General features: G+C 43.6%; 3 protein-coding genes across 6 annotated transcripts; 1 reads left to right on the top strand and 2 right to left on the bottom strand.

Moving 5' to 3' along the window:
- Nucleotides 1-19,485: 19,485 nt before the first annotated feature.
- On the top strand, nt 19,486-20,326 carry MIXL1 (Mix paired-like homeobox; the record flags this gene model as incomplete). Its single annotated transcript, XM_082481483.1, has 2 exons — nt 19,486-19,797; nt 19,892-20,326. The coding sequence occupies 2 exons, from the start codon at nt 19,486-19,488 to the stop codon at nt 20,324-20,326; spliced, it is 747 nt and encodes a 248-aa protein (XP_082337609.1).
- Nucleotides 20,327-24,284: 3,958 nt separating this feature from the next.
- LIN9 (lin-9 DREAM MuvB core complex component) lies at nt 24,285-64,936 on the bottom strand (the record flags this gene model as incomplete). Of its 4 annotated transcripts, XM_082481423.1 has the most annotated exons (15): nt 24,285-24,464; nt 25,756-25,853; nt 25,964-26,146; nt 26,527-26,652; nt 30,479-30,559; nt 35,464-35,565; nt 35,717-35,836; nt 36,812-36,945; nt 38,069-38,226; nt 43,024-43,149; nt 46,117-46,250; nt 48,176-48,280; nt 52,114-52,208; nt 53,225-53,257; nt 64,858-64,936. In XM_082481423.1, 15 exons carry the CDS (start codon nt 64,934-64,936, stop codon nt 24,359-24,361), a joined length of 1,680 nt encoding a protein of 559 aa, XP_082337549.1. In that variant the 3' UTR covers nt 24,285-24,358. The 4 variants fall into 4 exon arrangements, with proteins under 4 accessions (XP_082337549.1, XP_082337550.1, XP_082337551.1 ...); XM_082481424.1 differs by lacking the exon at nt 30,479-30,559; XM_082481425.1 differs by lacking the exon at nt 35,464-35,565.
- A 5,821-nt stretch (nt 64,937-70,757) lies between these two features.
- PARP1 (poly(ADP-ribose) polymerase 1) lies at nt 70,758-105,725 on the bottom strand. Its single transcript, XM_082481721.1, has 23 exons — nt 105,530-105,725; nt 101,340-101,505; nt 100,388-100,506; nt 99,104-99,318; nt 93,485-93,581; nt 91,839-91,955; nt 90,686-90,862; nt 90,187-90,328; nt 88,451-88,591; nt 87,470-87,712; nt 86,386-86,454; nt 85,495-85,627; nt 83,941-84,136; nt 82,520-82,648; nt 77,986-78,069; nt 77,051-77,173; nt 76,529-76,657; nt 75,667-75,765; nt 74,969-75,121; nt 74,549-74,676; nt 74,095-74,156; nt 72,871-72,985; nt 70,758-71,318 (listed from the first exon to the last, which is right to left on the bottom strand). Exons 1-23 carry the CDS (start codon nt 105,647-105,649, stop codon nt 71,237-71,239), a joined length of 3,039 nt encoding a protein of 1,012 aa, XP_082337847.1. The 5' UTR covers nt 105,650-105,725; the 3' UTR covers nt 70,758-71,236.
- Between the last annotated feature and the right edge of the window lie 38,454 nt (nt 105,726-144,179).

Here is a 144,179-nt window from a genome sequence, read left to right as displayed (position 1 = left end):
TATTTTCAAATAAATTGTATCTGCCATTGGGCCTCCAGGCTGCCTAACGGCACAGGAAATGACAGGCAGAGAGGGGATTTCTTTGCAAAACCGTTTGCTGACCCTCCTGCCTGTCCCTTGGGAAGAGCAAGGCTATGTGTGCGATCCGTGGCGCTATTCCAGTCGCTCCTTCCATTCAGCAAACAGAAGGATAACATACCTTTCAAAGGCATACGTTAAACCTGTCCCTCTTCATCTAATTATCAGATGCGCTCTTTTTAATGGAGGGCATACAGCTGGTTCCCATCTACTCAGCTGTGGCTCACTTTTTTTACGTTGTTGTTTGTTTTTTTTTTTTTCCCGCTTTGGGTTAAATTGAGAATGAGGTTTCATGAAATGGCTGTGGTCAGAAGGAGCTGGCCTGGTCTGCTCCCAGCCACACACCACAGACTCCCATCAGCATCCTTGTTGCCAGCTCTGACGCTCGTCAGACCTCTCAGCAATCCACTTTATCAAGCAGGCAGAAAACTATTTGATTCCTAGGTGCTGGGTTGGTTCTCTGCTGGCTTAGAGAGCAGGCCTGGTTCACCGAGGGGTCGGGAAATCATTGGCGGCAGCAGGAACGTGTTTCTGGGAGCAAGGAATGGAGTATAGGAGTAGGTTGTCCTTTTGGGGGCAGTTTGCAGTTAGAGCCATGAGCTAATGCCAAATAGTGGTGGTCACACTTCACCGCTGCTCCCAGCTGCGTTCTCCTGCCTTTACCCTTGTGTGGAATCTAGAGATGGAGTGGCTTCAGGGTGAGTTGATTCAGCTGGCTGAGCTGGCTGAAAACTACTCATTTTTATGGCACAGTTAGTTTGCCGCTGTTATCAGCCAGATGAACAGATTTGCCCTGTGGCCACACAGCCACTAGATGCAATATAAGGAAAGCAACATGAACAGGAAACACGGACAGCAACTAGCTTGGAGATCAGCTCAGCTGTAATACCAAAGTGCACCTTAAGAAGTAGCCACACCAATGCAGCCACCCTGCTGTTACTGGAATAGTCAGGTCACTAGATAGTTTGTTTCCCCACCTATGCTCTTCTGCTCTAATGAACGTAGTTTCAGTGCAGGAAGCGTATTTTTATCTCCCTTATTCTGTGCAAGTAGAATTGTATTCCAGCAGGCAATTTCAACCACTTCTGATTTGTGGATTGCTAGGGGAGAGGCAGATCCTGCACAGCGGGACTAAATTGATTGACTTCCATTCCTTTGTAGCTTTTGTGGACCTTGGAAGTTGTTCACAGTGGCAACAACCGTAGGCTGAAATCTGCTGCACAGCAGAACTGCTGAGAATCACACAGGCCCCATCAGACTGCTGATAGTGTTTTGACATAGTTTTCTTCTTTCATTTTTTTTTTTCTTTCTCATCAAGGATAATAAAATCTGAGCAGATTATGGTGCATGAGGCTGATGAACTAAGGTGGAAACTTTGAGCTAAAACCTCACTCTGGTTTCCTAATGGACAGCACAGGACAAATTACTGAGACAGGACTTCTGCTTCTCTATATCTGCGAGCAGGCTGTCCTCAAAGAGATAAGTAGTAACATCCTTTCTTACAAAAGTAAGGCGAGATCCTTTGTTCCAAGGCAGAGTCACAAATCCAAATTTGTGTATGGGCTGCACTGGTAACCGTGCCTTTTCTTGGCTTGCAGATGTTCCTCTTGGAGACACTGTGGCTCCTCTCGCCACCACTGCAGAAGGCTGTGTTTTGGTATGATGGGGTTTCAGTGGCAGTACTGGCTCATAGTGAAATGCAGCCGCCTTCTTTTTACCCCACCCTCTCTCTCTCTTTTTAAACTGCCTTTATTCCCAGATCTGGGTCACAGCCCAGCCCCGTAAACAATTGAGTCAGTACAATTGTCAGGGTGAAGGGCTGCAAGGAGAGGAGCGTGAATGAGTGAAATGGCAAAGGGAGTGGCAGGCAGGATCTCCCTAAGCTGCAAGCCCTCATTTTCCATCAAGCCAGAGTTCAGGACTGGCACATTTCACATTTAGTACATCCATAATCTGACCCAGCCCATTTGGTTTAAAATGTCTGGTTTATTTACATACCTCTGGTCCATATCTTGCTGATGCTTGAGAGGCATTGCTGCTGAACGGGTCACACGCTTTTCCTTTTAAATATAGGGAGATGTCAATCCTCTTCCTTTCACATGCTTTGTTGCAAGATAGTGAAATCTTTGAATGAGGAGGGGAATGGTGTATTAACATATAATTTAAAGTAATCACGGAGTCATCCACTGTGGACCTCATCATGTATCTCATGTAAAACAGGGTCCAGGATGGCTGGCATGTGAGAGAGTTTCATCAGGGAAAAACAGAGCAAGAAGTGGAGAAGAAGTTCTTGAAGGAAAAGCTTAACTGAGGTGATTACATCTCACCAGCCAGATTTCTGAACCGTATTCCCAGGAGAGAAATATCTGAATGCCTGATTCAGTGGTGATGCGCTCCTACACACCGGTCCTAAAATAGCAGAGGTTAACAACGCTCAAAATGTCAGCACTAGGCCCCCGAGATAAAACGCTATCATCATGAAAGGAGCAATTCTCTTGCTTCCTTCCATCTGCAGAATCTGTGTAAGCTGGCCTCCACTTAAGGCGCCTTACCACTGCAATTATGTGAGTTAAGAGCTGGGTCTTTTGCTGACATAGTTACGCTGATAAAAGCCCTCGTTTAGATGTAGCTATACAGACATAAGCAGGAAGAGTGCGTCTTTAACCTCACCGAGATACTCACAGCAAAAAAAAAAAAAGTATCTCTGGTATAGACAAGCCCTTAGGCTCAAAACTATATGAGTGTCAGATCTCCTGTTGTGTGTTGCTTTTATTACAGGCCTCCATAGAATGCCTGTCATTGTAATCGCTGAGTAGCCTTTATAAAACAGCAAACCAACAATATTTTCCAGCTAGAGAACAGGCTCTGATATTCGCAACAGCAACTGACATTTCTTTCCAGATCAAAACCTGGGGAAGGAAATTCCTTGCCAGATGGAGTCCCCAAACATCACTAGTGGTGTGCCCAGTACCTCCCAGTAACCTGTTAGCCACCACAGACAGCCGGTTCTTGCTAATCCTCTCTATTCAAAAAGAGGGCAGTAGCAATCTTTGCTGGTTGAACCTTATCACTGTGGTGCGAAATGCCGCATTCAGGTCAGTGGGTATTCATTCTGAGCCCCTCACTATGTTTTGTGTGCAAAATGTTATTATCTCACTGTTGATGACTTTAGCAGAATAACGCAGTCCCCAGGCCTCAGTGATCTTGTCAGGAAGGGGCTGGTCCTGAATAGGACTCCCAGATCCCACAAAAGTAAGTAGGAGTATGCAATATGACTGGTTTGATGAAAAAAATACTTATTTAGAGGCAAGTAATTTTATGCACTACAAAATATCTAATAATTTTGATCTTTTTTAAGAGTCATGTAGGAGTCAGGAGAAAAATCCTTCAGGAGGACTGGAAAGACCTGAACATCCAAAGAAAATGTCTAACCACAAGTGAAAGAAACAAGATGTCAGCTTTAGCAACGCATTCATTGCAAAAGGACCCAAGTTTTCAGTTCATTTTCTTTTTCGAAAGAGCTTGTTTTCCTCAACTTGTAAAATACATTAGAGGGAAAACATGTGTTTTGAAAGAAAAGTTGTTTTTTTTCCCCCCAGTGACACATTGCAAGACCTTGCCTCCTAATGCCTTGCAGGAGTTAGTTTGATGATTCCTTCTGACACCCTAAAGCTCCGAGACTCTACAAAGAGGTAGTGAAGGGATTAAATAAATTACTCGGTCACTGTGGAAAATCATAGCCAGGGAGTCAGAACACCAGGAGCCTGAGGTTTCTATGGCTATTGTACGAGACAGACAGCTTCATCTTGTCACCCGTGTAGGATTGCAGTACTATTTTCTTTTCTTCTTTGAACAAACTGGCTCATGGCCAGTGATTTACCGGTCTCAGTTCTAGAAGGGTGGAAGCCACTTAGTTGTCGCAAAGCCTCAGACAAAGGTAGACAAAAGCTTTGCGAAAAGTCTCAGCCGTCCCTATTTAGAATGGCGGCTGCTCAATATCTAAAGAACTGAGCTCTTAGGTATCAAGGGATATAGTAAAGTCTTAAATAATCTGCAGACTATTAGAGGACAAATAAAGGCTCTGGCTGGGAAGTTACTGAATGTGCAAGGATTTCCAGTATCCTGTTTCCTAGGTGCCATTAAAAACCCACAGCCTTTAATTCCGCAGCAACTCAGCTCCCCCTGTGATACCATTAGGTATACGTGGCTGGACACAAAAAATGTGCCAGCTCTTACCTGAAAGCGTACTGCTACACGCTGTAGCATGTAAATTCATCGCTGTCTGTTGACACAAGTCACCCTTCCTCAGCATCACTTTACTTAAACAACCATACGGTGCGTGTTCGCGTGTGTATTTGTACGTAGAAGAAACAAGCTCCCCCCAGTCAGCCCCTCACCCTGCTAACGCTGCTCGTACCCGCAGCGCAGTGAACAGCCCAGCGCCCTGGCAAAGTGGGGGAGCCCCAGGGGGTTCCAGAGAGCCGGCGGGGAAGGACGGCCCTGTGCCCTCAGCACCGTGCCCGGGAGCCGAGGCTGCTCCCTGGGCTCCCTCCCAAGCTTCCCCTGTGACCGCAGGCCGCTAGCTTTCATTTCTGGGTGCCTCCGATTTCCTCACAGATGAAACATCCCTGCTTGGGAGCCAGGTGCAGCCAGCGCTCAGGGGCACGGCCGAGCCCCTCCTGCCGCGTGTGCGTTTCCATCCCAGCGGCTGATGCCAAATCGTTCCTCGCGTTGCCTAACTGTCCTGTCACCTCTGGTAACAGCCGCCCTTGGCAGCCGACCATTTCCTCGCAGACTGGTGAGCTCACCGCCGCTTCAGAGCTGTGTCTGAGAAGTTGCTGGAGCTGTCTCGTTCGGTGTCAGAAAACCGAATTGCATGGCCCGCTGGTAGTGGCAGCTCACCGGGCAGCAGGCCCAGTGACTAAAGGGAAGGGAAGGGGGAAAGCCGAACCAGAGCAGCCAGGCTCCCCTTCTTGCTCTGCCACTCCTTGGCTTTCGTAGCCGCGAGTGGGTCGCTCAACCTTCTCATCTTTTAGTAAAACAGACACAGCCTTGCAAAACGTACCAAGGTCCTCAACAGAAGGAAGCACACAGAGTGAAATGCGGGGCTTACTCCTAAATGTTCTTTGTTCAGCTTTTAGAAAAGAATCAGCTTTACTACAGCATCCACAGTTTCAGTGCTGTGCTTAGGGACCCAGCCGAAACCCCATCTCCGGTACTGCGGTGGTGTGCAGTCCTAGCACAATTCCATAGTTGTTCATAGAATCATAGGGTTGGAAGGGACCTCTGGAGATCATCTAGTCCAATCCCCCTGCCAGAGCAGGGCCACCTTAGAGCAGGTTGCACAGGAACGTGTCCAGGCGTGTTCTGAATGTCTCCAGAGATGGAGACTCCACCACCTCCCTGGGCAGCCTGTGCCAGTGCTCTGCCACCCTCAAGGTAAAGAAGTTCCTCCTCATGTTTAGGTGGAACTTCCTATACTCAAGTTTGTGCCCGTTACCTCTTGTCCTGTCACTGGGCACCACCGAAAAGAGCCTGGCCCCATCCTCCTGGCACCCACCCTTTAAGTATTTATAAGCATTGATCAGGTCCCCCCTCAACCGTCTGTTCACTCCAGATTAATAGATCACGTCTTCTTAAAACAGTCCTGCTTTTAGGGGAACGCTGAACTTGGTTAGTGTGTTTTCAAATATATGTGGCCACATCCAGTTAAAGACAAACCCAGGTTCCATTTGTTGGGCGATATCTTGCCCCATGCAGTACAGATGAACTCAGTTCATAACTGTAAGTGAACAGCATCCAGCAAAACTGCCCAAAGGAAAGCTTCGCTGCCCTGTTGTCACTAGGTAGGGATCGCTAATAGCACATAGTCAAGTGCTAGGTAAAAGTCAGGCTACACTGCAAAGCCAGATAAAATTACCCTTCTGTTAACAAATGGTGTAAAATTACCCAGTTTGGCTAACCTTGAATTCCTCCTGGTTTCTGGGGAATTTATGTCCCAAATTCCTTGAACTATATAATAAGATGATTGCTATAATATTTTATTTTGGTTGTGTGCACGTGAAATAGGGCGGACTGGTAATACACCAGAGACTGTGTTGAACAGCAGCTGTTACACTTTCAAAGAGCATTACCGAGCTTTTTATAGTTGGCTGCAGTTGACATCACAGCTAAATAGAGTCTCACTCTAAAGCATATTCCACCCAGCCCATGCAACCTTAAAGCCATGCATTGCTGGGAGGAGAGAGGGTCACAGGAAGCAATGAAATGCCAGCATGGAAGTAAAAGCCTGGGGATGTGTTTTCTTCTTTTTCCCACATCCATTAGGAGAAATGCTCTTGAAAGACTTCTTCAGGAAGAGCAACTGCCACTGGAGAAGAACGACAAGGTGAAACCTCTCATCTTGGGACCCAGCGTTCAAATCTGGCCGAGGTCAGCAGTGACTGACACCTGTGGTGACCTAGTGAGTAGGTAGCTCTCAGTGCCTCTCAGATGACTGTCCAGATCAAAAGAGGCTAAAATCACAGCTGCTGTTTTCTTACCACTGGTGCCACCGTGATGGTGCTAGAAGCTGGGTAAAAGCAGCTGTGCAGTAAAAACCATTGGTGTGGAGCATCACACACCCAAGCGCCTTTATGGACTGGACCAGCAGCTTCCAGAGCTTTTGGGAGAGTGTTTTCCACCACACTCGCTACTGAGAAAATAACAAAGCTGGGTTTGGAAGCTTATGCATAACTCTAGGATACTGGGGATAATGATCCCTGAGGGTGACATCTGCTGCAGCACAGACCTCCTGAATGAAACCTCTGCATTGCTTTACATCCTTGCAGCCTGGCACACCACTGCCCTCAGGACCTGCTGCAGTAGCACGAGGGAGCACAGTTTGGGAACAAGTCCCATAAACCTGAAGATGGGGACTCACCACGCTGATTCAGAGCAACTCCTGCCTGTGTTCTGCAATCTCCTTAGCTAACACAAGGGGATTAGCGGCTAAGGGAAGTGTTTGGGCCAGGACAGCTCTCCACACTGCAGTGCTCCATGAACTCACCAAGGCACGTAAAAAGCCACATACTTCCCCTGCCTGCTAGAGAGATATGGGATGAGATACATGATGTACTTCTTCCCGATGCCTGCCTGGCATTTTTGTCCAGCTAGCAATGATGCCAGACCGTGGACCTGAAATCACACATACTAATCAAGTATTTTTTCCCAAACTATCCAAATTGTTGCCCTGGTGACTTCCAGGCCCCCTTTTCTCTTTCCATCGTCGCATCTGTTGGGTGACAACAGATGTGATGATACAAGAATAGGAGCAGCTGCTGTGACTGCTGCATGTGACTGGTTCTCTTCCACATGGGATAGTCGGAAGATACTTTTGGTTCCATTTCTTTCAAGGGTGCTGCTCAGGGGACTGTCCGTGTGATACAAGACACGCAAGATAGGATACAATAAAACAGCAGAGGCTGAAACACTGCCAAATAAAAGCTTAGTGCAGTGGTTTCCCCAGTGCTGACTGTATGAGCTCTAGCCCCCAAAGCTCCTAAATCCACCCTGTGGATTTGTGTGTGTCTGAATATCTGTACTACTAAATTGCTGGACATACTCCATGTGAATGGCCTGGGATTCCTGAGGTACCTTTCACAGCTTAACATGCACTGCACCTCTCCTCTGAGTCTGTGACTGAAGATCATTTGGTATTCAGCTATGGTTTCTTCTGAGATCCTAAAAGACCTCACAGGAAAACGTTGATGTCTTACTCTTTCCCCGACCTGCTCTGTTTCATCTTGCAGGGACCCACCGTCCTGGCACGAAGTCCATTTGAAAGGCCAAGCCAGGGATGTCTAGCCTACCTTCACCAGGAAAGGCTGCGAAATGTGAGGAGACGGTGCATCACCACAGTCTGAGAGCCTTCCCCAGGCATTGGTTAGATGGCGTGCCAAAAATGTCACGGGTAAAGAGTTACTGGTACAGCCCCTTTCACAATCTGCCACTGTTTACTGTCTCAAGGGTGCGCTGGCACAATTTGACCTTAAAGCTGCATGGACACAAGCCTCCTCTATGCTGGAAAATGCATCATCCTCGTAGCCAAGTGCATCGGCACGTACCCAGCGCAGCAGCCAGGAATGATCAGCACTGCCTTCCCCCTGTCCGAAATGTCAAATGAATTTCTGCTTAAACATGTGACACCGGCAACCACAGAAGTCCTCTCCAGCCTCACCCCAAGGTTGTTGCTGCCCTCTTCATGCTGTGCTCCCACCTGGCACTACATCAAAGGGACCAGCGGAGAGTGTCACACCGTCTCCTCACCAAGGCACACGTAGCCTGTGTACTTCGTGCAGGGCAACTGAGAGTGGTCCCCTCCAATGTCCCCACACCGTTACCAGTGCTGCCCTCCGCTCCTCTTCTGCCCTGTAATAAAAACACAGTTCTAACAGCAAAATCTCTCTTTTAACATGTACTACTTATTTTCTTCAGGAAGGACATGGAAAATAACACTTTGCTATGTAAGAAAAGCCACGCTAGGACTATTTTGCTAATGTAGTGTACCCATAAACAGGCCTGATGGAGGCATTTCCTCACCAAAAAAAGTGCCAACCAAAGCGGGTACATCCCTTGCTTATTTCTGCTGAGCCTACCGGAGGCACTGCTGGCAAAGGTATTTTCTGCTTAGCTTGCCCCTTCTATTTATGCCATGCTTAAAGATCAACTCCCAAATGGCCCAAACTTCACCCAGAAAAAAAAATTGCAAATATCTAAACTATGGCTATTCTGCAAGGGCTCCAAAGAGAGCTTTATGACTCCTTTTTTTTTTTTTTCATTTTTCATGATTCCTATGTGCCTTCATGGAGAAAACCAATAACCTGGACCCACAGAAACAGAGAGGATTTCACAGGAGTCGCTCTCCTTTTGTTGTGAAGAAAAAATTAGTAAGTCTTTCCTACTGTGCGATGTGGTCCATGGTTTCTGCGTCTGCTAAAAACACCAGCAAGAGTTTCAGGACTGTCCCTGGGAAATGTGGACAGAGAAAAAAGGTCAGGCAGACCTGCAATGACCTGGTCTTCTGCAGCTCTTTGTGCATACATGGTCCTAAGTAAAATTCCCATCTGAAACCAGGTTTTCCACTTTGGTTAGCCAAAGGAATCAGGTGAAGCTGCATTGCTTAGATAAATTGATATTGATTAGATAAAGGCTGGAGATTATTGATTAGATAAAGGCCTGGAGAGCGGGAACCAGGCACTGATCCTGCTCTGGAACAGGGATCTTCTAGGAACAACCCTGTGTGTCTCTGCCGGCATGCCATGCACCTTCCCTTCAGCAACAGGGCCACAGGCAAGTTAGAGTGGCATTTGATGTATCCGTTTGGACAGCCCAGACTTGGCTATACACTCAATGGCAACTTGCTGCTGTGGAAAGCTGAAATGCAAAGACCTGTTTGAGATGAGGGAGGTCAGCGCTCACACGTATTCTGGACACTTTGTTAGGATGAGTGGGACTTTTGAAAGCTGGAGTAGGACTTTTTACAAAGGCGTGTAGTGACAGGACGAGAGGAAATGGCTTCAAACTGGAAGAGGGTGGATTTAGATTAGATATTAGGAAGAAATTTTTCACTATGAGAGTGGTGAGGCACTGGAACAAGTTACCCAGAGAAGCTGTGGATGCCCCATCCCTGGAGGTGTTCAAGGCCAGGCTGGATGGGGCTTTGAGCAACCTGGTCTAGTGGGAGGTGTCCCTGCCCATGGCAGGGGGGTTGGAACTAGATGGTCTTTAAGGTCACTTCCAACCTGAACCATCCTATGATTCTACGAGGAAAGAGCACAACATACAGGGGTTTGCTTGTGTGGGCACCTGCGTGGCTCTTTGCATCTTACAGCTAGAAATTATCCTGGTCCCTCAAGCAGGAGCCCACTCCATGCAGCCAGTGGAAAGATCACCATTTGTCTGAAGAGACGCAAAACCAAGCTCTTTGAGCATGGAGGATCAGTCTTTGCTCTGTCAGGATTTTCAATGTCAGCAGGTTCCCTGTTTCTCCTGGACTGCTCTGTACATGCCAGGACTCCTGCTGCCTTATCTGGTAAGAAATACAAAACATGGAGGAAGAACAGTTCAACCGAGAGAGATTAACCAAAGGAAACTCCTTATCTTCTCACTTCTGGCCTTTGATGACCCCAACTTTTCCCTATCTTGGCAAGATTTGAGAGAAATACAGCCTTTTTGAAGTGCTAGAAAACCACAAATGCTGCTATGCTGGCCCTGACCAACACACACGATGTAAAACGCCCAGGTGATGCTGTGATTGACATGATATCATATCCAGTTTTGAAATTTCCAGCCACTGTCATAAAGATTTTGTCTACAGTCACGCTTCAGGCATTGACAGTGAGCCCGAGGGTGGTGACAAAAGAGGATAGCAGCGGTGGAACTGTAAATAGAAACCTACACTACAGTGCTGCCATACCCTTTTTTTGATCACTCAGCCTTGCAGCAAACTCTCGTCACTGCTTTATACCTTCTCTTACCTCAAAGACCTTCAGACAGATGTGAAGATAGGACAGCAAAAGAGGGAAAAACATGGTCTCGTAAAGATATGGGGGACGGCCAAGGTGGCAGCACAGAGCTGCTGCGATCACTGCCGCCTGGAGTCACTCTCGATCTGGGATTGCGGTTGTCTCGTTTGGAGTCATCAATGTATTTGCTCTTTGGCGTGTGTCCAGCGGCACGGAGACACTTCCAGGGGGTGGGGAAGAAAAACCCGTCGAGGAGAAAAGTCTTAAATCCCCCAGGTAATACGTGTAAGAGAAGCTTGGTCAAATGCAAAAGAGAGAGGAAAGAATCAAGGGGGCTAAAAGATAACAGAGAAAGAGATAAAAGTACCAAGAAAAGGAAAGAGAGGAAGACCTTTAGACAACAAAGGAGAGGATTAGACTAAAGAGGCGACAAGGGTGCGCCCCTGACAAACAGGGCCAAAGTCAAATAGAAAAATAACCCTGCCAGAAATAAAAGCAGAGGTGCTGAGCTTGAATAATAGGGGAAGAAAAACAGCTGTCACATAAAATGGGGATGAGAGAACGAGGGGCATTTTGAAGGTCTGGGGCAAGAGCTGCCTGAGCAGAGTAGCCGGGGGGCCACCGGTCCCGGGTGGAGGGCAGGGACATGGCCTAGAGAGCGTGTTTGCAGAGAGGAGGGAGGCAATGTGCGGGGTGCTATCGGGCGGCTTATCTGGGATGGTGGGGGCAGGAGGACGGGTACTTTTCTATGCAAATGCGTGGAGCTTCTGCGTGAGTCAGCCACCAGAAAATTGTGCCGGGGGCTTACAAAAATCAGGATAACCCACAGGAATAATGCCTACCGGGTTCGTTGCGTGGTATTTTCTTTCTTTTTCTTTTCTTCGGTGTGATTTTAAATAGCAAAGAAATATGAGTCAATTCATGCATTGAAGAGAATTACTTCATCAAATGGCATAGTAACCGCTGCACTCCCCAGCTACGATCACCAGAAACTGCTGATTTAATGATCAACTGCAAATCCCCAGCTCAGGTGGAACTTCCCACCTTCCATCTACATGTTAAAGCTGAAAATCTTCCAGACCGTACGGAGGCCTGAATATCTTAGAAATGAAACAAGTCAGAAAAAAATGCTAGAAAAAAAAAAAACATTTTTGTTGCAAATGCCGTGATACACGAGAGACCAACAGTCCCTTGTCTCCAAAACTAACTAGGAAAGAAGATGGGAAACATTTAGTATGAATGATAAGACTGCAGCCAGAGCACCGGCCTTGGCCCACGCTTGAGCAGCAGCAGGAAAGCGCAGCTCCAGCCAATACCACTCAGGCTTGTGGGGTTTAATATCACCAGAGCAGCCAGAGGCAGAGGAAGATAGTGGAGCCATGTTCATATTATAGCAGGCATCCAGCCTTACCGGGAAAGTTCGGGTTCTGTGTATTGCCTTCTGATTTTGAACCATTGGAGCAAAATTTGCTTCGCATTTGGATCTTTTTCTCAATAACCATGAGACGTAATCTTTAACAAAAAAAAAAAAAAAAGAAGAAAAAAGTGAAATTCTCATAAAAATCTATTAATTTCAGCTGCTCATGCATCAGACATACTGAACACTGCAAGACAGAAACAGAGAATCTTGTGACTGTCATTTGCTAAGTTGGGGTAGAAGGAAGACTTCACCGCGTGCAGGGCATGATGATGAGGGTTCAGGAGTCCACCAAGAAAAGGTACAAACAATGCCTTAACGCCGCTTGCTAAGGCAAAGGAGCCTGAAAAAGGAAGAGAGGGGACTGTTCAGAGCTTTTCCTTCTGTTACTCCATGCTATTACAAGAGCATGCGGCCTCTCTGCTGTATCTCACCCTGCCTTCCCAGGCCAGCCCTGCTGTGCGTGCAGATTCTGGCTGCACCCCAGAGGGCTGCCTCTCCTAAGTAGGTGCTGTACGAAAAGGAGGTAAACAAGGTCTTGTCTTTTTCCTTAGCTCTTCCGTCCTTATCTTCTTCTTTTTTTTTTTTTTTTTTTTTTTTGTCCGGCTGCAGAGATAGAGTTTTTTCCTTTGCTTGTGCAGTGAACTAATTAAACGTTACAGGGAGTTCAGATAACCCAGTAGTTTTATATATACATCCACCTGCATCAACAGTTGTCATAAAATTCTTCATTAAGGAAAATATCTCAAAGAATGGGGTATGACCTTCTTCAGAGCACGCGAGTAAGCAAAGCAACATGATTAAATAGAGGCTCTAGGTTCTCTCACAGTACCACAAGCTATAAAATCAGAGAGGGCATAAATTGCAACACGGAATTGTTTAAGCCTCGGGCTTGCTGCCACAGCAATCTTTGAGGGACTGCCCACTCTCTGCAGAGGCAACGGTGAGTCAGGTACGTGCATCCTGCCACTCTCAGGCTACCTCAAAACTCAAAGGCAGGCTGAGGCTTAACAGTGTCTAAATTCAACTCTCAATATCCCCTGCCCCTTCAACCTGCCTCTACTATCTCCAGGTAGCTTCCTCCCGGTTGCCCTTTCCCTCTTCCCACCCCCACCATTTGCTCTTATCTCCCTCCCACTCCCAAATCCTTGATCTTCCTCTCCCTCCGAAGGTAGGGAGCCAGCTGCCAGCCATCAGACGCACTCTGCTCTTGCCCCTTTGCTACTGTTGCGTCCCCTCTGAACCTGGGCATCTCGCCCCAAATCTGCTCCTGTTGGGATTTAGCAAATGCGACCCCTTGATCTTTTCATATGCATTTGCTACGTTCTTACGCCTCCCCCACGGCCGCTTTCTTCAAGGCCTTCTGTGTGTCTGAAGCTCTTATCAACTCCTCAGAACAGAATACACGAATGGCACCACCAGGTCTTGAAGTCACGTCTCACACCTCTCAGGAAATGGCTTACCCCAACAAGTCACATCCCCCTCCTAAGCACAGGGCTAAAGTCACAAGTTACTATTAGTTCCTTGGGTCTGGCAACAGAGAAAGACAGCAGTTTAATTTTCAGAGGCGAATCACGCGAATATAGATGTAACCAAATCCTAGCCAAGCGGGACAGTCATCTTTCCGAGAGAACACAACCGCTTGTCACAACGCGTTTGTTTTAACCCCGTGGAAGATCTGTGCATAGAGCTGTTGGGCAAGACTGGCCCTTTACTTTGTGATCTGGAATAACTGGTGGCACTGCAGCTGGGCTGGGCCACACGAGCAGCGTCCTGCGTCGGGGACTGATGTCACCAGGCTCTGACATCACTCTGGTTCTCCAGTGCGATGGGCTCCATCATATATTTCTTACCTGTAGGTACAAAAAGCCCTGAAAGGGGTTCAGCCCAGCCCCTCGGTCACAGGTCATGCTATTTAGGATCCTGTGGCCCCACCGCCACGGGTCCCACTGTCACCCACACGACAGGGACGGTGCCGCACTCCCTTTCACTCCCCAGCCCCAGTGCCCAGGCGCCTGCTGCCAACTGGTGCAGCCCGGGGACAGCCTGGAGCGTGGCCGAGTCATGCTTCTGACCTTGTGGTAAGACGCTGGATCCACCTCACTGTCTCGCAGGTGAAGGCGAGCCTGAGGGTCAGAGACAAATACAGCTATTTCAGTTTTACAGACGGTGAAGCCGAGGCACAGAAGTCAGCATTTTGCCTGGGACCGCGCAAGAGACCAGAGGCGGAGCTGTGAATGCAATAGGGGCATCTTCAGCCTGCGGCGCTTTTCAAACATGTCACCGGACTGATCACACCCACCACACACGTGCAATGGGCACGGCCCAGCCCCGAGCGTGAGCGTGCCACCGTCCATCCTTCTGGGAGACACCTTCTCAAGCTCTTCCTTGTCGTAGCCGTGAGGACTAAAAACCACAAACACTATGAAATGACAACTTTAAATTAAAAACGTGACATCATTGCGAGATCTCAGAACTCCATCTAAAAGCCTGGATGTGCCTCAATATCTAGATCTCGGTGTATGTACATTGGGAAGACCTGATAAACCTCTAAAAGCATTTGGAGGCTGTAAAGAGCTTTGTCACAGTGACTAGAAGCAATCGGTGGGAAATTAAGCATTCATTTAAAGATTTCCTTTTGGGCAGAATGAAAAAACCCTCAAAACCTAAGCCTAGCATGCATTACTGGTTTTTGCTGTCAGGACCTTGCTAGAGAAGCTGGAAATTATACAGAATTTTCATGCCAGCAGAAGCTGTGGAGTAAATGTAGTCATGTATGCAACCATAAAAATGTGTCTGGTCTACAATTAATTTTATTTGTCAGATAGTTTATACAGGCACTGCTTCTTCAATATAGCTTAAACTTAAGCTAAGTCTTAACAGCAAAAATGTAGTTTTGTTTTTTTCTTAAACTTTCTCTAAGTCAATGAAAACAGGTTTGTATGACCACTGTTCCTTTTTTGGCCAGTCTCCTAACACGAGCTTTTGAACCTGTCGGCCAGTTTCAATTAGAACTGATGTAGAAATTGAAATCTCCAAGATACCAAGTCTTTGCAAGTTCAGTCAGGAAGAGAAGAGACGGCTAAATTTGCACTACTAAAAGCTTCAATCTTGGGTTTAGACACCAGAGAATTCATGTTTAAGACAGCCACCAAAAATAAAAAAAATAATAAGCCTTGCTGGAATGAAGAAATACCATTCAAGAGCTGCATCCCTGTAGAGTCCTAGAAGAAACGAAGTGATGTGAGAAGCCAGAAGAGTTTGAACACAGCAAAGGCTGTACTAGTGGTTACAAACCACTGCGTGGCAAAACCCGTTGTGTCCCATCCCCTCCAGGGCTCAGTAGCAGAACAGCGTGGCAGTTATCTAAGGGGTGTGTTTGTTTTGGCAGCAAAGACACGTCTGAATGTCCCACTGCCGCCTGCTCTTGCTGTGCATCCTGGGGTGCCCCCCCCCAGCCCCGGCTCCTTAAGTCACGTAAGGCAGGATCTTTATCTGCACGTTTGAAAGATGACTTTGTGGCCCTCAACAACCTGAGAGAACCTCCCCAGCCTGACACGCAAAAGGCTGAACAGGCAGCGGGTCAGCAAACTCTGTGCAGGGTCCATCTCCCCCTTCTCCAAAATCTCAGTGTTTCAGAGCCTGTCTTATCCTCGCTGGATGCTCGGAGCTGGCAGCGGTGACATGATAGTGTGTTCTCTGCCTGCAGCTTAAAATTGTGTTTCCATTGCAGGCACAGGCACGTTGCATGTCGTGAGAGTCCCCTTGGCACAGGTTCCTCAGTGCAGAGGCACTCCCAGTACGGACAAAAGCATAAGGAATTTCTTGACAAATATAGTGAAGATCAATGTAATCCGCCTCTGAAGCAGGCGGTAATCTCTGTTATCTACACAAGGTAGTCTGCTCTTCCCTTATCTCAATTTTAGCCATCTTGATTTCAAAAAGCGAGCCACTTCTGGATTTATGCCACAGCTTCTGCACCTCGAGGGAAGGAGTAAAATCCCCCTTTGTGCCAGATAGCACACAAATGAAAGCAAGTGTGCAGAACAGAAAGGGACAAAAGTCTGAATGTCTTCCTAAATGCTTCCAGCCTTTATCTAGGCGTAACTCCATGCAGATGCTGGCACCCACAAGGCACTGGAAGCCTCCTTGTCAGGCTACGAGGGTCACAGCAGGATGCAAAACCTCTTGTCAGGGAAAAGGAAACTCCATTGAATCCAGTCACGGTGCTTTTTTCTTGCTGCGGGAGGCACACTGCAGTACCACACAGGCATCGCTTTTAGCACATCGGTGGGATGACACTCTGTGGGAGCTGCGGAGAGGTGTGCCAATGTTGTGGGGGGGAGAGAACTGGCAGAAGAAAGCAAAGAGCTGTCTTTCGTGCCATGCTGCTCACCTGGGAAGAGGCAAAAGCCTCCTAAATCTGACGTCCCCAAACAGCACACTCCCTTACAATTAGAGCACTGTCCCCTTTGCCTTTCTTCCAATCTTAGATCCCTCTCAAACCAAGCCAAATCAGAAGGGCGGCCACCAGGATCCCGCAGAGGAAATTAGTGTGTAATACTTTCCACAACGGGAAAGGGAAAATACGATTCCTGGGCACCGGTCTTGCCCCAGAATTGCTCCGCTTTTGCATCCAGCACGTACCGCTGGTGTGCAGAAGAGGACTCACGACCAGGCTGTATCAACACCCTGGCGTTAGCCTGCCAGCGCAGAAAAGGAAACTGAGGCAGACAGAGTGGAAGTAAGCAGAGGTGAGCAGCAAAGGTGTGCAGCCCGGCAGCGCAGCCAGGCCAGCCCGCAGCCCCCGCAGCCCCCGCAGCCCCCCGCGGGAGCGTCTGCTAGGAAACGTGATCCTCCGCAGACGGGTAATGCAGTGACTGAGCGTGAACCCCACACACACCCTGCAGCCCGTGTGTGCCATTCTGGGCTGCGTCAAGGGCACCGACCGTTGTGCCCACACGACTCGGTGACAGCAGCGCGGGGGTACTGAGCCCATTTCACAGAGCCGCAAAACACAGGCTTCCCCTGCCCTGTCGCAGAACTGGCCCTCAAACTGCACTTACATGCAAGATCTATTGCAACAAAGTTTAGTTCAGGGTGTAGAAGTGGGGGTTTTTTTCTTCCACTGTAACAAAGTGGCCTCTTTTTTTTATGGCCTATGAATGTTAGATCTGTGTCTCTTAATGAAAGCTTTCAGGCCTGGGCAAGGCCTCCATTCATGTCCTCATCAGGGGCAGCATTTAGCTGCTGTTACAAGATAGCTATCGGAACACCTCTGGTACCCTGAGGTACAAGGGAACTGCGAAGACTTTTGGCTCGAAGGATGTCACAGCAGTCAGAGATCAAAGAGTCAGCCCATTTCCAGATTTATGAGTTGGGAATAGGTCTATTAGCTCCCAGTACTTGCTCTTTCCTGAGTACGTATTCAATATACATCGATAAAGTAGTCATCTTTCATGGGAGGTCTGACACTGAAAACCACCGCGCTCCAGGGCAGCCTGTCTCAGTTTTGTCCTCTTCTAGCTCAGCACCAGATGCAGGTGTTGGCAGCCCCAGAAGCACCCCCCAGACGGGGTCCCCTCATTTCCCTCCTGCTCCACCTGGCAGTGCCCTCTCGCCCCTACGGCCGTCCCAGGGGCTGCTGGTGACCCACGAGTGGGGAATCCCAGAGCTGGATTTAAAAAAAAAAAAAAAAAAAAAACACAAACCAAAAACCTGCCATTATGGTACAGTTAATTTAACTTGGATTAGTTCCCTGACGGCACTGTGTGGACCCACATACAGCCCAGCAATGCACGCAGCTACAGGGAAAGCAGCAGGATGGGGTGAACAGTGGGGGGTTGCAGTGCCAACAACTACTTGAGCCCGGGCTGCTGCTGCTGAAACAAAAACACACGTACATGTGCGAAAAAACACATTTCCCTGAAAAAGCCGCTCTGTCTGGCGTACATAATACCCTAGCCAAATCCTAAAAACTAAAGTCAATATCCCTACAAGGGCATAACTCAAAACAGGATTAAATCCTTCAGAAACCTAAAGGATGTTGCATCTCTATTCTGCATTACACAGGAAAAAACCCTCTGCTTATGTTTTTCCGCAAATGTTATTTGATATAAAATAGAATAAGATATTTGTCATGTAAATGCAACATGGATTAATTCCCTTTTGGTGCCACCTGTGGCTTCTTCTAAATCTGCACAGAATCTGCAGAGTAAGTCAACCCTCCCCAAGTGTTTTATCAAAAACCTAAAATAATGCTGTCCGTGCTTTCTGGATCTCCACTCACCTGTGCCCTTTCTCACCACTGTGCCCTCTCGTTACACCGCTAACTGAGAACACTGTACGAGTCTCATGTGCTTCTGACTGCCGTCTGCAGACTACAGGCCATGATTTCAGGAACAAGTAACCTAGAAACTTTACTAATGAAAGCACCTGGACCGCTGCACATGTAAAAGCACAAAGGTACAAACGCTTTAGGAATAAAACTTTCCAAAATGGCTGTTGACAATCAGGACGCTATTCTTTTGTACCAAGTTACTATTCATAGGAGACGGTCCTATAAAGCAAAACGAGGACAAACCCTTTTTAAAGCGCCTTGGTGACTGTCGGGCATAGCCTGTTGGAGCGCCCGGGCACGGTTTTGGTGCGAGACCTCTCCAGCTGGGAAACAGTTCTGGCAGAAGTGCCTGGGCTCTGCCAGCGGGAGCACGGAGCCATTAGCAAGTGGGTGGGAAAGGTGATGACACCAGTGTCTGTCTCTGCCCGGTCTGAGCTGCTGGGGCTCTCCAGGTGCGTTTAACTTGCATCTTAAAAAGAAAGACGTGTTTTTGCAGCAGCGGCAGTGGGCACAGCAGGAGGCTGCCCGCCGGCCCCAGAGCTCGCAGCAAAGCACTGCAAACAGAGCGGCCGCGGGAAGCGATAAATTTTGTTTACTTTGAGTCTCACACCATGCGAGATCCCTCGCTCACCAAAGCGGACAGTGGATGGAAAACACCCACCTCCACACCAGTAACGGGACAGAGCAAACTCCGTAACCGCATCAGCCCAGATGTTGTATCAGAAATAACCCAGCTGCGGGACAGGGCCCCATCCCCGGCGCCAACCTCCCAAGGCCAAGTTGTTTTGCCCACAGAAGGTGCATGCAAACCCCGCTCCGCTCTCCCCTGTGCTGCCCCTGTTTCGTGCCGGGAGGCCGAGGGCCGCCAGCCATCACCCACCCTGCCGGGCACGCGTGGGGCTGCCGTGCCCCGGCCGTCGCCGAGGCCTCTGGGCTGCGCGGGGCGGGGGACAACCAACCCGGGCGGGCACCCCACCAGCAAGCCCGGGGTGCGGGGCCAGGCTGCCCAGCGGGGTGCCGGGACCTCCGCGCCCCCCTTCCCCGCGGGGCCGTGCCGCCTCCCTCCGAACCCCCGCCCCCGCCGAGCCCCCTCCCCGGCTATAAAGGGCGTCGGGGCTGCCCGGGCCCCCTCCTCGCCCGCTGCCATGGCCGCGCTGCGCTTCGGGGAGCCCCCGGCGGAGCCGCCCGCCTTCCCCGCGGGACGGTGGGTGGGGGGCGGCGGGCCCGGCCCGGCTTCCCCCGCCCTCAGGGCGCTTCCCCCGCCGGGCCGGGCCGGGGGGGCGGCGGCGGAGCCGTCGGAGGGGGCTCCGGCGGCCTCGCAGCGTCGGAAACGGACCAGCTTCACGGCGGCGCAGCTGGAGACGCTGGAGCTGGTCTTCCAGGACACCATGTACCCCGACATCTACCTGCGGGAGAAGCTGGCCGACGCCACGCAGATCCCCGAGTCCCGCATCCAGGTGAGGGGCGCCGGTCGCGCTGCGCCGCGCCGCGCCGCACCGCGCCGCTCGGGGCCGCCCCCGCCCGCCCTCACCGCCGCCCCTCTCTCCCCAGGTCTGGTTCCAGAACCGCCGCGCCAAGTCCCGCCGCCAGCGGGGACCGCCCCGCACCGGCCCCGCCGTCCCGCCGCCGCCGCCGCCGGGCTACCCGCGGCCGCCCCGCTTCACCGCCCTGCGCCCCCCGGAGCGGCCCCGCTGCGCCCTCTCCGGCCTGGCGACCCCGATCGTCCAGATCAAGGAGGAGGCGTCAACCCCCGGCGAGTGGCCGCCGGCCGCCTCCTTTCCCCCCGGCCCCGGCTTCGAGGGGTTCCCGCCCGGCCGGTCCGGAGGTGCCGAGGCCGCCGCCTTGGCCGGGCCGCCCCCCTACCCGCCGGCCCGCGCCTTCTGCGGGCCGTACTCGCCCGTGTCGGACGCCGAGGACACCAGCGGCTACTCGGAGTCGGGCTCGGAGTGGGAGGAGAACGCCCTCGGCGCCTTCCGAGCCCTCTGAGCGCCGCCGCGGGCGGGACGCGGCCCCGGGGTGGGGGTTCGAGCTGCGGCCCCGGCGCTGATGCGAAGGGCGCCCCCCGCCAAACCCCGTCCCCGTCCAGGGAGCAGTCCCGTACCGCACCCCTGCTCTGCCACTGTTGCACTTTATCCGGTAGTAGTAACTGATTTTACCTATTTATTGAAGAAAGATACGGGTCAGCTCCTCAGCTGAGGGCATCTTTTCACGCTGTATTTAAAGATTTCCATTAGCACGTTTTGTATTTCTATTTAACCTTCTATAGCCAACAAGCTAACCAAATCCACGGTGTTCTGGGGATGGGGGCTGGTCTTAAAGTAGAAGAGTGGGTCTGGTCTGTCGGGATTTTTTTGACACAAGAAAAAAAAATAATAATAAAGGTTTACATTTTTGCTCTACTTGTGTGTGTGCCTGGGGCAGGGACGGGGTTTCGTACCTCGGCTGAGGTGGGGCAGAGAGCAGAGGTGGCAGATGTCCCAGATGCACGTTCCTCTTCCCAAGCCTGGAGAGCCACGGCTGCGGTTCTGGTGTAAGAGACCTAAAGGGCCTGAAGGACAGGCTACAAAAACTGCCTTTAACCATCTCTATTTGCTTTAGATCTGCTCTAAACACCCCCCCCCCCCATCCCTGAACAAAAATGCAAATTTATGGCTTAATACAAACCCCAAACCTGCAAATCATTGTCCTGCTCAGACAAAAACCTCAACTCTGCCACTTAAGCCAAGGTTAATGTTAAACTACAGAAAAGTGGGAGCATTTTGTGAACACTGTAAAAATGCTTTAGCTTTGAATTTGAATACTAGGGACTACTACATGATTGGTAGTGGGGTGAATGGCTCTGCACTGAGAACACCAAAATAAGTAGTAACAGAAGCCTCTCCTGTAATTCAATTTATTACAGAAGGACATATTACTATATATGTATTTTGTATTTGTATTTCTTCCTGCCTACAAAGCTGGCACTTCAGAGCTTTGCAGAGCAAGCTATAAGACTCTAATTATGGAAGAGCACCTAAATGCCATGAGGCTCTGACGGTTTGGCAGCACAGAAAAGGTGACCTGTGCACTGGTGGTAGAAATGCCCCGTATGGGGAATCATGCCCTAGACTAAGGTCACCAATGCACAAAATCCCTCAGTGCCACCCCATAACATACCTGTGCTTGCAAAGTCTGGGACAGCTGAACCATGTTTGAACTGCAAGCTCGTAAGGCTAAGTGGGACAGCAGGATTGCTGATGGAGATCCTCCCTCCAAAAAACAGCTGTTCTGGGGAAAACAAACAACAAAAAAAACAACCAAAAACCAGCCAATCAACCAAAATGAGATACATCCGCCCAAGGGGAGTTGGGTGCCCAAGGAGCTGTTACATTAGGGGTCGGGAAGACCCCAGAAGAGAACTACTTACAGCAGGAGACTGAAAATGAGACAATCAATTCTTGGGCATGCAGGGTGAATTCAAGTTTACTGACTGTAAGAAACCAAACTAACTTGTTCTACTCCTGCAGACTCAAGTTACAGTAGTTGTAGTGAGTCCTACATTAACCCTGACCCAACATTACCAGTAATCGAGGGGAAATGCAGCCTTTTGAAGAGAAGCAGTGTGTATATTGCCATCGCCTTTGTACATAGGCCAAAATGACATGTGAAAATACCTGGATACTTTTATCACAAATTAATAGGTTAGATTACCCTGCAATGATTCAAAAACCCACTTCAACACAAAGCATGTTAGAAAGAGCACATTTAAGAATCCACATGTAAAAAACATCATACCTACAGAATCAGAGTTAAGATTGGAGCGTGGTGACTCTTACAATGTAGTCTGTATCCAGTAAGAAATGAGTATGTCATGAAAAACAGGTTCCCAGATCCTCTTGCTGAATACCATTCTTGGTAGCGGTATCTACCAGTGTCCACAACTTCTCTCTCCCTCCGTTTGGGGTGCTTGTATCAACAGGGCAAAGTTAGCCTCCGTGACTGCCTGATGTTTCCTATCGGGAAGTCCCATTCCACAAAAGCATTCATGCATACGCGTAACTCCTAAGTACGCAAGCAGAGTCCTGACGGAGCAGTAAGGGAGTACAGAGGTGCGTACAGTAAGCCAGCGAGCTGCTGCTGGAAAAGGTAGTCCTTGCTGTTTCCTGGTGCTGGCACCGGCGCCCATCGCCCCCGCAGTGAGCGAGTTCAGGCAGAAAACTCGATAAGAAAGGTGAGCGATTCTTCAGCAGCCCAGCTCCCTGAGCCGGCACGCTAGCGGGTTTTATGAGCAGCAGATGACAAGGACAGGGGCGTCAGTAAACAGCAAGGGGATGGTTCCTTTTTCCTCAGCCACAGATCATGTTAGTTACTGTCAGACTAAACCATGTGCCTTAAGTTAGGCTTTGGCACCTTCCTCTGTTTAAATTAAAAGGGCGGTGGGAGAGGACCTTTCTGTCTTCTTTACCGAACAGACAGTAACACCACAAATTAACAGGTAATGTAATTACAAAAGCAATTGCAGGGACCACTACAACATTCTATTGCATTATGAGAGGTAAATTTCCATGAGTAACTCAGCAAAATCAGCGTTTAGCATTATTTTGTAATGTCCCATGTAAAGTTTCTAAATACCTTTTGAAACAGCTACTCACCTTGTTCTCATAACATTTCGTTTTCAGCAATTAACTCAACTTCTCTTAAAAAAATGACCTGAGACCATCTGCAAAAAAGTTTGCATTTTTGTGAAATATATCAACTCTCATAGGTCAATTTATTCAGAGTTACAAATTTCATTGAGAATAAAAGATTTATGCATTTCTCTTAATTAACAGAACAAGTTTAGCTAAATATAAACTCTGCACTAAAGTTTTGCAGTGGCACAATACCAACACAGAATACAGAAGCATCTTTAAACTATACAAAATTTTAAAATTGAAAATAATCCTGTTTACATATTCTTTATACATTAACATATAAAAGACCTCATTTAATGAGGCATCTAAAAGAATCAAAACCATCTCTACAGCTATCTCTGAAAATTCATATCTGGAAACAATTCATTACACAGAAGCTTTACAAGACTATTTAAACAAACCAATACACACTTTTTACAAGATTAACATTCCCAAAGGTACTCGTAGGCAGGTTGTCACTTTTTGTTTCTGTAGTTTACCTCACTGGTTATCTTTAATTATAAAAATCTTTGTATTTATATACGGTGGGCATTGTTGGATAACCAGTAATCTAATTTAAAAGTTGTGCAAAACAAACAAAAAATTGGAAAAACAATATGTTTAACCAGTCATTTATATAAAATACCAACTACAGCACTTCTTTTGCCCCGTGTGAAGGAAAAAAGCCATAACCAATCTCTTTCTGGAAAGTTACCAGTTACATTTTTTATATTCCTTCATTAGACTCCTTCTATAAGTTATGATAAATTACAAGTTCCAACAAGACATTGACTGATCGGTAGACCTGCCCAACATCCTCAAGTTTACAGCTTCTGTTTGCTGCCCGTATGCTGCTGCTGCTTCTTTAGATCAGGAACACTCAGCCTGCGTTGTCACCACCATGCCGCCTGCCTGAAATGGCAACTCTCCACACCTACGGGGTAGCGCAGCTTTGCATCACAAAGACCTGCCATGTGGCTGCTGCTCTCAGCCATTTCCTCCTCAGCGCTTCTAACCTACCCTACCCGGAGAGCCAACAGCAAGAGGTGTGCAGAATTCGTCTGAACTTTTAAAAACTAAGTTCAAGTTATACGAAACTAGGTTTTCAAGTTAATTATAATAAATGCAATTACTAAGAGATTACCAGTTAGCAAGACTACTGTATGTGAATAAGAAACGGAGAAAGCTAACGTAACGCTGGCCAGTAATGCTGGTTTTCTTAAGAAGCAGATATAATATATTTAAAAGGGTCCTTTCTGAGAAGTTTTCTTTTCCCTTATCTTCTGGCAGTTAGGATATTTGGTGAAGCCTATATAAAGGAAGAGGATTTTCCAGAACTACTTGCTGTACACTTGAAAGGAAATTTTCAGTCTCTGTTGGTGTTGTTAGCTGCAAAAGCGTGTAAGTTTCCCATCTGGCTCAGACCACTCTGAATATGTGCAACGTGGATCTCAACGTTATTCTGAAAACAACTACAGGAAGAAAAGAAGAAAAAGTGTTAAACCCCATATTTAAGAGTTTTGTCTGACTATTTCTACAGTGAAAGTCCAGGTACAAACACAGCCAATACAAAAATTCAGATGAATCAGAGTAGTACATACTAACGCAACTCGATAGAGCCATATGTGAAAATAGCATTTGCACAAACAGCTGTATGAAATCAAGAGTTACCTACTCAGACACTTTAAAGAAGACTTTAACATGAGCAGAGTTAATGAAATAAAAATATTATGAAGAGATGCTAAAACGCCCCAAATAAGTGAAGTGAATTGGAAACATCACCACCGCCTTTACAGTGTATATCAAGCTTTAGTTGAATCCATTCCACCATACAATTTCCAGTGGTGATTACAGAGAAGTTTTACTAATGTTTGGGGTTTATTTTTGTTTTTACTCATGAAAAACAATTATTATTTAAATCAAAAGGCCACCCTACTACCTTTGGAAAAAAAAAAAAAAAAAAGATTCCTGTGTGCACCCTCCCATTATTATGCAGCAATACCAGTATGAAGGGTATAAGGAAATACTAAGAATTTTGGTATATTTTCAAAATTATGTAATTTAGCAGCATTTTAATGATAAAAAAAATCCTGGTCACAAGTTTCTGGAGGCTGCAGTGTACTCCAGACAAGTATCACCGCATTCTTACTATCACCACATTCTTGCTATTTTTATAATGCTTTCTCGGACACCTGCTTGTGACAACTGTTGAAAAACGGTCATCTAAACTAGATGGGCCTTTGATCTGGCACAATATGGCTGTTCTTCTGTTTCTTGGTCTAAAATATTGCTAATGGAAGCTGGTCAGAAGCTATAATTGTCTCATATGCCAGCTTTTGATATTTACAGACAAGACGTTGAGCAACTATGCAAAAAAATACTGAAATTGTACTGTTCTGGGGTTTAAAGAACTTATAATACATTTACTAGTGGGATTTCAATGTCTGAAAATGTTCTAAAATAACTTATTAGTTGTCATAAATGACTGAAGAGCAAGAAAGTCTAGTTGTTGCTGCATCAATTTAACACTTTTTTTCTTTTTTTTTTTTTAAATCAGGTTACTTCACTGATAGGTTCAAAGAGAAAACTGCTAATTTCACGCTCCCTTTAGGAAGCCCCCTTGTTAAATGGGACCATTCCTATAAGTAAAAGTTACCAGATTAAAACCCCTAATTATAATCAATGTTCACCTCTAAAATACAGTAAGCATTGTCTACTGGCACAAAATGTGTAATTAAGAATTAAATATTCAAAAAGTAATACCTGATATTTGAGGAGTCTATTGAATTCTTAATGTCATTTAATGAATCTGTTAGTGATTTAAATTCAAAGGAATTCAGGTCACCTCCTTCTGCTAGACACTGTAGGAGAAGACGACAAAGAGTGTTCTCACAGTTGGGCACAAAGAAACTGACAGAACCTTAATACTATGTATTTTATGAGAGAAGCTGTATTTTTGCGAATATTTTACCTTAATCTGCAGTAATATTGCTGTAAGTCTAGCGATAAGATCAGTTAAATTTTCGCTTTCGACACAAAGCTGTCCTGTCGTTGAGGAATTTGCTTGCCTGACGATCTCCTGAGCCTCCTCTTCACACCTACGCCTCAGATCTGTCGGTTGGTCTGCAGGCTGGAGGCCTTGGTCAGGAGCAAGCTGCAGAGATATAACGAAGAGAAATGAAGGATGAGGATGAACATCTCCTTCGCATTTGGTGTACGTGTGAAATGACAAACGATTTCAAAGAGAGTTCACAAGTATATATCACACCGTATTTTTTCTTCGTTTATGTACATGCATGTCTATTTCAAAACTGGCCACTGGCATAAGCAAAAGCGTCTGCATTCTGGTAAAAGAAACAGAGACAGACAGAGGCAGGGACAGAGAGACAGAAGGAATCCAATACAGCTGCTACGAGGTTCATTTCAAAGCGACCCCCGCCTATGCCCTATTCTCAGGAAATTCTTTTTTTCATTTTTTTAATACTTAGGTTAAGCAAAACCAATGAGTACACACAGATTCCAGCAAAATCTTACCTCATAACAATACTGTTGAACTTTATGCAAAACTTTATTTAAGTCTTTGTTTAGTTGTTCTAGATCTAGAACAATAGTCGCGTATCTCCTCTGAAACTCAATGCCTATTGGCATAGAATAGGATTTCTGTGGAAAAGACAAAGCATATTAAAGTTAATGCAATACTGTACCTATAGATCTTTTGAACTCAAAAGGAATTTTCACCTGAAAAATAATACTGAGGTATTTGAAATCCCAGTCTTTAATAGAAAAATGTCAACATAAAAATATTAAAACCTAGTATTGCTATTTAAAACTGACAACTATTGCTAAACCGCTATTTAAAGTGACAACTGTGCAGTAACTACCATGGCTTTATTCTCTTCATAAAGTGCTATGATAATCAGCAGTGGTAAATGCTACATAAGACAACTGTGGCCCAACCTGCTTATTTCTCCAGTAGCTGGATATGGCTTCTCTCTACTGTATGAACTATCCTGTCAGTAGAGGAGTATAGGACAGTATGGCCACGACCACCTCTGTTGCAGGATGGGAGGCACGGTTGTCTAGTAAGTTAGCGGTCACCTGAGGATGACTCAGTGCTACGTACCTTCTGTTACTGCTAACAGTTCTGCCAAAAAAAAGAGTTACTAAAGCTTATATTTGGTAATATAAGTATTTAGGGCAAGCACAGTTTTCTACAAAAAAATAAATAGCAGAATACAGTACTTTCTTCTTACACTGTTTTCAGAATGTCTCTCAACACTGTTTGGGTGGTATTTATGAAATTGAAACAAAACATACAATATAGTATAAAATATAAAAAATTGTAAATATTAAAAGAAGGAGGCTGAGGGGAGACCTTATCAATCTTTACAACTACCTGAAAGGAGGTTGTAGTCGAGGTGGGGGTCAGTCTCTTTTCCCAAGTAATAGGTGATAGGACAAGAGGAAAAGGCCTCAAGTTGCACCAGGGGAGCTTTAGATTGGATATTAGGAATAATTTCTTCACCAAAAGGGTTGTCAGACATTGGAACAAGCTGCCCAGGGAAGTGGTTGAGTTGCCATCCATGGAGATATTTAAAAGATGTGTAGATGTAGTGCTGAGGGACATGGTTTAGTGGTAACTTGGCAGTGCTAGGTTAACGGTTGGACTTTATGATCTTAAAGGTCTCTTCCAACCAAAACGATTCTATGATTCTAAATGGCCTCTTGCAAGATAGGCAAGTTGTATTTCCAGTTCTTCTCAGCCACAAGTCTGAGATACGGTCACCTCATACAGTCAAACCTGTAGCCATAGATTTTACACCAAAAGATGAAGCAAACTGCAAAGTCAAGAGCCTTCGTCAGGAGGATCCAGGTCAAAATCTCAAAACAGGTTTCAGTTATCAGTTCAGTTGTAAGTTTCCCATTAAACTTAATCACTGAAATGATTTCTAAGGATTTACAAGTCTGAACACCAAATTAATAGGGCTTTTAACTAAGATTATAGCTACAGAATTCACTTAAAAGCAAACTAGGAACCAGCATATATTTGACATACTTTCTGCGGCTCTGGAATATAAGGAAAAAATTATAACTTTCAGACCTTCTTCAGTGACCAGTCCCCCTAGGGAGACTGGACTACTCTGGCTGTGAAAGCCACAGACAATTGTGAATTCCCCATCAGAGAGGAAAGGCTAAGGGCATTCTATGTTACTGACGACGAAAGAAATATTTCTCAGCACCAGTGCTATTTCTGACACAGAAGCAATCCGAGATCTGGAAACACTGACAAACAGCTGAAGTGGCAAACAAAAGATGGATGGCTTTTAGTAGATGGAAGCAGATAACATCTCTGTCATTGAACATGTACATGATTCTCTGGAACAACCAGCATCGCCTTTACATTGTCTTTGTCACAGGTCAAATGAAAAAATGAACTTGCCACCATTTTTTATTTAGATTTGTTTATTCAAATGGGTATCAGAAAAGTATTTACTGTTTTATGCACATGATAACTTGTTTACTAGTAGTAGTAGACTAGTAGTGATGTCAAGATGCTTAACTATTAATAATCTGTCCTTTCAGAAAAATGAAATGGAAAATGTGCAGTTGTATGTATTAATAGCTCCTCTGAAGGCATCGCCTGCCTCATGTAAATTTATTATTATTGCCAGATAATAATGGACTATATTCATTACCAGTTCTGATTTTGGTCAATTCCGTTTATTTCTATATTGGATCAGTCATTAAAAAAAACAGTCTCCATAAAAGGACTGCTTTAAACCAAACACTGGTGTTACTCTAACTATTATCAAATCACAATTGTATGAATTATTATCAAAGTCTGACAATTAAGCTATGCCTGAATGAACTCAAAGGATTCTGTTTTATTCATGTTCAGGTATGTTATTGATGCTCAAATGGATTGGTGCCGGAAAAATATTCTTGTTCAAAGAAAATACATTTTAAAGAAGAAACAATATATACTCAGTGGCAAAAACATAGATGGGATTGCCAAGGGACAAAGAGGATCAGAAGACAGGCTAAGAATATGGCCCAATAGAAAGGTATCATGTCCTCTATTTTTATCAGGACAGCCTTGAATAGTAACGGAGGTTGCTTTATAATTGCTGGTTTACAAAGGAAACCGCCCAAGGGAAGAATTTCAAAAGTATCTCAAAGTCCTTATCTAGGCTACAACTGAGCTAAAATATATCAAACCATGCTTATTTCTAGATCCCCTTCTCCCATGTTGCTTTTTTGCTCTTTCAATTTTGTTGTTTTCCTTGATATTCTTATTCCACATTACAGTTAATTTATGACTTAGTTGAGTGACATGTTAATATCCGGATTCTTGTCAGAGGAAGGTTACTGTCATTTCTAAGGATTTCCTTATCTATGCAAAAGTACTGATATCTCAGTAAAAACAAAAAGTTTTTTAGTTTGTTTTAAGAAGAGTTGGTAATTTTTCCAGTATCAGAGTTAGAGGTTGCAACGGTATGTTTTAGTCTTGCTTGCTTTTGCATCTATTTTAATTTTTAATATGCAAAATTAGAAGAAAAAACATTTGATGCACAGGAAAAAAAAGGTAGTAACTGAAATGATAACAAGGTTTTGAAGAGTAGCATCACAGCACAAAAGAAGACAATTACAGAGAATTAGAGATGGGGCAGCAGGAAACAATAACAGAACATACATGCGCACATGATCACTGAAGGGACAAAGGGAAATCTTACCACAATATATCAAATCCTTCAACATTCAGATACTTTACATGAAAAAATAATTAGCATTTATGGTTTCAAGAAATAAAAAGGACTCCTCTTTCTCTCCACAAACCTTTAGCCTTCTGTCTGTATGTTGTAGAGACAACTGTCTGAATGGACGTTAGCAGAAGGTTGAGACGGATAGCTTTCCACTTTCAAGTTGATTGATAGCCGTGGGTGGTAGAAGAGGCATTCTTATCATTTTGATTTACTGACTGATGATTAGATAAAGCCTAGCAAGAAAAACTATTCTGCTGCTGCTAATTATGCTATAGCTGCTCTGGTATTGTAATTTTAAATGCTGGTCAAGGGCACTCAGAGCTTTCTATAGAAAATCTCTGAACTGAGTTATTGTTTTAGCCAGAAAGCTAAATAAGTAAGTACCTACCGTCTGCAAATTAAAATTACGATGAATGTCTTACCATATAAGCTTCTACTCAAGATTCCCAAAGTACATAGTACTTCCTTACTTTATGTGTCAACTGACATATGCTACTCCAATGTTTACATTCATGTTTCCAAAGCATAACGCTTTCAAAGGAGAATAATATTTGAAACAACTGACCTTTCTGACTTGTCTTTAAAAAAAAAATTAAAAAAACCCCATATTATAGAAAGCGCTAAAATATAGATTTTATCTAGACTCTAGTTTTAATTTTATCTATTTGCATTAGCTGTTAAAGCACATCCTGTTTTAAGAACTGAAAAGAGAACATTCTCACCAGCTTTTCTGCTTCTGTATTCATCTCTCTCAATTGTTTGATGTGTTCCTTCTTGATCATAAGGATTTTCGATAACCTGGTCTAAAACAAAGGAACTATTTTTAGAATGAATAGGTCCTTAAGCAGTTTTGAAATGCCATAGAAATTCAAGATAATAAAATGTGCGTTTCTTTCATCATTTTAAAATACATTTCTCCGTTGTTCATCAAGTTAAGATGCAGAAATAAAAATTAATTAAAATTAAACGATGGATTTTCCAGAGATTTTTAAAGCATTTTCAAGTGCCCTAAGTTGGAGAATGCTAAAATCCATCAGCTGAAATTCCCTGTAGGAAGACCAATATAATTTATGGCCAGCTAGAGCCTGAAGAATCAAGAACCTTCTTTTTTTTCAGCCTGAAGGAAAACAAAGGCTATCATCATGTACTACAATTAATATCACTCACCTTACCATACCTTTTTTCACACAGTACTCGGCCTGTTCTCAGCTGTGCTTTAGACTGAGCTCCAGCCCTTTGCGTACTCTCCTGCAGTAAAATCTGGTATACAGATTGGATCTATTTTATACGGGATGACTCTGGGCTTTCCATTTCCCTCTTTCATAACGGGAGTACCCTGTTTCTGCTGCTCTTGGGACCCAGCAGGTTGAAGTGGAAGTCACTGGGAGTGCTCTCAACACACACATCACTATCCGTGCTCTCTAGGGCCCCAAGAGAAATCCTAGCTCCACTACAACCAGCAACAGTTTTATTACTGATGTAAACAGAGCCAAGATTTCAGGTTTTATAAATCGCAAGGGGCTTAACTGCATCCTAGTAGTGGAACGTGGGACTGGGAGAAATAGGAACTCCTAGTTCAGCATACGTCTGCTTATATATAATCCCCTTTGTTGATTTTCAAGTCCAGTCTTAATGTAGCCAGGTTTCTTGCCCTCATAAATCCTAATGGAAAATTGTTCCAGGACCTCTTTTAGCTAATTATGAATCTTCTTGGAATTTCCATGCTAATGCATTCTTGTTCACTTCATGGTAACTTGTTCTGCTAAAGCTGTGTTTCAGCTAAATATAGGCTCTCCCTCCTTGTAGTTATCCCTGTTTATTCAGAGACAGTAAAAGCATCTCTTCTTCACTGTTCTTTCACTAATCACAACCCAAGCCTTTCCAGTCTCCTCTCCCATAAAAGGCTCTTGATCTCCTAAACTTTTGCGGCCCTTTCTGTATCTTTTTTCCATTCGCGGTCATCTTTCCCGAATGTGAGCAACAGGAAGCCTGTACCGGTATTCCGAATGACAGAGCCAGAAACTGGACCTGTAAAACGGCATCAATACTCCTCTCTTTCTACCACAAATACTGTGCCAGATGCATCTTATGAACGGATGGCAAGCCATGGTCAGACGCACAGGGGCAATACTGCATAGGTTCTCACTCTTCCAATACTAGCTGCTCGTTTCTGTCCTGGTGCTGTCCCCCAAAGCCTGTGCTGAGCCAGCACTTGCATTTTTGAAGCTACATGAAGAAAACCCAATCAGGGAACCGATAATGAGAAAACAATAAACTCAGAAAAGGCACCAAAAAAAAAGTTTTAAAATTGTTACTTGTGAGCTGGGTTATCTCTCTGAGCTAGTTTCTAACACACCACACAATCGCTCATGTTGGCAAAAGAACACCTGGGAGGAAGGAAAGCACTGTACACCATCTGCCACTGCTGCCAAAAAATTACTTGTCAAGCTCTGCTGTCATCACCATCCGGCAACTGCCTAACACGCCTAAGTCCTTCTTCACGAAGCCTGTGAGTCCCCAACGTCATGTAAAATATTTGTCCCCCAAACTTGCAAAGTACTTGGTGCTTAATTTCTACTTTGACATCGAAACATATTTGAGGATGCAGGGCCCTAGGTTCTCCAGCCTGGATTTTATATTATATTCATCCCATTTCTAGGTATACTCCAGTGATGAAGACGATCTGATTCTTTCTACAAGAAACTCTGACCTTTCACTGTATCTGTGATGTCTACCAACTTTCTCTCATTGGTACATTTTATTAAATAGTCTTCCATTTTAACCTGCCAGTATAATCAGTGAATGCTTTAACTCAGTTCAGCCCTATTCCTTGAGAAATTCTTGCCTTAACAGCTCTATTTTCAGCATAACTCATCCTGTTTATTGTTATAATTTATGGTTCTCATTAAACTGGAAATGAGATTTTGGTACAATGCTTTTCCACATTAAAAGAGGAAAGAAGAACCCAGCCAGTATGTTTAGATTTGTACTTTAGATTTAATTATTCAATCCAAAGAATATTTATAAAGAACATAAGCCCTTCAAAGTAAAGTGTGCAATGATTTACTACAGAATATTTTCAAAATTTTCATAAGCAGAAAATAAAAAAAAACAGTTTCAATTTTCAGATTTTTCCTCCTGCATTTAAGCCGAGAAGATCATTCCTTTTTCCACAGCAATCAGGAAGACACCAATTCACTTTTCTGAACGTGCTGCATTAACATACTCCCTCTACTGGACATGCAGCAACCCTGCAAACAATCTGTTTTGTCCTGTATTGTTTCCTTCCCAATCTATTTTTTTTTTTATCCAAAACAAAACGGGGGGGGGGGGGAGCTGTAGCTGAGCGCTTTGAAAAACTTCCTCAAAATTTTAATACTGACTAGAATGTATGAATGTAATCTATTGATTTTGATGTGCAGTATAGCTTATGAAATATTTAAGGATACATTACATATTGCATATAAGCATGAAAGACTTTTTTTAATTCATTACTTGTTTATTGCTGACTTTATTCTTAAGATCATAAAGTTAGGTTTTGAGCCATTCTTTTCCCAATACACATTTGTCCATAGTAAAAACCAGAAAGAACAGCAGTCTCCAATGACAAAACGTAAACACACAGAAATTAATATAAACAAAGATTTAGAAAAACTAAAACTCACCAGTGTAGAACTATGATTAAAATAGTTGTTACAAGTCACAATGTTTGCTTACAGCTGCAAGTTATACGTAAAGAGAATATCCCTAACATTTAGTTGTTGGGGTCGGCACATGATTTTGACTACACTTCCTTTTGCTCCAAATTAATTTCAGAACCCATAAAAGACAACTAAGGGGCTGGATTGAAACCTTGAATAAGGTGTGCTGTATTTTTTCTCTTTTGGCCAAAATAAAGTTTTTCCCTAAAATTGTTTATTCATGTTTATTACCTGGCAATAGTTCTCCAGAAAGTTTTAATCAAACATTTTCTGATCCTTTACTTCTTGAATCACCATTAAATCAGAATGAGGGCTTTGCCCTTTTTATTGTACCAGCATATAAGAAAGGCTAGAACATCTTTAATGGTCACCTTTAACATAAAAATACATCTGGACTGGTGAACGCAGTGGCATCAATAATCAGTATTCACCAGCCTCACATATTTCACAACACCGAATTTCAGTACCATCCTTAAATTTCTAATAAAAAAGTTGATGCCTAAAATGCTTAAGATGCTAGGCTTAGAAATAATGCACAGTCCTTCAATAAATGTTCTTCTAAGCCTCGCGATTCTTTCTTAAAAACTTGGTTAAAGTATTAAGTTGCTCACATAAACAAATGCAAAAGATATGTGGCTTGATTTTTTTCAGAATCTTTTTACAATCTTCAAGCAAAAATACGCATTAATGGGGTATCTTTGTAGAATGCCACCATTTGTAATACAAGCAAGAGGCCTATACTTTTAAAACTCAGATTTCCTTAAAACAAATAATAAAATACCACCAAACATGAATGAGAAATCACACATTTTCAGATTTAATATACAGAACAATATCAGAAACAGATCAACTCGATGCACTAAACAGTTGTAAAGCTCAATACACCTTAGTTACCCAGTTTCGTTGATCATACTCAGTGACTCAGGTAGGAGGACAGCTGCAGATACAGTTTAGCAGCATAAACAAAGACCATTATCTTTTGTGTATTTCAATTTTTAACATAATTAATCTTACAGCAGCTACATCTACTTTAAATTTTCTTAGCTAAGCTAGAAGCCAAGCCAACTTTTTCAAAACTAGCTTCATATAATAAGTTTCCCCTAAAAAAATGAGTCGATCATTCCTTCAGAGAAAATTCATTATGTCGAATGGCCAAAATATTAGTGTCTCGTGTGAGCTACAGACACAACTTGATTCTTTTCACCAATTACATACACTCCAAAATTTGAGAAGCATTGAGCAATATTATTTCTCAGTTCTTAATACTTCAAACACAGATCATTCCAATCTCCTTTAGCATGTTCAAAACAGCTTCCATTGTTAAACAATCAAATCACAGATCTTAAGGCAAGCCAACATGAGCAATTACATTTTTCCACCATCCTGATGAGTTTTGATATTCAATGAATCTCAGCTTCCTAACATTACTTGTCTGTGCTCTTCTGAACTGGTCTACAAAAAATCACCGAGGAATTATTTCATAAAGATGAAGATAAAAAAATACTTTTCTTATCTATAACATGTATGTTTGCTTGCAGGGAAAAAAGTGCTTTTCTCCTGCAAGAGGGTAGGACATTACATAACGTAAACCACAATATTATACAATATATGATAATGCACATGGGCAAGTGTTCTTTGCATAATGCAAGTATATTTTAAATTTAAAAAAAAAAAAGTCTTAATGCAGTACAAAGTTTGCAGGTAGGAATAATATCTTTTTTTAGACCAGCTAGTACAGCTGGGAAAAATAAAACACACTTTTGGAGACGTAAGCCCCTCCTGTGGTCTGAAGAGCAACATGTTTCAAAGATTGTGAACAAATGAGGAAATTAAGAAGGGGCGGGGGGGAATAAAAACAAATATTATTAACATCTTTTCAAAAGTTATTTTGGATATCACCATATCTGTCATAAATCAAGAGAAGGTCATTTAACTGCAGAAGAATTGGCAGAATAAACGTAAAAGGACAATACACAACAAAATTAAGAGTTGCAGTTAACACTTACCACTTGAATAAGGAATTCTACTGGAAAGCCTCCTAGTGTTTCAGTATCTGTGCTTGAAATTTTGTTTTTCCACGAAGATTGTCCTAATAAAGGATCACTGTCCTATACAAGAAAGAACATTTAATTTAATAGCTCGTTTTTATCTTGCTGAATAACCTCAGAAAATTAATATCAAAAACTGTTTAAGGTATCAGCTTCAGCGTGTATCAGAAAATATTTCAATGATTAATATTACATGAAAAAAGTAACTTACTGTAATTGGAGACTGGAGTGAAGGTGTGTAGTGCAATCGGGGAGGGGTCACAAAGAACCTTGAAGGCCGTTGTTTCTGCCCAAAGGCAGCAATTGGCATGGTTTCATGAGGCTCGTTACTCTGTAAAAAAGGAAAAGGAAGGATATACTGAGCTGTATGGTTAATTAATTTTACACAACTTTTGGAAAATATAATTTATTTCTGGAATCTGGACTAGCTACGCCCATTCACGCCCCAACCCAACAACATTAAAAGATTAACGTTTTGCTTTTGGGCTAGAAGGAGCTTCAAAACATATCCCATCGCTGTAGCTTTCAAAGTGTTATGGCATCATGTGAAATAAAGCCTACAAGAACATTTCCAAAAATTCCATAGGCAAGATGCAGACAAATCATGACTAAAGAGGAGTTCAACACAGGCTCCAAACTCAGACTATGACAGAGACTAGACAAATTATGGGCCCTTAGTAAGATACAAAAAACGTGAGATCCTCTGGAAAGCTTGCAGTCTAGGTCAGACTGTTTGGCAGGAACAATTCCTGGAGCTCTTAAATTGATACAAAAGCCTATGAGTTAAGAAATAATCCCAAATTTTTTGACCAAAGCGACACCCCCACAGGTAGCTTCATTACCATAAGAAGGTTCAAAATTAGGTTCAATCAACTCATAATACTTGCTTGCAACTACCAGAGGCCTTTCCAGACTTTGGCAAATTTCAAAGGACCAGGTTTTCCTGAACGTTTTCTGCAAACCCTGCCGGGATCCCATAGCAGAATTTTCTTTGGGATCTTATTTCTTCATATTAAACTCGGGCTATTATAAAACCCTGTAATAGTTGGTCTGGTAAATTCTTCCAGCCTAAGCATATGTTTTTACATAGAGGGTTATCCTGTTCTATAAAACCAGAAACAGCAGAAGCCCAGTCCCCTGGAATTTCCCATGCACCTGTTATGCTTGTTTCTACTTTATGACAATACCACCTAGATGTAGTATTTTGAATTTTCTGGTTTTGATTAAAGCATACAGTTGTAGATTTTTTTAAATTTTATTTTGTTTTTTATTATAGCTATTTTAAGAATGTGCCATTAATACTTACAAGAACTTCATAATCTGGGACTGTGTGTGTTCCAAGACCTGCTCTGTCAAAAGTCACTCTGTATGTAGCATTAAGAGTGTCTACAGCATCTATTTGTCCAGTGAATAGTCCATCATGGACACCTCGTAAACGTGCTTTGAAAGAAAAAAAAAAAAAACAAAACAGAGCAACAAAACAAACGTTATAACAATCTGATACCACTGAGAAAAATAGACTTAATGCATCTTTTACAAGTAACCCTTTATATGAATATTTAAAACCCACAGATTAAATGAAAAAAAAAAAGCAAACTCAGAAAAAGAATAGTATGCAATAGAAATACTAGCCAAATTTTTGTCAAATTTTTCTTTGCGAGTCAAGTATTTCCCAAATCTAATCCTTAGCACTACACTTATGTCTAAATAAAACACTATCTAATACCTAATCCCTTCTGACTGACAGATTTTGCAGGCAAAAGTCAATTTCCAGATGATTTCGCGTACCTTTTCTCTTTGATCACTTTCACTGATGACTGCATATGTAGCAAAAGACAATGAGGAACGCAGCTCAAGGATACAGCTCTAGGAGAGCGAGGAGAGGCAGCGTTGTGCATGCCTGCTCTCCAGCAAGAATTAAGGGCAGTATTGCTGAAGAATGCAACAAGCAATAAACAGTAGTGGCTTGAGTGGGAGATACCGTGCTTAAGTGAAAGGCATCTGCATCACGAACAGACAGGATGGAGGAATTCTAGTTTTTGCAAAATTAGACAAAACTTGTGGAATTATTTTAACTATATTCCTTCCTTGGTTATGTGTAAGTTTGTCCAGTAAGGCAATGTCATGTTTAGTATACATGTCCAACTCCACTGCAATATCAATTCTATATCTCTTTCAAAACAGATATTTTCGTATTTACTGAAAAATAAAGCTCCAGTTTTATATTATGTTAGATTTTAAACTTTCAGACAGCACTCTGCTCTTTGCATTTAAGCGTCTCTCTCTACAAGATTTGTTAGATAAACTAGACATTAAAAATTTAAAAAATCTACAATTTGAACAGCAGAAATAATAAAACATACTAAGTTTGTACCTCAAAACCATATCACTGTTTTGAAAATACTAGCTAATCTTCACAAGCACCTTCTCAATAAGCTAAAAATAAAACCATACAATTTTTGATGTTTTAAATTTATTTTAACTGTGTGCACTAAGTATACTATGGTTTAATAAAATCTTTGCAAAAACTTCACTGTTTTTTGGTTTGTTTTCAAGAAGTTACCTGTAACTTTTGTTCCTATTACAAGCGGTAATGGAATTTCTTCTGGAAGATCTTTGAACTGGGAAATATCTGCAACTTTCCGCTGCTGCAAAAGTCTTATTTTCTGCCGTTTCTGTTTTAACGCTGATCTCTCTTCCTCAAAGAATGCAGAGGAACACCTATAATACAATTAGGTAAAACTATACTTAAATTCAGCTCTGAAAACATACGTATGTGAAGACACATCAAATAAATAGGCATAGTTTACAAATCAGCGAGGAAAAAATGAAAAATCTTGGGATGAAGCGTTCAAAAGGATTTCATTGAACGGATTTAGACAGTCTTACTCCCCAGAATTATCACTCCTAAAATAACAGTTTATTTAAAAATAATACTCAGGAATGCTAGCTGTTGCATTAGTATACCAGAAGAGTACAACTTCTTAGGACTTTTTCTGCTTATAGGGATCCACCTGGTGTCACAACAAAGCTAAAGCAGGTCCCACAATCCAGTCTATTCTGAACGCCAGTTCAATGCATATAAGGAGGACTTCCTACGAGTTCCCTGGCTGCCATCACTTACTGATACATAGTAGATCCCTTTCATGTGTGCTCATTAGCTCAATTAAACTAACCTAGTATGAAAGGGCACCAGACTCAGAACATAAAAGGGCACTTCTCTGTCTGATCCCCTTGCATCTGTGCAAAGAACAACTCAGACACAAAATCTCTACTACGCACACGAATTGTTTTGAGATTGATCATAGTAAAAGTACAAATTTGTTTGAACTTGGACTATTGTGTAAAATCAGGTAATCTCTAGCAGTTCCTTCCCCCATTTTGTGTGTGTGTGTCTTAAAACATAATCTAAAAGATGGAAGACTTACACTCAAGGCCCTTAACTTGGTTTTATTCATTTTCACTTTTAACCTACTGAATAGGCATGATGCACGAGGGAGATACTGAAAGCATAAAGACATTAAGGACTCGATCCTATCTCTCACTTCTTATTAAAAAAAAGTTTTATCATTCTTGTGTCAATGAAAGAAGTCATTTAAAAAAAGTACAGATGCTATTGTAGGTCTGCTTAATTGCAGAAGCAGTTATTTATCAAATAATTTACTACCTTTGTTAATTGCTTTACTGCAGTCAAATGCAATTTAAACATTTTCTCTGGAACTCATACAGTTATATATTGATCACTGATCAATAAAAAGTCCTATTTTATGAGGTTATTTTAGAAGACATTGACAACTCTTCTGCTGGTTCCCCCTTCTACACTGCAAATTATTTTCTGTTTTAAATACCTTCAAGATCTTCCTCAGTACTGAGCAGTCAGCTCCTATTTCCAAGTCTGCTTCTACTACTTTCTTATTATATGCCGAAAAAAACCATCTTAACGTTTTCTTCTGTATATCCCTTACTTGGAGAGTTCCACAAAGTCATTTCACTGTTCTCCAGAATTTCTCTTCCTTGCAATGTGTATGAGAGGATCATAAGAACTAAGCTGTCAGGGTGCTGAGACCACTTTCTTTCATACTGACCAGCAGTTTCACACTCATTTGTCCGTATGCATATATCATTTGCCTTTTATCTTATATGTGGTTTCTAAGTTACATGGGGCATAGACCATCCGCTTTGTCCAGTGTGTACAGTGTTAACACAATGAGATCTTAGTCCTAAGCAAGACATTATTTAAAAAAAATAAATTAAAAAATGAACGAACAGGAACGAACTGAAGCTGTGATGTACGTGCAGTAACGCGCTGCACTGAAGGCTCCTTTACTAGGCTTTCCAATCACTGCCACTGCAAGAGTCATCACTAGTCATCATATGGTCTAGAAACTGTGTTGTAGATTGAGCAACTGTAGGTGCAGGTCCCACTCACCAGTGTTTACCTGGAGTTGCGTATTGCCTAATGATCCTCATTAGGAATCAAAAATATCTGGAAAAGCATACGACAGAGATAGTGAGCGATGATGGCTGGGAGACTTACGCAGAGCTTATTTGGATAGTCTCATTTAAAGACGCTATTTGCTTCGTATTTACTACTGGGGAGGAACAAGTGTGAAATAATGCTTGCCATCGACTGTGAATATGAAGCAGCAAAATGCAGGTCAGAGTTTTTCCATTCCATTGAGGAGAACAGAGTGACGAGACAAACAAACAAACAAGGCAATACAGACTCTAATATTGGTCCTAATCATGTCCAGGGTCTTGCACCAGGAACATCAGATATCGTCTGATGTTCTTTGACCTGTGCTCCTAGAAATACAAATTCAAATGCTGATCTACTAATCACCAACCTTGGAGGACCCTACAACAGCAACTACTGTTTTACTGCTAGCTCAGATGTTCTTACAAAGTCTCATTTCTGAATGCTGTAGGTCATGGATGTAGAAAGTATTTGCAACATATTTCTGGCTTCTGTTAAAGGAAATCTCCAATCCCATGTCCCCCAAATGTATTTAATAAAGGTTATCCCATCTTTTTGCCATTCCTATGCAAAAATTAAGATTAAAACTATGGTACGGATCACATTGCAACCTCAGTTTTCTGTAGAGATGTTCAACCTCTTAAAACATTCTTCTCAGTTTTTACCTTGGTCGTAAGAATTTGAACTAACAGAGGAATCATCACCATCATATAGTGGCAGGACAAGCATATCTGAGCTTAATTCATATCCATTGCTATTTCACAACCCCAATTAAGTTTATACAGAGTACACAAGACTAACTATTACCTCTTCCTTTTCTTGGAGCATATCTTTCCCCACAGTATACCGGAATCTTACAAGCTTTGCAGGCTCCCATGAAGAATACTGTTGTGCCAATCAACCACACTGTTGATGGTGTGATAGGACATTTAAAGTAGCAGCAGACATAAGACAATATTACAATATATTTAAAACAAAAGTAAAAAAAAAAAAGATGACAACCATGTGTACAGCTATCACACAGAGACACTATTATCCTCTGCCATCAACACTGTGGATGCACAATGTCTTATTTTTTTTTCTTCCCTCATGGGGAGATACCAGTATTAACATGGTATTTAGCTTCCTTGCATAACATGAGCACAGACAGAAGAAAATTCTAACAGAACAGTAATGTAAAAAACCAACTTTGCTCTAGAGGTAGATGAAAATTGTCTTGAAAAAGCATTAAAATGATTTAGAATAATTCAAAATCTTTTAGAACTAAGGCCAAAGACCATTCTGGACATCTTGAAAAAGACTACCTCATAAATACCTCTAAAAAAATATTAAAGAAATGAAAAGCAAATAGGAATGCTTATTTTATGTTGATAAAAAGCAAGTAGTCGTAAAGTTTTGGCTAACAAACAAAACAAAACTCTATATCCAGTCAAATACTTGTACTTCAGAATTCAAATAAAAAAAACCCTTCCTGTCCATTTAGGCCTGTGGTTCCTTAAGCATAAGTCTATTTTTTAAAAACACTAACTGTACGATAGTTTAACGAAAAAAAACACCAAACCCAAACCAAAACAAACACCACTCCCCTACCAAAAAAAAAAAAAAAGAAAAAAAAAGGAAGGAAATTTTATCAATGGTCCAACAGACTGCTGAATGAGGCAAGCTGGTCTTTTATAGTGGTATCCACTTTTGGCAAAAGTCAAATGAGTAAGTGATGGTTTAACCTCCAAATACACCACTTCCCTCTCAGTGGAAGCATGATGATAGAGGAAGGAAAAGCTATCTCAGGTAAGCTCAAACGATATGAACACCTTTCCAAAAGGAACTATTTTTAAGCTGGCTCTGCTGCCTTCCGTTCACCGGCAATTTTTAATCATGTGAAGTTGTTTATAGGTACAGGAGATGGAATAGCCTCCATCAGACAAAATATAATCTAACTTAGTACAGTGATCTATGAAATGGATTCAGTGCTTTAGTGTTTGTATTTTCATAAATAAACCAGTCTTTTATTTCTGCAACACTACTTATATATTTTACTCCTGATCCTACGCAATGGATGGTCTTACATGATGGATCTTACAGGATGGTTGAGTTTGGAAGGGACCTCTGGAGGCCAACTGCTCCAACCCCTCTAGCAGAGTCACCTACAGGAGGCTGCTCAGGACCATGTCCAGGTGGCCTTTGAGTGTCTCTAAGGATGGAGATTCTACCACCTCTCTGGGGAACCTGAGTCAGTGCTCAGTCACCCTCACAGTAAAAAGAAGTGTTTCCTTATGTTAAAACAGAACCTCCTGTGTTTCAGCTTGTGCCCACTGCCTTTTGTCCTCCCTCCAGACAACACTGGAAAAAGCCTCACTTCATCTTCTTCAGATATTTATACACAGAGATGAGATCCTCCCTGAGCCTTCTCTTCTCTAGGCTAAATTGTATAGCTCCTGTGAAAAGGCTGAACTGAATCAGTGGGATTAAGAATACAGAGAAAAAACTATGGCCTTCGTTAAATTCTGGCTTCTTCTTTACAATGTACAATATTTTATGGGTGACTTTCTCTTCTCTCCGTTTTGGCAGCCAAGCCAGGAAAAATTGAGGATCTATAAAACAGTTTAAAAAATAATAAAATAAATGAGATTAAAATGTGCAGTTTTTTTCCCCACAAAGAGCTAGTTATAACCAGAAAAAACACCTTAATTAAGAAATGGCCTGTCTTGCATGCCAGGCAGCACTGCAGCACAGAAGATACAATAATAATTTCAACATATCCTAGCTTGGACACTCAGTTATCTAATGTGGGAAGAGAACATTCCAAGTATAGGCTCATGAGGACTACATGGGCTGGACACACGTATATAAGAAATTGGGTGTGGGGGGGAGCAGGGTGTGTGCTCAGAGAACACCTTTTCAATAAAATGTTTTTCTACTCTCAGCTGTTATTTTGCTTTACTACCTACACACAAAATTATTTTAGAAGGAACAATTCCAGTAACATCAAAACTACATGTAGGTATTAGTTGAAAAGAAACTTAAAAAAAAAAAGAAATTACCTCCGTGGTTTTCCCATTAATCGTCTGATTTTCCCCCACTCCACTCTTGTCAATTTTCTGGTTTTCAAATTCGGAAAAGATTCTTTCAGGCATACACAGAAGTCATTATCTCCTTCAAATAGTGGTCTGTTGAAACACAATTGGTCCTCTGTTAACTACACTTAGTAAACTTCTGTCACAAAATTCCAAAAAACACCCATCCCAACAAATACATTGAAAACAAAAAAAAAGTATAAATTAGTCATGTAAACAAGCCACTCCTATTGAAAGGACAAATCTAACCTGAAATACATTCAACTGAAAACAAAGACAGAAAGTTTCCAAGACTGTTGTTCTATTTGAGCCTTACTAACAGTGATGTGCAAAAATGTTCCTCCATCTTGTTATTACAGGGAAATACATGTATTCATCCTGCTTTGTAATGTATATAAAGGCACCAAATGAAACTTCAGCGAAGCCAATGCAGAGTCATGAGGATACTGCAACACACTGAAGGAAACCATAAAGATATGGCAAAGTATTGAGAATAAAGGAAGGGACAATGTGATACTGAGAAACACGACGACAGTACCATTTTCATAAATTCATTCAATTATAAACCAGATGCTCAGCAGAAGGTTCCAAAATACAGGAAATTGAGGCAACTTATCATTCTCTACAGCTATACAGGTGAGACTTTTATTGTATCATACCATGACTCCATGATGAAGCAGAGGATCAGTATTATAGATGTGACAGTTCAGAGAACCTACCTACACAACTTATGAATTTCTCTTTGATGCTATGACCTGTCTGTATCTCTGTGTTTTATGACTGCCTTTTACTTTGTAGTACCACATCCTTCTTGGGCTGAAGAGACAAGGAAGCAGCAATGGATATGCCCGTCTAATAGCAGGTTAATCATTAAAGACTCTGTGCAACTGAAAGAGATCTCACCTGGTGAGAACAAAAGAATAACTGCATCCTAGATAAAGCCGCTTTCCTCCATTCTCTGCAGGGTGCTGGGGTTTAGAGGGGAATATCCCCAAACACAGAACAAAGAGGATCTTGGAAGCAACACCACTCTCAAGTGAGTGTGCAGGGTGGTGGGAGAGAGGAAAGGAGCATGGAGATAGGAAGACTCGGGCAAGAATGGAAGAGAATATTTTTGCAGTAGATGGATCTGCAGCTGTGGCATGAAGTGAAAAGGAAGCCACAAAGAATGCTCAGTGAGGCTCAGGAAACAGACAAGGAAGAGTATAAAAGTTTTATTTTATCCAGGTTTACTGTCGCTAAGGTAAGATATCTGTGTAAAGAACAACTGTTTTGGGTTTTTTTTGGAGAAAGAGAATCTGTATTTGATTGTTTTTACTGTCACTTGTCCCTAAGCAGGCAAACTGTAAATACAGAGCATCCACAAGATTGGAAGCTCTGGGAAATGGTGTGAGCTACAGCTGCATCTGGTTCTGAAGGGGCCTATGATCACTGTCATAAGTAGCTCTTTAGAAGTCTCTGAGTGTCAGAAGTCAATGGGATTTTACAGAAAAGTGTCCTCTGCAGCAGCATAGAGAGAATCCAACTGAAACATCTTCAATAATCTAATAACCACAGATGATAGTTGTAGAGATTAAAATACTTCAAACACTTATAGTAGACATGGCATTTAAATTGATGATTTCAATTCCAGATGAGACAATTTGATTAAGATATTTTGAGACTTGTACAGTGAGACATATTTTGTGAGTTGACAGTTAGCTCTATGCTTTAAACTTTTTAAAGCTTCTCATTAAGCCTCGATCATATCACTCAAAACAACATATAAAGTTTTTCTCCCAAAGATATGCAGTTTCTCAGTAAATTGTTATAATATCTTAACATGATCATATCTTACTAGCATTAGATAGATTGATAACTAGCAAAGAGGTTTTCAGAACTACCTGCTAAGCTCAAATTCTAGTCTACTGCTAGACAAAGTTCCACAGACAATTATTTAAGAATAAACTAAAAATTCTTAGACTGTTGTAAAAATCATAATTATAAATGTCACATATTAAAATGACTACTAGGAATAAGTAGGGTTTAGGTTCTTTGTTTTGTTTTGTTTTTCAAATAAGTTGGGGGGGAAGTATGTAAAGACTACTTCTTTCAAAGTAATTAAATCTAACTAAAATGGACATGTGATTTTTCTACTTGTGATGAACAGATCCTAAAAGGTTTTCTGTTGCTATGACTGCCTTCTCAGTTGGGGAAAACAGCCACAGCAATCATGATTAAAACAGGAAGGAAAAACAGTAATTATTTTGTTATGAATAGATTCTGGAAAAGAATGCTTGTTAATTCTGAAGCCTTTCTTTGGAATATTAAATACTAGTGTTTCATCTATTAGTCAATCAGTGTAGATTTTAAGATTCCATTCATCAATAATGATTTTTACATTTTAGAATTTTTAGTTTTTCATGATTAGGGACTAAATTAAAATGGTTCTTTTAAACAATTCACACCACCTTGCTAGTGGCGTTAAGAGAACAAGTGCCAAAGACTGAGGCACAAATTGCAGAAACAGTCTAGGAGATAGATTAGGAGATCCAAGGACACTGATATCTAAACAACAGCCGAATAGTCACAAGCCAGAGTTCTGTTAGTGATCACAATAAAAACAGGATGATGGGGAAGAAATATTTGAAATCAACATTTACATCTTTTAGGAAAGCAGCACCTTATGAAGCAGCAGTCTCCTTCCCATCCCCCATGAGTAACGTGGATCCAAGAGTTCAAAAAAGTCTAAATGTTCTGATAACTTAATGTTTTTAGCATCTAAAGCATGATATATAAAATCTTGTATCTGATAGAGGCAGAAGTGATTAAAAAAAAAATAAATCCATGAAGGAAGGCTTTCCATAGAAGACTACCCAAGGAACTACCCAAGTAGGCTGCTAATTATAAAAAAAAGAGAAAAAAACACAACAAAAACAAAACAATGAAATAGTTTTCAATAACTAATACTTTAAGAGTAGACTTTAGAGTATCTAACCAATATGTGGAAATTTGAAGCTCAATTTCAGAAAATAACTTGTTTCTATACTAATAAGAGAAAATTATATAAACCAAACATACTTATCTATATTTGAATAGAACCATTCGTATATGCACCACTTGTGAGCTTTGGGAAGTTTGAGCAGGTTACGAAGCCGTAAACCAATCTTCTGTGATACTTTCTTGTCTGGTGTTGGCATTGTTGTATTAAACTTCTACGTAGTAAAATAAAGGAAACAGTTAAACACAGTCTAACATTTGAATAATTAATAATTTATCGATTAAAATAATTAATTCAAATTCTTTTTCTTGATAAAAGTTTGCACATTAATAATTGTGACATTTTAATCGCATGTACTGTTTCATGACAATTTTTTTGTTGCAGACCTATAATAAACCTTATTGTGTTATATCAGCAATGCAATCAAACATAAGAGATGGCAAACTTTAGCACGATCAATACAACAAGTTATCTTTGTACAAACGTCTTCTAACAGAAACATTTTCCAACACTGAAACTACATTACTGGTAACAATAGCATGGCATTAAAGTACACATAGACTTCAAAAGTTTGAGGCACCACTGAACATTGTCTCAAGTGAGCGTAAGTGATGTTGTGGCTCAGGTGCCAGCAAAACCAACTGCCTGGTTTGCACTACTGCTTCTATTCTTGCTAACTCTTCTTAAACTGAGGATGAAGCTAGCACAGGAATGTAATACAGGCAGAGCTTTGAGCAGAGTGTTTGCTTTTTAGAAAACTGCAAGAGAAACTAGCGTGGACATAAGCAATCAAGTTTTAACTACATTTGAAAGCTATTTTATAAATCGCAGAAAAGACACTGTCTTAGATCGCATGCATGACACATAGACCTGCGTTTAAACAAGACCATAGAAAAATAATTCCATAATTTTCTTCCAGGGATGGCTGTCTTAACTGAGAAATAAAAACTCAGTTGCAAAAAAAAAACCAAACCAGCTTTTCAAGAATATTAGTTTAACTGGGTCCCCACACCATGATCAATTGTTATCCTTCCCCAAACGCTCAAAAGTATTTTGACCTTTAGTAGCAGCAATAATAGGACAAAGCATAAGGTAGGCACCTTGCTGGCTCCTGCTGCACTTACTTAACCACTACCTTCAAGATACAGGTCCCCTTTCTCCCACTCGAACTCCATGAAACAAAGCCTAGCAGGACAGCAAGATCTTTGTTCTACAGTATCTGCAGTCCCTCACAAATGTTTATCTAGCAATCACTGGACCTCCTGAACCAGATATTTATGTACAAACCAACCGGGCTTAGAACATTATCCAGGCATTTTTACTGTTAAGAAATCATGGTAATGAATAGAGAGAAACGTCATGGTCCTCATGTCTGACAAAACGGACCCAGCAAAATGACAACTGCTAACTCTTCCCCATTCGACACAGCAGTTCAGAAGGCAAGTAAGACCAGTATTCAAATAGTACTTTTTTCAGTGTGGCAAATTCAGGCTCATAAGGTGATGGTACAGAGAAGTGATTTGGATGACAAAGGTACTAGAGAGCCAGTTCTTTAAGACTAAGAGATGTCGCCCTGTCTAACAGCAAATAAAGGTTAAGAGAAATTACAGCTGCTCTTTCATGCTATATCAAGGAGTAGACAGTCAAGTGGAGGAGTAGAAAAACAAGCTGTTTGAATTGGAGGACACTATCATTACAGAATCAAGAAGGCTACAAATCTAGAGCGAGTTCCTAACTGTTGGAATACGTTAAGTTCTATAGCTGCCTTCTAAATGACGTAGGCAATGCAAGAAACCTAGTCAGTTATTAACTGAAGCTGAATAAATGTATGCAGACTACAGGATATGATCGTTTGCAGGAGCAAGATGGGCAATTAGTCTGGAATCCTTTCTAGCTCTGTATGCTTATGTCCAGGATCAAAAAGAAAAGGTATTCTCATAAACAAACTGAGGAAACCAATTGTGATGAAGAAAAATATAAGACTTTTGAATTGTGGCTTACTCCTAGCAACAGCTTTCCTCACAAGAATATTCATAAACCGATAATGCAACTTGAAAAGCAAATGTATTCTAATTTGCAACTAATACAGATAGGACTTGTTCCCCTTTTTGGTAAAAATATCTGCATACATGTAGGTACCTGTGGAACCATCGCAACCTTCTGATTTCTTTTGGGTGACCTTGTGTTTATTTGTCTGTCATCTTCTTCACAGAAGAGTCGACTCCGTTTTGAATTTCTGAAGGGCTGCATGTATCAAAATTAAGAATGAATTACAAGAAAAAAAAATAAATCTGATTTCTCTGTTCATGCACAGAATTCACAGTAAGAGAAATGGAATGCTTTTTCTCTTGTCACCTATTGGTTTTAAGGCACATGGTATGCAGTAAATAGTGCCTCCTAGCAGTTAGAGATCTAAGGGCTGAGAGTAGAGAAGAAGGAATTTAAGACTCCAGGCTTTCCAGTGCTAACTATAACCCATTACTATACTGCTGGCCCAGTTCCACGGAAGTATTTAGAACCTAACTCCCACTTGTTTCCAGAGGAGTTAGGTGTCTAAACACTTGGGTATCTAAGCTTAAAATAGTCCGTGCTTTGGTTGTAAGCATCTGTTAAATCGTTTGTTCTGAATTTTGGGTCAAAAAAAAAGGTTATTCAAACAAGTGTATTTGTTTTGGTATGCTCTCAGTAAAATATTAGCTGGTGTCCTGGTTTCAGGTAAAACACAATATAATTTTTTTGCAAGGATTTCTTATGTATCAAATAAACTGTTGTGGGTTTGTTGGTTTTGTAACTCATTGAAAGTGCCTATACTGCAAAATGCTAAGAAGCTGAAGTCCAAAGAAACTAAAGCTTGAACAAGTGATGTGAAAATATCAGAAAAGAGAAGAATTTAGAATTTATGCTAACTAAAATTTACTCGTGTGCTAAGATGTTATAGCTCAAAGAGAATTAGAAAGCTGATTGAAAACAAGAAAACATATTGCAAATATGTGTCATGAAAAAAATACTTCATTTAGTTATTCCTCAATATTTTACCCTATGACAAAAAACTTGTGCTTTCAATGAGGACAAGAGTAACCTGTGACTGGCTGTTAGTGCTGAGAGCAAGCAGCTTTTCCTTCCATGAAGACTTTGTGGCCCAGCACAGGAGCCAGCCGCAACTGAAATGCGTCTCCTTTGCGGAACACCAAGACTGCACCCTGTAGCATTCCTCGTACTTCAAACTATTTACAAAGGTGATGAGTAAAGGCAGAACAAACGTAGATTTCACTTCTTTCAGTACAGATGGTCAGAGTGCTACAAATTGACATGGGTATGGAATCTATAACACTCACAATGTGAAGAATACTGATGACAAAGATAGGCCCTTAGTAGGAGTCAGAAACAAAATAAATCAACAAAGTGAAATAAAAGTTCACTAATAGGCATTTACACTTAAGAAAGACATTTAATAAGTTTGTGACTGATTAAAGTATCCGGTCAAAAAAAAAGACATTCTCTATTAAATTAATTAGTGGTAGCAAAAAAATCTGTCTGTTCCATGCCATGAGAACAGCTGGAGCTTTCCCAGGGAAATGTGCCATTCTCACTCTAAATTATATATATTTTATAAATATAACTGCACAGGTGCATTTAAGTAACAGTAGTGCCCTGTACGTGCTAGATACCTAAGCACATTCAGCACACAGAGGAAAACATCCATTCCTTGTAGATGTTACAAACCAGAAAAGTGACACAAACCGAACAGAGGAACTACATATAGGCAAGGTAACCAAATGGTGCCCACATCGTATTAACACAGTAATTGATTTATCATATTAATTGTTATGGATGTTATTTTTCTTGTCACCCAGTTCTTCTCTTCACATCTTCCAATTCACTAAGCCTCAAGAACAACGTTAAATTTCAATTACAACGTCTTTATGTTCCTTTTCAACATCTCTGCCATCCTTGACAAACCATCAACCTAAAAAAGAAAGGTCACAACTATTCTAACTTTTGAGCAAGAAAACAAATCCACAATCCTGTTCCAACAATAAAAGCTCTTACATCACAGAAGTCCAGGACTTTTTAACTACAGCATTCTGTCCACAGGATGGAGAGTCAGGTCCCCATTGAATATTTACAATTATATTGACATTTGAGATCCTAATTCCAGAACAACATTTTTCTCCCAAATGTCTATATTGCTCTTTGTGATTTTATGACACTAGACCAGATGAAAAGTATGTGCCAACACAGGAACCCAAATGCTAAAACAATCTAGACAATATTTAAGAGTTCCCCCAACCTTATGCTAAAGCTGCGATCCAGATCAAGAGAACTGTTTTACAACCCTTGACAGAAGTAGCCGAATTCTAGTCCAAGGAACTATCCAAAATGATAGGAGTGTTTCATCAGTCTGGATTGCCAGTGCCTCACGCGAGAATAAAGTAACAAGCATCACAAAGAGGTAGCATCCACGTTAGCTAAATACGTCAGGCATTTTTGGAAAGATTTTTCAACTAACAGTACAACATATCTGCAAAACTTCCAGTGTTCGGGGAACTCAAACTAGTGCAGAAGACTACATCACATCTCAGCAGCACGGGCCACTGCTAACACATCAGACTATCCACTGATCTTTCTTTCAGCTTTCTACAGAATACTGGGCTACATTAAAAGTTTGACTCCTTATTTTTAATACCTACAGCCAGCATACCTAAAAATTGACAAAGTTTTCATAGAAATGTTTTGCCTAGTGACTTCAGTTCTTTAGCACATGTGATCTTCTAAGTTACCAGTAAGGCTTGTTTCTGTGAGTAGATGAGCATTCCTGGGGAACAGCTGAAAACCATGACATGAACTCCTGCAGGAATTAAGGGCCATAACAAAGTTCTGGTCACTGTCTGAACTGCATTTTGTAAACCTTATGTTCTCTAGCATAAACATATAGCAACATGTATATCTATCCATCTGTGTGAATCCTACCAAAATAAATATCTTCCCTGTGTAAGTTTCTCTTTACAGGGAGAAGATCACAGAACAAGCTCCACGTGACAGATGTTAGTCACATCACTTAATGCACTACTGGATGCTGCTCAGATATTTTGATTATGTGCAGAGCAAGGAAGTGTGATAGTTTTCAAACATGTTTCCCTTCCAATAAACAAACAGTTCACAAAAAATAATGATTTGAATAAAAAACAGGTGATAATTCTCAAGTTGGTCACAATTACTGTAGAAGGTAGCAGCACCAGAAGGGTATAGGAGAAAGATCTGCCTAGCAATTGAGACAGTATTTCATATACTGTCCAAGATGCAGTAAAAAGAACACACAGTATTACACATGTAGGCAAATAAGGCACTGGGTGCAATACAGCTGGTGGCAAAACCAAACCAAAATCATACAATTCAGTAAGGTAGAGGAGGTTAAGAATAGTCAAGAAAAGCTTGAATGTGATACAATTGAGAAAGAAACAAAAATAGAATATTGCAAAAAGAGAGAGGGAAATGGTCAACCCAAACACATGCCCTTGGAGGATGCAGGCTCTTTAACTTTCATTCCTCCACCCCAAGGCTGTTCTTTAACAAAAGGTCTCCTCTGAGTCTTCTCAGAACGCTACACCACATGTCACTGACATTCCTTTGGTTATATTAAAATCTGCCCCCAAAAGGCACAGTGATGGAAGTGCATTATGACATTTTTCCCTTCCTTTTCTTTATGCATCAGTTCTCAGCCATAATTAGCAGCGAGATATTTCATGAGATAAAACAAATGGTTGATCGGAAATGGCGATTACCAAGTTCGAGGTGGTAAATACAGTACAAACATTTCACACAGCACTTGCTTTACAAAAAAGAGAGAAAATGATTACAAGCTATCGTGAACAAAGTCAGCAATTTAATTTGTTTGATTATTAATTTATAAAATGTTTTCATCTCATATTCAAACTGTGTAGACTGCTCGTGAAGGACAGAGTTTAACATTCAGAAATTATGAAACTATACATCTCAGCCAAATTTTTTGATCCTTAAATTTCATTCCCTTTATAGTATTTTACCAATCCTGAAGTTGTCTTGTTATTGCTTCTTACCATTTCCACTGCAGAACCAGCATTCTTGCTTTTCCAAATGGGTGTTTTCTGCAGAGAACTATACTTTTCATTCCATGAACTGGATAAACTTCCCTCTGTTGTGAGGAAATCATGTCATTAATATACATATATGTATGTTTTAACATAACTGCTATCCAAAAGCTAGTGTAACATCATCAACTACCAATATATTTTTGTTACTTGCAACACCTTCAGATTAAACTACAAATGGATTTTAGATTTCAATATTTTTATTAAATTGTTCTGAACAATAATTAAAAAAAATTGAAAGAGATTTTCAGTACATGGAGAAACACGAACAAAATATTTTTTACTCCTGAAAACATTTAGATTTCTTGAAACCTCCTTTGCTGGAATCAGTTACTTCCACTGCCAGGCTGACACACATCTAGACAGCTGTACTGTGGCTGTAACTGAAACCTGGAGAAGGTAAAACTCTACAAGACCTGGCCTCCTTCTGGTTCTAAAAAAAATAAGTGGGTGCAGATCAACAAGTAAATCAAATTTTATTGAAACAAATCTATATTAGTTACAACATATTCAACGGAACATGTCTTCTTTCTTGTGTAATAGAAGTCTTGTAATATATGAAGAAACTTCTATTGTTGGGCAGATTATAAGTATCCAAAATTTGTATGAAAGTTCACAAAGACAATTTCAAAGAAAAAGATCTAAGATTTTTGATTTAATCCACAACTTGCTGACAGAAAACACAATGAGATTGTGAAATTCCTTCCCATTGTAAATTTTGTCACATGTACAGGTCTCACTAAGAATCCTCCTAGCTCATCCTCAAGAGAGGAAAGATTACCTCAATCTTCTCATCAAACCTGACGCCTAGGCAGTAGGAAGAAAAAACACATTTCAGGAATTTCACCCAGAAGAGCAGTGTCTAAATATACCACAATATACGTAGTTTCAACCACCAAGGATTATTAGTCTATAGAACTATCAGATATCCACAATAAAACTGATGATATTTCAACAAAAAAACTTATTCAGTGTTATTTTCTTGAACTTTTTGAAGCCAGAAACTAAGTACACCTGAGAGTCAGATTGGGTACAAGTAAATAACACATTAATTTCTTACCTTTCAAGCTCACAAGTGCTTTTGCTGAAGAACCTGCAATATATCAAAAAGTCCACATAAATCATAAGTTATTTCAAACCATACAACCTATGCACAGTCTAGTCATTCTTAATTAATTCTTAGGCAGAAAGTGGAAATTAATATTAAATCTTTCACAGCTGAGTGAGTGAACCCAGTGCGCCCTCCATAGCACTAAGTATAGCCTTATATGTTTATTACCCAATAAATCCTGAAAGCATATTCATGTTTGGTTTTTTTTTTCCTTTAGTTTCCGATCTACAAAAGAGCTTCAGATGCTTAGCACTTCTGTTTAACACAGCAAATTCTGAACAAGCTTTATGTCCAAACTATATACTTCCATGCGACTGCTTGTTTAATGCAGTTGCAAATATAATATACAACTGACAAGGAAACTGTAATGAATGCTGCTTTTTTTTTTTTTTAATGGTTTCTACCATTTAAAAATTCTTCGATGCCAAAAATTTCCGTGAAAGCTGTCATTTATGCTCTCTAAGCTTGGTTCACAAGTATGGAGATGGATAGTTAGTTGCCCCCTGGTGGAACCTCCTTATTCAAAAAGGCAGCAGATGCAGATATTGTAAGTCTAGACAGAATCCTTGGTTTGCTTGAACTGTTCGAACTGTGTAACGCATCCATCAAAATTTCACTGCTTCCCTTCCACTGCGTCTGTAGGACCTCTGCAATGCTTCTGAGCCAGGAAGGGCAAAACTGGGCCTGACTACGGCCTTCATACTCTGGAATTTTCAAATGTCTCTCTAAGAATAAGCTGTTTGAAGCAACTATGTTAGCAGAGGGGAAAGATATCTCTGCGTGACAATGCTTCCACAGATTCATGCTTTTCTCTCAAATCAGCTTTATCTTCCCAGTTACATTCCAGTGTTGCAACCACTCCATCGTGCTTTGCATCCTCTTCTCCCCCTCAATTTCCCCACTCCCTCCTTCAGCTTCTCTTTGGAACTGCTGTTCCAAGAACATTTCTGACTCCAAAGGCCTGGAAATTCCTTTTCCTGTGGCTGCCCCATATCTAGATACTAACTTCACAGTGCCAGAGATATTTGCCTCTAAGAGGATACATTCCAGGCAATATCATAAAGCCCAAAAATGAATTAATGTCCCTTTCCAGGGGAACAGAGCATTTTGGTTTGGGGTGGACTGTTGAAGGGAATACAGGTGCAGCAGTGGCAAACCAACCCCTACATTCCTTATTTTTTCATCATATTATTTTGTTTGCTGCCATCTTATTATGCCACATGTTAAAAAAAATTTCAATAAGAAAAGAAAAAGGAAAGAAAGTTTCTGTTCTTTTAAAAAATTTTTTTAAAGTTTAAGATATGAAATGGAACTAGTTTTAACTCATTCGTGGTTTAGAGGGCCTCCACCCCAGTATCTTCCAAGTTGTTAAACTCATAACAGATAACACATATGGGATTACATTTCAAAAACAAGGTGACAAACCTGGGCTCTACTGTTGCCCTTCTCGCACATTTCCTTTCTGAGAGACCACCTTTGTCAGGTTGGAGACCTAACAGTGAATGGTACAGGAACATGCTTCTATGATGATCCGATTCACAGTGAAATGAGTTCTTGTAACTAAGCTGTACTCTAAAGGTTAATTACAGGATTGAAGCTTTTTTTTTTTCTTATTTCATAATCAGACGCTGTACACCGTGCTTGCATAAATACATGGGTACCCTGCTATCAACCAAGAATGCAGTCCTGAACAGTAACAGTAAGAACACTGAGGAACTACTGTCCCCCCCATATTATCATAAAGGATGGTGGGAAATGTGTGCAGGGATTAATAAGTATAAGCAGTTTAAGAACACGGGGAAAGTAGATGTCATTGCGGACAGAGAGGCAAAAGCAGGGTCATCGGGATTGTCAAATGGAGCAGGTGCTGGCTTTTCAGAATGCATTACTATTGTGAAAGATCTCAGGCACTTCATCTGTAAGACCAAACATTCAATCAGTTTTACTCTTTTTCTGACCATCTTGCTCATATGAATCAAGTTCAATCAATTCAGTCAAGGGTGAGTATGTCAACAATGGAAACGAAACAACTCAGCAAGAGGTTTCAAAGCTTTATATAGGGATCAGTGTGAATCTCATAGCTGAAGCGCCCAAGATCCTTTGCTGACCATCAAATGCAGATGCTTCACCTGTGAGACTGATGATGGGTCAGCGGAGCAGGGCGTTAGATGACTGGCATCAGAAACAACAGGGAGAGAAGTGATGGACAGCAGAATGTTACTACGCTACCTTCTAGCTTTATAAGATTACCACTCCAAAACAGCATTAGTTGCCACGGACTTTTCCACATGGGATAGTGGGATAGTTAATCTTCAACAGATGCATGCTAGAGTAAGGCTGCTCATTTGTTTTCACTTAACTTGCAACTAAAGTGATGTAACTGGAAAAGGGTATCTTTATTTAGGAATACAAGTGCCCAAATAAGAAATTCCTGATCTAGGCAAGTTCACAGTTGAACTAAACCATTTTAATGTAACAAGTTGCAGAAAATTATTAACACCAACACTTCCGTAGCTTAAAGCATTAGAATACATCTGGATACCAAAATGACAATGGAAATGTCCATGAGCTTAATTGTACCTTAAAGGCAACAATGATACATGGGCTTTCTTCTCAAGTTCTTCTATATTGATTTTAGGGGCTACCTGCAACAACACCAAACTTCAAGGAATACAGTACATCTCCCTACTTTTTCCATTTAGTTTTGCAGTACTGTACATAATACCAGGGCCACAAAACCAGAAACTAGGATGGTCTTCTAAGCAGTAACACATTACAATAAAAAACAACCAACATTTAATAAGATAAAATCATTTCAGAAACTATAAAAACTGCAAAGTGATTGGGATAGATTCAGGTTATTAAAACTATTCAAAATTTTAGTTAAAATAATTATTAGATTTATAATATCCAGCCTCACATTAAATGCCAGTAATTTTGTATACTCCTGTTCTGAATAACAAATACATAACTATAGGCAGTCTTTTTAAACAGCATTTTAATTATAAACCTAGAGATTAAAGTAGAATATACACACACGGTTGAACGTAAATACTTATTATGACAATGACACAGATTTCATTTCTACAAACATCAAACACTTAAACAAATGGGTGGAAAAGAAGAAATAAGGCCTATGCATCATTTAGGGTATTACCACCAAAAGCAGGGAGGTGACTTCCTTAATACTAAGAGCAAAGAAAACCTCAACCTCGGGAGGAAGTACAGCCAGCTCGCCACAGCAGTGGCTCAGGAATTAGGCGGCCTGCTTTCAGTAGCCTACCCTGCCATACTATTCCAGTGCAAACTGTACGATTGGCTTAGTCCTGTCTTCGCATCCTATTGAGTATTGCTTTGCATATGTCGTTAGTAAATTAATTACTGGAACACAGTGTTCACACTTGACGAAGTTTGAAAAATTAGGGAAAAATTCAGAACAGAGCTAGGAGAAAAATTTGAAGATCTAAAAACATGCTTAATTGTAAGAAAGTCAAGACACTCCAATCTTGTTCTTCCCAAAGAAGGTCAAGATCTGCACGGATCACAAGTATCTACAAGGGAAGATAATTTAGACAGAAAATAGCTCTGCAGCCTTTTGTTTTTGTTTTTTTTTACAAGGCAAGGCATAACTAGATCCATTTGTTGGAAAATGACATTGGATAAGTTCAAGTTAGCAATGAACGCAAAGTTTAACAGATTTTATGTAACTATAGTAAGAAAGGGCATACTGAGCTCCCTACCATTCAAAATCTTTAAACAAAGTTTACATCTATTTTTAAAGGGAAAACTGTAGCTAAAAAGGAAGCATGGAATTGATGCACAGAAATTCCAAACACAAGTATCCTAGCATGCTTAATGAAGAATGCAAGACGATTATAATGGCCTTTTCTGGCCCTAAAAAAAAAAAATAAATCTATAAAGTATGTGCACCACAGATGTGCTGTAAAAATAACTGTGTGCTAGATGAGGAGGCATTTAATAGTAAGATAACAGGAAGCTCATTAGTAACTAAGACTCAGGAATAGGTGTATTTATGTGTTTTATAACACTTGCAAGAAGTGATTTTCAGGAAGTCCACATAAAACCAGACTAAAAAAAAAAAAAAAATCAGTCTTAAAATAACCTCAAGTCTGCGAAGTCTATCATGATAAGGGCCCCGATGTTTTCACGCTAGGCTAGCTAGGAACCCCACAGGCTTCAGCGGCTGCCGGCGCAGGTCTGGCGGATGGACAGCTCCCCAAGCCCTGAACAGCCGCTCTCCCTACACCGGCAGCCACCAGGAATCGTTCCTCTAGCCCCAACCTCCTTCTCCCACCACAAGGGAGCACATATAGAGGACTACCATGAAAAGAACCTAAAAAACCTCCTCTAATTGCTCTGCATGCACTACGAACAGACTTGAAAAACAACTCTGATAGTTTGCCCTTCAAAAAGTATTTCTGATACGCTTTGAGGCATGGGAAAAAAGCACAAGAACTTTTCTTCTTTTCAAAAATTAAAGTTTGGTTTAAGTTTAAAAACAAGCATCGATTCTTCCCCCTATTTGCAAATACCATAACTGAACAAAAGCTGTGGAGTCTGACTGCAATATAATACAGGCAGTTGTGGATGCCCTGATGTGTATTTTCAGTACTAACATGAAGCAAAGCAGTTTAAATACAGCTTCTCAACAGCTGATCTTAAAATTTAAAACAGAAACACAAGCACATTACATTTGTGAAAGCGTTTTCAATTTTTCTCATAATGAATTTGTAACAGCTGATTACAATTTTGAAAATAAAGGTTACAAGTAACATTCCATAGCTACCGATTTTACTAATGTGTGGGCACAGAGGGGCATACCTAAATCAATATAGCAAATTCTAGGATCCAGATAAGAAATTATGTAATGTAAAAACTTTCCTCTCCAGATCATTACACTATTTTGCCTAAATTCTGCACAGGTGAGCAGTTATTTTAACATCAGTTGCATGACTACCTCAAAAACCTATGTAACTAAACTACATGGCCAGCACTAAAAATGGTGTGACAGAGGAAACTCATGGAGAAGAAGGGAAAATCACAAGCCTTTATTATAGATTGAGTCACTAACCCTCCAAGAGATCATTCATCTACACAAGCATGGCACAAGTTGTTTCAGCAGAGGAAGCATCTCAAATGATTGGCCACTAAAGGGATAGCTTATTCAGGAACACTTAGAAAGTAAAAAGCATGCATCAGAGGAAAAAGTGGCTTTGCGTAGCTTTTAAGCTCCTCCAAAACTTTGGGCTTGTTGAAGAGGTAAATAAATAAATAAGCGAACAATAACTTTTCGCTTCAAGCATGAATCAGTATTTCCCTCATGTTATGAGCCCACTAATAAACTGACATTTGTGTATTTTGAAATCCTAATTTAACTACTGGATGGAAGTCAGTTTTTCAGCCATGTGAACCCTTTTACAGGACTTTTGCAGACAATAACCGCAATACCAAACCCCTCTTTTTGAAATACTGCACTCTCACGATGGACAATATGCTGATACCATGGTAACATACAATTTTACAGGTATGCAGCACAAACAATCCCAAAATTATTAGTGTGGGTACTATTTAGCAGCCACAGAACTAACCTTGAGCCTTCTCTCAAATGCCATATTCTCATAAAGTTCTGCTGATTTTTTGCCTCAAATGTCCACAGCACAGTGGTGCTAGGCTCATGGCCCCTTGGGACTGAAAAATGAAAGTGGCAAGAGGTGTGCCACATCCCTCCTCCAGCCATCCAGGAAAGCTTCAGAGCAGAGCAAGTGGCTGTGCAGGGGCAGGGTGCCTGTGAACCACAGCATAAGGTTGTGCTGGAGGTAAAGACAATGATTTCTGTATGAATTGCCACTCTCATCCTGCAGCCTCTATCCGTGACATAAAAGGCCATGCAGAATGATCCTCGTCCCCCTTCCCTTCTTCTGCCTTTCCTAAAACACAAGCCCATAGATACAGTACCAGACAGTGATGTATACCAATAGATGACATTTGGCAATTAGAATCACAGAATGGTTTAGGTTGGAAGGGACCTTGAAGATCATCTAGTTCCACCCACCCTCCCACTAGACCAGGTTGCTCAAAGCCCCATCCAGCCTGGCCTTGAACACCTCCAGGGATGGAGCTTCCACAACTTCTCCGGGCAACCTGTTCCAGTGCCTTACCACTCTCATAGTGAAAAATTTCTTCCTAATATCTAATCTAAATCTACCTTCTTCCAGTTTGAAGCCATTCCCCCTTGTCCTATCACTACATGCCCTTATAAAAAGTCCTTCCCCAGCTCTTCTGTAGGTCCCCTTTAGGTACTGGAAGGCCACGATAAGGTCTCCCCAGAGCCACCTCTTCTCTAGGCTGAACAACCCCAACTCTCTCAGCCTGTCCTCATAGAAGAGGTGCTCCAGCCCTCGGATCATCTTTGTGGCCCTCTTCTGGACCTGCTCCAACAGGTCCATGTCTTTCCTATGTTGGGGGCTTCAGAGCTGGATGCAGTACTCCAGGTGAGGTCTCACCAGACTAGAGGGGCAGAATCACCTCCCTCGACCTGCTGGCCACATTTCTTCTGATGCAGCCCAGGATAAGGTTGGTTTTCTGGGCTGCAATTGTACATTGCCAGCTCATGTTTTATATACTACTGTTTTCAGTACTTGTGTTGTAAAAGATTAACGTTTTGACATCCATCACTACTGCAGTCTGGCTTCCTCCTCAGATTCACCTGCCACTTGTTGGTGTTTGTCTACCACAACACAGAAACACCGCACTCCACAGTAGCTCAGTGGTTTACTCCTGGCAGTGGCCCCGTGTTGATGATCATTTAGTTAGCTAAGCATGCTTTCACTTCTGTTAAAAATGGCATCTCACTCTCACTTTTACAGAGCTGATTCCAGGCATTCTCCTCATTCAGACTCACTTGTGCAAAAGAATGCACCAAGACGCAGCTTTGCCCGTGCTGTTGCATCTACCAGGACTAGGACAGTCTTCTAGTCACATTTGCACGTTGTCTGTTTTATCGAAGTCTCACCTCAGCTTTACTGCATGTACTTTACAACCAAGTAATCCACAAATAAGATCACTATGACTAGTAGCAAGAGTCAGGACAGCATTGTGTACACTCTAAGACAATCAAGTGCTTTCCTCTGCTGAGACAGACAGAGATAGCCATCTGGTTTGCAGCAGGAAAACTGCCCACCACTTACCTCCACTGCAAAATTACCAGGAGATAAGGGGAGGGGAAACGCATTGACTAAAATTACTCACTTATTGGGCACCAACCCAACAGTCTGCAGAAACAAATTTTGTCTCCAAAATATAAATCCAATTATTAGTATTGGAAGTACTTCTGCAATTGGGACTTCTGCAATTCTGGAATTTTTCAGCTAGAGGATTTGCCACAGAATTGTTCTTTCTTCACAGAACTTTGCTCCATCTCAGGTTACTATATCCCTCTCCCCCAGCAACACTAGTAAGAAAACGCCTCAATTACAAGAAACACATGTAAACTTACACACTGCCATCTTCTTCATTTTTTAGGTTGTCAGTGCGAACTCTCTTATCCATTTCAAAAGGACAGAATGTCAGCTTTAGAGAAGAATGGAACAACAGTAACTTTAGCAGATAAAATAATAATATTATGAGACAGCTACGTGCATCACATTTATATCCCTTCTGGGTTAAGGATATTCACTGCCCAATTGCACTACAGAACTTGCCAGAGGGCAAATAGGTGCTATCAGAATACTCTGGGACAAATTCCACTTAATCAGATTTCCAATTTGAAAGTGAAACTGCATAGTTCTTACCACACTGCAAAATTTCAGTTTTCTTGTCACCAAGTGCACTGTGTTTACTTGTAATCCTTTTTATGTGAAAATTCAGTTATGGTCTACTACTTTACTATAAAATATGCTGGGGAAAATTCACAGGGATTATACATAGATCTGAAAATCTGGTAGTCATGAACTATTCTAACCTTTTAGGAACTTGTTTTTGGCTTCTTCCATAGTGGTATAAAAATAATTTTGCAATGCTTACTGTTATTATCCCTTAAGAATCAAGTTACAGACTGAAAGCCACACGAACTCAGTGTTAAATCAGTCAGGACTAAGTTTATGTCTTAATTTTAAGTACAAGACTGGAAATGAAAGAACTATGTGTGTCAATAATTACAGTGTAATTTAAAAACACCCAGTTCACCAAAACTGGAAAGAATAGGAATGGAAGCACAAGGCAAACCCTCTTTGAAACTGTCGCATTTCCAGTAGTTCACCAACACTAGAGAAAAAATGAAGCTCCCTCTCTATTTGATGAAAAAAAACAAAACATCCCCTACCTGCACGAAACTTCATTAAACACAAACCTTAGGGGCAAAGTCAGCACAGGAGAAGCCTATTACCTCCACAAATATATGCACAGTGTCTGTTTCACCTGCCAAGAAGATACCATAAGAATGACTGCTGGCAAGGGTCTGCATTATAGCACAATCCTGGGTGAAACTGAGTGATGCTCTCTACTCTCCTATCTGTTACAGGTGAAGCAATAGACCTGTCAAATCTTCCTGATGCCACTGTAGGCAACGTAAAGGTGTCAAAGAGACAAAAAATTTATTTTTCATACTTTACATTAACTTCTTGAAACACATGGTGCCTTCTCTAGAAGACGGGTAAGGCAAAAGCAGGAACAGTAACTTAATCACTGTCCATTCTAGTAGATCCAATAAGCAATAAAATACTGCTAATTATTAATTATGGTTGTCTTGTTGGTCCATGACTTATATTAATCAGATTCTAGTATGGTACAGTGTACATGACTGAGCTGTACCAAATTGAGAGTATCGGTTCTATCATTAATTTACAATGACCCTTCATAAATCTGTTTGGTTAAAACAATGACACTGGCTGTGTAGGGATATTAACCATTTTTTCCTCGACAGTTGTTGGAGTTGTAACGGAGATCCACACATCGTAGTCTGAAGCAATATTTTAACTCCGAGTCACTTGTCTCTGAGAACCTTCTGATACAGAACAGTTGGTATGTTCGTGAATTTGCATGGTGATGCACAAAACGTGTCACCAAAAATATAAGTCCACCCTGTTTGTACGTACATTTATTGAAACTATCAAATGCCTAGTTTTACCTTGGCGCGTATTTACAGTTTCATCTAAAGTTTTACAATGCTTCATGTAAGCCCAGTTCTGCTAGAGCTGTATACAGAACAAAAACAGATTGTAAGTGAGGCTCTGAAAGAAATTTAAAGCTTCCTGGATGTCCCAAAAGTAATTATGGTTTTTTTTTAAAGCAACAGTCAGGATAACTTTGAGAAAGAAATGGTTATTGGTCTATATATTTTCCTAAATCACTGAATAATTCAATGACTATTCAGAGTAATTTTCTGTAAGGAATTCAAACCACTAAACTGAAATGATTATAAATATTCAACTACATTGTGACTATTGACAATATCATCTACAAGGCTACAAGGTTAAGCCATCAAGGAGAAGCCCCCTTCCCTCTGCATTCTGATCAAGTGAATGACAATGGATTCCGCACACAGATCAATACAAAAAAATCTCAGTGGAAAAATAATCAAATTATTTTTCCCCTCAGAAGCACAGAGCCAATAGTACCTACAGATAGCAGAGGGGCATTTCTCTACCAGGTCTTACCCTACTCTATAAGTCACTTCCAACAAGAGACATCTCTCTCCAGAAAGCCCTTGTGAATTTACAGATATTCACACATTAGCTTTCCCTTACTGAAATAACTGTCTAAATAACCACAGTGAATTCGTAGAACCAGTAGTTATATACAAGTAGCACCTGCAAGTATCCATATGGATGACTTAGGCCTGTATGTAGTTGTGTATGTATGTTCTATCTAAGCAATGCCTTCACACTGGCTCGGTTCTTTCCACCTTGTTCATTATATCCACCTTGTGCACCATCTCTGTGACAAAAGCCGCCTCAGCCTTCCAAATTGCCTCACACAAAATCTACCCTTTCCTCTGTCATCCTCTGGATCTCCTTTACTTAGACACTGTCTTCAGCGGTAAGTGTCAGAACTTAACATCCAGCGATGATTATGAGAGCATACGATAGATATCAGTTGTTGATTTCACGCTGTTCTCTGTTCTGTGGTTTCTCAGACTGAAGATCACTACTGCTGCTTAGTGTACCACTAGAAACAAAAGGGTAACAGAGTAAAGGAAAGACAGTAGTACAGAAAGAGCTAAAACCATTACTTTTTTAAAAAAATAAATATATCCTCTAGTTCAGCTTAGAGCTCCATTCAGCCGCTGCTGGTTATCAAGGAATCCTTGCTTTTTTCTTTCAGCAAGCAGCTTAGGTGTCTTGTGTCACATGGTCACAATTAATCTAGAATCCACAGCACACAGAAACTGTCCCACCAATTACTTCCAACACTGCTGAAGAGCACAAAGGAAGCACATAAGAACACAACCAATTTCTCCTTTATGTGCCCCTATCGCCCTTCACATTTTCTCTTTCTAGTAGACCAGCACCCTCAATTATTCACTTGTAAAACTTGGTCTTTCTAAATTCTATAGCATTCTTTGTAAGAAGGCATATCAAGGTAGCACGAAGACGCATTTTACATTAAATAATGCCCTCGTCTATAACACTAAGGTACCTCGTGCATGAATCCATACATACAGCAACACATGCATCTTTCTCATCTACACCTAAGTTTCTACCTAATCCTTGTGTGCACTGAAAACAACGTTCATACCAACCCTATGTAGACATACAGGTCTGTATGTATGCAAGCATCTATTTCCATACTGTGTCATCCTATACAGCTAGCTTTCACGTACTGACACACAATGCAGGGTCTTTGAGCTCTTCCCTCTGCATTTATCAGTGCCCCCTAGATGCAATGTGCATGCCCTAGCCCCCCCCAAGTCCTTCAGAGATGTTCACGCCGTACACAGCACATGCTACGAGCACGTAAGTCCTCCTTCCCCCCTAGGCCGACGGAAGGGACAGGAGCACTGGGCTACTCACCCCTTCCCCGGGGCAGGACGCTCCTTCCCCCGCACTGCCCTCACCCCCGCAGGCAGGGCAGGCTGTCAGGTGCGCCCCGCACACTCACTCACTCACGCTCTCCCCTCCCCGCCCGGCTCCCGGTTCCCGCGCCCCCGCCCCGCACCCCGCCCGCCCGGCAGGTGACGCCCGGCCAGCCCCGCCGCCTCACCGGGGCGGGGCGGGGGGCCCAGCCCCAGCACCCCCCAGGGCAACGAGGGTCGCACCCTCGGGAGGCAGCTCCTCGCCCGCCGCCCTCCCCACGCCACCGGCTGGGCCAGGGCCTCGCCCGGGAGGGGCGGCGGCGACAGGGCGACGGCGGCGGGGGGGGGAGCCGGGCCGGCCCGGTTGCCAGGGAGGAGGCTCGGGCTCCGGCCCCGCACAGCACCCACGACTTGAGGGAAGGAGGCGGGCCGGTGGCGGGACGTGGCGCGGGTGTCCCGCCGGGGGAGGGAGGCGGGGGCGATGGGGGGAGGGAGGGAGGTGGCGGTGCCGGGCGGGCAGCGGCGGCGGGGGGCACGGGTCGCTACTCACTCTCGTCAGGCAGCTGATCGAGCTCCGCCATCTTGAACGAGCCGCGCCGCTTTTTCAAAGGCTGCCTGGCGCGGTGCATTCTGGGGGAGGAGACGGGGCCTTGCGCGAGGCGGCGCTGCCGCGCGGGGAGGGCGCTCGCGGGCCGGGCGCGTGCGCGGGGCGGTAACGGGCGTTCAGCCGCCCGAGGAGCCGCCGGCTGAGGGGAAGGGGCGGCGGGCGGCTCACCCCGCGCTGACGGGGGCGTTTAGGGAAGGCGATAGGAGGCCGGTTTTGCCCCCGATCCGTGACAAAGCAGACGCTCCTCCCCCCCTCGCGGGCCTCCCGGATCCCGGCAGGATGAGGGAGAACGGGGGTGGTAGACTGTCACCTGGTCCAAAGGGTCACCCCAAGGCAGCAATCCCTATGTTGTGTCCATCTTCTTGAAATAATTTTTTTTTTTTTTTTTTGCTAAACCGTACTTATTTTCCTTGTCTCTGCTTTCCACTGTTCGCTGTCCCATGCCTAACTGAAATGATTGCAAAGGTGAGACTTCAGGCGGGGTAAGTGATAAGAATAAAAATCCCAGCGTAATCAGACCTGGCCCTGTAGTCATGGTCTATGGCACTCTTCAGGAAGAGTCGACTGGAATGCTCACCGAGTCCAAGGCTTGAAGGTCAAGGTCTCACTTGTTCTCACCCAGGGCCAGGGGGAGAGCCAACAAACCAGGGCCAGGGGATAGTCGCTGCCTAATGCACTCCTTGTCTCGGTCTGCCCTCTAACGCAGTCCCCTACCATCGCAGCAGAAAGCTTTCCGCAAGCAGCAGAGGTGGTTTCCTTCTGTAGTCCCTTTAGTTCTCTGTGCCACAGTGAATTTTAAAGCTTCTGCATCAAGAAATCAAAGCATGGAGATGTTATCGTAAACCACAAGCACCTTAAATACTCATGGACCAAGAATCTGTACGTGTGTCAGGCTTTGACAACAGCACCTACTGCTACTTATACCACCCAAAATGCCTTTTTTTTTTTTTAAGTATATGAAAATGCAAATTGAAGTTCAATATAAATTAACAGTATCTTATAGTCAAGGCTAAGTCAGTGTCACATCTTAAACATGTTGCCAACAGCACCATGGCGTCATGCAAAATGGATGCTATGCCTCTTTGCATCTCTTTAAAAGCATCTAGGTGAAACCAAGGATTCTGCAAAACAGTAAATGTCTATCTCGGGACATTTGTGTTCTTAATTTGCTAACGAACTCAGATGACTAGCCACTTTAGCAGGTTGAGAGGGGATGGATATAGGTCATGTTATTAAACAATTAAAAAAAAATTAAAAAAAAAAAAAAAAATCAACACTGCCACTGTGCTTAAGAGGAAAAAAGTGAGTTTCTAAGAGAAGAAACAAACTGACTAAAATCCTTTAGAAATTCCCCCAGGGCTTTCTATGTTCAGAGTTTAAAAAAAAAAAAAAAAAAGTAAAAAAGTAAAAAGAAAAGACAAAGCCTAGCATAGATTTCCACCCCTTTTCAGGTCATTGTGCAAGGCTGTTCAAACAGCCTTCCTTCCCCTTAGCCCCCAAAGGGACTAAGACGCTCCAGCGAGAGCTTTCCATACTGCACAGCACACAACAAAGCAACTACAGTAGGCAGATGAAAAGCAGCATAGGCACAACACTAAATAAACTAGAAAAAAAGCGCAACAAAACAGAAATCTGTGCTTTTTCAAAGGCAAAAACTACACAACATTAAACCCTGTACAATTTTCCCTTTTAATAAAACTCCTCCACCACCGAAAAAGCCTGACATGGACCAGACCTTCCAGGCTCTGGTAAACAATAACGCGTTAATGACACTAATACTTTTTCTGTATTTCAGCTAGGCTCCCCGTGTTGCAAGGGTTGTATGTTAATGCTCAGCTAAGAGTGGTGACACTGAGACTTCCACAGCCAACAGGAGACACTGGTCGCCAGCGAGAGTTTTACTGCTGCGCTATGTAAACCTTGTCATTATGTCTCGCTGTGCTGAAAGCGGCAGCTGCCCAGCACCACCCTGATGCTAGAGCTTTCACCAAAGCAAAGGATTTTCAGGGGAGGGAAGAAAAGTTTTCCACAACACAATCACATTTTGCAACACTCCTCGGGGCTTGAATTTCTAGAAGGGAAAGAGGAAAAAAAGAAAAAAACCCAATGCCTTTCAGGGCTTCTTTGTGCATTGTGATAAAACTGGAAAACAGATGAGAAAGCTAAGAGAGATTTTCCCCCTGCCCCCAACACCTCCTGCTCATCGTCTTAAAAATTACCAGGCCAGAAGGTAGAATGCAGCTCCCAGCAACATGATGCTGGCTCCTCCTGCATTTCATTCCAACAGCTGCATTTGGAAAATATTTAGCAGAAGCTATAACCATTCACTGTGCTGAAAGGGTAACACCACTGTATTATGAGGACCCCTGCTATAACAGACCTTTTACATCTTGGCCTTTCATGAATACTGCAGTATCTCTATATTCTGTTTTTTCATTTCTCCTGCGCATGCTGTTTCCAAGTCACACAAACGCAACCCCATTTGACAAAGCCGTAGCCAGTGCCATTTGACAAATACACAATGTTTTCAGCCCGTCCTTTTATCATTCTGGCAAATTTGCAGCTTGCACTTGGGTGACGTGGAAATGACACAACTATTCTGACAGACAGGCACGGTGACCGAGAACGTCTGCACTGGTTGCTAACAACCTGCCATTAGGTCCTGCTGACTCACCTGACTTGCACAGATGGAGGGAGATCTTTCAACTGGCTTCACTCATGCCATTTGCTTTCCCAGAGGGTCATGTTAGGCAACTGCTCTTAATGGTGCACGCCAAAATGCTGCACAAAGCACTTCTGCATTCCCATTTCTCCTTAATTACTGCAGATGATATTAAGACATGGGTTACACCACCTACTAATCAAGACATTCAGAGTCTTGTCAGCACAGTGCAGGTAATGCTACTTCCCGGGGACAGGAGATGGCTAAGGTGTTATTTTCTCACCTCCCCTAGGCAGGCACTGGTAGCAGGAAGAAAAGCACAGACAGTTGGCAGAAAAGCATGCTCTTCAGTCACTGAAGTACGTTCTCGTGAAGTCCGAGTCCTGCTGCTGCATTAATCACTTTATGAAATTAGAATTTGTAACAAGAGGGCAGGAGAAGCAGCAGTTTCCCTTTTCAGTTGCTGGAAAGCCATTCCTTCTTCTCACCTTCAGACCACACTCGTGGATCTCACTTTCTGTGAAAGCAACCCACAATGCCCACTGGCCCACATGCCGCCTTCACACTGGAACTCATGAAAACCAGCAAGTTATCTTGGCTGGGATCTACCTCTGCATTTCTTCTCATAGGTGCCAGTGCATCTCCAAAATGATCATTTCTGGACAAGTAGCCTGGCATTTATTTGAAAGTAGAAGGACACACAAGCTCTTGGTTGGATGAACGTACTCCACAACACCGGAAACTATCTCTTTTATGGGCATAACAGAAAGAGTGAGAATATAATGGACTATGTTAGGGGCCTCATCACATATATAAAAGAAATTTAAGCAAAATACGAAGTGGGATATAAATTGGCCACAAAAATACTTCAGCAGAACATTATGTCCCCAGAACTCATAGAGAGAGGTCTGGAACAATCTTCCAGAAAGAAAGCTGAAGCAAAGACCTCAGTAGTTACAAACACTGCACGACTCATTTAAGAACATGAGTACAACTCTTTATGGTATTGAGAAAGTGTGATGTGCCCAGAGGTCTTTTTCACATATACATTATTTGGGGCTCCCCCCTCCTCCCCCTTTCCTCTGATAAGAAGCAGAAGGGCGGGGGTGGGATTTCATTAATGGCTGTACCAAAGGATTTAAAGATTGTTTTATAGCTAAAGTACATGGTTGGGTGTACTCTTTTCTCAGCCACTTCTTTCCTGCATGAACTTGGGCAAGTCACAGACAATTTAAGCTGACTGCCAATCAGTCAGCCTAGGCTGACTGGCAGTTTAGCTGGTTCATATAAACTGCATGGGCTATCTTAACATTTGCGAGCCATTGTACAACAGGGCCTCCAGCCACGCTAAATAAAGATAAAATGGTTAAATATTTATACATGGCTGCTTTTTGTAGTTTAACATTTAGAGCAGAAGTCATTCCTCAACATCCCTCCTCTGAAAAAAGCAGAGCATGTCATGGGACCCAATGTCTTGACAACTCGTTCCTTTCAAGTAGTTTTGACAGAAATGGGACTACCTATTCATCCAGCTCTGCTTTGTGCACATAGTCCAAAAGTAACGCCTTCAGTGGTTGTCACTGTGCTGCTCTTCTCAGCCTGGCCCTGGGGACAGGCTGTCTACGCTGGGTCACAGCAGCACCAGCGCCTGCTTTCAGGAGTAGCAGGTCCGCTTTGCGGTTGGACAAGCTGGCAGCAGAAGCAGCACCTGTATTCACATTACATTTCACTGTGGGACAGTCACACCAGGGCTCTTCTACGGTCCCCAAACGGCACCTGCTGCCTCTCCAGAAAGTCCTGTTGTACTGTATCTGTTACTGCTGTATGTGCGAGGTTAGAGGCAGCTTGGGATATACTTGCTTGTGCTGCAATTGTAACTGAGCATTATATATGCATCATAAAGCACTCCTTGCACTGCTTGGGTTGGAGCACAAGGGAACTTTGAGCCACCTCTGGTACAGGTGACAGAGGGAACATCAAAAGCATCTACCTTTAATTCCTGGTCCCAACCGAATGGTAAGCTGTTTGTTTTTTTTTTTTTTTTTTTTTTTTTTTTTTTTTTCTTGGGGGGAGGGACCACCTCACAAATAAACTGAACCAGTTCTCGTGTTCTCTTTCAGTGACTGACAAGATTATATCTAAGTGGCAGACCAAAAGTTTCTGTTGGAAGCAAAACAATGATTAGACACTGGTTAAGCTACTGAAGAACCAGAAGACAAAGACCACTCTCTTCACTGCCTCTAAAAATCCATTAGCACCAACCTCAATCCATTCTCTTGTGTTGAACTGTCCTCAAGCCATATGACTTACCCAGTCCTTCCACATTTCCTTCTCTCCCCGACATTTTCCATCTACCGCTCCTCATCCTCCTCTCTTTCAGGGGTCCTGGAAACAGCTGCACCATAAGCAATCACTTCGGCTTCAAACTCCTTTTTCAAAAGGCACTGGGACATGACATGACATTTTAGGAAAGGATCTGCTGTTTCCACACAGGTTACCAGACTGAATCTGCAACGGTCAGAATGAGCCTGTACTGTCCCTTCTTGGGAAGGGAACTGTCATAGTGGAGCAGATACTGAATGCGCTGCCAATGCAGAGCTGTCCCTTGGGATTAGCCAGCTTGCCCTAATAGCTCAGGGAAATCGGTGATTTTTGAAGAGAAAGAACCGATGTTGCTCTATAATCAAGTACTCCCACATTGCTCGATGACTTACTGAAAGTGAGAAGTAACAAACATCACTAATCATTGAAATTACTAGTTTATATTGACCTTTCAAGACAGGAAATTCAAGACTACCCACACAGAGTGGCAATAGATCAGGTCATGATGAGCGAAGCTTGAGCCCAAACAACTTATGGCTTTGTTAGGACTTGAGTCTACAACAACCAACTTACATCACGTTGAAGGTAGATATTTAAAGGAGGTTTATTGGGGCTAATACTAAATTCAAACAGCCACAAGTTCATTTTCCATGTTTACCACACCAACTGTTGACAGATCAAGTCTCAGTGGAAAGTCCAAATTTTCATTTCACCATGACTTCCTGAAACGTGACTACAGATTTCAATATTTGGCATTTGATCTTCAGAGAGAGACATCATGTTTAAGAACATTCTACCAAATACATTTAAATCATGACTCAAAACCAAAACAATTTGGAAGTTTTGAAACATAAAGCTGTTAGTATGAAATTAGCTTTTATTTTTTTTACCTCAAAATAAATGCACATTTATCATTTATTCAATTGAAAACTGAAAAAAGGGTATCTTAAACAAGAGAAAACCATAACAGAGCAAGTAATGCAAACATCCTCAAGTTCCTTCTCCTGCTATTGCCCAGCTCTGTTTGGCTAAAAACTCAAGCTTGATTTTTATTTTTTTTTTCATCAGTTTGGTCGATTAAAAGAAACACTTGAAAGCCCCCAAATTAGAAGTGGTATAAAACAAAACCAGGTACTCGTTCTCATCAGAATTCAGGTCCGTGTGTTGCCACACAGTTATATAAAACTTTCACTAAGTGTTGTACTAAATAGGATTTAGTAACCTCTTCTGCAGTTTAGCTCTTGATATCTTGGTAAGAGAAGTCAATGCGTAAGCATGTCAGAAGTCAACGCTATAGTGTAACTACAGTATAACTCTAACAGGGCTTCTAAATACTGTTCACCAGAGTGATGTCTTATAGTTGAATTTCAGTTTCAGCAGGTACTTCAGATTTACCTGAGCAACATCATACACAATATATCTGGGAAGAATGTTAAGGAATAATTGCAGTTGTTGATATTAGTAACCCAGAAAAATCCTCAAAACACAGTCAAACTTCACCTTCAAACTTAAGTTAGCACACAGATGCCTGTGTGAGTAAGCAGTTGTAACAGCTCAAACCACAAATCTTTAAATTTGAATTTTCTTTGAATCTGGAAATGTTTTATACAATAGTTAGAAACAAGCAACTCACAGTCATATGGAGAATTAATGATGGTGCAGCAGGAATCCTGAGTGACAGGCAGGTGAACTGACTTAGATATGGGGCTGTAGCTCTTGAAGATTAATTTTTGTCAGCCAGAGCTATAACACAAAACACCTCTCTTGCTATCTAAGCAGTGGAGCGACGTAGCCTAGATGAACTCTGCAGTTACAGACCTGGCATCTACAATTATAATTGTAGTTCTATTGCTACCTTTCAGCACAAAGTCATTAATATCTTCTTAATTTCCCACTAAAAAATCCAAACTGGAATCACAGAGAAGAGCTCTACAATGGTTGGCAGTGCTTGCACATTCTATGACCGCACCATTTTATTTTTTCAGAAGACAGTCACAGCTTGCCTATTTGTTTCTCAATGCTTTAGGCCTCAAACTTACCTCTAATCCTGATTTTAGATTAAAAGCATCCCCATTAAACACAGCATAAAACAAAATGAATGCACATCATGTTACCTCAATTAGCTATAATTAACTGTATTATATTTTATCATCTGACCAAGACAGATGCTATATTTAAGAAAACTCAAGATAAACCCAGTATTGCTCAAGACAAAACCAGTATTGCCATGAGTTCTGTTGTCAAGACTGCTTGTAAGAGGAAAACAGCTTACTGAAAGAGAAGACAGTTTCTACACAACCCAGAGGTTGTACTAATGGGTTACTTGCTTCACTGGCAGTGAAGAGATTGATCTGGGACCTCAGACATCACTTATTCTTATGACCTCTTGTGAATGTTGAGCACATGTTCGTTTGGGGACACTTCTGCCTACAAAGAGCCTTAATGGCTACATCTGTGATGGGCACCTGAGGTTTACCTCAATATTTGCAAAGGGTCTGGGGAACACAAGAGAAGCTGTGTGATGAGAGACTCCATCAAGCCACAGTGCTGGCTCCCCCACCTCCTCCTGGCCAAGCTGGCCAGCCACAGTACCACAAGGAAGAAACCAGACTGCAGTGATGTGAAACAACAAGGTTGCATTCCCCTCCCCTTGTCCTGGCACATCTCTGGGCAAGGCACTACTGGGCACTGTCGCGTGGCCACTCCAATGCCCTCGGGTATCGAGTCCTGTTGGGACAACAGCTGTTTGCTACGTGTATCGTTTCCTTTTGTGCAGAACGACAATTTAAGTGTGACAACTGTGAAATCATCTCTCTTAGAGGAGAGACTCTAAATTGTCTGTGAGTACTCCAAAGCAGTTCTAAAAGAAACAAAACACACTGTGCCAAAACTCCTGACCAACATTAGCAAAGTCCTGCTAAACTCAGCCACACTCAAACACAGTGTGCAGCCAACATAATAGCAAAGGATACTCATTATACAGAAGACAAGTATCATTAATTCCCGTTGAGATCCCATTCCCTAAGGGTACCTCTACACCACCAAGGGTGGTAGTGGCTGTGGGATCAGGTGCAGTTTTGCCCAAGCCTAGAAAGGGAAAAAACATTAGTTACAAATCTAGAAGGCAAACACAGACTTTGCATGTAAAGAAAATGACTCAGCCAGCCAAATATTACCTCACATAATTTTCAAATGCTGACCAAGTGCAGAAGTATCTTAAAAAGAACACAAATGACGTAGTCTGTTTATTCAATTCAGCATCACCATACTTATTGTACTTGTACTCTGCTACATTAAAAGTGAGAATTTTAGACTTTGGGCTGTTAGTTGTCTAGTCTGCATGATCAAAGCTAAAACAGACCAGACTTACAGCTCTCATACCCTAGGTCCATTAATGAAAATATGCACATTGCAGCATTTTCAGGGAACAAACCATTTCTTATTCTCTCTAAACTCTTCAATACAAACCTGATTTGACATCCATAATAGTGTGAGTAGTATGTATTGAAAAAGATGCTAAATCACATTTTATTCTATTTTAGGGAACTGATTTTTTAAGCCTCTCAAAATGAACAGTTTAAGAAAAGCCACTCATTACTGCATGTTACTGTTCTCTGCTCTCCCATCTCAGTACAGAAGACAGTCATGATTACCATTTCTTTTGCTTGAATTAGAGAGCTAAGTCTTCCCTCTCATCTTTTTTTTCAGTGCAATATCCTGATACTTCTTGCAGATAGAAATGTAATGAGAACAGCTGTTCCATCTGAACTTTTATTCTTAGATTTTCCCTTCTCTCCAAACTTCTAAGGTACTTTGAAAGCTAAACAATTATTCTTCTGATCTATCAAACCTCTCATCTTCCCATTTTTCTTCTAAAATACATAGTATTGCTATGATGAAAGCAACTGAGAAGTTGGAGAACGCACCTGACATTTTCTGTTGTGTAATACGAAATGAAAGTTTCCTCCTGAACTTCAGGCAACACATTAACTTCAGTCTTAACATTCCAAGTGTACTATAACTCCCATCTCAATACACCGTATACACATACACAGATGCAACTATAGGGCAACATTATGCAAACTCTTAAAGGAAGTACAATTATGAAATTACTATATTTCTCTTCACTAAGCACAGAGCCACAAGGTGAGCTTGCCATCAATAACAAATTACCAATGACAACTACTAATGCTTACCTTTCACACTGTGTTTTCCCTTGGGCAATTTTGTTATGTGAGAAGCGTTCTTTAGCTCATACCTGGACAGCACAGAGAACACACAATAGAATTTTACGTTCATCTTAAACTATCTTAGTGAAAAATGTTGGTTGTTTTTTTTTTTTTTTGTGTGTGTGGTTTTTTCCAGGCTTCACTTTACAGTGAGTTAATATAATGTTAATTTAGATTCTACTTTTCTGTAACTCAACAGTCTTCCTTCTTTGTCTCAGTTACTAGTTTTAATGCAACAGTGATTTTTTTTTCTTTTGTCCCACCAAATAGCTCTCATTTTAATAAGAAAGAAAACTTGTTTCTAAAGAAATACACAGTGCTCTTTCTTCACACTGAATAAAAGGCTTGCAATTTTAGCATCACCTTCTACCACAAAATATTGAGCATGTTTGGTGGCAAATACTCTTCATAAGTTACTTACATATTTCCAAGAGCAACTTCTCCCAGTAGTATTAAGCCTATGGGATCAGCTTGAGATGTGTGACAGTAGTTGGCACTCTTGGATACCATGTCGGCAAAATAGATGCCCTTCCCAAACATGTAGCCGGTCTGCAAGCAGCAAAAGAAGACGACGAAAAAAAAAAGAATAAAAAAGATTGGGTCATTAACACAAAGACAGCATTGAATCCACCTGGCTGGGCTCCCAGAGAGCAAAGCTGCAACTCAAGCTCTTGCGGACACCAGTCAGCAACTCACTCTGGACACACAGCATCGCCTGCATGCTGAAAGGTAACATTGAGCCCTCCCCACTCAGAAATTCTCCTATTTAGGTTGTCGCTGACAGTGGCCATGTCTGGGCACAGGGGTGGAGGCAGCCAGAGAAGCTGGCTGTTTAACGTACCACAGGAGCTTCAGGGGGAGCTATCCGGAGACCCTGTGAGAGGATACCAGCGAAGTTGGTGGTGCGGGAACCATGCCACAGCAGCTGGCGATTATGAAGCTGCTTAAATGGCTTGTAACGCTGACTCTCTCCTTCACGCTCAATCCTGAAGATCTTCAATTCAAAAAGGGATAGAAGAAAAAGAACAACCAAGCAAATAAACCATTACCTTCATGCAACTAATCAAATGAAAAAAAATCATCCAATCTGAAACATGCACTAATCTGCTGGGAAAATTCATCTGGATGGTTTTAAGTATTTGCAGTTTTCTATGTCATGCTAGCAAAAAAGAGGTAGCAGTGATCACACAGTACTTATGGATTACTTCCCTGCCTTTCCTTCTGCATTTTCATGAGACCATAGTTCTACAGAAAAAAATCATTCAATGAACTAAGGCTCAGTTTTAGAAGATGATTACTCCTCCACCTCCTTTTTGAGGCCCAATTAAATTAAAATAAAAACACACTCCCAAAGACATCTCAGTAAGCGTAGACTCCTCTTTGCCTGGACTTTCGCTGTTCTATTAAATAGCAATTGGTCTGTCAAACCATCCCTTCAACAAAGGAAACTAGTTAAGCTACCCAAAAATAAAAGGAAACTGCAAACAAGTCAAGTTAGTCCATCTTCACCAACTTAAACCCCAGTATTGCCCAGCTTACATCCACGACTTTGAGATCATATGCGTTGTGAGTAGCAGCATGAGTATTTTTCACATATTGTTTAATAATCTTGGCTTCTTCTGAATCTTTGTCAACAACCTGCAAAGAGGCAAACAAGGGAAGTTTCTTTAGCATACAAACTAGCAGGCTTCTTATAACATGATGACAACTGTCCTATGCTGCAAGTCCCCAGTTTTAGCCTCCTTTATCATTTAGGTGGAAATTTATTCCCAGCTAGAGAAGATGTACAGGTATACAAACAGCACTCAGCCACAGAATGTCTGAGACGGGAAGGCACCTCGGAAATTGAGGTGATTTCCAACTCCTCTGCTCAAAGCAGGGTTAGCTGGAGGAGGTTGCAAAAGGCTGAGCCCGGTCAGGCTTTCAACACCTCCAAGAATGGAGCCTCCGCAGCCTCGCTGGGCAAACTTTTCCAGTGTTTCACCACCCTCACAGTAAACAAACTAACAAAAATACCCAAACCAAACACCGTCAACAACAAAAGCTTTTTCTTTTGTTTAAGTACAATTTTCTGTATTTCAATTTGTGCCCATTGCCTCTTGTCACTGGATACCATTGAAAAGTGTCTGTCTCTGTCTTCTTTACTCCCTTTCCCTATCAGGTATTCATAGACATTGATAAAATATCCCCTGAGCCTTCTTTTCTCCAAGTTAAAAAGCTCCAGCTCTTTCAGCATCTCCTCGTACAACACACTCCCCAGTCCCTTAACCATCTCGGTGGCCCTTCATTGAATTCATGCTAATACACCTGTCCACTTACAGTTTAGGTAATCTGCTATACTCCAAAACATCAGGATACCAGCTTGTATTCACAGTCAGGCATTTACTTTGATTTCCTTTACCTTAATATCAGTTCTAAGTTTTTCATAGTTGATGTCAATCGGGTCTTTATCGCCATCATCATTTCCACCTCTGAGAAGGCTGTAAGCAACCTCAATATCAAGCAGGTTGTCCAACATCTGCACTTTAGCCTGAAGAATTTAAAGAGGTTCCTTTACTTGTGCCTTTGATACGTTCAGAATAATTCTGGAATAAGCCAAATTATAAAAGCATACACGAATCACGGGCCACACACTGCCATCTAACACCACTGCTTTTTTAATTCAATATAGATATAAATATATTAAAATATACACACAAATATATAAATAAATATAATATATAACATATCTTTTAATACTTTTACATATAGTTATTTGTATATGCATACACATACGCACATAAACAAACCAACAATTCTGAACAAGCTTAATCTCATGAAAGCGTGAGGTTAAAGTAAGTCTTAAAGCCTCACAAATTCTGTGTCTTAGATGTCTGATATCAGACCTGTTGCCTGCAAACAACATATTGTTTCCAGTCAATACCTGAATGTATTCCAAGTTATTTAGGAGAGGTGGTTTCTTCATCCCAAAGTCATGAGGAATCAGAGTATAGAAGCGGTTGGAGAGGTCCAAGATCTGGGATTCTGAACCACTGTCAGAAACTGCCTAGACAAGACAATAAACACCAAAGAAAATTACTGAGTAAGATTAAGTCTCCATAGCAATAGACACACACAAGATACTTGAGGACCAATACGCAGAAGCAGCAATACAAATAGCGTTAATGTTGAAACTCAGAACTAGAAAGGGCAATTCTATTTATTTGTTTTGCATTTAATAAGTCACAGTACTTGCACAGAAATACACAGAATTTCTGGTACAAGAAAAAATTAATGGGGATTATGCTTCTGGAAGGCAAAATAAAGGCTTCTGGATATGGAAGGGGTGCATGTCCTTGGCAAGGTTCTGGTCTACTCTAACAATTGAAGTAAAACTTCTCATATCTGTACTTTGCCAGGGAGCCCGTAACAAAAAATGGGGTATGGCAGTAGACTTTTGCAAGCTGTTTGGGCAATACTATGCAGTGATTCTTAGAATGATCCAGGTCATGTTGTGTAAATACAGTAATGTCATCAAGCCAGACCCTTTCCAGTGTCAACTTAACCTTTGTTCTCATCCTCTATCAGTCTTCTCTGGAGTGGAAACACCAGCTTACTACTAGATCAAGACATCGGCTTCATTTGCTCAAGTGCCATTTGTGTCTGGCTTAACCTGAAGTTTGTGCTACAAAAGCATGAAAGATGCAAGTACTGCCCTAACTGGTACAACAGTGAAGTGAATTAACTAGTTACTTGTGGAAGCCACGTCCTCTTCTCCAGTGAGAGAGCACAGATACACACAGCTCAGCATTCACCCCGCTCTGAGCCCAGAACAATTTCTAAATTCCCCTCTTGCTCCAACATCTTGTTCATGCTCACCTGCTGAACCTCATTAAGGATGGAATATGCGCTCTGGATCTGTCGCTTGCTCAGTTTTCCCAATGGCATCTTCTGCAGGTCAATCTGATGAAGAATTTAAATAATTAAAACAGGATTACACTACACTGAAACCATTGCAGCATTCCCTCTCTGGTTTCTAGGGAACTAATCTTTCCAACCTGGCAAGAATGACCACACAAAGAATGGAAACATTTCAGACTTGGTATTAATCTCTGTGGATTGAGGAATGATGTCAGAAGGACAATGCACGCGACTGAGAAGACATCCTATAAACAAAGGAATGCCGCAATAGGAAATTAAGCATGCATGCTAAGACAACACAAAAATAGGGTACTAAGCACCTGGCTAGAAGTTTAATATTGACCTGGTGTCAGATTGATTCCTTAGTCATTTAAGTAACCATACATTTCAGGCTGGCAAAGAAGCAAACTGAGTGAAATATGTCTTGTTCATAAGGCCATCTGTGTCTCTAGGTACAACGTAGATACCTTCTGCCAACTTTCCTCTACAATTATCAAGGGTCAAATGCAAAGAGGTTATATGATGCTCTGTATTTATTAATGAAAACTGAACCAAAAAAAAAAAAATCAACTAAGTTAAAAGTGGTGTCTTGGTTGCCTGCATTTATCCACTGATTTAATATATGTGTTGCTTTTGTTTGTGTATTGATGGATCTTGGGAGAGTTTCAGATTTGCATTAAATCCTTGCATAAGTAAGGACCATTTGAATGCAAAAACGTTTGGCAAAAGTCAAGTCCAATGGAGCCTTTTACAGAGATCATACATGCACCCTCTGGACTCCTGACAGCACTCACTGTACACACTGCAGGTCAAACTAGCCTTTACTTGACGGGTTTAAGATTCAGCTCAAGGACAGAAGAACCTATGAAACCATGTATATCATGTACTGTCTGCATAAGTTCCACATTATTTATTCACTACGGAGCTACGAAACCCAGCTGTATGCAGATGTCTGCAAGCTGACCTCAGAAGGCTCTTCCACGCTACAGAGACTGGTGTGAAAGCCCTGAAGTGGTTTTGTACAGAGATTTCCACCCCGTATTTGGCTTAGAAGAACTTTCACCTTTAGCTGCAGCTAAGCATACATAAAGCCAGATACTGTGAAAAGCCAAGATGGACTGTGAGAAAGAAGACAGGCTTCAAAACTTACCGTGTTTAAGGACATGAGAGTCACAAAAGCCAAGATTAATAACCTAATGAAAAATAACTTGCAATACATTTGTAGATCCCAAACTTTGGGGGCCAATACTTTACTGTTGAGTACCATTCATCCGTATTATCTAATTATTAGCTGAAAAATCATGAAGGACACGTAAAATTAAAATGGGCCATTTAACTTGGATGTGCAGAATGGCTGTGGACACCTATACTAACTGTAAGTCATATAAACCTACAAACGAACACATAAACACTAACACCTATAAATTAACACATCCCCCAACAATGTGATTGAGTAATACATCTCTTACAGAGCCCATATGCAGCCAAAGGGCTGGAGTTTGTGTCTCCTATGAGCCACGGTAGGTGAACAGAGCCCTGCAGAGCTAATGCACAGCTAAACTGCATCCAAAGCTTTACCATTAGATGCATCAAAAGAGCACAGCAGCCAAGGGGTTGGGTCTAAAACAACAGCACTGCAATCACTGCCAGTTGCACTGAAGGTAACATGAAGAATTAGCTCCGCATCACAGATGTGTGCACCAAGATTGTCATCAGAGGCAAGGGAGATGTTCGCCTTCCACCCAAGCAAGAGAAAACACAGCACCAGAGTAGACTCAGCCCTCTAACTAGCTGTTTCACGTAAGGCGATGACATAGATAATGGTAATAAACCCCTGTATGCTCGGTGAGGTAAAGCTCTTGAAATCTGAATTAGAAGCAGGAAGAGAAATGCATCAGATAAATCTATTGTTGTGTAACGGAAAGACTAAGAATTTGCTACAATTTTGGCAGAGTGAGGGTGCCTAGATGAAACAAAATTCTTAAGATCAGGCTGATTAAAGGAACCGAGAAGCCGTTTTTGGAGGATGCACAGAAACCTCTAACTAGGAAAAACATTATTTCCTCTAACGGAAAACAGCTGTTCGGCAGCAACAGTACAGGAAGATAAATCTAATAGGAAGACAGGCCCATCTGGAGTCCCAGGTCCCCCATAGATCCGCAGATGGTGTGAATTAACATAGTTTCAACAGAGTTCTACAAAATCAAATGACATCAGATGACGATCAGTTCAGAGTCTTTAGCCAGTTACAATTACAAAGAATTATTAATATTTCAGAAGGCTTTGATGTAAAGAACCACTGAAGATACAGGAGAACAATTAACCCAAGGTACTACAAAATGTTGGACAAGCCACCTGAAAGCTTTCAGATAAGCTGTACCAAATGGTGCAAAGCCTGGTCTCAAAAGTAGATACACAAAATAGATACAGAGAGCAAACAACAGCTGCTTCAATATGAAGTCTTAGGGCAGGATAACTAAGGTGGCTGAACTAAATCTGGACTTTGTCAAGGCACTTCATTAGTGCATGTATCAACTGGCAGCATTTCTCAAGTCTCAGCTGTGTGCTCATTTGCTATCTTAATTAGTGGTAGTGCTGCCCCCCTTCAAAATGTGGTTTACCACTCACAAAAACAGAAGTACCCCCAGCCTCACATCACCAGCAAATTGGTTATATGTGTTAATATTTTAAGAGCATTCAGTGAACAGTGGTCATAATGCACATGTCACTGGAGAAAATAAAAAAACAACAAGCAAAACAAAAAACAGACCAAAAAAAAAAAAACAAAACAAAACACAGAATGATTACTGATCCCAGGACTGGCAGATGAGTTCCTCATAGGCTTGTTAAATTGAAGACGCTGATACAGATATTCCCCACTGATGAAAAAAGAACGCACCCATGCAAGAAGGAGGACCCAGGGAACTACAGACCGGTTAGTCTCACCTCTGTCCCTGGGAAGGTATTGGAGCGACTCATTCTGGATGTCATCTCCAAACACGTTGAGGAACAGGAAGTTATTGGAAGTGGTCAACATGGATTTACCAAGGGTAAATCGTGCTTGACCAATCTGATAGCTTTCTATGATGTTATAACTGGTTGGCTGGATGAGGGGAAAGTCGTGGATGTCATCTACCTTGACTTTAGCAAGGCTTTTGACACTGTCTCCCATGACATCCTCATTAGGAAGCTGAGGAAGTATGGGCTAGATGAGGTGACAGTGAGGTGGATTGAGAGTTGGCTGTGGGACAGAACTCAGAGGGTTGTGATCAGCGGCACAGAGTCTAGTTGGAGGCCTGTAACCAGTGGTGTCCCCCAGGGGTCAATACTTGGTCCTATTTTGTTTAATATATTCATTAATGACCTGGATGAGGGGACAGAGTGTATCCTCAGCAAGTTTGCTGATGATACCAAACTGGGTGGGGTGGCTGACACCCCAGAGGGCTGTGCTGCCATCCAGCGTGACCTGGACAGGCTGGAGAGCTGGGCAGAGAAGAACCTAATGAGGTTCAACAAAAGCAAGTGCAAGGTCCTGCACCTGGGGAGGAAGAATGCTAGGCACCAGTACAGGTTAGGGGTAGACCTGCTGGGAAGTAGCTTGGAGGAGAAGGATCTGGGGGTTGTGGTAGACAGTAAATTATCCATGGCCCAGCAATGTGCCCTTGTCGCCAAAAAGGCCAATGGAATCCTGGGCTGCATAGGGAAGAGTGTGGCCAGTAGGTCGAGGGAGGTCATTCTCCCCCTCTACTCGGCACTGGTGAGGCCACAACTGGAATACTGTGTCCAGTTTTGGGCTCCCCAGTTCAAGAGGGACAGGGAACTGCTGGAGCAAGTCCAGCGAAGGGCAACTAAGATGATTAAGGGCTTGGAGCATCTCCCTTATGAGGAAAGGCTGAGAGAGCTGGGACTCTTTAGCCTGGAGAAGAGAAGGCTGAGGGGAGACCTTATTATGGCATACAAGTATCTAAAGGGTGGGTTGAAGGAGGATGGAGCCAGGCTCTTTTCATTGGTTCCAAGTGACAGGACGAGGGGCAATGGGCACAAGTTAGAACACAGGAAGTTCCGTTCAAATACACGGAAACACTTCTTTACGGTGAGGGTGACAGAGCACTGGCACAGGCTGCCCAGGGAGGTTGTGGAGTCCCCTTCCCTGGAGATTTTCAAGACCCACCTGGATGCAGTCCTGAGAAATGTGCTCTAGGCAATCCTGCTTTAGCAGGAGAGTTGGACTAGATGATCTCTAGAGGTCCCTTCCAACTCTGATAATTCTGTGATTCTGTGATGGTTTAAAAACTGCACGTTATCATAACTAAGTTACTACTTCCAGTGCTTGGCAAACTCTGGTCGGACTCTTGCCCTCATTTTAAGGCTGATCTAAAACTCACAATGACTTCTGGGAAGTATGATGCACCCCGGATTGCAAAGAACTTGTGTCTGGTGGTATAAGTATGATGGAGGGTAAGAAGCAAGAAACATAAATGTGTACAGTCACCTCAAATTCCACCATTGCTTTTTTCATGCTCTCCACATCAAAGATCATCTTAATAAGGTCTTGGATTGGCTTAGCAAGTTTTGATTTCGTCCCGGCACCTACTGTCAGTTTCCTGACAGCTTCTTCATCCTGGGAGGTAAAAATAGTATCAGAATTAGCAAAATCACAAAGGATAAAAGTAACAGGCTGGCTGCCATGGTAACAACTCAAAACCAATTTAGTGTATGCATACTATGACTAGCCTGAAGTTCATGGGGCGCGTGGGACATTGCTCTGACATTTTAGAACAAAGTGGGTTTAAAAAGCCACCTATTTAGAAATAACATCTGCCAAATTACTAAATAGGTGGCTCTGTAAAATGTAAGCAGAATTAAGGGAATAGGAACTCTGTGCATCTCTGTTTCACCTCAAGCAACAGTATTAATTACTTTTTCAGCAAGCTTTCTGCTATAGAGACCTTGATATGAAAAAACGACTGTTTACTTTGTTGCTTTTATGACAAAATAGAGATGTAACAACTAGTTTCACTAAGTTTTTGTAACAAAAAACTGTCATAGATGAGTACAGGAATCATCAATTAGGAGTAATACCTTCTAAATGCTTTCACGGATAGTGTTGCACCAATAAAGCATCTGCCAGATGCTTCAGAATATCACTGTACATTGCAGTGTAACAGATACTTTGCTGCTGCAATATTCAAATTTCCAGAAATAAAGCTAAGCATTGAGTACTTCACACTGAAAGATGACATTCTGTAATTTGGACACAGAAAAATGCAATGGCTTGAAGGCATGTTCTCCGGTATCTTCTGGTATCACTCAACTATTTCACCTGAAGATAGTTTAAGTTACAGGTATGCCTTTAAATAAACACACAAACCCACACTGCACTGGGCAGAAGGAAGAGAATTCCTATTTAGCTTAGCTGTCTAAATAGCCAAATCTTACTGACAATGAATAATTTCTCTTTCTCAGCCCGCTCAGTATGTGCCCTAAGCAGAATGCTGCATAGCAGTTGCTTCAGCATTTGGGAAGATTTCGGATGCAGAAGACAGATGAGAAGTATCTATTTTAAACAAAAGAAAATGGTGTTTTCAGACAGGACGTATGTGAAATGACTGCTGAATTAAGTTCAAGTTCACATCCTTAAAAAGTTACAGAGTAAACAGGAATGAGCACTAAAGGGACTTCACACCTGACAATGGAAAACTACTTAGTTTCCCAACACATCTATTTTAATGCATGACACTCATTGATATACCGCTCTCCTCCTGTAGCACAGAGAAGATGCAATAGTTGCACCTGCACTTCATTCCTCAGGTTTGTTAAATGTAAGTGATCCAACAGCAAGTGCAGAACAGATCAGCTATAGCAAAGCAGCTAAGCAATGCTCCACCTGGTATGGGGACATTTCAGAATTACCTGTCCATAATCTATTTCCAGCGGGTAGAATTTTTTTGGATATTTAGTGAAGTTCTTTGAATGCCAAGAATTGCCAGTTTTCTCCTCATACAAATTCAGGAAGTGTTCAACAGCATCTTCTTTTGATGGCATCTGCTCCAGCTTGTTACTCCCAATTACAGTGCCCACGCGACCCCAAGATCTGAACACCCAGTATCTAGAGAAGTGAAACGTGAGAAAAGAACAGACATGAGATACTCTGGCTCTACATCTCAGTCCAAATGCAACTGATCCTGCAACAATCATGCGACTGCATGTGAATCATCCATTTGCATACCATTAATTTTATGGAAGACATTCCCTATCAGCGACTCCAGGAGAGCAACAGAAGAACCACCACAGAGCATATGTCCAAGGACTGGTGTAAGAAAAATGCCCAGTGTTAACACACCAAACCTCCAGCCCGGAGGATAAATATGTGCACAGCAGGAGTAGAGAGGATAATATCTTTTCAGTCTTAATGTTTTGCAAATACAACTCTCCAGACTGTTGGGGTCATATATTTGAAAAACAAATGCCACGCATCTTTAAGCCTGTGACTCAAAGTCCTAGAGTTCAGATTTTTAGAGAAATCAAGTAATTCAAGTATTTGTTGGTATTACTGACACCACCTTGGGTGAGCTTTCATAGTATTTATAGTGATACAATCAATCAAGCTTCCCAATTTGTCAGGCACAAAACGTAGGCACTCCATGTACTGAATCACAGATCCAGTTACAAACCCCACGTACAAGAGCCAGCAACAAAAGCTTATTATGAACGTGGTAAAATATGATAAATCCAGAGCCAAACTAGGGTCATTGCTGACAGCCATTAGCTCCCCTTGATTTCTGTACATCCCTTATGTGCTCAGGGAGGCAGTTTCACTTTAAAGAACCCTCTCCATTTCTTTATGTATTCAGCAACGCAACCACTAGACAGCTCTGCCATGCGCCTGATGAGACTGGAAAGCTAAACATATGATCGTTCCCTAACCATTTCAGTGCATCTTGTTAAGCCTCAGGACTACATTGTGGCAGAATAACCAGAATCTGGTTTTATTTCCCAAGCTTACAGCTCTGTAACTAGAAGACAAGAGTAAGCTGGAAAATATGGGAAAGATTCCCAACACCACAGACTTTACATGTGGAGTCTTGATGTTTGAACAGAGGAATCTTCACCAAATTCTGCTTCTGTCCTTTCAAGGGCAGCCATCAGTCACAGAGCACTGTGGCCCTCCTGTTAGCCAATCATCCCAGACAACAACAATACGTGTCTCTCACCCCAGGATGTGGGAACGAACACTACCAGAAAGAATTCCACAAACTTACTCACCTCCCAACTTAGATTTTGTCAAAACCACAAAGAAATGTCTCCACACAGAGCAGAGACCTCCCCAGGCATCATTTGTTGTTTGGTTGTTTTGTGGGTTTTGTTTATTTTGATTTTACTCTACTTTGCTTTTGTAGATGCCAAAACTCCAGTATTTATTGGGAAAAAGTGAACAGAAATATTTCTAGTGAAAACAAAACTCACCTGTTCTCTCTGTCATCCTCTAGCAGCTGCAGTTTATAATAGGAATTTGTTCCTTTCACAATATCTACTAGGCCCAGGGTTGCACTGAAAATTTTTCCACCTTTTTCAAAAACATGAGCAGAATCCTCCAAACCTAATGATAAGAAACAAATTAGAACACAGAGGAGGTTACCGGTTTAGGTCTCCTTCCTACATTTGCACTTACCCAAACGTTTCATGAAGTACTGTGAATCTCAACAAAAATACCGCAAAAACAGTGACCATGTGCTCATTCAAAACTACTTGAAACGTGTTTTCTTTCTAATAAATTGTGACCACACACCTTTGGATACACTAGAGTGAACCTCAATCCTAACTAGAGGAAAACAAAATTGTAACTTTTGACAAAGGACCATCTAAAATCTAGTATTCAACACTGCATGACTGGCTGGAAGAATTCTCAAGAGAGATACAGCTCTGCAGGTGTTCACATTAGCAAATGGACTGAAAAACCAAAGTCTGGCCTTGGATACAGTGTGAGTTCTCAGAACAATGTCTGTGAACCACAGGTCTGGAGAGTGGCATCAGCTGCCCCCTGAAGAGCCTGGGGGCAGATGCTCATTCCAGACTGGTGGCATTTGCTAGCTGGACCTTTATTTACCCCACTGACAGAAGCTCCTGAAGCTGAACAACGTGCACTCCTTAGTTGAAGTGGTCCCTTTAAAAGTTTCACTAGAAAATCCTGCAATATTCAGCTTTGGATGTCAATTAATATCCTTCTTTTGACAGCAAGAAAAACTGGTTTAAAAATTCATGTTCCTTTTATGGAACCTTATTTTTGCAACATTTTGCAAATGATAACGCATCCTGAAGACTGTGTGTGGTGCAGGCACAGACATTGTTATCACTCACCAGAATCAGGATCTACTGCTGCTCCACCCTTAACCGTTAGCTTCATTTTCTTTTCAGACTTGCTAGGTCCTGCAGTGAAAAGAGAGTTAATTTTTTTCCTAGGCAGCCAACACAATCTGACTTGAATCAACATTTAAATTCTAAATTTGCATAATTATCACCCTAAGGAGACTTCAAATCAGATTCCCAGTATATGAGCACAATGACTTCAATGGCTTTTTTTACCTGGCTTTAGCAGCAAATTCACAGCCCCTACCCTGCCAATTAAATTAAAAGTAAGATCTCCCCAGATTCTATCTATCTCCTTGTTCTGGCCCCAAGAGGTGGGCCATATCATTTTTTCACCTGCACAGCAGATTAAAGTCACATTTGTGGTTGTGTTTATGTGGGATTTAAAAATCTCACAGGGCGTGGGGGGTGTTCAGGTCCCCTGGAGATGCTACTGCTGTGAGACAGTCTGGCAATAACATACCCAATTGTCGGAGAGAAACCTATGCTTAGAGGACATGGAGAACTGGTTCTGAAGACAGGCGAGCAGATCCAATAGTTTTGTTCACTGTCCAGCATTAATTTTGCAACCTCTCTATGGTATTGGTGAGGAACGCCGCTGCTGTTGGATATTTTTGCTCCTCTGTTAAAATCCATTATGTTCTAAACCAAGTAGAACAAAGACCCATTGCTCTGGACCCCAGTATTTTCTCACTTGCTAACACCCCGTGGGGGTCACGGAAGTGTCTGTCACATCTCGGTGTCCCAGCAATGCCTTGGAGCTGCAACACTGACCCAAACCGGCAAAGAATCCGAGGTGTTATGAGGACGAGTCTGGACTGATGTCAGGGAGCCTGGGCACATACCGCACAGAGATCTGTGAAGTGAGCCAAGCGAGGGGAGACAACTGCCAGCTCAGAGACAGCTTCATGTTTACTTAAAGCTAGTCTCGCCCTGAGGTCTCAGTATTTAAGCCTATTATGAGAAAGAGAGCAGAGAACTCAAGGAAGGGGCAAGGACAGACTACACCAAGGTTTGCTTTGTGCATGCACTGCATTGAACAGGCCTGCAGAGAAACAATTGCTTTGTTCTTCACCTTGTTCTTCTTTGACCTTCCCAGCACTCTTCATACTTGGGGGCTTGCTGCACTTCCCATCCACAGCCATTTCCTCGTGCTCCATTTTCACCTCCGCACCCCAAGGTGAAAGTGCATGGAGAGACACGAGCTCCTGAAAGTCCTTGCTGGAGGATTTCACATCCTGAAGAAATTCCTCTGACACCACACGGACTTTGGCTTCTTTCACTTCTTCCATCTTCTTGCTCATTTTCTCCACATCCTCTGCAGAGGCAGGGTGGGAAATGGAGAAAAAAAAAGCATCAGTGAGATTTCAGACTTTAGCCCCTCCTTCTGGCTGTGATTCACAGCTCTCTAACACTTTGTGGAAACAATTCTACCACATTTTGGATTCACCATGTTCTTTGGAGAGAAAAATTCCCATTAGCTTAAAGCTGTAGCTTGGGCTAGAGCAGGAACACTCCTGTTTTACCTGGCTGGTCCAGGTCTCCCCTTCCTGGAGCTGGACTGGGGCTGCACCAGTCCCTCTTGGACCTCCTGGCAGGTGGGAACAGATCTCCTACCTCAGCAGCCAGTTTGCACCTCGACTTCAACAGGGAGCAAGAGCAGACCCTAAGTTGCCAGCAGAGAAAACAACTGCCCTCAGGCACCTACAGTCAGCTCTGTGGCTTCTCCAAGGCAAGCGTGGACACAGCTCCCAGCACCTGTCATCACAAGAAGGGGGGCTTCCACACCACCATGGTCTGCATACAGACCCAAGATCTAGCTGCTGCAGACCCAACAGAGCCTTATGGCACAACCCACAGAGTTAACATGCTGGGTAAGTAAAACTCAAACAGCACACATCTGTCTTACTTTTCCAAGAACACTAAGGCCACATGCGCACACAAAACATTCTCCCTAATACAAACACTAATCCCCAGACAGCTCCGAAGACGTGTGTCCTTTAATCCGCTCAGCTCTGTTACCAGTGCTATCAGTAACCAAGACACAGCTGCTCACTCTGCGTGCTGATGCACAGGGTGGCCTTGTTAGCTGTTGTCGTCATCTTTCCTCCCAGGTCCTCCACAATGCTCTTCACCTCCTCCTTGTTCTTTGACAGCTTTCCAAGAACCAGGATCTTCATGTTGGTCAGCGGTTTGTCTAGGGGTTTGGAAATAACACAGCTTGTTAGCAACAGGCACGGAGCCCCCCCAGACAAGTAACAAACACAAAGGGACAGCATCCCCCACAGTCAGTACAACCAGCCCAGCATCAGGGAGACAAGGGTCCAAGCAGGTCTGACCTGCATTAAGCAAGCAAGAGGGAGCTCCCCTGCACCTAGGAAATGCAACAGAGCTCAGCACCCACCAACAAACAGAAGGGATGGAAGACAGGGAAGATGGATATGGTATTTGCCTGCCCCCCCCCTTTTTTTTTTTTAATTAAACACAAAAAAAACCAAACACACAAAAAATCAGTCTGCTTCAAATACTGTGCTACTAGAGACTCTGCTCTGCTTCCCTCTTCTTTTGACGCCTGGACAGTAGAGAAATTCACTGTAACATGAAAGCTCCTGCCTCTTCAGAAGGAAATCTGTTTTCGAGGGGCTGGAGAAAGAGGATTGTCTCTCAAGCAACAGTGTTCCTACATTACAGTACATTTGAGTCTTGACAGTACAAGGTTGTATCATCCAAACTCCGTAACAAGTCAGAAGCAAACTGGTAACCATCCGAGGCTTCATCACATCGTGTTAACACTTTGCAGTGTATGTGGGTCCTGGATGTCTAAGAGCACATCTGCACTGCTACAGATAAAAGCTATTAAACCTGGTTCACCAACTGAGGGTTTTATTTCCTCTTCTTCCCCCAACTCAGATTAGTTAAGTTGCTAGCAAACAAAGTAACTTGGCTTTAATTCTGGTCAATGTTTTGAGTTTACTTTCAGGGCACACTGGGGCTGGAATCAGCTTGCCAATCAGAACTAAGACCCGGGTTACTTTGTCTTTATTGCTAAAATAACATGATCTGGCTAAAATTAGCTGTGCAGAATTCCTCCCACCCTTTTCATTAAGTAACAATAATCCCCTGCTCCCAAAACTACGGCCAGGGCTAAGAAGGCTGAATAAGAAAGAAGCCAGCATAGCTCTTAGTGGACAGGCTATACCACCAAAGCATGCAACTCATTCCAACAGTGTAGGGGACAGGGGATTTCTGGAACCCAACCTGTTGCCAATTTGTGGGCTGGAGAGAGCGTATCTATTTTGCATAAGGGGAGTCAGTGATTGGTGAAGCCAAATCCCAATGGAGGATTTAAAACCCAAAACTCTTGCCCTTAAAACCTAACACAATGTGGAATATCTGGCATTATGGAGGTCCCTGGATGTCCCCCAAGAAACCAAGCAAGAAGGCATTGCACAGCAAGTCTCCCTTGGGACACGTTTTGCAACATTAGCCTTTCAGTTTCTGATTCACTGCAAACACATCATTTCCTCACCATCCACAAATAACCAAACTGATTTGTTAGAAAACAACCAGGACTTCAAGCCCATGTCCCCAGGCAACCCACCATATCAGGGTCTACCTGCACTAGGAAGGTGAAGCACATGAGACTCTGCTATGCTATTTTTTACCAGGAGAGCTCTGCCTACTTGGGGGCAGGAGAACAGCATGCCTTTCAGGGTGGCATGCTTATCTGGCTGGGAATGACATTACACACCATCCTGAATTCCGGTAACTCATGCCCAGCCAACTGCTTACCTCTGGGTGCAGACACAGTCTCTGTCACGGGAGCAGATGCGGAGGGAGGAGGCACAGAGTTCACAGTCGCAGCATCTGGAGGGAATACCCTGTCCTGCTTCTTACACTTAAATTTCTTCAGGTAAGGAATTTCCCGAAACTCCTGTGGGATGGAAGCATAAGTAGAGTTCAAAACGAACAAATAATATTATAAGATTTAAAGACTAAATTGAGCACTGGCCAGATGTTGGCATTTACTGCACATCTTGGAAAGGATTTCCGAGACATTCATACTAAGGTTGGCAAATATCCACTTTACTGACTAGGAAAGCAAAGCCAGAAGAGGGTAAATGATGAGTTTCAAATCAAATCAGCAACATCTCTTTCAATTTAGCATTACTGGAAAAAATATGATTTAGTTATGCATTAGCTGTACTTATTCAATCTCCTTACAAGAGGAGATTTCTTACCGTCAGTTAAGAAACATGCTTCAGATCATCAAATTGCGGTAAACACCCACCTTTGGGATTACCCAGTCTTTCCTGTTGGGAGTCTGTGTTTTAGCAACACACTTAGTCCAGGCTGTAATATCCCCTGAACAGTAATACGCATCACTCTTGAACACAAACTGCCCCTTACACTCCTCGCAGGGAAGCAGAGCTCCAAACGCCATCCCATCTGCTACTCGGTCCAAAATCTAAAGCAACAAAGAATACAAAGCAGGTCACGCCAGAAGGACGTTGGAAGCCCACGCAGTACATTACACTGGGCTGCGCAGGAAAATAACTGCCCAGCTGCTGGCATGCAGACTTAGACATTTCCAGTGCTTGTCATGCACACACTGCACATAAACCAAGACTCTTACCAGAACCGATTGATTTACAACACCTTAAAGACCTGAGATGATATTTCCTGGTCACACCATACCTGCTGAAACCCATGGCTTGCAGTCTCTCCTATCCAGATCCAGCATTCAGGAGAGCATACCCACCATACAGCACCCGACCCAGCAGCCAAGCCAGAACAGCCAAGGAGGAGACGAGCTACTGCATCTGAGCATGAGTAGGTAGGCAGGAGTATAGGCTCAGACAAGTCCCAGTTTTCTTCCCTAGAAAGTATTTCTTGACCATTCTGAGTCTAGACACTTCCCACAACCCAGCCCACACTCCCTACTAAGAGTCTTAATAAATACAAATACTTAAAGTGATGTGTGGCTCCAAAAGAGAAAAGACTTTCACAAGTTATGCAGACTGAAAAGTGACTGTTTCAGAAAAGATGCCAGAAAAGAATTTGTGCAATTATTGCTTATTTTTGCATTATTTTTAATAGTTGAGAGAGGAGATGTGAAGTGCCATAAAGAACCTGCTCCTGTAGAGCCACCAACAAAAAGACTCATGGACCCGTTTGGGCATAACAGAATAAAGGCACATCACTGAGACTAAAGCGCTGAATTCAGCATCACACACCACCACACAGCTCTTCACAAGCAAGCCTAACAGCAATATCATCAGAGTCCTGGGACAAAAGGACTGGGCATTGCACTGAATCTCTTTCTGAAGTGTTATGTTAGGAACATGCTTCAGACTTGTGGACCTTGCAGCAATATTGGTTCAGGTTGGCTTCACTGATTCAACGACCCAGCACACATGCAAAGCAACTACAGACCAACTCACAGCATTCTCCCCTGAAGGAACTTCCTGCTTGTTGGCGATCAGCAGCTCTTTCAGGTCGTTAGTGGAGCAGACCTTCCGCAGCTCATCCTTGATGCCCCAGATCAGCTCTGTCTGCTCCTGTTGACAAAACCCAGCAGCTTAGCTACTTGCAACTGATTGCTTTCTAAGAACACTCCTAAAACTGCAGTATGCGGACAAGCTTTTAGCAAGCCCATGGTATCTTAAACACAGACTGTGAGATGAAAAGCACCAAGAACCAGTAGCTTTACCAAAAGGGAGAGTCACACATTTTACCCAAAAACCTAGAGCACGTCTTTAAAGCCACATATTTCAGATTTCAATATGAATACATGAACACATGGCAGCTTCAGCAAATCCTCTCTCTTGAGATTACATGCAGAAGGACAACCCTATGGGATCTGTATAAACCAAGGCTTCTCAATCACGTACGTGTGAAGAAAGGCCACAGAGTAACCTTTACAGCACTATCCCACACAAGAAGGTACAAGCGATACTAACAAGACAACTAGCTTTTAGGTAGAGCGGAACCTGTGTTTCTATCACACTTCTACCCTCAGCCAGCTCTCAACAGACTTTGCAAATATGACCTAACTAGTTGACACTGCCAACAGCAGGGATGAGGCTGCATTTGAGCCTTGCATTAAAATAAAAATCAGAAATGCTGATCGGCACTGTTCTTTTAAGCCACCTAAGCATAAGAGGAATTTCTACCAGATCAGTCAGCTGCAGCAGTGCGGAGGAGCCTGCACATTCTTTTGGGCCTTTCTACAGAAGGTGAACTTCATCACACTTGATGAAACACTGTTAAAAAAAATTAATGAACCCAAAGTTAACCCTGTTACACAAATTGCCTTGACCTGTCCTAAACATCTGCATTGCAGCAGCAAAACCTTGGTAACATCTCAGCTAAGTTTCGTTGAAAATTCAGGTATTGCCACACAAAAAAAAAGAAAACTTTTGTCCAAAGATGGACACACCATTTTTCTACAGCTCCATTAAGACTTCAATTGCAGCAAAAGCAGCTTGTTATTTTTTTTTTCTTGGAAAGTACCTATGCCAAACCTTCAATAAATACAAAATTCCTGATGCTCTACTGGGAATTATTCCCATGATGTTCTAGAAACTGAAAGGTAGAAAGCTGTGATCCATCACACTTTGTACCCAAGAACTGAACACAGCTCTCCAGAGGATGAAAAAGACATGATTTCTTGTTAATCTAGTTCTGCACTTTACCTCTGTTTAATTTTGACAATGAGCTATTTATTGGTTTCCAAGCTCTTCTGCAACAGCGCTCAAGCTCACAACCAGATGATACAGGAAGGACCACAGAACCATCCTCCCTAAGAAAGAAGGCATTTAACCTAATCTATTTAAATCCAATAAGCACAGGTCCTAGAAAATTTCCTTCCTGTTTCAGGAGACAACCGCAGGGTGAATTGCCTTCAGCAAAGCCTTAGTGACAGGGCACCTCCTGTGCCAGGACACGAGGACCGGCTGTGCTGCAAGTCTGCTTTGTCTGGGCGCCAGGTACAGCCCCTCTCTAGGTGCCACAGCTCTCCAGTTCATGCCTGAGACTGCGCTCTTCTAACGAAGCCGTTTTTAGGATGTGATCAGCTAAAACTCACCTTCAGCTGTTTTTCCTGCTTTGATTCTTTCTCTTTTTCTTTTTTCTGTTTCTTTTTCGCAGTCACATTTCCATCTACCTCTTCTCCTTTTCTCTTTCTAATAGAGAAAACCAAGACAAAACACACACACATGAAAGGAAGTTATTTAAATGCCTCTCCAGCAGTTATCAGAGCTCAGTTTACTGACTGCTGATATCTGCAGAGGCATGAATATCCTCAGTTTTGGCAGGCAAACCCATTTTTCAAATTCCTCAGTGCTAGATTGTAGACACGTACTTGGCTCCATGATGTGAGCCGCCTCAATCAGGTCAGGTATACTTAGAGCTTATCCACGGGGTAACTGTATGGTGTGGCAGAAGAGCACATGAAACACTGCAACATTTTCAGGCATATTCATCTACACCTGTATTAGTTACACCAAAGGCATACCTAAGAATCACTGAATATAACCATATCTCTCCAAATCTGAGGAGGTGTAGCAATGCAGATTAAAAGACTAGTGTCTTTCAGCTGAACTAACAGCTTGATTTTTTTCAGCTTAGACAGTCCATATTGAAATACGGGACAACAAACATGATAACTTTAATAGTCTAACACACTGGGAAACTAGATATTTCCCCACTAGTTTCTCTTCAGACTGGAATTAAGTCAGGTCTGATATCAGACAGGAGGAAGTTTCTACTTGCAAAGTGCTCCCAGGCACTTGCAAAGTGCTCCAGGATAGTGGTTTCGTGCTCTACTACTGTGCAGTTGTGTGTGAGGGAATTTATTGTTATGAGCTGGGGCCTTAGAGCTGTGCAGGGAGGAGTTACAGAAAACGCTGCTTGAGAAAGACTGAAAAGAAGAGGAAGCCAAATGAAAATCAGGGGATTTTGGCAGACTTCAGAATGACAAGAGACCTCAGAGGAAGATAATTTATGTTTCCAATGTCATGTCATCCCCTTGGTCTGCCCAACTTCAAAATAGATCAATATCAATAAATCAAATCACTGTGTGCTCTCCTCGTGAGGAGATAAAGGGAAATTTTGCCCCACTTGAGGCAGGATGGGCCTGCAACTTGAGGCAGAGCATGAACATAGGTTGGATCTCACACTTCATTTTGACAGAGCTGTTATCGTTTCAAAACACCAGCCAGGTTTCTTTTTAAGAAAGCATCTGTCTTAATTTTATAAGCTGTGGCTGATGGCTAAGCCATAAAGTTGACATTCTCAATTGCCCTCCTACTTACAATTTTAAACATTTCACATCTAGTACTTTGCTACCATTAAGACTAAGCCCGTATGACAGCTTAGTAGCTATAAAGCTGAAGGAGGATGTCAAAAGGTACTCTTCTCCCTAAGACTCACGCATGAAACACCTGTAAATTCTAGTAATTGTCCTGGCCCTAAAATTGGGCCAAGTTCTCATTTTATTTGCAGTGGCCACCACCAGCCCATCGTTAGCACCTCTGACCAAACAACGATTCAGAGCACTCTGTGAGTCTTTAAGGGGCTGGTTTTGCAGAAGAGCTAATCTTTCAGCTGTCCCCCTTCACGGTGGTCCCATCAGTCTGGTCCGTCAGTCTGAGCTGGGGCTACACTGTGAAGCGCACTGCCTCAGGAGGGAACACAGCGGCACTGTGGTACCAGCAATGGCTTGCATTTCTTGAGAAAAGCTCCATCTTGTTTTCTAAATCAGGCAAGCAGGAGCCAGGGTGACGGGACTGGATACAGTGCACACACAGCCGTGCCTTCACAAGTCCCCAGGCCAAGCAAGTCCCCTTTCCTCCCCTTCTGCAGCCCCTGCAAGGGGCAAAAGGAGAGTGTCCGCTGAGCCCCACCACAAGGATCACGAATTCTCTAAGTTTTAAGAGAGTCACGGGTACACAACATAATCTGGGAAAAACATAACAGCTTGAGGGCAAAGTGCTCTGCTGCACCTTCCCAAGCCGCAGGGCTTAATAATATAAGTATTTAAGATGGGTGCCCAAATGCAGTGTATCTTCAGTGCCTTTCCTTCAGCAGGCTGACAGGCTGCCTCCAGCAAGCCATCGCTCACTCCTATGCTGTAACTTGTCTCCCAGTCTTCAAAAGGAGGAAAGCCAGCAAACCAACCGCCAGAAGGCGATCACCCTGCCGAGAGGCCCCGTGACCCAGGGAAAGCATCCAAATTCCACAGGGACTCACACTTCTGGCAACTCATCCTCAGTCAAGGGGAGAGTGGGTTGCTCTCTCAGACATACTGTACCTGTTCCAGCCATTTGAACAAACCACATAGCAGGAGGGATCATCCTGACTGCGGAGAGGCATAAATCAGTCAGTCACCGCCTTCTCTTTTTTCCCTGGCTATGCCCAAGGCTTAAAGCAAACACTAATCATCATTGTATACAGCCTGGAGATAGGAATGGCAAAGCCAAATTCATCTCACATCTTCCCCAAACAGCAAATTTTAGAACAACCAACAAAATACACACTCACTGACACACATTAATTTTATCTTCCATCCTTGGGACCAAACATTGTTTGTTGCTAACAGCAGCTGGGTGCTACTGCGTACACCCTTTCTCCTGCTGGAGAAGGGACAGTCTTCCCACATTAAACAGGTATGGCCCAACAGCTTGCTTTGAAGGATCAGTACTTACCAGCCAACACAAACCACTTCTTCTCACCTCCATAGAGGAAACACAACTACAGGATTTATTACAGCTTTTGAGAAGATGAAGAGGGAGGTGAACTGTCCCACTCTAGCCTGGCCCTTCCTTATCATCTACTCTCTATTTTTCACACGTTCCCCTCCCTACAATGAAAATGAAAGGTGGAAAGGGCAGTCACGACAACCCTGGATAAAACACGCAGCCAAGACAGGGAGGAACAAGAACTCCTCTCTTCTCCTCCTCCCTGTAAAGCACCACCAGATTGCTGATGACCTGAGTACTCACCCTCTGCCTCAGGCAACCTCAGCAGTTAATCTGGTGCTGCATGACATCTCCAGAACCACACTTTGCTCCTGTCCTGGGCAGCAGTTCCACCCAAACAAGTGAGGCAGAAACTACAGGAAAGTATCACAGCTTGGAGCAGGATGGCGAAACACATGCTACCAAAGAAACAAAGTCAAAGGGAGCTTGCAGGCTGCCACTGCATTTCCCACATCAGTACACGAGCACCCTTTCCACAGAGAAGCTGCTGGCAAGGACACAAAATCCTCTTTCCCCAGGCCTACGAAGTGCTGGCACTCGGGCACGACAGCTTGTAGCCCAGGGGAGGCCCAGCATGTCTCATCCAGAGCTGACCAAGGAAAGGAGCCAGGCTCCTTGCAGGAAACCTTCCAATTTTTGCCCTTCAGAGGCAAGGGATTTTCCAATCTATCCTTGGTAGCCCTGCTCGACACTTCTCTCATCTGCCACAGGCACATCACACCGCTGTCCTTACAGAAAGGGCTGACAGGGCAGTCCCAAAGTCTGAGCTTCTCCTCAGAGCATGGGCTAGACATGCAGAAGCAGCACGTGAATTTGGATGTGTAACACCTGAATTGCAGAGACAACTGAGTCAAGATGCAATTTGGATGCAGCACAATTAGAAATATCTTTAGAGATCATTTTGAGAATCTCACCCAGAGCAGATGCTGTAACATCATTTCTGCGAGATGCTGTACTTTCTGTCATCAATTTCTGTCATCTGACTGAACGCACAAGATGAATTATTGGAAGTAACTGCGTCTCATTCAAGATGCTGGGGTGTTTTTCTTTTGGCTTCTCCAGAAATTCTGTGCTTTCTTGGCAGAAAATCACCAGGTAGGAAGCACACCACACCTCTCCACTCATTCTGTTTATTTACATTCTCACTCATTCAGTTTGTTTGACAGACAACTCTTTTTCCAATTGACCCTTAATACCCTTGGCTCAAGCACACAGTCCAAACGGCAGAAGAAAGGTAGCAGAGCGTAAGAGCCAGCCAGCACCTTCACGGTTGAGGGACTTGTTCATGCAGTGCTTAGAAAGCAGGAAAGATGAGATGTCCTGCTGCTTTTCTGGCATGAGGTCCTGGTTCACATTACCCTACATCACCAGTCTAAGCTTTTTTCCACTGCAATTCTAGGCTTTTATTTACACAGTGACTTGGCAAACTACTCTGTGGCCTATCTTTACAAAGCCTTCATATTTTGCATAGCATCCCAGAAGTGGCCCAGAAAAGCAGAGTCAGGGCAGACAACAGAAACACTTACACAGTCAAATCTCTAGAGCTTTGCTGAAGACATGAGAGAAAACTACAAATAACCCTATTAAACTCACACAGTGTTCTAGGACAAAGCAGAACACGCACCTTGGCACAAAAAGCAAAGGACTACTTGAAAAGCTGCAAGTGCATTAAAACTGTACTTCTACTTATATCCTGCAATGCACACAACACAGTGGTAAAACGCCTGTGTGAAAAGACGGCAGGTTGCTGGGCAGATGCAGACAGCTCATCTCAGCCTCCAGTGGTTCAGAGTCAGACGAAGAGTGCAGAACCTGACAGAACCTGCAGCACCTGCTCCTGCGGTACTGCAGGACCTTCCCCATGGCACCCACACCACTGCTGAACGCTTCTGGAGCAACTATTTGCCAGCCAGCAATAAAACGTGGAAGCTGAATGGCCTCCTAACAACACATAGCTTAGTTTATGCATGCTCTGTTCTGTCACCTCTGCCCAAAGATGACACTCACACACAGAGCTCTACACACTACGCCATGCCCATCAGCCACATATCTGAAGGACCAATACTGACAAAGACTGCACCAATTAAGCATGGTTACAGCTTCTCAGAACCCACTCACTGGACAATTTCACAGTGAATCTTTGCAAAGGTAAAGCTAAATTCAGTCTACAAGTACACAGAGAAGCCCAATGACAAGATCTTTCCTGTTTGCAGGACCCAGGAACATCTTGTGTTCCTTCCTCCATGGGGACAGTGCAACACTGGCTTGTATTATGAAGCATAAGCCTGGTCAAAGTCACTTCAAAAGCAAGTAACAAAAGCCTTCAGTAACGGAGAAAGATTGACCAAAGCTATCAGGCCACATGGAAGCACTGCTCTGTCAGTACAAGTTCTGTCAAGAGCCTCCACTAAAAATTTAAATGCAAGACAATGAAATTTCAGTCATACCATAAGAGATATAGCAAACAAAAGCATCCAAGTGTAAGCACGATGCAGCCAATAAACACCATTATCAGATTCAGTGCCTGTCACAGATCAGTGGGTGGCTCATAGATAAGACATGTCAAATCAATTCTTTAACAAGTGGTTAGAGCAGAGAAACCATCACTGATAACAGCATCACACAAGGAGGCACAGACCCCAGCATCCATTTGTATTAAGCATGCATTATACTATGGCTGAAGGCCCTACATCAGCTCCTCCAAGTCACAGCTGCTGGTCTCTGCATTTTCTCAAGGCAGTCACAGGAGGCAAATGGACCGCACACTCCCAGGGATGAGGCATTTGTCTGTTGTCACCTGCCTAAGGTCACAGGAAGGGCCAAATCCTCCTACAACCAATATTCTTTAAGAGAGACAACAATGTCACAAAACATTTATCACGGATGTATTTGAAGGCAAGCAACGGTTCCTCTAGACAATGCAATTTGTTACATTGCCCACATACCCTTCACTCTTGGTAGCCGGGAGCTGCTTCTTCAGAGTTTCTTTATCTTCAGCTTTCAAGATGCTGAAGCCCAGGAGCTGGGCAGCCCCGTACACCGGGAGGAAGCCCAGCTCTGCTCGGCGGCTCACAAAGCAGTCCGGGTGGTACCAGTTATCTATCATTCCCAGCTGCGGCTTTTCAGGATGCACCATCTTCTTGGAAATCCGGATCTGGCCCTGAGGCAGATTAAAGTAACACAAGAGCAATCATCAGGCCGTTCGGGAAAGAGCAGGATGTTAACAAGCTCGTTACCAACATGATGCTTCCTAAACACCTGTAAAACAGCAACAGTTCCTCTACCAAAGCCTGCAACAGTTTTTTCTTCAAGCCCTTTCACTACAGTTCCTCTGCTTTTTTGCTCTTTCTAGGTTGAAAAAAAGAGTCCTTTAAGCACCTTTCTGTTCAAAAACCACTTAGAATGGGTAATCCTGTAGTCTTCACTCCCTCAATTCCCACAGTAAACTTGAACAAGCAAAACTCATGTGACCAAACCCCATGCAGCCAACTCTATAAACTAACTTTCTGTCACTACCGCTCAAGCAACAGCGCTAACATGATCTCACCCCATCTTACAGCAAGTTACTTTTCAGATGCCCCACAAGTAGCTGTTTTAGGTACTTTTAGAATGTAATACTCCAACAAGGAAATGTCTACACAAAAATCACCAATGTTTCTGCAGATACAAGCATACTAGGACTGGTGTTTGGCCCTTGCTAACTGTACCCAACTGGCAGGTCTATTCACATATATCAGAGGCTCACAGCTTCATTTCGGCAATTGTCTTTAAAAGCAGAGCACCAAGTCATGTTCAACTACAGGGCTGCATAATTAATTAGCTGAAACACTGTTTTCCTCTGCTTTCATGGAATTAATACTGCACACAAACAGAGTCGATCTTGCTGAGGAGAAGGAAGAGGCCAACATCTTTGCAGTGCTGCAACAAGCAGGAAAAGCAGCAGTTAGTGGTGGCTCTCTTGCCACGGAAAGCTGGTGAGCGGCGTTCCAGCCAGTTCTAAGACTCAAGTGAAAGGAACCATCAGCAGGTTTGAAGCCCAGGCTACAGTGCCTGAGGGATGCCTTTACTGTCATCTGTCCAGAATGCAGCTGCTCCTCAGACACAGAAATGCAGCTCTGCAAGTTCTTTCCATGTGCGGGACAGACAGGAAGCAATTATAAAAGTCACTGTTTGAATTGGAATCGGTGGGAGAAAAGACAAGAGATGGAGAACTAAGAACAGCTTTTTACCTTTTCTATTTTCTGTTCACAGCCTTTGCAAGTACTTCTGTTAGACTTGGCATATTCTGCAGCAAAGTCATTTAGGCTCTTCTCAGCCTTGCCACCTCCTTCCTGTTCCCCTCCTTTTCCTGGAGAACAAAGGCAAATACAGAGTTCGGCTCGAAAAGGCATTCCCTTATTTTCTTATTCTCTGTCCCAGATTGTTAGCAGTCTGAATTAATAAACCTCTGTGTTCCATCTGTCAAGAACCTGGATACAGAGCAAGATAAGCAGTCTGTACTTAAAAGCACTGTTAAAATATGAAGAATTCTTTAGGCAACCAAGTAGCAACTGTACAGGATTGCTTATTTAATGATTTTAAAAAACTTTCAAAGATGCATAGAGCTGACCTTTTCTACCTCTTTCCTGAAAGCAGTGCAAAGTGAGATCTTACTGAAGAACTGACTGCAACAGGAGTCACAAATAGCTCTGCTTCAAAGCAGAAGTCCTCTTCCCAAGTGCTAGTCGTCTTTTATTTTTTGCATTGCTATGTTTCAACAGGCAGCCATCAATCTAAAACCGCCCACCATCCTTCGTTTACACAGAGGCATGGTGAGTTTATTCTGGTCTGTACTTAGACCCTTTTCACTTGCTCCCCTGACTTGCTTGTTCAGGGTGTACATTTTCAAAGAGCCACCATAACCATATGCTGCAATGAAGGTACCATTAAAACAACATACTACAAAAACATTTGTTAATATTAAAGAAAGGAAAACAAAATACATTTCTTGATAACAAGAAATATTTGGCAATACATCTGCTAACTGACTTGGCTTTTTCCCTCGTTGATTTAACATGCTGTATCATACTGCCAGCACCCTAGAGCATGGGGACACCACAACAAATCTTCTGACACCACTTGCTGAAGGGACATGGCAATCAAATAACCACAATAACAGCTTGAGAAGAGACCTCTGCTTACCTCCTCCTCCAGGGCCTCCAGTTTCAATGGCTTTCTTGATTTTCTCCTGATCTTCCCACCGAAGCTCAGAGAAGCCATCAATGTCCGCGTGGGACACAATTCGAGCCCGCTTCCAAAAGCAGCTGTAGTGGTGCCAGTGAGGGACTTTGCCATCAAACATGGGTGACTAGGAATAAAGCACATTACACCAAGATGAAGCAACTCCGACAGAATCGGGGGGGGGAGAACAAGATAAAAAGGAGTACCTGAGTAAACCAAGTGATTTTTTTTTCTTAATAGAGAGATGGATACTATTTAGGACAAAGTCTAAGAAGAAAAACTAATATGACAGACAAGCTGTTGGAGAGAGGTCCCAGAGCAGATAGACGTGGAAGAAGCATTTACCTAGCTAAACCAGTTCATCACCCTGCTGTTTAGCACATCTGTATTACTCAAAACAAAAAGGTCATAGCCTCAGTGTGGCTACACCGACCCTAAGCAGACAAGGAAAGGTTTATTCTGTATAAGAATCAGACCATCTGCAGTGATGAGCAAAGCAGAACAGAGGTTGTAGAAAAACAGCAATTGGCTCATCTGCTACAACCTCCTTTGAGACTCCTATAGCACAAGAGGCTGCTGGCCTCACTCTGCAGGACCTCTGAGAGCAACACACAGTCAGTCCCTTTGAAAGCCAAATTTTGCCTCAAGCAAAATGTCCATGCCCAGGAAAGCCCAACACCAATCAGAAGACAGAAGAAACAGCTCCAAGGACTATGGCCTGAAGAAATTCCTGAGGGGGCTGCAGGAGGCAGAGGCAAAATTTAAGGGAAAGAGCAGAGCCCAATGAAGTACTGCATCAGGACAGAAGCATCGCTCATGCCCTCCCCAAACGGCTGTTCCAGAGTGCCCTGCCTTGCACACGCCTCGACGTGAAGCGCTCCGCTTGCTTATGACTCAGACACATTAAGTACCAACCTGGCATTGTTCCGGTTATCCATCAGACAAAATAACCGTATAGTGGTTTGGCTTCAAGTAATGCACACAAAAACAACTGCTGTACTAATAATACTTAGCATTGTATAATTATTACTACTGATGATACAGAATTAATGACCTAGGAAAGCTTTCCACGTATCACTCACCAAGAAGAGGGAGATCTCCAAGCTGAAAACAGCAAAGAGTTTCATACACGAGCAGGAAGGAGGAGGAAAGGGCTTCAAAGACCACAACGTGGGACTAGGAGAACTGGGAGCCTCAATTACAACTAACCATCAACCCAAACTGTAAGAGGATGTTTATATTTCCAGCTGGACTCTTCTCACAAGCCAGGGTTCGGATTACCCAGTTACCCTCACAGCACCACAGACACACAGCAGCCACACTGGGGTTGCTCTCAATGTGTCTGGAAGGCACACACAGCTCTGGCACTGAAAGCTGGTCACCCCTGAGCTCTAGACTCACATTTGGAGTTTTCCTGTAGGACTCGTAGCGGCTCGTCCCTAAGACAAAGGCTTCGCACTGAGGTGCATGGAAGGGGGCAGAGCTGGCTCAGTCTTTAGGACAACCATGCAAGCAATGCATAGATCTCATTCACCACATAGAGTTGTGTACCTGAAGCATGACTTCTCTCCCTGTGGGAAATTAAACCTCCAGGCAAGCTAAACTTTGTTTACATAACTTCTCTCAGCTCACCTATCTTTAGACCATAGTTTCCTAAACAAACTATGGAAAAAGGAGAAATCGATTTGCTTTCATGTTGCACATGCAGGTAATAGAAACTGCTCAGTTCCACCTGGAAGCAAAAGTCAAAGCCGTACTGGTCCTGCAGGGCCTAGGTGCCTGCCCTGTGCCAAACACCGAGCATCCCACTGTCATTCAGAGCTTTTTATGAAAAAAAAAAAAAAAAAGAAAAAGAAAAACCAAGCCAAAAGGATGGCTACAGTAGAAATGGCACACAGCTAACAACTTTGCCTGGGCCTCCCTTTAATGACTTCTGCACAATTTGCAAAGCACCTCGGTGCACTGAAGGCAGCACAGAGGCTGCTCTGCAGGGGATTTCCCCAAGAGGAAACAAGGGGCCCGGGTGCTCTGGTGAAATTCAGGCCCTTGCAAGGGTTGGGATGCTCAGCAGCAGGGTGCATAAAGTGCTCCGCTGGCACAAAAACTGGCAGTGGGGAGAGGGAGCCCTTTGCAGAAGAGATCAAGCAAATTCAAGAGGTTGTGGAAGAAAAAAAAAAAAAAAATTACAAGTGGTTGGTGTAAGACCAGCAGTTTTGGGGAGGCGCTGGCTACAAGGCAGTGGCTGTGTGAGGGATGCCACAGTCCCAGCTGTTTCCCTACACCTGCCCCCAACAGATCACTCAATAAACCTAACCCTACACAAACAAACATGCTTCCTGAACTGTGGTCCCACAGGCCCCCCTGCTGAGGAAGGCTAACCCGCCCCGCACCAGCTTAAACTGCAGGGGAAGACAGGAAAGGATAACAAATGTGAGGGAAATGGAGCAGAAGCAGCCGGAGCAGGGGAGGAGGAGCGCGGACACCTCCAGCGAGCGACTGCGGGCAGCAGAAGAAACAAAAGAAAAAGGCAGCAGGAACACGTGCGAGCAAACGCCGCAGCTTTAACATCTTTCCCAGGGGATGGAGGCTCTGGGGAACAAAAGCGGAGGCAGATATTTCCCCTCCGGGGAACCAGCTCCTGCCTCCAAGCCGGGCAGACCTGCCAGCCCTGCCCCGGCAGCCCCCGCCCCGCGGGGTGCCGAGCCCCCCGGCAGCCCGGGCCGGGGACCACCCGGCCCTTCCTCGCCCCCTCCCCATGCGCCGCCTCTCCCAGGGCACAAGCGAGTCTCGGCCGCGCAGAAATTGCTCCTCAACGGGCCGGGAGCCACAGCACCCATCTGCAGGGCTCTGCTCGAGCGTTCGCACCCCATCTCCTTGCGAGCCTTCCATAAATACACATTCGTCCATTCGCTTATCTTTCACAGGGCACACAGCAGATTCAGCCCGCTGTCCATCCACACCACCTGAAGGCTGGAGGTGCCTTTCCATCTCCCCGGCTACCGACAAGCCGAGGCCCACCCGCAGCCTGGGAAGCTCTTCGACCTTCCCGAGCAACCCCCCCCCCCCGCCGCCTCCCGGGAGAGCGGCGTTCGCCTACCCCGCAGAGCCCCATTCCCTCCCCACATCAGGGTGCGATTTCAGGCCGGCCAAAACGGCAGCACGTACAGCCCTGTGCACAATTCCCAGCCCTGCGACAACCAGACGGGGCTCTTCCTTTCGTTTTGAAAGGAAGCCGAGCGAGCCTCTTCCCCAAAAGGCAAATAATTTGAGCAGCAAAACATGCCGTCGTATTCAGTTTTGCTAATTGCCGTCCAGCTCTCTCTTTCACGCCTGCAATGTGCCGAACACCTCCCCGTTGCTGGCAGCGCCAGCCCCACCGCCGGCCCTACAGCTCTCCCCGCTGTGAGGGGAGGGAGAGGGGAAGACGCTCGACCGTTCACGGCCTCGAACGTGTTTCGGGTCCGTTTTTGTTTCATATGCAAAGCACGCACCCAGCAGAGATTGCCCTGACGCCACGCAGAACACCCCCAGCGCCAGACGCTTCTCAGGGCACAGAAAAGCCGAAGCCACTGCGCTCGCTCGCCCCCCCCCGCTCGCCGTGTGACAACAAAGAGCCTCTGTGCGCGCCCCCGAGCCGACCCCTCCGCCTCTGCAACCCTCCGCTAAGGCACTTAACGGCGAACTTTGCACCGCTTCGCCTCCAGACGCCTTTACAGCCCGGGCTACCAACACCGCCCGCCCGCACGGCGAGCAGCTCTCACCCGACAGCTGCCGCGGGGGCGGCGGGGAGGGCTGGGGGCAGGGGTGTTGCAGGGACCGGCGGGGAGGGCTGGGGGCAGGGGTGTTGCAGGGACCGGCGGGGAGGGCTGGGGGCAGGGCTGCTGCAGGGACCGGCGGGGAGGGCGGCGGGCAGGGCTGCTGCAGGGACCGGCGCTGCCGCGGGGACCGCAGAGAGCGGCGGGCGAAGGCGCCGTTGCTAAAAATAGGCTGCGCTCGCCCCTGCAGCGGAGAGAGGCCCGGCCGAGCGGCCCTGCGCCGGGAGAGGGGCCTCGGCCCGGCCCCGCCGCCTCCGGCCGAGCCGCCGCCGGTGCGGGGCCGAGCGGTCAGCCGGCCACCCGCCCCGCGCCGGCCCGGGCCCCGCCACGCGGTACCTGCACCATGAGGGCCAGGCGCAGCGAGTCCTTGGCGATGCTCTCGCCGCACTTCTTGCAGGAAGCGCGGCCGCTCTTGGCGTACTCCGCCCGGTACAGCTTCTCCGCCGGCTCAGCCATCGCTGCTCACCGCCGCCGCCGCGGAGCCGCCCCGCGCCGCGCACCCGCCGCGCCGCGCTGCGCTCTCCCTCTCCCCCGTCCGCCGGAGAGGTAGCCGAGCGCCGAGCGCCCACCCCCGTCTCAGCGACCGGCCGGATCTGCCGCTCGGGCATCGATTCGGCGAGCCTGGCGGCGCCTGGAACGTTCCGGTTTGCTACGGTGTATCAATGGGGAGCGGCGGCGTGTCACGTGGCGGCGGGGCCGCGCTACCCCAGGGGCCCGACCACGGGCTACCGGATCCGGGATGGGGCGTTTGATGGTCGCCGAGCGAAGTCCCCCTGCCTGGGGAGCTGCAGGGAGGACCGCCTGCCCGGCTCCCGCTGGGTAGCCCCGGGAGGTGGGGAGAAACGGGGCGGTTTGTGTCCGGTGCCGCGGGCTGCCGTGGTCTCGGGAGAACCTGCGCTCGGCAGCTATCATCCCTCAGCCAAGTACTGGCCAGGTGGCTACACTCCCGGGCAGGCCTTCCCTCCGGTCCCTGGGGCTAACGGTACGGGTGCTGAAGGGACCGATAAGGAGCTCCTTGATGCGTTAAATCTCGTCTCGCTCTCTCGTACAGGCGGTAACATCCTCCAGCACCAGCAGAGGGCGTCGGTTCTGTAGCGGCACTGGAAGAGAGGAGAGCACTGAAGTTATTCCAAACCTTTGCTCAGTCTTTAGTTTGATTGCGATTCTGGAATTGGGGTTCACGTAAAGGAGGATGTTCAGTCCCGGGTGGGGTTCATAGAGCTCGCAGGTATGGGTCGGAGTGGCAGAGCTGCATCCCGGCACACCTGCATGGCCTGAGATGGTAATGCACCTCTCACCTTCTGCCTTCCATCTCCCAGGCTGTCGCACGCTCGCCACAAACGTAGGCAGCGTTTGCCTTCGCAGTGAGCCCTCGTGACAGCCTGCAGGCTAGCAGCGTGCCGGGCATGAAAGGATGTACCCTGAACACATCACCACACATTCGGGAAGGAGGAAAAAAACCCAAAACAATCTCTGCAAAGCACTAGATGGTGCTGCATACACACGGTCAGATACAGATGCTCAGTACAGCGGTCTTTGCGATTTCTAATTACTTCTTACACAAGTTCCCGAACCAGACACCAGTGGTTCAGAGGTAGATCCATGCGTTTAGTCTCACTGGAGAACAGTGAAAGACCCAGGAGAGCTCGCCTACGTGATCTGACCAGGAGCCGGAGGTGGGTGCTCCGGTACCTCTGTCAGGGGCTTTGTCCAGTTTGAAGGTGACTGGCAGCAAAGCGTGCAGTTGCATTCACCTGTTTCAACAAACCTTCTGCCACCCTGCTCCATCCAAGGTTTTCCAAGAGAAAAGCAAATTACACACAAATAAGGGCTGACTCGCAAGAGTTGTCCTGAGTCAAGTCAATGGCCTGTTTAACTTGGATACTGCCTCCCCCAGTGACCACCTGCCAGGAGCTGACATAAGAAACGCCAAGCAAGCAGCACTTGCTCTCCCAAATATTTCCCAGCCTCCTGAGATTTGTGGCTCAGGGATTTCCTGCATGCCATCATCCTGGGGGGAATTTTTCTTCCAAGAATTTTTCCAGTTTCTCCGAAAATACTCTTTTGTTTATATGGGATTTATTTATAGGGTTTGGGCAAAAGAGGAACGGCTTCTTGTTAGTGTTTCCTCTCTCTGGGGCCATTTTCACTTCTAAGGAAAGGCAGCCCTGTTTAAATACCGAAGCACTGCTCCCCAGCCTGCAGCCTGGAGACCGGCCAGGGATCTGTAAGATATCATGAAGTTGTCTACAGAGCCATACAGAGACATTCACGGGCATGCAACCATGAAAACAAGCAAAGAAAGTGACAGTAACAAAGGGCTGTTCAAAGTTTAGCCTTATTTTTTTTTTAGTTGTGAATGCAAACCACTAAATTAATACTGTACAAAATGGGGTTTAGTGGATTTTCTTTTTTAAAAGGGGTGGGTGGTTATTCTCTGTGAATGAGCTCAAACACACTGCTTGAAAGGATCAAGCTCAAAGCTCTGGGCACTTTACCTTTTCAGCCTTACTTTGAGAATGTGTACAGGGGTTCGTACGCTTACAACCAGTCTAAGTCTTGCTTTGAAGCAGGAATGCCTACACAAAAAGAATTACATTGTTATGATTCTTTTTGTTGCAATGTAATTTCCTCTGTAGGCAAACTGTCATCCTGATTTGTGGTGTCAGAGTTGCCAAATCACATTAATCCGTTTCATAAACCTACTGATCTCAACAGACCTGCCCCCCTCTGCATCTTTGTCTCCCAGGTGTGACACGTGGATCACAGCACATCCCTTCCCCTCTCCCAGAGCAGTGGGAGACAGTGAGTTAGTGCTCACGCAGGGCTCTCAGTAACAAACAGCACTGAGGATGCTGAGTTTTGTTACAAAACAGAGGATGCTCTGGCGGCAGCCGTGAGAAGTGGTGTCTGCAAGGCCAGTTTCCTGGGGAACCACCCCTTTAAGTAAATCTGACTTTTCAAGAGTCCTGGTATTTGGCTGCTGGGTTTTACCAGAGGCTGCAGCAGGAGCAGGGCCAGTTAAAGAGGGAAAGATTTTTATGATCCCATGCAGGCTGTCTACATCCCTTTCTAACAATATTTCCATCTCAGTGGACCGCTGACTTTTGGCATCCAGCTGGATGACAAGTGCTCCATGTGAGATCAATGGTTTGGTTTTCCTCCCTATTACCAGAGCAGAAATCGTGGGTTACAGCACCAAAATCCTTAGAGATAAGTTTTGTTTATCTCCAACTACTGATGCTGAGATGCCAAACTGGCCGCTGGTGCTTACAGTGCAGTGCTTGCTAGGAAAAACTCTTATCACACATGCAACCGTGGGCTCCCATAGCTTGCTGCACTGTCAACAGGAGCATAGGTGAGGAAAGGGGATCTAGTCAAAGGGTCTGATTCGCAGGCTTCATCATAAATATCAGGGTGTTTGGTATTTTTCTTAAAGCCTCTGTTCCTGGAGTCATGTGATTATATATAGGAATCACACTTACCTTTAGGATGCCCCCAGCAATTTCTGGACTCCAGAGGCAGAACCCCCAAAATCAGCAAAGAATAAAAGAGCAACCCAAGAAACCCAGCTCTGACAGTTTTGAGTATATGATGATATGAAACGCAATGTCAAACATTTGAGTGCCTGGCTTGTGACTTCGGGGCACCACAGAAAATTGTCTTTCCTTTCTGGGCCATTTTGCATTAGATTCCTCTGAAAGTCAGAGGGAAGTGGGTTAAACTCCCGGTACCAGGAAGCCGTAACATCTCTCCAGTGTCACAGGACCAAACACTTCCTCTCACATTGTGCTGACAGTACCCTGAGCACTAAATCTTCCAGACTGTTGCTTTGGGCTCCATTTCTGACACATGCTTGAGATGCCTTCTTACAAGCTTTCCACCCTGCTAAGCATTTCATAAAGGGTGAGAAAATGTTGGACATATATAGGGAACATTATTGCTGATAGCCTGTAGGGGAGTCAGAACTGTTCTCGCACAAGTCTGGATTTATTGCTGGGGGATATTTATTTATCTGGCCTTTGATATTGGACAGCTTGAGAGTTTCGTAACAAAAACCCGTTCAGTGCTAGGTTATCCTGTCTATATTGATGATCCACTTCTTTCATGCTGCTGCACATAATCAGTATGGCTTCTATGACCCTGTTTGCATTTAGGCAATAGGCTACAGGCAACAAGTGCTATGGCTCAGCTGTGCCCCCCTTGCCTATGTAAGTGATCATCCATCCCACTGACATCAGTGGGACTACTCCAATGGGAAAGGGATGCAAGATCATGCACGTCACATCTAACTGAGCATCATATTGTCTTTTCTTTCCACTGAATAAATCAGAGGGCTTATCTTCCTGTCTGGGGGTTCTAAAAAATGTTTTGAATAGCTTATATAACCTCCCACGGCTCCTCTCTCCTGGATGATAATTAACACATGCAATCTCTTAAGCTGAGTTTAGAGTATTCCTGCAGGGCAGAGGTGAAGTTTTGGTGCCCAGAGCTGACTTCCTTCTCAGCCCTCCTGAGCCATTTTGCATAACAGACCAGCACAGAGCTCTCTGGGAAGCAGCTCTGATGGTTACTCCATTCTTTAGAAAGCTTCCTTAAGTAAACCTGTTTTTTCAGCTTTCCAGACACCTGGGAAAATAGATGAGGGAAGAGGCAAGGAAAGAGGGGGTGACAGAGGAGAAGCAGCATTTCAGACTGACTGGGAGCTTAACTGAGCAGTCTTCTCTCAGTAAATTCAGTGGTAACATAACAGTCGTGTGACTTACACATCCTGAGTCTGGGGAAGATCATCATCTGAAGTCAGTGGCAGAGAGCTGAGTGCAGCCACCGCACTTGCCATAGTTACTAACTGGGTGCTTGCCAGGCTCTGAGGTTATTCACTCTGACATTATCCCCATATAGGAAGGACTCTGCCATTATCCCTGTTTTACAGTCCCCATGTGGCAACCGAGACACAAATGACTATTTGATGAAATTAGAGTGCGGGAAATTAAAAAAGGGTAAAAGGAAATTTGTTCTCATGGCAGGTTAATTAAACTACAGAGTCTACAGCCAAAGGTAGATGTGGCAAAGTAATGCTGAAAGAAATTGTTTAGAATTCTCCTAACTGCAAATGTTAAAAGGGACATAAAACATTAAGCTTTGGAGATTAAGCCCATACCTAATTAATGACGGTCATGAGGAGACATAACATGGGGAAGAGATGATCCTCAGTCTTACCATGCGGCCTGCCTTTGAAACTCTCAGTCCAGTGAGTTGGAGATGAATGAGCACTCACCGAATGGGCAGCTGTGGTCCATTCTTGATTTCTGCTGCCTGCCAACAAGAATAAGAAATCACTTCCAAGCAAAAAGCAGATCGCAGGTCTCCCAAATCCTGGGCTAATCCCACAGCCATTTGGTCAGCCCTAGGCACAGTTCATGAAAAATTATGGCAAACTCCTTCTTGGTCTACCTTGTTACTTTTTTGTGTGGATACTGCCCAGAAGCTTGTTCCCCCACCTGAGTTCCCAAGCACCATATTTCCCCCATGTGGTGCAGTGTGGCTGTTAAGCATCCTGCTTGTGTGAATGCCACTCATAAAAACCTTTGCTGCCAAAGGAATGAAGCACCAGTTGCAATACTGGAAAAGTTGAAAAGCAGCAACCAAGAGAGAGAGTTGGAAAGTTCATGATCTGAGATCTGTATATGCCAGTCCCAAGCTATACCATTATGGAGAAGGAATTTAGTTAAGGCTGGCAGTTTCCCCATCCAAAGCTCTAATCTCAAATACATCTTGTCTCTACGTAGGCTTGAAATCAAGCTGTGACTCCTGACTACAGCACCATGCTACTCTGGCCCCAAGGCAGATGACCACACTCCTGGGGTGGCAGATACCTGCCTTACCTGTGCCAGCAGTCTGGGTATCCTCTGGCTCAGCACAGCTACCAAAATACATATTGGGCAGCACAAGATACCAAGTAGAGAGTCTGGATACGGCTCTTAGTTTGGGCTCTTGAAAATGAATAAAGAAAAGCAAAAAAGAAGAAAAAAACAAAGCAGAAGAGACAGAGTAGCCAATGACACTCTCAGTAGCATTGCACCAGAAGAAAATTACATTTCCACTGTCTTGTGCATGCTTTGTGGTAGATTCAGGCTGCTCACATCTATAGGCCTCTTCCACAGACATCACCTGCCTCTGGAACAAATCTACCTTTAAAATGGCGATTTATTACAGCATCCTGCTTTCTGTTAAAAAGCAGTGAAACTGCACTGGAATCGAAACATGTCAAGTTACTAACCCAGCCAGTCCCTGTAATTTATCCAAAATCTAAATCCCATCTGATTTTGATGGACACAAACAGTTGAGACCTTGCTTTCCCAGCCCAGTTGAAGACATAGACTTTGCTTTGCTTGGACCCACACTGGCTCTTTTTGTCAGGCAATGGCCAGACATGCATTTGGTCAGATGCTCTGCAGTTCTGCCCAGGGGAGCAGCAGGATGTTTTTTCAGGTCTTTGAGCACCCATTATGTGACTAATTCCAGTAATTCATTAAGTGCAACAAATGAGTGGTGACAGTGGAGGCAACACTGCCCCATAATTCATCTCCCTTGCCTCTTGATGAGAAGGTTTCCTGTTACACTGGACAGACCTGTCCTCATCACTCTCCCTACAGGCTCGCTCTCATTCTCAATTGCCTTCAGACGCAAATGTGGCCAGTCCCAGAAACTTTGTATGCAGGTTTTTTCAGTTGCCAAAAATCTGCGAGATCCTTCCTGTCTATAGGACTCCAAGTTTAACTAAGAGCTTAGCATTGCTTAAACTCATTTAGAAGAGCTAAATATTTCTACCTGGGTCATAACTTGGTAAAATGCCAGTCTAGCTCCTCTGTAATCAGCTGGTTTCAGAAAACTGTGAACTGCTTGTATAAAATGCCACAAGGAGCACTGACCATTTATCTAATCAAGTTTGCTTTCTGAAGTATTTCTCAGCTCTGACTATTACAATCACACAAGTTCACATCAATAAATATCTCCAATTATAGATACTACCTTGACAGTTGTCTTCCTGATAGGGAATCTTAGTCTTCCTTTATGACTAATAACTGTTCAGGGGTTGCTTAAAGGATAATTGTTTCTTTGTCTTAATAAAAATGAACTTTTTTAAGGACATCTGATGTATTCAGAAATCTGCCAAATATTTGGCCATTAATTTAAGTGCCTTGCATTTATTCAGGGTTCTAATTCTACAGATCCCATTTACACAATTTATTCTGCAGTGATCACACAGGGAGGGAAGGCTGGAAGCAGAACCCAGGAGTCCTGATGTCTGCTCTTCTGATCTCAGAAAACAATGTCGACACTAAGTACTCATGCTTCAGTGTTGCTCTAATTAGAGCAAACCAGGTACAATCAAATTAACTTTCTTTGCACTGTGTTTGTGGACAATCTATACACGAAGCACACCAGAGAGCTAAAGCATACAGGATGGTGATAATATATGGCATAAATTAAAGAAAGCAATGATGAAAGTGACTGCTTGATAAATACATCAGTCCAACCAAAGGCAACACATTTCAGAGGAAGATGTCAGTTTTCAGTAAAGCTGCAGCAATCTCTCCAGCTACTAAGTGAACTTTACAGAGGATTAGCAGCCCCGTAAACTGAAGTCCTGTCTTCACCGAGAGGAAAACTGCATGAGGGCAGTATAAGGCCAGTTTTGCCATCAATACCTCTCATTCCAGGGCAGACTAACCTCTTGGTAGGGATAGGTGGGGAAGCAATCCACCTTTTTCCTGAGGCTGTGGGCACCCAGAGCCGGCTTGTGCCATTGGTGCTGTGAAGCAGACACAGCCCTTCTGCGAGTGAGCTGAGACCAGGTGCCCACTTCATGAGGCTTAGCACATGTTCAGCTGTTGGCACCTAATTTTGATACAATCAACTTTCAATTACCTACGAGGAACTTACATGGCCCTGACTTCCTGCAACACTGCTGGCTACCGTCCAGTGCTGTGGAGGGTGATGCAGAGGACAAGCAGCTCTTGCCTGCCTTGATGCACTGGCAGCAGCTGCTCCTGCTGCTGCAAAGAAACCAGCTTTGGCATTTCTCAAAGTGGAAGGCTTCAAGTTTGCTCACCAGGTCTTGTTTACTGGTACTTTGCCTTATCCCTGCTTTTGCTCTGCCTGACTAAGGGAGTTATTCCCAGCTCCTTCAGTGTCAGCTTTGGCAGAGGCCTCATTGCTATTCTCAGCCTCTTCAGGTCATGTCCCCTCTGCTGTGTCAGCCTGAGTCCATGGTCTACAGTTACATTTCACAAACTGCTTTTGGAAAGCGTGGTCCTCCTTTACAGTGTCTCTTTAACAGAATCAGCTAGTTGCAGGATCAGTGCCAAAGCTGATAATCCTCTGTTTCATTAAGGGACCAACAAATCAATGACCTCTGGGAGAGATCCTGGAGTCCCTATGGTCTTCCTCTTTCCAGGGTTGCATGTATAGTTGCTAATTTGTTGTCATGTGCATGCTTATCTCAGTGGCTGCTCATTAAGTGGGACCCATTACTGTTACTGATGATGGGGAGAAATGCTCAGACCCCCCACTGAACTGAGAGTCTGTGAGAGCGGATGGGATATGATAACTTTCATTATCTCCTTCTCTAACATCAAGAATTCAGTGACCAAAACCAGCAGGGAACATGTAGCAAGGAACTTGCATTTCCTCGCCAAGAGAAAGCATATGGAAATCAATTATCTAGGGCATGAAACGCTCATGGTTCTCCCAAAGGAAAATACTGTTTAGTTTAATCATTCTGCAACTAGTCTTAATTAGCTATCATGCGTCATTTCTACTCACATCCCCAGGAATCAAAATAGGCCACTGTATGACAGTGTATGCTTCTCAGGACAATGTTGGAAAAAAAAAAAGTATTGCAGCAGTTTGGTTTACAGCAGCTTTCATACGGCACAGCTTTCATGTTGCATCTCTATTTTGGCTGCCTGACACCTTGGAGGTCAGAGCATCCTGGCCAGGGGGGACCCTAGTGCAAAGCAGCCCTGCGCTGTTGCTCCTACGTACACAACTTGGCTAAGCAAACCTATCCCGGAGCTGCTCTGAGTGAGTTTGGTGTTGGTTGTGCTGGTCCACAGGCAGTCTGCAGCATTTGGCACATGGGGAAGTCGTGTGAGGGTGGGGACCGGTGATGCCGTGGTGAAGCAGCCAATGCTATTTCTATATATCAGCAGTTCTCCTGGCCACATTGATGCTGCTGTGGTAGCATTACTGAAACCAGATGATGAACTGTAGCCCTGCTGCTGAAAAAGGGACTCTATTTTTCTCCAGTACCTGTGTGGTTATTGGTATGTTCTTTTTTAGATGCTGCTAGAAAAATTAAGACCTTATGAACAACGTATCCTCTAGTTTTCAAATGCCACTAATTTAAAAAAAGAGATGGCAAAGCTTTCTGCCCTCCCTAGTCCTGATTCAGCAATGTTTCTGAACTCACTCATGTGCATAGGTCTTATATGCATGTCTAGGGTTAAACATATACTTAACGTGACTTGTTGGATTCTTAAGCTTGATGCCCAACACATATTTTCTTCATAACTTTGTCTTACACAGTTATCTGTCGAGGTGACACTAGCACCTAAAAGCATGAGCTTCAACAGGAGAATAGACTTACTATAGCTCTTCAGACATTTGAGAGTACAGTTTCCAAGAGACCTCTTACTTACAGTTCTTTAAGGTTTCCTGTTTCACAGATGTTACTCTTATGATCCCACATTGCTGCCATTGCCATCAGGTGACCAATATAATGAGCCAAATTCAGACTTGACCTTGGAGTCTGAAAACATTGACAGAATCGCAGCCTTTTACTCTTTCTTTGGCTTTGACTCATTACACCAACGTACACCAGTTTTAAGGGGATCTGCATTCCTGAGGGGATCGGCACTTGACATCACATATCAAATCCCTTTGGCCATCTCAGATGTGACCACCACAAAGTGCTGGGGTGCTCACGGGCTTTTTCAAAAGAAAATCGGACAATTTATTTGGAAACTTGTTTGGAGAGGTGTTTCCTTCTGGCTCTTCTTAGTGACAGATCTGGTTTGAATTCCTTGATCTGAGTGATGTTAGACTCTCAGATCAAACATGATTTTTGTACATCACTTGAAGTGCCTCATTTAAAGGGCATCTGAACCAGTAGCTCAGACTAATTCCCCTGGAGTTCTGTAATATGTGAAGCCTCAGACTGGATACACATTCTGTAACTATGCCCATCTTTTTTTTCTTATGTGACCCAAATTCTACTAATTGGGAGTGTTTAGAGAAGACGGAGCCAGACCCTTCAGAGAGATATACAGCAGAAGGATGAAAGGCAATAGAGACAATTTGAAATACAAGAAATTATGACTTTGATAGCAGGAAAAAAGGATTAGCATGAGTGTGATGAAGCACTGGAGCAGGTGCCCAGGGAGGCTGGGGGATCTCCATCCTTGAGATAGTCAAAACTCAGCTGGACGAGGCCCTGAGCAACCCGTTTTTGCAAGACGTGATTCAAGCAGGGGCCAGCAGTGGTCCGTTTCCACTCACCCCAATCTGTGACTCTGTTATGTAGCCTATTAGCAACAGAGGGGAAAAAAGTAATAATTTCCACATTTTCTTAAAGGAGCAGTAATTCCTGTGTTCCTAGTGAAGAACCAATGGGGTAATAGGGCATTTAACACGTCACCATGGAGAAAGAGTCATAAACTACATAAAAGCATAGGGACCAAATCCTGCCAGTAGCTGAGCATGTGCATTGAGCTTAATGGAATCTGAAGCTGTTCATTGTTCTGTAAGATCAGATTTGAAGAAAGGGAACCAGTATGAGATCCTTTTCACATTAAAGTACATGGCAAAATGTCCAGCAAGTTCAGTGAATGCAGGCAAGGATGCCTCAGTTTCCAAGCTCAGGATATGCATTGTAGTGGAGTCTGATAGAGATTTGTGCAAAGTACTTCATCCTTTTTTACAGCTAAAACCAGAAAGCACACCCCAAAAGGTGACATAGTGGCTGCTTTCTGAAGGGAGCCTGAAATTACAACCATTTCCCTTCAGTTCTCTCCCTGGTGGCCTGAGGACTCCTGAATATTTTGCTGACTTCCAGTGACATTCTCAGCAAAACCTGATTTCAGACTGGGTTTCAAATCCCACTCAAACTTTTCTTCTTCACAGAGGAAAGACAAACACCAGCTTGTCTCTTTTCAATCAAGGAACATGCAGTGCCAGAGGATGAAGCATCAGATTTACTCTTGATTGAGGCTAATTAGTGTTTCCTCTAAAGAAGATTAGAAAAAAATCCACTGGGTATTCAAAACAGAGATTGCCTGAACTCACAACCAGAGAGAGCAGTGCTGCCTGGAGGAACTGGACTGCCTGATACAACTCCAGAAGTTTCCAAATGCTTGTCTGGACATCTCACTGATGGGTGAGGAGGAAAGCCCATTAAAGGTAGCTTCTTTAGTTTGCTTTTCAGCAGCAGAAGTCTCTGCTTTTAAGAAGCTACAAAAAATCCCCACAATTGGAGAAAGTATGTTTATGCTTTTTTGAGCTCCTCTGACTTTCACAGTAGGAAAACCAACTTTATGAGGCTCAGAAATTCCTACTTCTGCCTACAGCTGTGGCAGTAATCAGGAATTTAACTCCATCTTTCTGAGCAGGGGAGGCTCCAGGACTGCAGCCTGACAATGGCTCCAAGAGGCAGAAAGCAGTGGGAGCTGAAGTCCTTCCCTTCCTTGAGGGCTGTGTTGCCCCAGTCCTTAACTCCAGGCACGACAGCACTCTGGCTGCTCACATGCTTCCTGAGCGGGACAGGTACAGTCCCGCCCTATAAACTCATGAGTCGCGGGCTTTCCCTTATCAGTCAACCACAAGAACCACGGGGTCACCCCACTCTGCTCAGTTGGCAGCACAGAGAAGTGGTCCTGAGCCATTGCCTGGCTCCTGCCTTTTCTGAGCTCAGATTTCTGCACCAGCCCCACAAGGGGAAAAACCATGGTACTCCTCAGAGGTAGCCAGTGCATCCTGCTGGCATGATCAAGTTCACAAGGTAGACTCTGCACTGAAAGTGTTTTGTAATACACAGCTTTACTGCACAGGACACTGAGTAACATGCATTGGGATGAGCAAAGCAGCCAAAGGAATAAACCTCTTTGTGTTTGCTTGTTCAAAGTAGATATCAGCACACATGTAGCAGCCTCCCCTGTCCCAGCATTCAGAGTGCGGGCAGAGATCTTGAAGCACAGGGCATGCTGTAAAGCTCAGCAGCCAGCCAGACCCCAGGCCCTGCACCAGCGCAGCAAATGCATTGCCAAGGAAGGGCTCTGGCAGGGCATTTCTCTCTGGTTCCTCACAGCTGATCAGTCTCGCTTTTCTAATGGATGTGGATGAATGGCTCTCTGTTGTTTCTGCCTCGGGTTTAGGTATGTTAGAGCTTGGATCTTTGTTCTCATCCTTTCCCATGAAACGTTTGGCTTCACCAACACCCCCACTTCAAGTCACAGTGGCTAATGCACAGTAACAAGACTCTACCCTCTCTGCATTTCAGTGTACCATGACTGTAAAGTCTGCTTCCTCTTTACATATGCAAAGGGAAGAAGATATACACCCAAGATTCATAACAAGTCACAGCCCTGGGAGAAGCTGCTGTTTTGCACATGCTGCCGCACTAAATCAACCAAACAATTTTTCAAGCCCTGATTTGCTGTGCAGGAGCAGCAGTCTGGCTTGAAAAGACAAGGGCCAATACCATGCCTGTGACTGAAAAACAGGTGGCTGCCAGGCTTGAAGGGTTAAGGATGCTGGTGATTAGCCCTCCACCCCCAGGTCTCTGCTCACTGTCCGTGAGACAGGAGGGCAGCTGGTGCCTGAGCTTTTTCCCCACCAACAGGTCACTGGGTCACACTGCAGATGTTCCTTTGCATCGAAGTGGACTATGGAGCCCACTTAGCTCAAGAAGTGGTTTCACTTTGTGAACCTGACCCTGTACATGATGCACTGCCTATGGATGCTGTGCTCTGCACTTTACCTATTTGCATGTAACAAATGTAATCAAAATGTCACTGCTGGCACCAAAAAAAGAGATTCTACTTTTGCATCTAGTCAGTCTTGTCCAGGAAAACTCAGTTCTAATACAGCATTCCTCTTATGTTATGCTTTTTGGATTAAGAAATTGTCACCTTTGACTTTTAGAAATACATGTTTCAGTATTGGCAATATGAAATAGTGAAAGAATGAGATGCTGCAGAAAAAATATCAGCAGATATGTAAGAAGAGAACTAGGAGGAGGATAAAAAGAAACAGAATAGGAATGTAGAAAAAAGAGAAAGATAATGGTGAAGGACAACAGAGCTGTGCTGCAGAGTGGCACTTTCCCCGCATCTTAGAGACAAATTTGAGTTTGGGGTTCTGGCTCTAGTACCTCCTCAAGCTTTGAGATCTACATTTATGGCTGGTGATTAGTTTTACAGTAGGCCAAAACAAACTGTACATCTGAATGTAGCTTGACTGTGGCGAAACGTGTCTGCAAGCCCAGACAAAAAGCTTGTAGCCTGGACACAATTCTTCTCATGTACTGCAAGAGACTTTGTTTCTGGGATGAAGCCAAATTCCATTGCTTAATGGTAAAGATCACATGGATTTGTGCTGAGCAGACGGGAGAGGTATTGCATAAGTCCCGGTTCCTGTATTCTTTGATTACTGCTTATTAGCCTTATCTCAGACTCTTGGAAACACCAGCTTTCTATCAAAAGGAAACGTCACTGCTTTAGCTGATACACTTTTTTCTTTCCTTTTCAAGAGGCTCTAATTGACTTTTTTTTCAGTTGAGTACAGCTTTAAAAAGGAATATTTAATGCCAGCCATTAAAGTTTCCACAGTGCCTTGCAGAGGAAATCTCAACTCAGATGCTTGTCACCAGAAAGAAAAGGCAGACCATGCCTCCCTTCCTTGCCATAGATAGGAAAGGATTTGTCTTGTCTTAGCTCTGCTATCCAATTGCACAGGTGACTTTATGTCTGGAGACAACTTTTGCTCCCCAGCCCTTCTTGAAGGGCTCTGAGTGATGGGAGAGTTGCCTCCAGCACCCACATGCTCCATTCAAAGAAACACTGGATCTGGCAGGTCTGTGGCTCGCTCCTGTCCAGAAGTCAGGGAAACCTGCCAATTGCATGCAATCAATATTTTACATTTTTCCCAGCTGAATAATTCCCCAGCTTTACAGACCAAGCAAGAGGCATTAAAATTGCCATGCAATACTGAATGCCAGGCACCCTGAAGCAAACAGAGGACTTGTTACAATAAACCTGTTGAACGCTTCTTTAATTTTGTGTCTTTGCTTAAACTCCTTGACTGTAGACTTAAAGCATAAGCATATGCTTTGAGCAATAGCAATTCAAATATTTGCAGAATCAGGGCCATCTGAGGCACTGCTAATATTACATGACAATCTACGTAATAGCTAGATGACAGCCATCTCCTGCCACCCCACAGCAGACTGATGGCTGATGCCAGACCTGTTTAAGAAACCAGGGTTAATTTTAGTGAAGTACCATGTATAATATGACACACAGCTCTGTGAGATGACCGTGCATTTGGAAAGTGCCTGCCAACCCCCCTGGTCCCGCTCTCTGCCACCACCCTCACAGCAGTAGATGCTCTCCCAGACCCCAAAGCACGTACTGACTAACTCATGGCACAGGCTATGGCAGGCTCTGCTGCTGCTGCTGCAGACAGACACTTGCGCCTCCTCAAAAAGTAAATGAAATAATAGCCTGACTTGCAAAATGCCAGATACTTATCATCAGCTCCTTCCTTTGTCTTTTGTCTACAGGAACAGGAGAAAGCTTTAACAACTGCAAGTGGAAAGTAGTACTGAGTATATTGTCCACCTCCAGGATGTTTCAGGGGAAGAGCTGAGATTGTGAGCTGAAAAAAGCTATAGTAACGCAAAGCGCTACCTGAACTAGGCAAGACAGATGAATACTCGAATTCTTCTCAGACTGGGGGCAAATAAATGTTAACAGGATGTCCCAAGGTTACATCCCTTCCCAACCCTCCCGACATAGTGAAGTGTGAAGATTTCCATCTGTGTTAAAAACGGTAAATACAACTTTTATCCAAGGGAATATCTGATCTTTTCTGGTAATCTACTAAACCATTTGCTGCCTGTGCAAATCATGAAAGGAACATTTGAATACAGCTAACTGCTAAAAATAGCCCCATTTTCAGCAGCAGAAGAGCTGGCAGTTCTTTCAAGTCATGTTAAAAATACTACTTTGGTATGACTTCAGCAGATAGCTGCCACCTGTGCATGCTGCGAGAGTGAGTGGGACTGCCTTGTCCCTGGACAGGATTTCCTCCAACATGTGACTCAACTTGTGGGTCCCACAGCTCAGAAACAGGTAAGCTACAAGGTCTAAAAACATGACTGCAGTGGTGAGTACCTTGTGCCTGTGGTTTCTTCTTTGCAGCACTACATATTTTGAGTCCAGTTTAAGGACATATCTCTGACTATCAGGTCAAAGTGAACAAAATGTTACTTCTTATTAGGTAGGAACCTTCTGGTTCCTTTGGTGCTCAAGCCTGGTGGTCTGAAGCCACAAAAATGACATGCTGATTGCTGCTGATATCTGCTAATGAAAAGCAGCAAGTCACATATGCTGAGGAAGTCCAGACAGCCAGGGATATCTCTAGGCTGGGTGTTCTCCACTGGTAGGGGAAAATGACTGTGACATATCAATGACTGCCATTTTATTGTGTGATGGCTTGGGACATCTTGATTATAATACAGTTCAATGAATATGTGGAAGGTCTTTTGATTTTAGAGGGTAACCTGCTACAAATCCAATTGTCTAAACAATGTCTCAATTTCTAAACTAAAACCAAAAGATAGCTGTATTTTTGGGTAGAAATATTTGAGATGTTAAAAGGACATGATTTTCATTCAACATTAGCAGGAAGCTTTTGAAAAAGCTGGTTCCTGCTACTCAGGATGACAGAACTCATGCAAAGGTACAAGTTCTGTGCTATTAAATCCAAACCCATGATGTAGCTGTGTTTCAGTTCTGAATCCTGTTTCTGAAGTTACTCTTATGTCAAACATTTCGTGTTAGCCCAGATATACTTTGAATTTATGGATCTGAAAAGTGGAGGAAGGATGCATAGCTCATGGAATATTTAAGAGAGTTCAGTTGGAGTAGGACTGGAGGCATAAGAGGTGTGAATGCATCCACACAATACACCCACTGCATGAGAGTGTAGATACATTGAGAGCTCAAAAGGAACAGTACAATCACTTTGTGTGTAATCATCAAATAGCCTTTTGCTAATCTACAACTATATCTCAATATAGTTTTATTTATCTTTGAATCAGCAAATGCTGGGATGGAAGTACAAACTTTTGCTGTGCTCCAGTGCAGCAAATTTGGCCCAGCACCACAGGTGACACAGGTGCCAGCACTGTCACAGAATGGTTTGGGTTGGAAGGGACCTTGAAGATCATTGAGTTCCAACCTCCCTGCCATAGGCAGGGACACCTCCCACTAGACCAAGTTGCTCAAAGCTCCATCTAGCCTGGCCTTAAACACCTCCAGGGATGGAGCTTCCACAATTTCTCCGGGCAACCTGTTCCAGTGCCTTAGCACCCTCAAAGTAAAAAATTTTTTCCTAATATCTATTCTAAATCTACCTTCTTCCAGTTTGAAGCCATTCCCCCTTGTCCTGTTGCTACATGCACTAGTAAAAAGTCCTTGCCCAGATCTCCTGTAGGCCCCCTTTAGGTACTGGAAGGCCACTATAAGGTCTCCCCAGAGCCACCTCTTCTCCAGGCTAAACAACTCCAACTCTCTCAGCCTGTCCTCATAGGAGAGGTGCTCCAGCCCTCGGATCATCTTTGTGGCCCTCTTCTGGACCTGCTCCAACAGGTCCATGTCTTTTCTATGTTGGGGACTCCAGAGCTGGATGCAGTACTCCAGGTGAGGTCTCACCAGAGTAGAGTAGAGGGGCAGAACCACCTCCCTCGACCTGCTGGCCACACTTCTGATGCAGCCCAGGGTACGGTTGGCCTTCTGGGCTGCGATCGTGCATTGCTGGCTCACATTAAGTGTCTCATCCATCAGCACCCCCAGGTCCTTCTCCTCAGGGCTGCTCTCGACCCATTCTCTGCCGAGCCTGTATTTGTGCTCGGGATTGCCCTGACTCAGACGTAGGACCTTGCACTTGGCCTTGTTGAACTTCATGAGGTTGGCATGGGCTCACCTCCCCAGCTCCCTCTGGATGGCATCCCTCCCCTCCAGCGCGTCTACCTCGCCACACAGCTTGGCATCATCGGCAAACTTGCTGACAGTGTACTTGATCCCACTGTCCATGTCACCAAAGACATTGAACTGTACAGGTCCCAGTATCAACCCCTGAGGAACACCACTCGTAACTGGTCTCCACTTGGACATTGAGCCATTGACCACCACTCTTTGCGTGTGACCATCCAGCCAGTTCTTCACCCACCGAGTGATCTATCTGTCAAATCCATGTCTCTCCAATTTAGAGACCAGGATATCGTGTGGGATGGTGTCAAGCGCTTTGCACAAGTCCAGGTAGATGAAATAAGTTGCTCTTCCCTTGTCCACTGCCACTGTAACCCCCTTGTAGAAGGCCATCAAGTTTGCCAGGCATGACTTGCCCTTGGTGAAGCCATGCTGGCTGCCACCTATCACCTCCTTATTTTCCATGTGCCTTAGCAAAGTTCCCAGCAGGATCTGCTCCATGATTTTGCCAGGCACAGAGGTAAGACTGACTGGCCTGTAGTTCCCTGGTTCTTTCTTTCTTCCCTTTTTGAAAATAGGGGTTATGTTTCCCCTTTTCCAGTCGGCAAGGAGTGTGGGTCCTGCAAGGCCGATCCAAGAAACTGTCAGTGGAAGCATGTCTGTTAACCTTGGCTGCTCAGATGTACCACTGAAAGAGACAGGCTAATCAAAATGTACCAGGCCCAGAGGCTATACTCTTTCCTGTTTAACTAGATCTAACTTTGCTTTGCTGCCTTTCAGAAGTACAGGAAGTACAGCAAGGTGTAACCAACTCTGGATTCTCCCTGTGAAGCAAGGGCTGGAAGTTGTTTCCTCCAGCTTTTGCTAGTTCCCAAAGGTACATAGAAAGTGCCTAGTGGGACCTAGCGAAGAGCAAGAGTTCCAGACAGACCAATACAACGCAATGGCCCAAAGGAACAGTGTGGCCGTCACAATTGAACTGTACATATTTTTTTTTCTTTTTCATTCTACCTTTTTCCTTTTATGCCCTAATCTGATGTTTCTTGCTTTCACTGTTTCTGCCATATGTATCTGTAAATTTGATACCGTTGCAATCCAACATCTAAGTAGGCAGTAAAGCTTTAGGGGAAAAGAAAGAATTTAAAAAACACGTTCACTACATTTACCAAGAAAGAAACTCCTCATGTTCTATCCAGTACAAGTTCCAGCTGAGCACTCTCATATGTTACGGGACAAAAAAGGCAATTTGAAGAGATGCTGTCTTGGAGGCAAAGACCAGAACCAAGTTTCTGTAGGGGACAGAGGAAAAGGAAGAAAAAAGGCTGCTGTTTGTGAACCTAAAACCAGAAATAAACCAGACTTGCTAAAGCTCATACTGGATGTGATGATTTGATGTGACACATTTGCTACGTAGTCAGGTACTGAAATTGTGCGTCAGAGCTTTTGGAGAAAAGGATGGGCTCATAGTGCTGTGACTGTGGCCAGCTGGCACATAGCTTCTCCTCCCAGAGGTTCTGCCATGAGGACCATGTGCAGTCCATGCTTTGCGTGCAGGAATGGGAGGAGGAATGGCTCTGATGAAGGAGGGAGCCTTGCTGGGAAGGAATTTCTGCTAAAAAGCAGGATAAATTTGTAAAGACATGGTGTTCTTACAGTGATGGGCCAGCCTTAATAGGGCACATGAATAGGATGTATTTCAGACTAAGAAACCCTCATGGTTCAAGAAGGAAGTTAGAAAGCTAAGATGTGAGTTTGCCTGAACAGTAGCAGAAGGGATTTGAGAGCCAGGGACCAACAACTCCTATCTGTCCCCGAACTAAGACAGAGCTCGAGTGTCATAGGCACACCCCTCTTCCACATCATGAAGATAAGCCTGGCGTAGCAGCAGCACCTGCTCATTTTAATGGTTCTTGGAATATTTCCATTCCTTGTGTTGCTCCCAGCAAATCCAATACCCTCTTATCTGGAAAACTTTCTCACATTAGTTGAAATGACATATTGATCACCAGTTAAACCTAACAATACTTGTTGCAGCTAGCTGAATACAACACAGCTACATAACCTGGGTGCTTCAGGAACAAAAACAACCCCTGCTCCTGCCTCAAGAACTGCTTCTCCAGATTTAATATATAGAAATACAAGACCTAAATATTAACACTCAAAAGATTAATTCAGCGGTGTTACACTGAAATGCTACAGCAGGCAAAAATTAATTCTACTTTCCCAGTCCTGACTTGTTGCACAGCAACTCTGCACACACTCTCTCCCTCCCCTGCTGCCCCTTGCACACTCCAGTAGGATAACAGCCTCTCCTTATCTGGTCATATCCCAGCCATGTGGCACTGGTGCCAGTAATTTAACTCTCCTACTGCTGCTACAAAGATGCAAACCTTTTTTTAAATATGCTCAGGCTGACTGGCTCCCTTAGATCCCCTTGAGCCAAGACTACAGGGACATCTATGGTATTTTGGGGCTGAATAAAACTCTCCCCAATTCAGTTTGGGGCTGTGGTTCCCCATGCTCCACAAGGCTGCTGAGCCTAAGAGCAGTGTCTCAGCATTGTCATGTGTTTTATGGGACAGATGGATCAGCTTTCTTGACCACCTAAAATAACAGGCATGCATCACATATTAAGCATCACTCAGTGTTTCCCCCCAGCTGGGAGCTGTTTTGTCCATTTTGCCTAATTGCTTCTCCCTAAAAATGACCACCCTTTACAAGCCCATCCCACATGCCGCAGGCTAGCAGGCCCCAGCACAGTCTGGCAATGTGCAGCACCAGAGGAACTCTGGTCCTGCCACCCTTTAATACTCCAAGACTGCCTTTCTCTGTGCACCTAGGAGAGCTGTCTGAGGGTCAGGTTTTTTATTTTGCTTGCTGAACAGCATGCTGCACCCTTGCAAGGAAGTTTCATTAGTTAATTGAAAGAAATTTGATGATTAGAGAAGATTCCATTAATAAATTAGTATGTTTCATCAAGGATCCCAAAGCATTTCTATCAACATAAACTTCATTTCACCTCAGCTTAGCAGGCAAGGCAAAAATCAGTAGGATCTGTATTACAGACAGGAAAACTGAAGCCAAGAGTCTGCTGTGCACCAGTGGCAGAAGTCAGGACCCCCAACTCTCAGTCCCTTACTCCAACTTCTGGCTGAGCTTCCTTCTGGTGACAGATTGATTGCATATGCACTATATGAGATGACAATGTTATATAAGTATGAAGTAGTAGGATTATGGGTGTGGGGGAGAAAGATCTCCTGGGGAGAGGGGACATTTCGCTTCAATCACTCCCTCCCCCACAGCCACCCACCAACTGCAGGGATTTTTCAAAGCACTAAGGATGATATAGTTTAGTACATTTTCATCATTTTCTTACCCCATAGAATTATGGTAGAAACATTGCTTAAAAATAAGTAGACGTGCAGCAATTAGGGGCCATGCAACCTGCAAACGAGCTACGTGTATGTGACAGCATATGCACTTCAGACACCATGGAAGAGACCATAGCTGCTGCCTGATGCCTCATTTCACCCCACTGGATGATAACTGTGTGAAGTACTGGGACTGCAATTAAAAAGTGACAGCAATTTGAGTGCAAAGTAGAGCAGAGAAGCCTAGGAAAGGGTTGTGGCAATGGGAGATGAGATACCGAGATAGACATTTTGCCAGGGGAACAGAGGAAAACCAAATTCTGTCCAAGAAGGAAGAAAGTTGTTAGAAGTGGGCTAGAGGAATGATGCTCTGATCCTTGTTCGGCAATCTAGAAAAAACCCTTGGTACTAGAAGTCAAAATTGTGAGACAGATCAGAAAGAACAGTGAAGATTTCTGTCCCTATCCTCATCTTCCTCTTAAACCTTCAAATACTTGTTTTACTGTTCTGGCACACAGACATGGAGAGAAGGGAAGGTGCTGAGGCAGCTCTTCTGGGCCAGAAGTGTCAGAGGAGGAAGGGAACAGCACCCTGGGACTATTGTCATCACAGCGGCTACGGCTAAGTATGGCACAAAGTGGTAGTCTTTGGGCTACCTGCTCATCTCTGCTTATATTAGGGTTGTGCCCAAAGGCCTCATCCCTAGACGGGAGAACACCAACGTAGAAGGGGGCAAAAAAATGCCAAAATGAGAGGGAAGTCTGGTCTGCTGCACGCTGTAGTAATCCCCTCTGGGCCATAAATCTATAATTTCTAATTTTAACAAACTGCCTGAATCTGACAGTCATGAAATATATCATTATCTAGTCTAGCTGTTGAACCACAAAAAAGTGTTTTATTTCTCTTGTTCATTGAACAACCATAAGAATAAAAGAAATACCATAATGGGCATCCAGATCTGCCATCATGTCTCAGATCACCTAAGCCTGGTGACTTTCTGCAGCCTATGGCCTGCTTAGCCCATCAGGATGCACAGCTGTTGCTTAGAGATGCTACAGGTTATAAATCTGCAGAAGGTCACTCCCTGCTGTCTAGAAAGGGACACATTATTTCTCCATACAACCCATCCCCTACAAGCTTCATCAAGTGCACCTTATCTCTAGTACTGTGTGGTTTGGTGAATAACAGCTCTGTGTTCATTTTAACCCCTGCCTCCATGCTCACCTACCAGGAATGCTGACACAGTGCCCAAGGGAAGGCTTGTACAAGCTGGAGGACAGAGTCCCTAGATGGCAGCTGGAGCCAATGCTGCAGGGCCAGATGAGTGTTGTGAATAGGGATGGCTGTGGGCAAGGTGAGCCAAGTGCTTGTAGAATGGTCCCGGACCCACCATGGAAGACTGCTGGGGAAAGATGCTTTGGAAGATGCATGCTTGGTGTAAGGTCATCTGTGTGGATTCATCCCATCTAAGACATTCAACTGAGATATTTATGGTGAAGACCAGTATCACTAGGCTCCTCATCTTGTCAGTAGAAAGGCTCAGCCTACCCTTGAGAGCAATTCTGTCCATGTAAGATGCCTCAATTCTGCTCGCTCACCTGAGCCGCTGTAGCATGCCTGGTTTATGCCTATATCCTCTGTGGGTAGTGGTGTGGGTGAGAAAGGAGGCATGTCACCTTAACAAATTGATTTTTCTGCTACTTTTTCCTCCAGCCTTCCCTGGTTAAGAAAGAAGTAGCCAGAGAGGGCTTAGATAGCTACCCTGTTAAATCCTATTTATTTACTCCTGCTTTACTCTACTGTAAGTCAAGCAAGACAAAGTTTGTCTCACGGAAGCTAATCTTGAGTACCTATTTCTGTTACTTTATAGATGTTAAAGGCTTGGGTTTTTTTCAGGGGCAGTGCTTATTCTTGTGAAAAACCATTACCTACCATACATGTTCTGTGCTGTGACAGCACTGTGCAGCTGTAAGGAAGCAAACACAAGAGCAAGGGAAGCCCTTTCACAGGCTGCACACGAAAGAGAGAAAAGCATGGGATAAATGTGGATTTAGTGCCATTCCTCCAGTGACATTGACCAGGACATCCTGGCATCCTGCGATATAACTGCTCCTGCACAGCTTCTCACCCCCCTCTCTCCATTTGGGCATAGCATCCTCAGCTCTTGAGGGAAATGCAGAGTCTTCATTACTGCTGACCAGCAAACCAAGCACATGAACAGCACACAACATACCCCAGGTCCTGCCCATGTCCCCAGGAGCAAGAACCAGGTTTGTGTAAGTCTGCCCACTCACACGCCATGGCTTACAGTGAGCCATGGGACTGGGCTCACCCTCAAGTCAGCTGCAGATCTGCAGCAACACCAACCCTTTGCCAGGGGCTGGCCCCAACAGAAGCCCAGCAAGAAACCAAGCTGCCAGCACCCCATCCCCTGCACCAAATACACTGTGAGGGGAGGAAGCAGACCCACCAACAGGCTTAGTCCATCTGTTCCTAGCACTTAGATGCTGCAAAATTAGGAAAACATCCTCCCAGACCCTGCCAACAGCACATAGCAAAGGGAAAATGTGAGGGATCGAATGCAGACACATAGACTCCAGCTCAGCTAACAGCAAAGGGGAGGCTCCCTGATCCACTGGGAGAGAAAAGGAGTGAGTCAAGGAGGGTCTGGAGTGGCATCCAGCTGCATGTATGCACTCTGGCATCAAAAAGTCTTTCCAGGTTCCTCTGCCAACACAAACACCAGTGGAAGAGTGAAACACAGGCTTCAGGACTCTGTGTAGCAGGGCTCCTGGCATAGGAGTGGCTGGTGAGCTGAAAGAAGAGGGTGCTGTAAGCCAGCAGGCTGGCCCCAGCACAAGCCTATTGTGCAAAGAGACATGGGGATGCAGGGGTGCATGTCTCCATGCCATTCCCAGACATATGTGTGTGTTAGCAGGCCAGGAAACCTCTCCCAAGGACCACTTAGAAACTCTCCTGAGCAGGAACATGCTGATGGCTCCTAGTACAGGTAATTAGTGATCCCCCAGCTGGGATGCAGAGTGGAGGTGGTGAGAGAAGCAAAGGTACAAGTGCCCGGTTTCTCTCAGAAGCAGAAAAGTGAACTTAAAACCGATGCAGACAAGCCTCTCAGTCCATGCTAAGCTGGAGCGAGAAGCCAGGGCAGCTAGGGGGCAACATCAGTGCATGGCAATCCTAAACAAGACAGTGGCCCCTGGGGCAGCTCCCTGCTGCCATCCCTGGGGTTTGAACACAAGTCACAGCCCCTGATCGCATGGCTGATGCACCCATGGGCTGCCACTGGCACAGAAATGCATATGACAAAACACTGTCCCTCTTCAGCAGCTGCTCAGTGCTTTGTACCACATATCGCTGCTGTGGTCTTGCCAGTCTGGAAACTTGACTCCTCTCCCCTCTCTCAACCATCATAGTGCAGCTCAGCACTTCTGCCTTTACCCCCCATTTCATCTGCTCCCCCACCCCACAAGTGATTGAGTTATTAATGAACATTGAAAATCTGCCAAGAAAATCTGGCCCAGATCTTTCCTGCACTTTTGCTGAATAACTCTGAAAAGCCTTATGAGAAACTTGCAGCTGTTAGAATACACATCTTGCACAGCAAGACGAAATCTGGCTTTTTTTTTTGAGCAATTGCTTGCTTTTAGCAAATGGAAGAGTCATCTAGAAAATACTTGACTACTAGGCACATCCTTCCTTAGCATATTGATTTACACTGCACAGAAAGCTGGTTTGATAATTCAGTTAATATCAAGTGTGTGAAATCTTGCAGTCTCTGTACAGCTGCCAGAAAATGGGCAAAGGCAAGTCTAATTTATCCATCTGTAGCAGGTAGCATGAAGGGGAAAGTCACCTTCATTACAAGACAGAGGAGGCTGCAAGTGAGACATCTAGAAAATAACTTGAGACTTCTGTCCAGGTTACAAGATCTTTTGTGTTTGGGCTTTGCAGAAAAATGTCCAAAGAAATACATAACTTGGAAAAGGACACTTAAAGGCTGAACAAAACTTCTGAGATACCAGGAACAGACTAAAAAAAATCTTGCACCTTAAACCAGATTCTGATTAGAACTGGATGAAAATTGATATGACGCCTAACACGTGGGGGATCTCAGATGCCCAAGGCTCACCACCACTACTACAGTAATCAATCTCTTCTTGATCAGAGGCCAGGGATAGGCCACAGGGTGTCACCTCTTCTGTTCCAAACTATCCACTGGATTAGAAGTAAGCCCTGGAGTACTTTCAGTTGCATTGCTTGCCATCTGTGCTCAGTTCTATCAGCAGGCCTTGCTTCCCCGCCTTGTCTGCACTTGGCTTGTATTTTCTTTCCCCTCCCAGGCTGGTGGGAGCCTAGGCGGGGGTCAAGTATTTGAGTGCCTCAAGCACTGAACAGTGTTACCCTTCACCCTCTACAGGAAAGCAGCATCATTTCAGCTTACTGCCCAGATAACGAGTCCTCCCAGATCAGGATGCTGAGACTGAGGGTATAAATCAGGTGGCTGTACTGGGGGAGGGAGTGAGAAAAGACAGAAGACAGCTGGCAACCCTCTTAAACCTAGTCCTCCTGCAGTGAAGGTACTCTGGTAAGATCCTTTTTTGCATTAACTGCCTCTCTGTGTCTCACTTGCTTTTCCCTCCAGTTTCCACCAGTTCTGACTGTTGTTCTACCCCAGGGGTGCCTTCCTTCACTCCCACCAGAGAAGCAATTTTAGTGCACATTTCTTAAAATGGGACACCTCCTCCTAGGGCTGTCTGCTCAGCCCCAGCCATCCCAGCCCCATCCCTCAGGCCCAATAGCATCTTCAGTACTTGCTACCTAGCAGCTGTGGCTACCTCCTCAAACCCTTCACAGCCACTTGCGCTGGTACAAGTTCCTGTCCACCACCTCAGATCCACTCAGGAACTCATCTGAATTTCATAAGGAAGAGTCCATGTGACTCTTAACAGAGATTTTTTAATTAAAAAAGGCCATTAGAAAAAAAAAAAACACAAAACCAAACAAACAACAAACAAACCCAAACCAACAAACAAAACGCTCAATCTCTTCTCTCTCTTCTTTTTTTTTTTTTTAAGGGTCTCTTCTAAGGCAGCCTCAGGCTGAAGCTGAGTCAATGTGGCTATTTCCTTTCATTAGCTGACACAATGCTCCAAACTTCACTGTACCTGAAAAGGCCTGCCCTAGTAAATTATTTTCCCCCACTTGTCAGCAGAGAGTGACAAATCTTCCTTCCCTGAAGGGCTCCTCTCCACCACCTCAGGGCTGCCAGCTGCTCTTTTTTCTGGGTGGACACTAAACTTGCCCACTCCAGCACTTCTGCTCGAAGGTGGGAGAGGGTTGATTGATTCCCCATCAGGGCTAGAGCAGCTTCCGGGAAGATGGTTCCTGCCCTCTCTCTTCCCTCCCTCTCACCCCTACTGAGACCTGCCTACTTTGGCAGTGGCATGAAGAGCACAACATTTAACCTGAGCACAAGGGCATGAAGAGCACAACATTTAACTTGAGCAAGAGGAAAACAGGACCAGAACTGCCTTTGCTGGGGCCTGTGGCTCAAAGGTGGCATCACTAGAAAACCTGGAGAACTGCTCCTTGATGGGTTTCTGGACACAGGGATTTTACACTAATCCTGTAATCAAAGTCAGCGTACTCTAATCTGTTGGGAGGGAAAGGAAAAGCCCTTTCTGAGGCTTTGATTTCTCTCCCCTTCACCCTCACGCTCCCCAGGAAAGCCAATATTTGTGGTTTGTTGTAGCTTCTCCCACAGGCGCTGACTTCCTTTGCAGTGAGCTAGGAAGGTATTCCTGGCTCAGTGCATGTGGAGACAGTCATTTGCGCTGACTGAAAAGATATTTGCTGTTTCTGATGGATTACTCCTCCAGAGACAGCAGTAATAGCACTCTTTCCTAATTGTTAAAGCAACCACCGCAATACCAGCTGGCTTTGCCAGGCGCAAGTCAGCCATGCAGCTCTGCTCCCTACACCCTCTGCAAATGACTGAGCAAAGAAAACAGTTGGTCCCCAGCGACTGACAAATCTGCACCTTCGTGCCATCACACAGCAGGAGGGAACTAGAAGTTATAAACACGTAGGTGGTTTCTACCCATGAGCAAGAGAGAATGGGAAATGCCAGTCTGCCCCTGGAGTGATTAATCCTGCAACTTAACCAGCACTTGCTTCATCCTAAATAGGAATGAGTTTTCTTTAATTAACATTGATTTCCATTACAGCTGTTGGCCCAGATTAAATCTGAGAGCTCATTCTCCAACTCCCTTGTCTTTGTGGAAGGGACCAGGTGCCACTTTTGTAATGTTAGTACTGAAGAGGCCTCCTGCTCTGCAAAGGGCTGACACATCTCTCCTTAAGGAGGGTGGGACACAGACTAAAAGGCTGCACAAATAGTTTCTGCGCTGAATTTGAGGAGCTCGGTCTTTCTCAGAACCTGACAGCAACTACTAAAAAATCTTCCCAGGCAGTTGAGCTTTGAGAATCACACAACTGCCAGACCTGTCAGTCTGGATCCAGTTTAGTGTCTCTTGTGCCCTCTCATGCCACCAATGCAGGTGTGACAAAATATAGCTGCATTGGGTGAAGTGCTTTCATCTTGGCTGCTTTGGTCTCAAATCCTGTAACTGCTGTTGGGTCACAGGGGCTCTACCAGGAGTGGCCATAAAACAGAGAAATTAATCAGAAGTTAATAGAGACACAGAGAAGTTGAGAGTTTGGAAAGGTATGCATGGGGAAAAAAAAGGCAGGAGGACACGCAGTACATAAAGTAAGACCCACATTCAGTTAGCAGGCACACTCCTAGTGAATTAAACCAGAATTACTCTGGACCATTGCATATCTTGACCTATGATCTTGCAGAAGAGAAGGACAATGCGGGGGGGGGGGGGGGGGGGGCGGAAGACTCTAAGCCAGCATTTTGTCACACTCGAGACACAATGGAAATACTTCCTTTTGAATTATCAAAACAAGAGCACAGAGCAGCAAGAAATAATCACAAAATGAAATGAGACCAAAGATTAAACGAATATGATAGAGAGGTAACAGTGATAGATGGCCAAATCAAATGGCAATAGAACAAGTACCCCAGCTAACAGTAACAGAGCCTAGCCAAATGTTGCAAGTGGAAGACTTGTCAGTGCAGAATGTCATTTTAGTAGAAATAGAGTCTTTCCAAAGTATGAGGAAAAAGAGCACAAGCTTTGCTTCTAACACTTTTTTTTGTTTTCTCTTTTAAGTGTAACAGAAAAATTGTTTCATTTCCACATGCATTGCCAGAGATGATCAGTAACACAAGCAGGAGAATAATAATGAGAAAAAAGACTAGAAGGCACTGTGTGCACAGTGTCTTTTTGCTGAGGAAATGAGCACTGCTTATAATGATGTGTCCTGACTATTTCCCCTTTGTAAGGCCATATATTCAGTGGCCTCCAACGTGGAAAAATTTTCCATGGAGCAGATTTAAGATTTCCATGTCAAATGCCTACCTCTGGGTCAACTTATGGTTCGGGCAATGAAGGAAAAAGGTATCTGAATAAATGGGTTGGATTATGTTGTGGGCATAAACTCCCCTAAATGAGATGCATACAAAATAATTGATCGCACAAAGAGGAGCCCAAGGAAGAAGAGGCCACTCAGCTCCAGCATTTCTTATGGGGTGAAAGAGCAGAGAGCATCACTTTGAATATAGCTACAACATTAATCACCACAGCTGTTATATTGCTGCATCTCTCTGATCTGCCTCTCTGTCTTAGCCACCCTAAAAGTCTCACCTCTCAGTCTATTAGCTTTCTGCAGTGTGTTTGTGCAGTGCCTCAGACAATGGGGCTTGACCTGCTTGACTTCATAGCACTACCCCAAAAATATGTTTAAAAATAAGGGTAGCTATTAGCCTGAAGGCTTTTTCGCCCCCCCCCCCCCCCCCCCCCCCCCCCCCAGCTAACCCCCAAACAGACAGAAGCTTAGTTATGGTCCTACGTTGTAGTGTGCATGTGTGAAGCAGCTGCTTGACTGCACATCTGTGGTTCACGTTTTTCTTAGGGGGTAATCATTCACTTCCTGATTTTCTTAACATTTGAGTTAGAGTTTTAGATGTCTCATCTTCCAAACGACCGGGGAGGCAGAAGTCCCTGCTGCACAGTGGCAGGCTCCATCTTTGCTTTAGCACATGTATCAGCATCATAGTTCATGAGGATGAAGATCTTTAGGGCAGTAAATTAACGTGAGACCTTTCTGGCCTTCTGTTTAGCTGAAGTATACTTAACAACCTAATATCTGAGTGGAGAAGCACTGAATTCAACATAGAGGGAAATCAGCAGGAATAAATGTGAGAAAGCCTTTGTATTTCTTACAAAATAATGGAAATCCTAACACGATTAAAAAAAAAAATAAATCAATCTTTCCTTCAGCAGCTTTTTACTGTGGTGGCTTTTCTGTCACTTTCTACAGATAAACACCATAGATTACATTCCAGTGTAATACAGAAAATAATAAAGGTCTTTCAAATGCTTTGTGTAATCAGGGGAAATGAAAAAAAGGGAAGCTATATTTTGATTATCTGTCTCAGGCAATTGTCTGTCACCAACTAAGTCCCTGCACTCCTGAGACCTTTAATTCCCTTATCCTCACAACTTCTGTGAGGGCAGTGTTGCCATTCCCATTCCAAGGCCCCCAAGGGAACAATGGCACAGGGAGACAAAGGGCTCTGCATTAAAGCAGTGCAGCTGTGTGCTCGTCCTTCTGCGTGGAGTTCCTGTCCCTCTGATGGGGTCAGTGCAAGTGTCTGCATTTGGCCTGGCAGCTCTAGCACACCCTCATGGCACCAGTGCCCTGCTGGATGGGGCCAAAAGCTGGTGAGGGATGTAGCTACAGTCCCTACCGCCAACACTGCCACCAAGGCTGGCATTCGCAGAAGTGGGGCTGGAGAGACAGGCTTGCAACATGCTACCTTAAGAAGCTCCAGTTCCCATGGCCAGAGCTGATCTTTCCCACCCCAGCCCCCATCAACATCTCATTGAGCCTAGCAGCCTCTGACCATCACTCCTGAGTCAGCAAGAGACAACAGCCTAAGTCCTTCTGTTGCTATAGACCCAAGTGGCCTGGCTCAGTGGGACACAGTGAATCAGTGGCAGAGCAGGGAATTGAACACTGGTCTCCCAAAGGCCAGGCAAGTGCGCTTGTGAATGCTTGGTTAGCCCTCTCTTTGCATTTTGCTATCTGATCCCCATCGGGTTAAAGTCATGGCAAAGTAGTACCGAGACCTACAAAAAAATCTGCTCATCACTGGAAATAAATAAAACACCAAGATTCATTCAGCACTCACCTATAATAGCTTAGTGCTGAATTCTGCTCCCCTCCAAGTCACTGTAAGTCAATGAATTTACACTGGCTTACTTAATCAAGACAGGCCCGAGGTCAGGGTCAGATGTGAATCCAAATACAGAATTTTAGGCCCGCTTCAGTTCATTTGAGCTGGCTAATCTATTTCAGTGTTTCAGAATAAGTTAGTTCTCTTGGTGCCAGTAGGAAAGGAAATAGCTTCAAAACGTTTCCTCCCTTTATATAAATAAGCAGCAGCTGATGGAAACAGCATGACTGCAACTCTATTTTATTTCAGTACACAGAATAGAGAATCACAGAATTTTCAGAGTTGGAAGGGACCTCTAGAGATCATCTAGTCCAACCCCCCTGCTAGAGCAGGATTGCCCAGAGCACATTACTCAGGACTGCATCCAGGCGGGTCTTGAAAATCTCCAGGGAAGGGGACTCCACAACCTCCCTGGGCAGCCTGTTCCACTGCTCTGTCACCCTCACCGTAAAGAACTGTTTCCGTGTATTTGAACGGAACTTCCTGTGTTTTAACTTGTGCCCATTACCCCTCGTCCTGTCACTTGGAACCATTGAAAAGAGCCTGGCTCCATCGTCCTTCAACCCACCCTTTAGATACTTGTACGCCATAATAAGGTCTCCCCTCAGCCTTCTCTTCTCCAGGCTAAAGAGTCCCAGCTCTCTCAGCCTTTCCTCATAAGGCAGATGTTTCAAGCCCTTAATCATCTTGGTTGCTCTTCGCTGGACTCGCTCCAGCAGTTCCCTGTCCCTCTTGAACTGGGGAGCCCAAAACTGGACACAGTATTCCAGTTGTGGCCTCACCGGTGCAGAGTAGAGGGGGAGAATGACCTCCCTCGACCTACTGGCCACACTCTTCCCTATGCAGCCCAGGATTCCATTGGCCTTTTTGGCAACAAGGGCACATTGCTGGGCCATGAATAATTTACCGTCTACCACAACCCCCAGATCCTTCTCCTCCGAGCTACTTCCCAGCAGGTCCGCCCCTAACCTATACTGGTGCCTAGCATTCTTCCTCCCCAGGTGCAGGACCTTGCACTTGCTTTTGTTGAACCTCATTAGGTTCTTCTCTGCCCAGCTCTCCAGCCTGTCCAGGTCACGCTGGATGGCAGCACGGCCCTCTGGGGTGTCAGCCACCCCACCCAGTTTGGTATCATCAGCAAACTTGCTGAGGATACACTCTGTCCCCTCATCCAGGTCATTAATGAATATATTAAACAAAATTGGAACAAGTATTGACCCCTGGGGGACACCACTGGTTACAGGCCTCCAACTAGACTCTGTGCCGCTGATCACAACCCTCTGAGTTCTGTCCCGCAGCCAACTCTCAATCCACCTCACTGTCACCTCATCTAGCCCATACTTCCTCAGCTTCCTAATGAGGATGTCATGGGAGACAGTGTCAAAAGCCTTGCTAAAGTCAAGGTAGATGACATCCACGACTCTCCCCTCATCCAGCCAACCAGTTATAACATCATAGAAAGCTATCAGATTGGTCAAGCATGATTTGCCCTTGGTAAATCCACGTTGACCACTTCCAATAACTTCCTGTTCCTCAATGTGTTTGGAGATGACATCCAGAATGAGTGGCTCCATTACCTTCCCAGGGACAGAGGTGAGACTAACTGGTCTGTAGTTCCCTGGGTCCTCCTTCTTGCCTTTTTTGAAGATTGGAGTGATGTCAGCCTTCCTCCAGTCCTCAGGCACCTCTCCTGTTCTCCATGAGCGTTCAAAGACGATGGAGAGATGGATACATGTCCCTGTTAGTTATTCAGAGTATATATAGTGCTGTATGCCTGTAGCAGACTAAGAGGAGAATCTATGATTATTATTCCCAGATATATGCTTAGCTTAGTATTAAGTCATTTGCTCAAATATATCACCTGGGTATTTGCTTGAATGAAGATGTGAATTAGTTTGGCTTCATTCATTCTCCCTTCGCTTATCGGTGTTCTAGAAAATGAAATTCTTGGTGTATGTTTGCACAGACACAATACATTTTAAATTAACTCATCCAAGTGAATCCAGACCCAGGACAAATACCTAAACTCCATGATAGATAAACCAAAATGGAACAGAATTACCCTTGGACCATCGTGTCCCATCAACTCTGTTCCCTCCAAAGTTCAAACACAGAGCTGACAAACCACCTAAAGATCAATAATCATACTAGAAAAAGTTGCAACTCCCCCCCTCCCCCAAAAAAACAACAAACCCACCAACCATTCTTTACTTCCCCCATGATTTTCCTCAACAGGACTACTTACTCAATTTGCAGAGAAGAAAGCAGGAATTGCCAGTTCATCTAGTCATTTTAAACTGAGCAGTCAGCTTATTAATGACATAAATCATATCAGAACTATGTTCCACAGCAGACAGGAAGAAAATGGCAGACTTACGTAGAAGGCAAGATTTGCCTTAATATGAAACTAACTGTATAACTGCACCAAACTATATACTGAAATCTTCCCTGATTGGTACAGCTTTCACTTACACTTTCCAGAAGTTAATAACTCTTTCTGGAAATGTATGTTACAATGGCATTCAAGTGCAGTTTGTATCTTTTTTTTTTATTTTAGTTACAAATCCAATTTAAAAAAAAGTAAATTAATGCCTTATTTCACTTGCCCACAGAGCACCTATGAGGTGGGTGAATATTTCCATACTTAAATGCTGCGAAGGCTTATTTTCTTTTCCTAGCTTGTCATCATGCTGATTGAAGAAGCTCACACTCGCTTTGCTAAAGCCACCCCATAGGTCCCAGAAGATTAAGAGCTACAGTGACTGCTACTTCAAGCTGGCAGTCTATCAGCAAGATAACTCAAGTCCCATTCCCAGTCACACATGCTAGTTATTTAATTAAGCTCTCCCCTTTCCCAAGAATTACTCATCTCATTCAGAAAAGGCCATTCCGCTCATGGTAACCACACAAATAATCTCAGTTTCTACAGGACTGCTTCTCCCCCACCCCCAGGAAAAGGTCAGGGTAGGAAATATAACAAGAAAACTATTCCCAGCATGTTCCAGCTGCTAGGTCACTGAGCTCCATAACCCACGCTAACTGACTTCTCCTGTGATAAATAATTGTTTGGAGATGTCACTGCAGCAATGATCTACACTTAAGGCATAGCTTGCTGCAGAGATGATTTATTCTTCGAGAATCACCTTGTTATTATTGCAATTAAGTTGTTCCTACCCTACAAACACAGTGGTAGTTGACATTTTTTTTGCTAGCATTTCTGTAGGCAATTTCAGCACAACAAAAGGACATTCATTTAAGAGCTGTAGGTTTCTATCAAAGGCTTTAATCTCCTGAAAATCGATTTCCAGAGCATATTTCCAGCACAGCTCTCTTTAACCAGAGAATTGCTAGGGGAAGTAAAAGACCTTTGCAGGTAAGGCAGTAGTTATTCACAGGACCTGAAAATTGCTTCTGTTACAGCAAAGTGTTTGCAAATTTGAGTCAAATAAAGTATTGTTGATTAGAGAAAGACATTAAGAAAAAAATTCCAAATGCAAAATAAATAAACTAAAAAAAAAGTCCCAAGGGGACTTAGCACAGCCAGGACCTGAAAACACAGCCTATCTCACAGCTGGCCACAGCTCAGAGCTGGACCTGCTCCATTCCTTTCCCAGCCCTTCCACCCCTCTGCTCTACCACTTGCCTGTTGCCACTGCAAACCAGATCCCAAAGCTGAACCAGTGAAAAATCCATTCCTCCTCTTCTGTTGAGCCGAGGTCTCTGCCAGCTTTGTCACTTGAATTTAATTACTCTGTGGCCAGATAAATGTCAGAGCTGGTATAAGGAAAGCCACAGGATCACATAGAGGTTGAGGGAAGAACGCCCCCTTCCCTAGCTGGCAGCTGTTAAATCACTGTCTGATGAGAAACTGCACCCTGAAGTGTCATTCACAAGTTCCCACCCTTCCCTCTCAGCCAGGGCCCTACTCAAATACCTTAGCCAGGAATTGGGCTCAGCTGACTGCAAGCACCTTTCCAGCTGAAAAAGCCAGCTGCTTATACAGGTCTTTAACAATGTTCTTTTATGTCTGTTTCCTTACGTGCCTTATTTGCACAGCCCTAATACTGAAATTATGCCCTTGTACCTGATGAAAACTTTTTTTTGTGAGATTAAGAGGCTACTGGTGCATGGATGTTCCCTAATATGATGACGGCCAGATTCTAGCGTCTGAAAGAAATAATGCAGCAGCTCTACAGCAAGCTCTTTGGCAGGAGCAGGCAACCTACCCCAGCTACATGCCAGAATTCTTATGTAGCCAAGAGCTACCAGAGGTACACCACTTATTTCTGGGAGATGTTCACAGGCAGGGAAAAACCATAGCCTACCAGCAGGTTACGCTGCGAGATGACACTGTAATGGGAACATAGCTGGAGTCTGCAGCACTGTGTAAACAAAAGCCCAGATCTGCCTGGCTCCTTCTCTTCTTGGGGAAGGGGAATTTTCCAGCAACGTCTGTGCATGCAGTGTCTGTGGTGGTCATGGGATATGGCTGGGGTGCATAAGAGCCACACTTCAACTGCCTGAGTCCAGCCTGAGTCTTGCTGTAGAGCTTCTCTGCTAGGGACTTACCTGTTTTCCCCACTTGGGGAATATGAGTAACAAAGTAGTCCTAGCCTTTTCCAGATGCACAAAGGTCACCTAGACTCCAGGGTCACAGCCTCTCCTCTGTTGCTTTCTAAGTGTATGATCTCTTCCTTGGAAGTCTGATGTAGCTCTATAAACCACAGAAATAGATGCTACACTTCTGTATCACAGGAATGCTGGTTATTGAAGTTAACTAATGTTTATGAGGTGCTTTGAGACTAGGTGTGAGATATATATGTCTGATTATTTTAATAGTCTTTCATGTAATATGAACATTGCTATTTACTAACATTATTTTTCCTAGGCTATTTTCAGCAGCATTCTCAATATGTAACTTGGATTTATTCTCCCTTTGCCTATTTAAATTGCACCCACTGAAAAGGCTAAGGGGTCAATAAGAAATTTGAATATTACCAGTGTATTTTATTTGAGTTGGCAGATTTGACATCCATGAATTAGTGTAGTGCTTTGTATTGCAGTCTACAAGCGAGGGCTGTGATCTTGTCAGATATCATAAACTAAACAAGGTTGACCCTTGGATGGAAACCTTAGAAGAACACCCACATGCTATGTGAAGTAATATTTCACCTTCTGACTCATCCCTCTTACCCCTGAGTCATTTCTATAGCAGGAGTTCGACTAGGTGTTTGGGGTTCTTTGCTGATAGTTATTATAGTTACTACAGTTATTACCATTCAAAATATGTTCGGATGGGGTCCTTACCATCTGTGGTCATTAAAGAGCTCAGAATTATTACCCCAAAAGAACAAAACTATGTATATAGGTATTTTGCACAGGTAGCAGGATATCCTGCCAGCAGTTTCATTTGGATTCAGTGTTTTTGCCCTTTGGCTGCCTGGAACAATGACAAACTGCTACAGGTTTTGTTTCTCCCAGACACTTGAGAACAATCACTGTTAAAAGAGAACCAAATACTGACCATCCAGCAGACTCTTGCATTTTCTAGAGAATGTGAAGAAGAGTTGCAGGTGCTTGACATACCTCTGAATTTGGCCCCAAACGATTTTGAGTTTTGGACACAGCTGAGCACTACTCACATAACACTTGAAGTACCTTCTCCTCCAGCTGAGTGCATTAAGATCAGGAGAACGTACTCTCAGCAATACATATTTGAATACCTAAATGAGTCCTGACACATGCAGTACTTGGGCACTCTGCACATGCTCCTGGCTTTTCCTGGTTTTGAAGGTCTGCTACATTCTGAGAGTGGGCTGAATCCTTGCCCCCCTGCTATTATCACAGAAGTGGGCTTGAGCTGCCAAATTGCAACATGTGCAATTTCATATCTGCATCTCAAAACCCTCCACACAGCAGTCATTTGTACCTGGAATCTGGATTTAAGGATCATCTTTATTTTTCCGTGTTACTAGTTTAAAGAGTCCCAGTGGCCTTTCTTGCTTTGCAAAGAGTAATGCATAATTTGGCCACAAATATTACTTGTTATTGCTTTAGCAAGACAAATGCTAGTCTTCTCTTCTTAAGCATCTCTGTAAGCCATGAGATATGCTCTCCTCAGTCCATTCAATTACATTTTTCCTGGACAGAGCCATTTATAATTTATTTTTAATTTGTATGTATGGCACAGTTTTGTCTGGGGAGTCTGCTACTGCAGCTCTTGTAATTTAATATTTCAGGAAGATTAGGATAAAAAATGGTTTGGAGAAACTGTATGACAGCTTCATTACTTAGTTCTCTTTCTACCTGTGAAAGTTAATCCAGGCTTCTTGTTTCCCCCATAGATACAATGGCTTTTTGTTGTTTCTGACTCTATCAGGGATTTTCCCTCAGTAACTTGCTACTTCCTTCAGTGACAGTTACCTGACCTTTTTCAGGTGTGAGAGTGTATCAGCAGAGATATAAAATGTAAGATATTTCTGCAGGAAAAATTGGTGATCAAAGACATGCTTGGAATAGTGAGTGCTTATTTATCATACTTTCACCAAAGAGCCTCAAAGTGTTATCAGTGGAAAGCCTGAGAAGGCTGTTTTCAAAAACTTGTGAGACTGAGAAAACATAACTGCTTCGTTATATAAGAATGGTTTGTTTCAGCTTCTGTTACCTTGCTGTCTAACAGAGACAGTGCTTGTGGTTTTAGCTTCTCAGCTCAGCTGTAGCACCATAAACTGTTCACCAATATTTTTTACTGCCTTTTGTACTCATCTGACATGAATGGTATCATCAGATGAATGCTTGATATCACATTAAAGCAGCTTAAAAAGCTATCATACCTGAAACAGAGATCCCCATTGCACTGCAACAAACACAGTAATCAGCTGCATGTGTGCACATACTCTGTTCCAGCATCGTGTAAATGAGTACAGATAAATCACTTTCAGAAGGTCACTACAGAAATTAGGAGCGTATGATGAACAGTTAGTGCTAGGAGAAGCTAGGAGCAGGGGCAGTAGCTTTCCATCCACCTGATCACAGCCAAATGATGCCCCTTTCAGCAAAATGGGGTGTTGGGACTGACACAAAGGAAGTCAGGATCTTTTAGGTATAGCTCACAGGTTTATGCCAACACTAAGTCTTAAATTGTTTGGAACAAGGAACTCTTACTAGCCTCTATCACGTGTATGTACTTAGTACAAGGAGCCCCAATCTTAGTGGGCCCCTAGAGATTAACAGAATAATAGTAATGTTGTGACTTTTAAAGATCTGCTGGTCCCAAGCTGAGAAAAAGAAATTGCCAGCTCACAGCCCATGTCCATGAGTCTGGAATATGAAATAACAACCATGATGGCTCACAATCTGTTCAGCAACTGATATGAAAAGGTTGGAGGATCTCAGTCCAGTTCTTAGCAAATGTCTATCCATAGCATCCATATCCATCAAGGGTGTACTCACTTGTGTGCAGTCAGCTGTGTGAAGAAGGCAAGATTCAGCACAGGGATTGCTTATGTATTGCTTTCGCACACTTTCATCTGTAAGTCCCTCCCTGAAGCAGCAACTTCTTTTTCAAACTGTCTATATGCTTATGTCCTGCTGACACAATGAAGAGCATTGTAGTAACTTGGATCAAACATGAGTGACGTAGCAGACTGTTCTAGGGCTCCCACTGATACATATTACACCCTTTTAATTATGCCCATAACAAGGCACTAACAGGGAAAGCTCTGTACTAAATTATTCCTGTTCTAATGATATATTAACACCACAGCTGAGAATTTTTCTGCTGGATGCATTCTCTCACTCCAGTGGTCTGTTCCTTTGATCTGTCTGTAAGTTGTACCAAACTTTCAATTTTACTTTAAAAAGTCAAACAACATTGTACCCGCAATTCTCAGTTTGTTTAGGTGTCTGCATTCAGAGCTTCACCAGTCTGTCAACTGTACAGTTAATTGTTGTTAAGTCTCCTCAGTATTTCTACGGAAACAGAAAAATGGCTGTTAATTTTAAAATATACAACAGGATATGCCTTCCAGATGAGTTACTTCACATTTGATTGGGCTTTTGCTTTTCTCACCAGCGCTACAAGGTTTTGATTGCCTCTAATCTTTCTGGATGTAGTGACCTGGCTCAAGCTAGCTCAGATCTCCTGCACAGACATTATGCAGTCAAGGACTTTACAGGAAAACTCTGTACTCATAAACACACTACTCATAAACACACAGATACTTTCCCTGGACTAATTTAACAGGCAGTTGAGATTCCCAGCTTCAGTCTTCCAGCCTTGGGGAGATCAGCAGTCCTGTGCAGAGGCTCCTGGGGGACTTGCTCCTGTTCTTGCTGGAAATCCTGTGAGGGCAGCTGGCATTGTGCTCCCTCATGATACATTACAGCTGGCCTGGAGGTGTGTGCAGCAGAGGAGAAATGGTTCATCTTTGCCTGATGAGAGAATAACACAAACAGAGGAGAGCCAAAGGGTGGTGAGGGAAGAATGGGAGAAAATTGGCAATGCATCCTGTATCTGAACAGCGGGGCAGCTCATATCTGACCAGGAAAAGATAGTCATAAACTGTGGGAAGTGAAAAAATGGTGAATGGATGGGAACCACTACTGTCCTTGAATTAAACAGACTAGCTGGGGAACCAAAACATCTTTTCTCCTTTGAGCACTCTATGTACATCACTAAGAACAGACACATCTCAGGATCTACACAACCACTCATGCCAAATACCCTTTTCTTCCCCTCAAATACCAGATAGGACACTGTTAGTCTTAGAAAATGCACTGAGATGGTAAGAATGGAAGTTCCTGAGTCGCTGATAACTGAAGGCTGTATTCTGAAGAAGAATCACTATTAATTTTCCTTGTTCTTATACTCACCCCTAGGCATCCTTTCTTGGCCACTGACCCGGGACAGGATGCTGAGCCAGATAGACTTTTACTCTGAGCTTTTCTGA

This window comes from Vanellus vanellus, assembly GCF_965231255.1.
Source record: "Vanellus vanellus genome assembly, chromosome: 3".
Taxonomy (NCBI): domain Eukaryota; kingdom Metazoa; phylum Chordata; class Aves; order Charadriiformes; family Charadriidae; genus Vanellus; species Vanellus vanellus.
The sequence above is the reverse complement of the archived record's forward strand: the minus strand, read 5'-3'. Positions and strand labels throughout refer to the sequence as shown.

Bases quoted from the DNA above. Each gene is read 5' to 3' on its own strand.
- PARP1 (XM_082481721.1), bottom strand. From the start codon at position 105,649: ATGGCTGAGCCGGCGGAGAAGCTGTACCGGGCGGAGTACGCCAAGAGC. The intron at 88,592-90,186 runs GTAAGCAGTTGG...CCAAACCCCTAG, and splicing joins GACTGTGTCTGCACCCAGAG to ACAAACCGCTGACCAACATG. The intron at 78,070-82,519 runs GTGACTGTACAC...ATTCTTCATCAG, and splicing joins AAGCAATGGTGGAATTTGAG to ATTGACCTGCAGAAGATGCC.